Source organism: Oryctolagus cuniculus, chromosome 21, assembly GCF_964237555.1.
Source record: "Oryctolagus cuniculus chromosome 21, mOryCun1.1, whole genome shotgun sequence".
Taxonomy (NCBI): Eukaryota; Metazoa; Chordata; class Mammalia; order Lagomorpha; family Leporidae; genus Oryctolagus; species Oryctolagus cuniculus.
The window spans coordinates 23637362-23755881 of record NC_091452.1 but is presented as its reverse complement, the minus strand read 5'-3'; the positions used below and the strand labels follow the sequence as shown (position 1 = coordinate 23755881).

Here is a 118520-nt window from a genome sequence, read left to right as displayed (position 1 = left end):
TTGGGGAGAGGTGGGAAGGGAAACGATTTTTTAAAGACTTATTTGTTTATTTGAAAGGCAGAGTTAAAGAGAGATATTCTACCTGCTGGTTCACTGCGCAAATGGCTGCAACAGCCAGGTCTGGGCCAGGTCAAACCAGGAGCCAGGAGCTTCATCCAGGTCTCCCATAGGGTTGCCAGGGGCCCAGGCACTTGGGCCATCTTCTGCTGTTTTTCCCAGGCACATTAGCAGGGCACTGGATCAGAAGTGGAGCAGCCGGGACTCGAACCAGCACTCCTCTGAGGGACGCTGGAGTCTCAAGCAGTGGTCTAAACCCGTCCCCCAAAGCTCCACCCCAGCTCAGGTCACCTCCCAAGGAGCCCAGGCCAGAGGGGACACTGCTGTGAGGTAGCTCACAGGTGGCCAAAGCAGGCTTTCAACAGAGCACCAGGGCACAGCACTCTACAGTTTGCACTGCCCCTTTACATGCAACCCTGAAGCAGACGGGGATCATAGCCCCATTTGCTCAGCAAGCAGAAGGGCGTGGGCCAAAGGCCCAGAGCTGGAGCCTGCAGCCAACCCAGCTGTGACCCCGCCCTACCTCTTAGGAGGAGATGATTGATGTGTGTGGGCCCCTGCCGGGAAAGGCTGGACAGAGGGGTTTGGGGCTCCTGGAGTGCGACCTGGCAAAAGCTGCTCAGACCTGGGTGCTGACCACGTGCTGGGCCCACTTTACAGATGAGCGCACTGAGGCTCGGGCAGGAAGTGACTTGCACTGCCAGGCAGCAGGAAGTGATGGGGGTGGGGGGAGGGGGCACTTAGCCTGGCGGTTGAGATGCCCCTGTGCCATGTCTGATTCCCAGCTCTGGCTCCTGACTCCAGCTTCCTGCTCGTGCAGACCCCGGGAGACAACAGTGGTGGATGGAATAGTTGGATTCCTCCCACCTGCATGAGAGACCTGAACTGAGTTCCCCATCTCTCAACTTCCGCCTGGCCCGGTCCAGGTCTGTGCAGGCGTCTGGGGGAATGACCCAGTGCATGGGCGCTCTTTCTGTATCTGTGTGTATCTCTGCCTCTCTAAGGAATGATACGTACTGTTGTTAAAGAGGCAGGGGTGAGCATGAACCTGGGTCTCTCCCTCTCTCTCTCTCTGCCCAGGCAGTGTGGGAGAGCAGTGAGCTCACCTGGGCGGTGGGCACAGGCTCAGTGGCTTCAGGTGCACAGGTGTCCACCTCCCAGCACCAGGGGGCGTACTGGCCCTGCCACGCCTCTGTGCACCAGGAATGAGCAGGTTCCCTGGTCATCGGGCTCGCTGAAGGGAGGCGGAAGCCCAAGAGGTGAAGTTGGCCAGGTCCAGGCTGTGGGTGGGCGCCTGGGGCCTCCTGGGGTGGCGAGGAAAAGGTAACCTGATCTCCGTGTAGCTGGCCACGGCCACTGTCCCACCAGTGTTCCCTCCACCGCCTCTAGCTTGGATAATTCAAAGGAATTCAAGGGGCCTTCCTTGTGTCCATTCCTACTTGCTCCTGTCCAGATGCCACAGAGCAGCAAGGAATCACTCCTGGCTGAAGCCCTCCCCTGGCTCCCCATGGTCCCCTGGGTGAAACCAGTCTCTGCGGTGGCTTGCTGGGTGCCCTGTGACCTGGCCACTGCACCTGCCCCCCAGCTCCACCTGCCGACCAGAAGTGATCGATTCAGCTCCTTGCAGCCTCCCTGCCTGGTTCACACGGCTCCCTGCACCTCGGCTCCCTCCCCAGCCCTGCCCTGTGCACTCTCGAGGCTGGTGGAGCCCTTCCTCAGGCCCCACTCCCACAGCAACTGGACCCGAGCTCATCACACGACCACGTCATCTTCTGCTCCTCTCTGCCTTGCAAATAAAGGTTTAGTTATTTATTTAAAAGAGTTACACAGAGAGAAGGAGAGGCAGAGAGAGAGAGAGAGAGAGAAGTCTTCCATCTACTGGTTCACTCCTCAGTTGGCCGCAACAGCTGGAGCTACACCGATCTAAACCAGAAGCCAGGAGCTTCCTCTGGGTCTCCCACATGGGTGCAGGGGCCCAAGCACTTGGGCCATCTTCAACTGCTTTCCCAGGCCACAGCAGAGCTGGATCAGAAGTGGAGCAGCCAGGACTCGAACTGGTGCCCATATGGGATGCCGGCATTGCAGGCGGCAGCTTTACCTGCTATGCCACAGCACCAGCCCCTGGCTGGGCTACTTCTTAAGATGTCTGGATATCTCTCTCTCTGTAACTTGGCCTCTCAAATAGATAAATGAAATCTTAAAAAGACAAAGAGAGAAATCTCTCAAAAGAAGACATGGAGAGGGTAAATCTTCATGACCTTGGAGTTGGCAATGCTTTTTTTTTTTTTTTTTTTTTTTTTGGACAGGCAGAGTGGATAGTGAGAGAGAGAGAGACAGAGAGAAAGGTCTTCCTTTGCCGTTGGTTCACCCTCCAACGGCCGCCGTGGCCGGTGAGCTGCAGCCGGCGCACCGCGCTGATCCGATGGCAGGAGCCAGGTACTTCTCCTGGTCTCCCATGGGGTGCAGGGCCCAAGCACTTGGGCCATCCTCCACTGCACTCCCTGGCCACAGCAGAGAGCTGGACTGGAAGAGGGGCAACCGGGACAGAATCTGGTGCCCCGACCGGGACTAGAACCTGGTGTGCCAGTGCCGCAAGGCGGAGGATTAGCCTAGTGAGCCGCGGCGCCAGCCTGCAATGCTTTCTTTGATATGAAACTAAAAGTACAAACAACAAAAGAAAAAGTAGATAAATTGGATTTCACCAAAATTTAAAACATCTGTGCATCAAGGACACTAAAGAAAGTAAAATATAAGACACATCATGGGAGGGAAACTTGCAAATCCTGTGACTGAGAGGGATTAATAGAATAGATAATGAACTGTTACAAGTCCATATAAAAAGACAAATAACTCAATTTTTTGAAAATATGTATTTATTTATTTGAAAGAGTTACAGGAAAGAAGGAGAAAGAGAGAAAAAGAGAGAGGGGGAAATCTTCCATCTGCTGGTTCACTCCCCAGATGGGTTTAGTGGTTGGGGCTACACCAGATTGAAGCCAGGAGCCAGGAGCTTCCTCCCACATGGGTGTGGGGCCCAAGTTCTTGGGTCATTGTCTACTGCTTTCTCAGGCTCATCAGCAGGGACCTGAATCAGAAGCGAAGCAGCCAGGACACAAACTGATTCCCATATGGGATACCGGCTTCGCAAATGGTGGCTTAACACACTACCTACACCACAACACTGGTCCCAAACAACCTAATTTAAAAATGGGTCCAGGAGGACCTGTGCTGTGGCTCAATAGGCTAATCCTCCACCTGCGGCACCGGCACACTGGGTTCTAGTCCCGGTTGGGGTGCCGGATTCTGTCCCGGTTGCTCCTCTTCCAGTCCAGCTCTCTGCTGTGGCACAGGAGTGCAGTGGAGGATGGCCCAAGTCCTTGGGCTCTGAACCTGCATGGGAGACCAGGAGAAGCACCTGGCTCCTGCCTTCGGATCAGCGCGGTGAGCCGGCTGCAGCGCGCCAGCCGCAGCGGCCATTGGGTGGAAGACCTTTCTCTCTGTCTCTCTCACTGTCCACTCTGCCTGTCAAAAAAAAAAAAAAAAAAAAAAAAAAAAGGATCGAGGGGCCAGCGCTGTAGTATAGTGGGTAAAGCCGCTGCCTGCAGTGCTGACAGCCCATATGGGCGCCGGTTTGAGTCCCGGCTGCTCCACTTGCGATCCAGCTCTCTGCTGTGGCCTGGGAAAGCAGTAGAAGATGGCCCAAGTGCTTGGGCCCCTGCACCTGCATGGGAGACCTGGAAGAAGCTCCTGGCTCCTGGCTTCGGATCAGCATAGCTCCGGCTGTTGCAGCCATCTGGAGAGTGAACCAGCGGATGGAAGACCTCTCTCTCTCTCTCTCTCTGCCTCTCCTTCTCTCTCTGTGTAACTCTTTCAAATAAATAAATAAAGCTTTTTTAAAAAAATGGGTCAAGATATTTTAAATATTTGAATAAACATTTCTGCATTGGAGACAGACAGGTAGCCAAGGGACCCAAGAGACGACGCTGAGTATGGTTAGTTATTGGAGCTCAAATCTATGCTGAAATACCCCTTGACCCCCACCCGGTTGACAAGAAAAGGAGAACAAAACACAAGCTGGCTGGCGAGGGTGTGAAGACACTGGAGACTCATCCATGGCTCGTGGAGGTGTAAAATAGCATAGCCACTTGAACAGACTTTGGTACTTTCTCCAAAGGTTAATCCTAAAACGACCATACGACCCAGCAGTTCCACTCTTAAGGATATACCCAAGAGAACGGAAAACACATGTTCCCACTAAGACGTGTGCAAAAGATGTTCACACAAGCATTATGGGCAATAGCCAGAAAGTGGAAGTGACTCGAATGTCCGTTACCTGGTGAGTGGATAACAGGATATGGAATGTCCGTACCGTGACATGTGATTCAGCTGTCAAAAATAACACGACGGGCTGGCGCCATGGCTCACAAGGCTAATCCTCTGCCTGCGGCGCCAGTACCCCGGGTTCTAGTCCCGGTTGGGGCACTGGATTCTGTCCCAGTTGCCCCTCTTCCAGTCCAGCTCTCTGCTGTGGCCCGGGAGGGCAGAGGAGGATGGCCCAAATCCTTGGGCCCTGCACCCGCATGGGAGACTGGAAGAAGCACCTGGCTCCTGGCTTCGGATCAGCATGGTGCACCGGCCGCAGCGGCCATTTGGGGGGTGAACCAAAGGAAGGAAGACCTTTCTCTCTGTCTCTCTCTCTCTCACTGTCTAACTCTGACTGTCAATAAATAAATAAATAAATAAATAAATAACACAGCACTGACCGGGGCTGTAAACCGTGGTGGGGGTGGGGTGGACATTTGACCCAGCAGTTGTCAAGCTCACTGAGTGCCTGGGTTCAAGTCCAGGCTCTGCCTCTGATGCCAGCTTCCTGCTAACGTGCACCCTGGGAGGCAGCAGGTGCTGGCCCAAGTGGTTGAGCCCCTGGATTAAGTCCCCAGCTCCCACCTTCGGCTTGGCCCAGCCCTGGCTGTTGCAGGCATTTCAGGAGTGAACCAACAGATTGATTTCTCTGTCTCTCAAACAAATAAAATAAATTGAAGAAATGTTTCTAAAAACCAACATAGGTAAGCCTTGGAAACAGTACGCTCTATGAAAGAAGCCAGTCACAAAAAGCCACATCCTTTCTAAAAAAATTTATGTGTTTGAAAGGCAGCGTGGCAGACAGAGGGAAAGTTGGAGAGAGAAAGAAATCTTGCATCTGCCAGCTCGTTCCTCATATGGCCGCGACAGCCAGGGCTGGGCCAGGTCGAAGCCAGGAGCCTGGAACTCCATCCAGGTCTCCCACGTGAGTGGCAGGAGCCCAAGTGCTTGGGCCATCCTCCACTGCTTTCCTAGGCACATTAGCAGGGAGCTGGATGGGAAGTGGAGCAGCTGGGACGCGAACCCAGGGACTCCTACACGGGACGCCCGCATCAAAGCAGCAGCTTAACCTGCTGTGCCACAGCTTGCCCCCAAATGCAGGGGCGATGTTTGATTATCCCATTCATCTTAAACCTCCACCTTTAATTGAGTGCTTTCTGCAACACAATGGAGCCACCCGGAGCACAGCTGGGACTTGGGTGAGGTGCACTGTCCAATCCTTTCTTAACACCACCCACTTCACATTTCCGTGATCTGAACCCCATCATGTGCAGACACACACACACACAGGTGCACCTGCACATACACACTCACAGGCACACGTGCACACGTGTATACACACACACACACACACTCCCACTGCTCAGCAATGCTCACCCCATGGCAAGCTTCCTGCCCCCTGGGGCCCCTCTGTACCCACCCAGCTGGTTCTGGAAAGATCCCTCTACTGGAAGGCGGGCAGGAATGCGGGCATGTGGCAGCCCTTTCACACTGCCTAGGAGCCGGCTGGTAGGAGGGGCTTGCGGGTGCCCTGTGGGCAGCTCCTGGTACCCACCTTGTTCTTGTTTGTTTGTGTTGTGGTTGTAACCGTGGTGGCAAATGAGAAGCCAAACTGAACCCAGCCTCACCTGCCGAAGATGCGTGCCCAGGGTGGGGGTGGGGCTCTCTGTCCCCAGGGCCTTTGTTTCAAGGGAGGGAAAATTAATCCTGCCAGCCCCAAAGAAGGTACACCCCAGCTTCCTAACGCGTGAGGATGGCGTAGATCATGTCCTGAGCACTTACTATGCTCCAGGGGCAAAGCTAAACCTCCCCAAGGCCAGGCAGGGCTTGCTATGCAAGTTCCAAGTCAGAGGGGAATGAGTTCAAACTGACTTCCCACTGACTGGCTGTGTGACCTCAGGAAAGTCTCTCAGCCTCTCTGAACTTTTCTCTGGCTGTGAAATGGTGTCGGAATCGTGTGGAGCCCCGAGCACAGAGGAAATGCTCAAACAAATGGGGGTCCACCCCGGCAGGGTCCTCATCCATCCTTTTTGCTGTGATAGCCACAGCCCGTTCTGCACCTGCTTCTCCCTGTCCCACCTCCCTGCCTTTCCCTAGGTTGTCCCCGCCCCTCGGGGTGCAAGGCCTGGCTCTAGGCCGCCTGTGTGGGGTGGCTGCTTGTTGGGGTTCCCTCTCTAATTAGGGTAGCGACTGGAGCCGGTACTGTGCGACAGCCTAACAGTGCGACAGCGAACAGCGCATCGCACAGGTCTAATCCTTGATAAGTGCCTTCACTTCTCCAGACTCCATCTCTAACATGGCCTTAACAGGGGCTGGTGGTGTGGTGCAGCGAGTTAGAGCCCCAGCCTGCAGCTCTGGCATCCCATATGGGCGCCGGTTCGAGTCCCTGCTGCTCCGCTTCCGACCCAGCTCCATGGCACTAACCCCATTTCAGATGTGGCTACTAAATGTGTCCCATGGGACAGGTGACTGTCACAGGAAGTTCTGTGAGCTGGCGCTGCGGGCGATGATGCCAAGAGCCCCCAGCAAGGAGCGGTGCACGTGCGTGGTGAGGGTCAGGGAGGGACCCTCAGCTCCTGGACCGGCCCCCAGCCCCTCCACCTGGCCCTCTCCGCCCAGCCTCAGGCGCCTCCGGAGGTAACTGGGGAACCTCACCTTAGCAGGATTAGGGGGAGAAAGGATTAGCAGAGGAACCCTGTTCCCGTGTGTCGCCAGTCTGGCAGGAAGCTGGTGTGGATGGCAGTTGGGGCTTTGTAGAAACAGAGGCTGGAATGTCAAGTGGGGCGGGGCTGGGGTGTGCAGTTACCAACCTGCTCCTGAGTGACACAGCAGGTGCCCCAGACAGAGGCAAATGGCCAGAGACACCCCTCCCCCTCCTTCTGGACCCCCCAACTCCATCAGGGGCTCGGGACAAGGAAGAGGGCCGACAGGAAGGTATCAGGTATTAATTCATCCATCAGCTTAAAGGGGCCTTGAGATAGCCCAGAATGGAGGCCCGTGATAGCTCAAGCAGGATGCCCTAGGGATGGCGGACCTGAGAAAGTGGCTTGGGCTAGCACAGTTGTGGAGCGGAGGCTAGCCCAGGGGTAGTTTCAGCCCTTGAAGATCCCCTGAGAGGCAGAGATGTGGCTGGGAGGCATCGCTGTGGTCTCAAGCTGCAGTCACAGTCCCGCTACCCTCCTAGGGCTTCTGAGAGCCAGAGGAGAGGAACCTCGCAGACACGCCCAGCCCGTGACAGGTCTCATCGGGTCTCCCCTGCAGCTGTGTAAGGGGGCAGGACAGTGACACCCCTGCCACCGTCTCAAAGAGGAGGTTTTCCAGGAGAGTGGGGAGCTGGTTGATGGTGTGAGGCAGGTCATCAGGGATCCAGGAGGAACCTTCTAGACGTGCATCCCCACCTCTAACTCCTTCCCTCCTCAGGGCACACCCTTCACTGACCTGGTGTGTAAATCCCAAGGGACTGGGGCTGGCGCTGTGGTGTAGCAGGTAAAGCTGCCGCCTGCAGTGCCAGCATCCCATATGGGCGTCAGTTCGAGTCCCGGCTGATCCATTTCCAATCCAGCTCCCTGCTATGGCCTGGGAAAGCAGTGGAGGATGGCCCAACTGCTTGGGCCCCTGCACGCGCATGGGAGACCTAGAAGAAGCTCCTGGCTCCTGGCTTCAGATCGGCCCAGCCCCAGCCATTGTGATCATTTGGGGAGTGAACCAGCAGATGGAAGACCTCTCTCTCTCTCTCTCTCTCTCTCTCTCTCTCTCTCCCTTTCAAATAACTAAAATAATTTTTTTAAATGATCCCAAGCGACACCTTGGCCGCTGAAAGCTACCAACCCTCCCCCACTTCTCTCTTAGTGGAGCTTCCTTAAACTGGATGCCAGTGATCGAGGGGTCCTGGACAAGTCTCCTAAGACCAAAGCGATGGGTAAAAAGGACAGTGGGCTGGGGGTGGCTCAGTCTTTGCCACATTGGCCAACTCAATGGATGGTACGGGGAAGACACAGGGAAGAGGAGCGTCAGCCACGAGGAATCACCAGACTGTCCCCAAGGCCACCTTTTGAGCTCCATTTTCCTCTCCACCCTTCTTCTTCTTGACCCCAGCTTTTGTTACCAAAGAAGGACCTCACTCCCCTGCTGCGTTGTGAATTAACCATTTACTGCCCTGACCAACAGACTCCTCCTCTGTCAGAGCTGGGGGGAGGATGGTCTCTGGAGAACCCCGGATGTGAAATCTTTTAAAAATACATATTTATTTACTTGAAAAGCAGAGAAAGAGAGAGATCTTCCTTCTACTGGCTCACTCCCCAGGGCAGGGCCAGGCTGAAGCCAAGAGCCAGGAACCCCATCCGGGTCTCCCACACGGTGGCAGGGACCCCAGCACTTGGGCCATCTTCCGTGGCTTTCTCATGTGCATTAGCAGAGAGCTGGAGCAGCTCCCTGGAAGGGGAGCAGCTGGGACTCAAACCACAACTTATATGGGGTGCCGGCGCCACAGGTGGAGGTTTAACCTGCTATGTGACAGCACCAGCCCTAGTGTGGAGCCTCTTCGTTGGCGAGATGGGGAGACAGAGGCTCAGGGAGATGGGGTATCCACAAGGAGCGCTCCTCCTGCCCCTTGAAACTCCCCTTCTCCAGGGCAGAGGTCATGGGAGGCCCTGATGGGGGCTCTACAGGTGCCACCCTGGGCTCCCAGGCCATGGGGCTGCCTGCTTCCCTCCCAGCTGTCTCCTCCTGTCAGGCGACCTTGGCGCACCCTCCCACTCCCACCTCCTCCCCAGACCTGTCCCAGAGCCAAGCACGGGACCTCATTTAATCCCAGTTATGCAATGTGCAATGCAAACAGTTGGCCCAGGAGGGCACGCGGGGCCAGCAGCCACGCCCAGGAGTGGGGGCAAAAGGCCCCTGCTGGTTGGAGGCTGCCAGTCCACGCTGGGACTCTGCCTGTAGCACCCACCTCTCTCAAGCCTCCACCAGCACCATGAGTGGCCGAGTTGGGGATCTGAGCCCCAAGCAGGCAGAGGCCCTGGCTAAGGTGAGCACCCCTCTTCCTGGGGTCCGTCGGGGAAAAGGGCTGGGGCTGGGGGTGGGAGGGGAGGCTGGAACCCTGCCTCGCTCTTTTGGTCCACCACATCCCCCACTTAGTCTCTTCACTGTTGCCTGTCAAAGGTCAAGTCCCACAGTGCCCAGTGACATCAGCCCTGGCCAGGGCAGGGGTTGGGGGCCGGACACCATTTCGAGGCAATGGCGTAGGTGCTTCTCTCCAGAGAGCCAGACCCAGAGAGCTTTATCTGGCCGCTGCCTCCCCCCCACTCCCTCCCGGGCCCCTTGGCTGCTGCTGGTCTGCCTTTTACCCCTGGATGAGCCCGAAGGACAGAGGGGAGTGTAGGGTCATCTCCACAGTGCACAGGGAAGGCAGCACATGGTCGCTAACCATGGCTTCATGGAAGATGGGAGGGAAAAGGCAGACGTCTCGGTGAGAAGCACAAGAATTCATCTGGTCGCCAACCCTCACCCACCCCCCCAACCATCCACACACCCCCTTCTCCCCATCCACACACTAATCTCTCTTTCCGTCTGTTTACTTGCCTGTCTCTCCTTCCACCCACCCATTGCCTTCCCCTACCTTCATCCCAGCCACTCACCCACTCATCCATCTAGCCACTCCTCTTCCCTGCCATCAACTCCCCTACCCATGCACCTGCCTAATGGCTCGTCTCTCCTTCTATCTGCCCATCAACTCCTCCTTCCAGACCACACTGGGGGTTGATGAGAACCTTCTTGTGCCTGGAGACCAAGGCACCGTGGGAGGGACCCGCATTAGCCAACATCTCTCTTCCCCCAGTTCCGAGAAAACGTCCAGGACGTGCTGCCCGCCTTGCCCAACCCTGATGACTACTTCCTTCTGCGCTGGCTCCGAGGTGAGGGCGGGGCGGGGGGAGGTGGACATGACGGGGCAGCAAGAGGGGCCTCGTCCCAACGGCTTCAGAACAACCCGTGGCTCTCAGGATCCCGCTACAGCATCTTGCTTCAGAAGTTCAAGTCCAGCCAAGGGGAAGGGACAAGGAACCAAGGTCCTACCCAGGCCCCGTGGTGTCCTCTGTAGCTCCCACTGGCCAGAGCAAGACCGGGCAGCTGTAAGCTGCCTGGCTCCCACCTCCCACCCTTTCCTTTCCTTCCCACCCTCTGTAGCCCGGAGTTTTGACCTGCAGAAGTCGGAGGCCATGTTGCGCAAGGTGAAACCCACCCCCCATGGAGATCAGGGAGGGACCTTGTGGGGGACAGCGGGGAGGGGAGGTCTGTCCGTGCCTCAAGGGTCCACCTGCTTTTCAAGGGTGCCGGGAACCCTCACCCATCATTTCCCTTTCAGTACATGGAGTTCCGGAAGACCATGGACATCAACCACATCCTAGACTGGCAGCCCCCTGAGGTGAGCCAACGCCCGCACACTCTGGTCTCTCCCAGTCCGACGCCCCCAGCCGTCTTGGTGGCTGGGGACCATGAGTGATAGGCCGCGAGCCTGTGAGGCCAGATGAACCCCTCCCCAGGGTCAGCAGACAACGCTCCTGTGATACGAATGAGTATTTCTGGAGTATTTGCACGGTGCAGGCCTGGGTAAGGCTTTCCTGGCATGAGCTCTTGTGATCGCCACAACCCTATGGGATGGGTGCCACTGCCCCCTTTCACAGATGAAAACACTGAGGCCCAGCTATAGGTTAAGCAGCTTGCCCAAGGTGGGGCTGGCCATTGAGCTCAGGTCTGAGAACCCAGACACTGTTAAATGTGTGCTTTTTGTTTTGTTTTGTTTTGAGTGACAGAGAGATAGAGAACTCCCATTGGCTAGTTGGCTCCCCAAATGTGTGCAATGGCCAGGCTGAAGCTGGGAACCAGGAGCTTGAACTCTGACCTGGGTGGCAGGGCCCAATGCCCGGAGCCATCAGCACTGCCTCTCCTGGTGGGCATGAGCAGGAAGCTGGAGTCAGGAACTAGAGCTGGGGGTTGAACCCAAGTACTCTGGTGTGGGAGGTAGGCATCCCAACTGCTGGGCCTAACGCCTACCCCTCACCATGCGCTCTCCACCACCTCGGTTAACCTGTGTTCCTGTGCCCGTCTTCGTGAGACTCATGCCTTCCCTTGACGGGCAGGTGTTCTGGCCACAGTGTCTTGGGGACCTAGCTCAACAGTCCCAGGAGGGAGGGGTTATCCACGCATTTTAAAGAAGAAGAAGAGGTGCTCAGAGAGATGCTGGCACCTGCTGAAAGACACACAGCAGTGTCTGCACTCGGACCAGACCCGCTGACCTTCAGAATCCATGTTCCCCGTCACTAAGACCAAATCCTCTCCCTGGCGAGGGGCTCCGCAGATGCTGGGGCAGAACTAAGGAGCCCAGAGACCTGGCTTTGCCATTTACCTGTTGTGAGCAAGGTCCTGTGTGATCCTCGGTTTGCCCATGAGGACAATAGCGCCGCCCTCCAGGCGAGGAGGGGTATTACTTTGTACCGGGTATGTGTAGGCTTGGGTCCCACAGGTCAGCCTGGTCGTAGGTATCTCTGGAGAGGTGTGCCGTGCCGAGTTCTGTGTTTCCTCCCCTGGCCCAGGTGATCCAGAAGTACATGCCTGGCGGGCTGTGTGGCTATGACCGTGACGGCTGCCCGGTGTGGTATGACATCATTGGGCCACTCGACCCCAAGGGACTGCTCTTCTCGGTCACCAAGCAGGACCTGCTCAAGACCAAGATGAGGGACTGTGAGCGCATCCTGCATGAGTGTGACCTGCAGACGGAGCGGGTGAGGCCCAGGGCAGGTGTGGGCCCGGGAACACACCTGCGTCCCAGACTGGGTCAAACTCCAGCTCTGCTGCTTGCCAGCTGTGTGGCGCTGGAAGTTACCCCTCTGCTCTGAGCCTCGGCTTCCTTGCCTACGAAACAGTTAATGATGAGCAATGGCTGCAAACATTCAGTGAGATAACGCAGTGGCAGACTTCTCAGCTTCCAATGGGGTTACGTCTTAATGAACCCATTGTAAGCTGAAAATATCAAAAGTCAAAAATGTATGTGGTACACTGAACCTACTTTAACGTGCACAAAACACTTACATTAGTCTACACTTAACATCGCAAGAGAGTATTGTAGTACATTTTACTAACCCAGGGGGAAAAGTCGAAACCCAGAATAAGCTTTCTTCTAAATGCTTTTTTGCTTTCTCACCATCATAAGTCGAAAAATCATTATGTTGAACCGTTGTGAGTCAGGACTGCCTGTATCTGGTCTCAACAGTGGTGGTTTTGTTATTCCCTTTGAGGTTTTGTATTATCATGCTTTCTGTCTGGGCAACCCTACTACACACACACACACACACACACACACCCTCCCCACAACCTCTCTTGACTCTCCAGATCCTTTTGGTCTCAAACTTAAATGTCACCTCCTCTGAAGCCAGCATCTGGGGTAAACCCCATCTTCTGTATTCGCACAGTCGTGTGCTGTTCCCCTGGGGCAGTTATCAGGGCCTGGGGCGGCCCAGTTGCTCGTCATCTCCTCGACTGCAAATTATTGAGAATTATTTGTTATACTTAAGGTGGACAAACCAGGGGTGAAAGATGGACTGGCAATATGAATGTATGGAAGGGTACACAGACCCATGAGTGGATCGAGCTATGGTTTTGGAAAATCACCTCACTCCTCTGAACCTCATTTTCTCCACCTGCAAAACAGGAATAATAATGCATACTGGTTACAACGATTACAGAAACCAATGCAACTACAGATGCTTCTTGGTTTATGAGATTATACTCTGATAACCCCATCATAAGTTGATGTATGGATGGATGAAGAAATGAATTGATGGATGCCTGGATGGATGGATGAACGGGGAAATGCATTCACTTTTTCACCTCTTGCTCCTCTGAGGACTGAGTGGGGGGCTGGAGGAAACACTGCAGGGTCTCTCAAGCCTGCACCCTGAGCCCCAGAACCGCTCCTTTCTCATCCTCACAGCTGGGGAGGAAGATTGAGACCATTGTGATGATATTTGACTGTGAGGGCCTGGGACTGAAGCACTTCTGGAAGCCCGTGGTAGAAGTGTATCAGGAGGTAAGGAGAAGGCCCTTGGGCACTCCCACTTGCTTGGATGCCCACCTTGCTTCCTCAGAGATTTAGTAAAAGGCCGTTGCCTCCTTGGGTTCCATCACAAAGGACTCAGGACAGAAAGGGCCATACTACGCTTCCTAGAAGACCCTACAGAACAGGGCTCAGGAACGACACTGTAATGAGATCATGAGTTCACCTCCTCCAAAGTATTCCACCCCTTGCTCCGTGACGTGAGCAAGTCACTTCCCACACCTCAGTTCCATCGCTTCCAAAACGGAGTTGGAAGTTGAATAGTGAACATTTATTGAAAAGTAATCCTTACCATTATACTATCATCACTATAACATGTGCTCTAAAATTATTATAGAATTATTATTAGGAAGTGAAGGTCCCTTCCAGGGGGCCCAGTGGAGGAAAACCCTCCACAGCCCTCTGAAACCTCCAGATGGGAGACTGCAAAGAAGATGGGGGTGAGAGATGAGGCGTGGGCTCTGATGGGGTCTCTCTTGGTTCCACAGTTTTTTGGCCTCCTTGAAGAGAATTACCCAGAGACCCTGAAGTTCATGCTCATCATCAAAGGTGTGTGGCGCGTGGCTTCACTCACCTGGCCCCCGTTTCCTCCCCTGCACCCTGAAGATGATAATGGTGCCTTTGTCCCAGGTCGAGGCAGGTTGATTGCTTGGCTCCATGCAAATCATTGAGAATACTTGGCACAAAGTGCTCAATAAACAGTATTTCCTGTGGTTGGCCTAACTGCAAGAGAGACAGCCCCAATCTCAGCTCTTCCAGGAATCCCTGCTCACAGCAACCTCGCCCTCCATGCCAGCTATCTTATGTGTCCACCCTCTTTTGGGGGCTGAGTTTTGTGTCCCTTTAAAGCAGGGACTCTTATCCTCTACCTCTGCTGTATCCCTAACAGGCTTGGTGGCATGGTGCATTTTAAATAGGTATTTGGTGGTTATTGGATGGGTAGATGGAAAGGTGGATGGATACTTGATGGCTAGTTGGTGAGTTGGTTGGTTGGTTGGTTGGTTGGTTGGTTGGTTGTCCGATTGACTTGCCAATTGGCTGCCTGGCTAGTTGGCTGGTATGGTTGGTTGGAGAGTTGGCTGGCTGCTTGGTTGACTGGCTGTTCATTTTATTGAGTGGCTGGTTGGCATTTTGATTGAACGTTTGTTTGGGTGAATGGATGGGAGATTGATTAGTTGGCTGGGTGGTCTCTGGCTAAATCTCAGATGGTCTGCTTGCTGGAAGGAGCAGTTGATTAGGTGGCTAGCTGATTGTTCAGTTGGTTGATTAGTTTGCTGGGTGACTGATTTGTTAGGTATTTGACTATTAGAAGGTAAATTGGCTATTTTGTTGGCATGTTGGATGGTTTGTTGGGTAGTTGGTTGAGTGTGTGACTGATTAGAAGTCTGGAGGATTGGCTCATTTGTTGGTTGGATGAATAGTTAATAGATTGGGTGATTGCTTAGTAGGCTATCTGTTGACTTGTTGACTGTGGGTTGGATGCTTTGTTGTGTGCTGGAAATTGGACCCAGCCAGGGTTGGTCGTAACTCCTCTGTGTTATTGGCTATGACCACTGAGACACTTTCTCTCCATTTCCCTTACTTGTGTCTCTCCAGCCACTAAACTGTTCCCTGTGGGCTACAACCTCATGAAGCCGTTCCTGAGTGAGGATACTCGCAGGAAAATTGTAGTGTTGGGAAGTAAGTAGTTCTAGTTCCATTCCCTAAACTCTACACCTGACCTTTGGAATGAGGTTGGTCCGTCACTCCACCCAGAACTCCACATATCACCTGGAGCCACAGAGTCCTTCTTTCTGAAAGTGAGAATGCTCTTATCCCACAGAGTCCACCAGGCTGCCACACCTTATTCCTTGCCACAGCCCTTTAGTGAGAGAGGCCTGCACACGTGTCTTCACATCAGTTTCAGTTTGGCTGCTGGTCAACCTCTGGTCTACAGCCCTCAGTTCCCTTTTAACACCCATAACCTCAGGGCTTTTAAGGGCAGCCTGGGGGAAGGAGGATGAGGAAGAAAAGCAGGAGAGTGACCATGATTCAGAAAAGGGAGTCCCGGCAAGAAGGGAGTAGGTAAGAAAATAATTGGCTGAATTACATATGAGCAACCATGGAAAATAATGTTGCGGGCTCTGCCTTTCAACTCACAAAATAAATCTTTACAAAAAGAAACATAATGTTGTAAGTGGACATTTAATGTCATAGGAAATATTCCTAAGTTAAGAAAAAGCAGATTATAAATAATCATAGGTAACATCATCTTATTTTTATAAAAGCAAATATACGTTTCTGGAAGATGACAAAGCAAAATATTGCTTTGTTGCTGAGACATCATGTGGTTTGAAATTTTATTTATATTGCTCTATATTTTCTCAATTTTAGAGGATAATATGTATTCATTGTATGGGAAAATAATTGTTTTAAAGAGTGACAAGATGAGAGAAAGAGAGAAGGGAAATAGTTCTTAAACCCAAACCAACAACCCTGAACTTGGAAGGAAACTTCTCCCAAGCAGAAAGGTCAAATCACAGAGTCACGAAATCTGAGGGTCTGAGGGCTGGGGAAGGGGAGTCCTACTCACTTCTCTCCCTTCCTGATACCTGAGCTCCTGTCTCTAACCAAGTCCATTGGGATGAGGAGCTCACAGGACCTCAAGACAGCTGGGATGGAGGGCTCCAGGCCCCTGCCTTCTAAGCCTGCCATATCCTGGAGCCAAATCCTACTACACTCCAGACCCCAAGTTCAAGGCCTCTGCCCTCATTGGGTGCCCCCCAAGGCTCTGCACAGTTGGCCCTGGTGTGCCAGGCATTGTGTTCTTCTCCCTTATGCCATAGCGGGAAGGGATATCCCATGGCAAAGGAGATTAGCGAAAGGAATGGGTCCGTGGTGACACCCCAGGACCCACTTCGAGCATTGCTTTGCTTAGGGTATGAGGAACAGTAACGGTGACCAAAGTTGTGATTAAGCTGTGGGGGGAAGGCAGGAGGTCACACCAAAGACCCAGGGCTGGCTGTCCCCCACCAGGAAGAAAAATTTGTTTTTTAAAGATTTATTTTTTTGAAAGGCAGAGTTAAAGAGAGAAGGAGAGAGGGAGAGAGAGAGAGACACACACACACACACACAGAGAGAGAGAGAGCGTGCAAGAAAGAGAGAGAGAGAGAATCTTCCATCCACTGATTCACCCCTCAAATGGCCACAATGGATAGGGCTGGGCCAGGCCAAAGCCAGGAGCCAGAAGCTTCTTCCGGGTCTCCCATATGGGTGCAGGGGCCCAAGGACTTGGCCCATCTTTCACTGTTTTCCCAGGCGCATTAGCAGGGAGCTGGATAAGAAGTGGAGTAAATGGGACTTGAACCAGTGCCCATATGGGATGCTGGCACTGCAGGCAGAGGCTTAACCTTTTACACCATAGCCCTGGGCCCAAGAAGTCCAATCTGGTTACATCACTTACTCTCTGAGGGACCCCAACAAGGTTCATGACCTCATTGGGCTTTAAAATCTCCTTTAGACAATCACACAACCCCAGACCAGGGGAAACACATTTCCATGACATCACAAGGCTGGAAGACACTGAGATAGCCTGGGGCTAGGAGCCTAGCTCCACTGGGCTTTGGAGAAGCCAGTTCAGGTTGGCCTGGTGCAGGTGCACGGCTGACTGGTCCCTTCCATGTCTAATAATCACTCTTCCATCCCCTGACCCCAGAGAGCTGGAAGGAAGAGTTGCTGAAACTCATCAGTCCTGAGGAACTGCCTGCTCATTTTGGGGGAACCCTGACAGACCCAGATGGCAACCCCAAATGTTTGACCAAGGTAAAAAGAACCCTAAAACAAAGGAGGGTCAGAGCGCAGAGCTGGGTTCCCTTGCTATCCACTCATTCCACAAACATCTGGAGAGAGAACCCCTAGAGCACAGACTAGATGCTAAGCTGGACAGCTCCAGCACTGCCCTTCTGGGGCTCTCGGCCCCTGTGCAAGCAAACGAGAAATGTGGGAAGTTTGACCCAGAGGCTGAGCTGGAAGGAAAGCTCTCAGAAGTGCTGGCCCAGTCTACTGAGTTAGGGAAGACCCCATGGTTGGGGGTGGACAGGTGGAGTAGGACACCCCAGGAGATGGCGAGCGTGAACAGCATCCAGGAAACAGCAAGCCCATGCCCGCCTATGTCTGCAGATCAACTATGGTGGGGAGATCCCCAAGTCCATGTACGTGCAAGACCAGGTCAAGACGCAGTACGAACACTCGGTGCAGATCAGCCGCGGCTCCTCACACCAGGTGGAATACGAGATCCTGTTCCCGGGCTGTGTCCTCAGGTAGGCACAGGCCCCCATCGCACCTGTGGGCTGGGCCCTAAACCGCTGTGGCACCCGTTAGGCTGAGCAGCAACCTGGTCCCCCACACCAGGTGGCAGTTCTTATCGGACGGTGGGGACATCGGCTTCGGGGTCTTCCTCAAGACCAAGATGGGGGAGCGGCAGCGGGCAGGGGAGATGACAGAGGTGCTGTCCAGCCAGCGCTACAATGCCCACATGGTGCCTGAGGACGGGAGCCTCACCTGCGCAGAGGCCGGAGTCTGTAAGTCTGCCTCGGCTGGGGCCCTGGCCCCAGGAGGATGGAGCTACTGGCAGGTAGTTTAGAGAAGGAAACAAAGAGGCAGTGACTCCCACACCCCCAGCAGGGACACACTGCCCAGGTCAATGCCGTTCACTCACACACAGTCATACACTCAGGTCATATTCATGAGCTCCTACTGTGCACCAAGAACCAGAATCAAATAAACCCCGAGGGAGTTGAGGGCACACAGGCCGCAGGAGGCAGCTAAGTGACAGTAGAGCAGGTGCAGCTTCCCCCCGCCCCTGAGCAAGCTGGGGCTCTGAGAAGTAAAGCAACTCGGGCAGAAGTCCAGAGCTAAGTGCAAGGTCAGGGTCACATCTCAGCCTTGGGGTCCCTGCCTAACCCTGAGCGGAGGGTTCACCAACTTGGGAGAGACCCTGAGTTTGCACACCTGTGAACCAGAGACTATAAGCCCCGCCTCTTGGGGTGTTTGTGAGAAAGCCACAGGTGTGCAGCCAGCCTAGCCCAGCACCTCACTTCATCCGGGGAAGCCTGTGACGCCTCCTGTTCTCTCCCCTTACATTGTCCATCACCTGACCCTCCAGGTGTGGAGGTGATGAGATGCCACAACCATTGTTCTCATTGCCAGTGGTTGCAACTCAAGCCAGGCCTGGACCCGGGCCAGGAAAGGGGGTCCGTTTACAGGCTCTGCTCAGCAGTGAGAGTTCCCAGGGAAAGGGAAAAGGTGTGGTGGGAACCTGGCCCGGTTTGGCACACAAAGCTCTGGGAGGCAGGGATGCTGGAGGTGGAGCCAGCCTCGGCTGCCCACCTCCCTGTCTGTCCCCCAGATGTCCTGCGCTTCGACAACACCTACAGCTTTGTCCACGCCAAGAAGGTCAGCTTCACCGTGGAGGTGCTGCTACCAGACGAAGGCATGCAGAAATACGAGGAGGAGCTCACGCCTGTCTAGGCTCCCCTCCCCCAAACACACACACTCGCTTCTCAGAGAACCCCACCCTCTGTTCTCTCTCCATGCATGATCCTACTTCTATCCCTGACATTAGTGAGTAGAGAAAAGTCATAGGAGAGGCTCAGGCTTGGAGAACACCAAGGCTGCAGAAAAGGAAAATGCCAGGATAAAGCCAGATGCAGACGTCACTGAAATGCGAGAAACAGGAAACTAGTCTTCACCCGTCCTAAGCGATTTATGTGCTTGAATTCCTTTTTTCTATGAACCGTGAACAACTTAGGTTGGCGGCGTATCCACCACGTTCTTTTTAGTGCAGCTCTCGTTATAGTAGATGTTCATGTTTCAATTGTGCAGTTGAGTGGAAGACCAGAAGGTAGCCAGCAAAGTGATTCCTGGGTTTGGGGGAGGAGGGGGAGGGGGAGAGGGAGGAGAAAGAGGAGGGGGAGGAGGAAGAGCAGGAGGAGGAATAGGAGGAGGAGGAGGAGCTGGGGTGTCGGCGGTAAGTTCAGCACCTTGGACAGTGGGCAGAGATGTGGCAGAGATGGATGTTGTCTGGGGGCTGGATTCTCCCAGCCCCCAGAATCCTGGCAGTGGCTTTCTCTCCGGAGACCCAGACACAACCCCTGTCAGAGATGCCCACCTCGGGCCATCAGTTCCCCCAAGCTGCTCACACCCACCCTCACCCTCTTCCCTTGGAGCTCATAGCTTAGGTTTTAAGCGATTCAAGGAGGCTTCCTGGAAGCCGAGGAAGCCACATCTGGCTCCAGCTGCTGCCTGACATAATAAAAATTCACCGCTGTCATGTAATGAGTGTTCTCCATGAAACACATTTTTGTATGAAGTGCTTTATGAGCCTCATTTCATTCTCTCTCTCTTTTTAAATTAACTAATTGGTTGGTGCCATGGCTCACCAGGCTGATCCTCCACCTGCAGCACCAGCACCCCGGGTTCTAGTCCCAGTCGGGGCGCCGGATTCTGTCCCAGCTGCTCCTCTTCCAGTCCAGCTCTCTGCTGTGTCCCGGGAGTGCAGTGGAGGATGGCCCAAGTCCTTGGGTCCCTGCACCCACCTGGGAGACCAGGAGGAAGCACCTGGCTCCTGGCTTCGGATCGGCGCAGTGCGCCGGCTGTAGCAGCCATTTTGGGGGTGAACCAATGGAAGGAAGACCTTTCTCTCTGTCTCTCTCTCACTGTCTAACTCTGCCTGTCAAAAAAAAAAAAGGCAAGGAGAAAGAGAGCCTCCATCCACTGGTTTATTCCCCAAATGTACGTAACAGTCAGGGCTGGACCCAGCTGAAGCCTGGAGCCCCCATAAGTGGCAGTGACCCAAGTACATACACCATCACCTGCTGTCTCCTGGGGCGTGCGTTAGCAGGAAGCTGGGTCAGAAGCAGAGCCAGGACTCGAACCCAGGCCCTCCAACGTGGGATGTGGGCATCCCAAGAAGCAACTTAATGGCTGCACCAAATGCCCGCCCTATTCATGTCATTCCCACACCATCCCCAAGGCTCCTTATGGTACCTACCCGCTTTACAGATAAGGAAACTGAGTCTCGGGGAAGTAGAGTCCCTCAGACTGTACCACACAGTTCTCCAGTGGCACATCCAGGACCCAGGAGCTGTGTGTGTGTGTTTGCTTTGATTTTACTGCTCTTCTTTGCCCCAGAATGGCAGCTCCTAAGGGGACAAGGAGTGCTTGGTGGTCACACATCTTGCTGTAGAAGTGTCCTAGGCGCCACCCTCTCCATCCCTGTTTGTGGGCAGGACCCACTGGGCAGCCAGAGCATGGAGACCCCCTGTGCCTAAGCTCCTTGCCCAGGAGACCGCGGCAGAGAGGGGCGGGGCTTGTGCTTCCCAAGCCCTGCGTCCTGTCCCCTGCTCACGTGGCCCTCCTGCCCCCCACCGAGACCCTGGCTGACCGTGGGAGAGGCCAGGGCTCCAGGGTTTCCTTCCCGACTTCCTGCTCCACGTCAGGGACACCGAGCTGCTGGCATCAGCTCTAGGTCCTGAGCCAAGCCCTGCCAGCAGGGGCCAGAGAACACCTGAAAACAGGGGGCGGCTGGCTGGGGACCACGAGGGGCACCCTGAGAACACGCGCACGACCCCAGGGCTCAGCGAGCCGATCCTTGGCACCCGTTGGCTCGCTTCCGCCTGCACCTAGGCTCAGGATCGTGTTTTGTGCATCACACAGATGGGAAGCCGAGCTCCCAAAACCATGGGACTGGCTTCCCTCGGCCCATGGGTGGCAGAAATGGGGCTGGAGCTAAGACTGCCCAACCCACGCCTTCCTCCCACGCCATGTGACTTCTAACAACTCACCTGGACAGGTAGGGCTGCTCTCCCAGGAGGGGAGGAGATGAGGAAGAAGGGTTGTCCAATTGGAAAGAAAAAAGAGTAATATACATTTACATATTTATTTGAAATGCAGGGCATCAGAGAGAGAGGGACACAGAGAGAAAGAGAGAGAGAGAGAGAGAGTCTTCCATCCACTGGTTCGCTCCCCAAATGCCTTCAACAGCCAGGGTTGGGTCAGGCTGAAGCCAGGAGCCAGGAGCTCCACCCAGGTCTCCCAGGTGGGTGGCACTGGGGAGGGAAGGAGACCCCCCCCTTTTCAGCTTTGGCCAGTGGGTTCCCCGTTCCAGCAGCGGCCAGCAGGCAGTGCGGGGGCAGGAAGGTGTGGGCCTGCGGGCTCCCTGTGTGTGGGTAGGCCTGGGCGGGACCCGGGGCTCCAGCTCCAGCAGCCCAGAAGTGCTGGGGGCAGAGCGAGGGCACGAAAGGCCTGAGCTGCCACCATCTCTTGCCCAATGAGGAGGGTTCACAATTGGAGGCTGAGGCCGAAAGCCCAGGGCACCCCACACGCACTCTCAGGCCAGGCCACCTGTGGCAGTTCCCAGCTGCAGCTCCTTCGGCCCCAGCCCCTGCCCCTTAAATGCTTCCCTGGGAGCCCCCAGCACGTGGCGTCTCCAGTGGGGGGCGGGGGCTACATCCGTGCCATGCAGCAGAAGGCGCTGAGGGTCAAAGGCCAGGCCCCCTGGAAGGACACCTCTTCCTGTCATGCCCCCGGGCTGCCTGGGGTGTGTTTGTCTTCCAAGGGACTCACCCAGTTGCACAGGTGACAGGTAGGAGCAGGGAGGGCAGGAGGAAGGGGCCCCAGTGCCCACCCCCAACTCCCAAAGGCGCCCCTTTGCCCAGACCTTACCGAAAGGCCAGATGAGAATAACCGGCAGACGCCCCCTGAGGGAGGCCATGGTGAAAAGAAACATCACTGGCCACCCACAGGCCTCCTCCCTTTGGCCCAGAGAAAGCTGGGGAAGGACTAAGCCTCACCTGGAGCCCACAGGTAAGCCTAGGGCACGGCAGAGCAGGGCCCAGGCCAGTTACTTCCGCATTCCCCCAGCTAGCTCCCATACCGTTTTTAGCATAGGCGCTCCCAAGAACAGCAAGAGTGGACGTTAACTTTCTCACCTGCAGGGAGGTAGTAATGGCGGCACCTGTTGGGCAGGACTGTTAGGGGTTAGCGTTAGGCAATGCTGGGAGCAGGGCTGGACACATGGGCAAGAGTTCCATCCGGGTTCTCTCGGCCCAGGAGAGGGGGGAGTGTGATGGTGGCAGGTGCCACAGGGCAAGGTGACTTGTGTCTTGGGATGGAGCTGGGACCATCTGGACCTTGAAGGCTGGGTAAGGAAGGACATGGGAGTGGGGAGGGCGCTCCTGCCTGAGCAAAGGGACAGAGACCAGATGTGCCAGGCACACCAGAGAATGGCAAGAAGAGGTGAGAACGTGGGTGCAGGGAGGGTCGGGGGCCACAGAAGGCATCTGGGGAGATTCAGCCCCCAGTGTGACCCCATCAGGAAAAGGATCCCTTCTGGGTTAGGCATTAACACAAAGACGACCACAGCGATGACCTCCAGATGGAACATTCTAGAGCGCATCTCGTCCCTCTGAAAAAGTCCTGGGAGCAGAATCCACATCGCCGGCGTCCTTACCCCCGGTCGCTCATCAGAAGTCACAACCCCACAACGCTAACCCCCTGTGAGCCGTTTCTCCTGGAATCACCACGGCCACTTGGGTTCGTTAGTGTGAGTTTCACAAGGAGGACCTCGAGGCTCAGAGCCTAAGGCGACACAGCCTGGGAGCGCGCTCTGTCCTTGACCGTGGAGAGAGAGGGTCACGGGCTGGAAGGCAGCAGGGCGGGAGCAGTCACGGGCTGCGGGAAGTGTGGGGCTGTGTGAGCCTGGCCCGGAGACCTCAACTCTAAGTAGAGACCTAACAGCACAAGGTTGTACGGTTCAATGGGTGGCACCCGTGAAGTGCCTGGGGCAGCACCAGGCAGTTTCTAGGAACACTTCACTAACAGCTGCCTCTGCCTCTGCCTCTCTGTAACTCTGCCTTTCAAATAAATAAATAAATAAATATATTTTTAAATCTGCATAGTATTTGCATAGAACGTATGTAAGCTGACTTGTGATACCTAATGTGATGCAAATGTTATGTAAATAGTAGCTATGCTGTATTGTTTAGGAAATAATGACAAGAGAAAAGGCTGGCACATCTTGCACATGTTCAGTTTAAAGATTTATTTATTTGAAAGTCAGAGTTACACAGAGGGAGAAGGAGAGGCAGAGAGAGAAAGAGAGAGGTCTTCCATCTGCTGGTTCACTCCCCAGATGGCTGCAAAGGCCAGAGCTGCGCCGATCCAAAGTCAGGAGCCAGGAGCTTATTCCAGGTCTCCCACATGGGTGCAGGGACCCAAGGACTTGGGCCATCTTCTGCTTTCCCAGGCCACAGCAGAGAGCTGGATTGGAAGTGGAGCAGCCAGGACTTGAACCGGCGCCCAAATGGGATGCTGGCACTACAGGCGGCAACTTTACCCGCTACAAAACCACAGCGCTGGCCCCTCACAGGTTTAGTTTGTATACCATTTTTCCTCCCAAATATTTTCCATCAGCGATTGGTTCAAAACCATGGAGAACCTCCGGCTACAGAGGGCCTGGTGTATTAGTTAGCAGGTGCTGTCCTCTAGTGGTCATGCTGAGCATTACATGAAGCCAGTCAATCAGGCTACCCAACTTCTGAACACTTAAGGCCATAGGCTAACCCTCCGCCTTGCGGCGCCGGCACACCGGGTTCTAGTCCCGGTCGGGGCGCTGGATTCTGTCCCAGTTGCCCCTCTTCCAGGCCAGCTCTCTGTTGTGGCCAGGGAGTGCAGTGGAGGATGGCCCAGGTGCTTGGGCCCTGCACCACATGGGAGACCAGGAGAAGCACCTGGCTCCTGGCTTTGGATCAGTGCAGTGAGCCGGCTGCAGCGGCCATTGCAGGGTGAACCAATGGCAAAGGAAGACCTTTCTCTGTCTCTCTCTCTCTCTCTATCCACTCTGCCTGTCCAAAAAAAAAAAAAAAACCACGACGGCCACAAGCTTGGGTAGGTGAAGAGAGCGCTCCCCCACCCAACCCCCGACCCTGCTAGTGGTGTCTCCATCCCTCACACCACGGGAGAGTGACTTCCCATCACAGCAGCCACACCTCCTGTCTAGTTGGTCTCTGCACCTGCTTCCCCACCCACCAAGTGGGGATATTCACAGAGAACTGCCCTCTTTGAAAGCAGAGAGAGAGAGAGAGAGAGAGAGAGATCTCCCACTTGCTGGTTCACTCACAGAAGGCCCACAAGGGCTGGCGCCGTGGTGTAGTGGGCTAAGCCTCCGCCTTTGGCATCGGCATTCCATACAGGCGCGGATCGTGTCTATGCTGCCCCTCTTCTGACCCAGGAAAAGCAGTGGAAGATGGCCCAAGTGCTTGGGCCCCTGCACCCACGTGGGAGACCCAGAAGAAGCTCCTGGCTGGACTCGGGCCAGCCTGAAGCCAGGAACCTGGAACTCAACCCAGATCTCCCACGTGGGCGGCAGGAACCCAAGAACTTGGGCCATCTGCTGCTGCTTGAGGGTCCGGTGCTGGCCCATTCAATCTGCACAGCAGTGCCGTGAAGGCTCTGGTATTACCCCCATTTCACAGATGGACAAACAGGCTGCAGAGGTGAAGTGTCCTTGTTCCCCCGACCAGAAAAGGGTGCCTCAAGAACCCCTGGAGGAGGCTACCACCTGGGCAGCTGTGTCCTTGACCTTGCTGGTCTCCATCACACTGTTATCTATCAGCTTGGGTAGCTGTCCAGGCCTCTGCATTTCTTTTTAGAGGTTCAGAGAGGCTGGGACTTGCCTAAACCCACACAGCGAGTCAGTGTGCTCTGATTCTACTCCTCTCAGCACAGACACCCCAGCTCGACCCCAGCCCCCTGCATCTCCAGCCACCACAGGCTCCTGTCAACAACCCCCTCCCATTCAACAGCCTGGAATGGGGCAGGCAAGACCAGCATTGCTGGGCACAAGGACCAGGGAGGGTGGGTGAGCAGGTGTCAGGGTGCAGGTGGCTGGCACTGAGCGGGGACTCCTTCAGACGTCTCTCTGATCACATTTCTGTCCCCTGGCAGCCTGGCCCAGGCTGGCGTGGCCAAAGAGCAGTCAGCAGAACCTTCCAGAAATCTCTCCGGTTTGCCCCTTCTTTGAATCCATGGTATCTCCAGATGGAGCGGGGGCGGGATGTCTCCCTGGACAGGCTGTCCACACACATCCCAGCGGCCTGGCCTGCGAGTAGCTGAGAGCCCCTTGTGTGAGCACCTACTATGCGCCAGGTTCCTGCGAGCTTATAGCACAGGGCTTGTTCACAAGGCAAGGCTGCTGGTGGAGCAGCCAAGGGCAGGGGGGTGCATGACTCGGGGGCAGCTGGCTCCAAAGGCCAAGGGGAAAGGGGCGGGGCGGGGCTCAGAGGCCCAGGAGGCAGGGGATGGGGAGAGAGGCCAGGCTGGGGCAGGGCTGAGCTTGCCCTGTGTCCATGGGCACAGAGCCTGAAGCTGGCCCGGGCGAGGAACGGGTGGCAGATCCCCCTTGTCGAAGGGATGCAAGTGCGACAGGTGGCCTGGTGGTGGCTGTGTGAGAAAGCAGGGGGGATGAAGACAGGGAATCCTGGGCAGGACACGGATGTGGGTGTCAGCCAGGGCGTGGGGCTGGAGCATGAGGGGTGCTTAGAACCCGTCAGGGAGTGGGGAGAAGGGAGTGAGAAGGCCCACCACACCCCTGCAGGGACCCCCCAGCTCCAGGGGAGATCATCAGACGCACTCTGCCGCAGCAGGCACCGCCCAGGGCAGTAGCCATGACCCCACAGCCCCCACCCAGCCAGCCCTGGGGCTCAGGTACAGGTAGTCCCAGCAGGGCGCTGGGGACCAGAGCCAGGGTCTTGGTAGGACTCCATGTATGGCTCAGGGCAGGGCTGTGGAGAGGGGCTGGGGTCTGCTGCAACACTGCCCCTTGGATGCCCAAGAAAAGAGCTTCCTCCATCGTGGGGGGAAGGGGGGGGCCCTGGTCACTTCTCTCCAGGGCTCCTGAGCGCTGCCCCCCAAGGGGTGTGTGCATCAGGAGGCTTCCAGAAAGAGGGCCAGGCCTGCCCCCACGGAGACGGGCAGCAGAGAGCTACGTGTGACGGGAGAAGCTCCTCCCACCCACCCCCGCCACATCCCTGCTCATCCCCGATTGAAAGCTCAACCTCTCTTATCTCCGTTTTATTTATTTTTATTTGAAAGGCAGAGCAACAGAGAGAGACAGAGGAAGGAAGATTTTCCAACAGCAGAGTCACTTCCCAAATTCCTGCAACAGCCAGGGCTGGGCCAGGCCAAAGCCAAGAGCCTGGAGCTCCATCCAGGTCTCCCACCTGGGTGGCAGGGACCCAAGTACTTGAGCGCCACCTGCTGCCTCCCAGGTGCACTACAACAAGAAGAGGCAGGACTGGATCCCAGGCAAACTCCAACATGGGATGCAGGCTTCCCACTGTGCCATAACATCTGACCTGAGAACTCAGCTTCTTACATATTTCCTGTGGCTGCCCAATGACTGGCTCCCGGCCAGGCCCCAGCAGCCCCTGCGCCAGGGCTGGGCTGTAAGGACACCGTGTCCTGAGCTGTCCTGGGGACTGCCGCTCCTGCCTTTCTCCCTGAGCGTCTGCTGCCCCTTGTCCAGCCACACCGCCATGGGGGTGACAGCCAAGCCGCCAGGAGAGCCAGTGCCCAGGCTGCCGAGTGACCTCGGGCACATTCCTTTCCCTCCCTGGGCTTCCGTCTCCTCATCCCCCGCGGGAGGGTGTGACTTCCCTGCCAAAGACAGCACCACTCCCCGCCACCGTCACAGTGTCCGTGGAGGCAGCCAGGGGGTCAGGTCCCGCCTCCACCTGGGACTCGCTGCAGCTGCTGCTCCCAGAAACCCCCGTCTCTAAGCTTCCGTCCAGCTCAAATCCACGCAGGTGCCAGGGCCTCAGACCCCGGGGAGCCTGGCCCCCACTTCCCATGGTGGGAGTGAGCCAACTCGCAGGCCAGGTACCGGGGTGGGCTCAGGAGGAGCTGGGCTTCCCCACGGATGGATAGAGCTTACGCAGGCTGGAGTTCAGCAGGAAGTCCACCGACCTGTAGGGAGGGGAGGTGCTGAGCAGGTGACCAAGGCATGCTGGGAGGCACCGGGGCAGGCGGCTGGGGCTGGGATCCAAGGGCCATCCAGGGGGACACCTGTCCTTGTCCCAGTCCCACCACTCTCACCTGGGCTACTTAAAAAGTCAGAATCAAACCCCAGGGAGGGTAGCCCTCTTCCTCTTCTTTATTCAGGTGGGGAAACTGAGGCACATTAACAGTGAAGAACTCTCATGGTAGTGGGGGGGGGAGTTCAGGGTCAGCTATGCTTCCCCAAGGACAAAGGCTTCTCTTCCCACTCGGTGCTGGGCGGGTTGGGTTGACAACATCTCTGGTTCTAAGAGCAGGCAGGTGTGACCCACGCCTTGGCCAATCAGAAAACAGAAACTGGCTCGGGGGTGGGCACTCAATCTGGGATAGACCAATGACAGCCTTCCTTGAGATTTTTATTGTCATTATCAAAAAGCTTCTGATGGGGCTTGCTAAGCTGCTGGGGGGGGGGGGGCTGGAAGCCGCTGGGGATTCCTCCATCCCCAGGCAGGGAGGGTGGGTGAAGCCAACAAGGGCAGGGGCAGGGCAGAGACAGGACAGCAGGCTGGGAAGACCCAGGTCTTCACCGACATCGTTTGGGTGCCTGGAACCAGCCACACTTGAAAGCAAAACCTTTGATTTTTATGCATCTGTGGCAACACCTCCCTCACCCCGCAGGGTGCACCTGCTCCTGCCTGCCCCGGGTTGTTTGGCAACACAGGTCTTCTTTCTGAGAATTTTCTGGCCCTGTGTCCCATCTCCCCAGGGCGCTCCTCTTCCTTTCCTGCCAGGTCATGTGCCAAGGGCACCCCCAAGCCCCACGGGACTGCGGTGCCCTCTGCTGCCACTGTCATGTGCACAGCAGACATCTCTCACGCCTCTCCCAGCCGAACGCCACCTGCAGAGCCGACGGCCCCTGAGGCCAGGAGGGCGGGCACCCACCTGTCGATGGGGTGGATGATGACGGGGATTGCCAGCAGCCCAAGTGCGGTCGTGGTCCACTTGCGGACGGCCAGGGGCCAGCGGGTGGCAGTGCCCAGGACGTAGAGAGAGGCGGCACATATACGGTTGATGGTGAAGCCAGGGATGGCCACGGAGGCCAGAGCCTGCCACACAAAGGTGTCCACTACGGCTACGGTCACTCTGGTGCCACGGCCTCCTCCGGGACTGGGCACCTGGTGGGCACAGAGACACTTAGAAGCTGGGTGGGGGTGGGGTGGCAGGAAATGCTGCCGAAGACACACGAGGAGCAGACCTGGGGAGGAGGAAGTGGCCACCAGGGGCGTGGCACTAGGGCAGAGGGAGCAGCCCTAGGGTTGGGTTCCGGACTGTACCACATTCAGGGCTGGGGGTGGATTGGGCCACACACAGGATTAGGGTTTCAACCCAGAAATAGGGTGTGGGGTGCAGTGTACTACCCTACAGGCAGGCCCAGAATTGGGGCTGCATCAGGCCAGCGTACGGGCTTGCTGCCCGTCCCCAAGGCTGGGCACTCAACCACACTGGGAGCGGGTGGGGTGGGGTGAGGGTTGGAGGGCAGGCTGATACGCACCTCTCCCGCCTTCCTGCCTTTGTCAACGGCATCGGCCAGCACGTAGGAGCTGGACACCCCATAGCTCAGCCACACCACAGCCGCCGGCACCAACGAGCGAAACGCCTCCCCCACTTCATTGGCATAGCCTGGGGAGGGTTAGAGAGGGGGGACAGGTCATTGGAAGATCTATGGGCTGCTCCACAAGAGGGCGCTCCCGCCAGCAGGTGCTACTCCGAGGCTGCTAAGGTAGCCGGGTGACCTTAGACGGGTGACTTTACCTCTCGGGACCTCAGTTTCCAGGGTGTAGGGTGGTGCCCACTGAGGCCGTGAGACCACCGTGCGAGGGCTGAGCACGGGACACCATGATCGCGGCTCTCCCCAGCTGGGGTTCCAGGAGTGTCGGCACTAATGAGGCGGTGGGTCAAGGGCAGCCCCACCGACAAGACACGTTTACCACGTTCCAGATCTTTCTACGCTTTATCTCATTCCACCACCCCTTTAGCCCACCACGCGAGCCAGACCCCCTGATGCCGGAGAGCGCAGCCCGCCCCCCGCCCTGTTCCCCCTTCCATCCTGGGAGGTCGGGCCAGCAGGGACCCCGGGCAGACCTGGGCAGCCAGGTACTGGGCCAGTCCCCAGCCGTCTCTGAGCCCCGTCTCTGGCCCAAGCAGAATGAGCACTAAGCCCCTGCCCTGCACCCTCCAGACCCTGGGCTGCCATCCGGCCTCCCCCGCCCCCTGCCCTCCCTAGTCTCCCGCGCCCACCGCCCCGCACTCACCCAAGTATCGCACCCACGTGTCCCGGTAGAGGTCGCGCTCGGCGCCCCGCGGCTGCGGCTCCGACATGATCCTCCCACTGCAGCCCGCAAGGCCTCCGCTGCTGCCTCCGCCCCGGACTCCACCGGCACTGTCGGGTCCACCGCGGCGGGACCGGGCAAGGTCCACGGCTGAAGGGCAGGACGGGCGATCCCCGCCGGCAGGGAGCGTCTGCAAATTCCCCTGTGCGCCGAAGCCCCTCTCCCAGGACCGGTTTACCCATGGTTCCTCTGAGCAGGTGCGCAAGCCTCTCCCGAGACTGGATGTAATATTTTTATTTCATTTTATTTTATTTCACTTATTTTATTATTTTATTTTATTCTGTTTTATTTTATTTATTGCATTCTATTCCATTTATTTAATTTAATTTTGCGAAGGGATGCCACACTTCCTAGCTGTGTGACCCCAGTCAAGAAGCTACTTCTCTGAGCCTGGCTTTTCTCATGGCTGAGATGGGGCCCCCACTGCCTGGGCTGGCGGCCGGGGTTCCTTAGCGCAGTTGTCACTTCCTGAGCTCCCTCAGGGCTCTCTCCAGGGCTTGCTCCCTGGAGTCCTCGGCCGGAGGCCCAGAGAAGCCAGGGCACCTGCTGCGGACACACCGCAGCTGGGAGATGGCGTCCGAGTCCGAACCCACATCCTGCACTCTTTTAAGGGGTGCTCAGGTTGTGAGGCTGGGGGGGTTGGGTGCTGACCGCCCTGGGTGGGGGGAGGGTGCCCCGACACCAGAACCCCTTGTGTCATCCCTCAAGCACTGGCCTCTAACAGCCAAGCAGCCTGTGGGGGCAGGAATGAATGAATGGGGAAAGGGAGAGAGGGTTGGGTACCAGCTCCGGGGAAAGGCACAGAACAGAGTGAGGGGGCTTGTGGCCGGCAACAGGAGGAAACCCTTGCACCCTGGCACCCACGGGAGCCGTGAGTGAACTGCATTAAACCTGTGACTCCCTTGGGGTAGCAGCGAAGCCACTGGAGACCCTCAGTCCCGGGCTCGCATCCCAGTAGTGCTTCCCGCGCGCTGTTAGCTTTCCCCTGAGCTCCAGCAAAAAAAGGGAAAAAAAAATGAGGGCAGTCAATGTTTACTGAGCGCCGGCGAGTACCAGGCGGTTCTGAGCGCTGTGCAGTTCCTCAGATCTTTGCGACAACCCCAGGCGGTGAGCGCTGGATTGCTGCGTGGTACCCACCCGCTGTCGCTCGCGAAGAATTAAGCTTTTATTATCAAATCAAAGATGGGGGAACACCACGGATTCCCTACTGAACCCCTGGGTTTCAGCCCTCTCGCCAATGCCGCGTCCTACAGGGCAGTCCGGTCAGCGGTCACTTCCCGAGGACTCGGGCTCAAGTCCAGACGAAGGGGACCACAAAAGCTGTCCCCAGTCCTTGACACACAGGCAGTGCTGGCGCGGAATTAGGAGACGGTCCCTAAAAACACGTGACCTCAGCCTCCCTCCCTCTCAGGGCTCTCAGTAACCCGCGGCGGGCGCCAGGCCGTACCGGCTCCGGGTGCGCACGACCCACCGGGCACGTAGTGATCAGCCAAGCAGGGCGGGGCCTACGCCCTCACTGTGAAGGCGAAAAGGAGCCGATTGGTGCCCTCAGCAAAGATGGCGGAAAAACACCTACGGGATGAACCAATCAGAGCATAGCTGGCCCTATCGGAAAGCGCTCAGAAACGCGGGCCAGGATTCCTGCGCATGCGCCTTGCCCATTGGCGGGAAGGTGCCACTCTCCCGAGGCAGCTGAATGGGGAAGTAGAGAGGAACCGGGCGGGGGGGTCATTGAATGTCACTCCCTGCGCACTGAACGCTGCTTTATTCATTGGTTAAATTTCCTAACAGAGCATTGTAAACCAAGGCCAGCATGTCCTGAGCGGACCGGTCCCACTGGGCCTGTTGCAGCCTCAGCCTTGGTCCCCTCCGGCCCGGTCTAGCTCTGTGCCGGCCGGGCCAGGGCCTGGCATTCCCGCGGGAACGTGGGTCCGCTTTCCCTACTGGTGTGCGTCCCATCGCAGGCCGAATGGGGTCGGGTTAGGGGCTGGGGGAGGCGAGGCGGCCCCCGGCCCCCGCGAGATGCCGCCCGGGCGACCTCCCGGCCTGGCTACCTACGCCGGCGGGCACGACTGGGACGTGGCCCCCTCTGAGTGCTACTGCCGCGATCCCGCTTGTCAGATGGAAGGTCCGTGATGAGAGGCAGGTGGCAATGAGAAGGGGCCCGGAGACCCCTGCTGTAGCACTCGCTCCCAGCCCCCAGCCTCCCTGGCCCTCCGTGGGGGGAGCAGCGAGCCCGCCGGGAGAACCGGGACTTGCCACCCACGTCCCAGGAAGCTCAAGTCGCTGACAATCATTAGTAATCGATTAAGGAGGCAACCGTGGGAGCCCAGGAGTGGCTGAGTTCCCCGGGGCGACAGAAGCCTGCCTGCCTGTCTGTCCCACCTGGTGCGCGGGTGGGAAGATTTTGTGCTCTTTTGGGGAAAGCCAAAGTGAGAAAAAGTTCCCAAGAACCCCCACCATGGCTCCAGCAACCCCCAGTGGACTCCCTACCCTTGGCAATGACCTCGGCTTCCTCCCTCGTTGGCTTGGGAGCAAGCGTGAGACCTCGATCGCTCCCCCTCTTTGCTGATTCCTAGCCTGCTGCCACCCCGTGCTACCCCTTTCCCTGGCTTAGTTCGTCACTGGACAAGTGACAGTTGGCACAGCTTACAGACAGACAGGACAGGCAGATCCCATCACGGGGCGAGGGGCCAGCTCCTGGGGCCTCCCTCCGTAGGAATCAGAGGCAAGGAGACCCCACCCCCACTCCTGATTCTGAAACGGAAGCTCCCCGCGCAAGTCTTTCCTGCAGCCCGGGTTCTGTGGGCTGCAGGGTGGCGGCGGGAATGATTGCTAGGAAGAAGCCGACAGGGAGACACCGAGGGGCTCAGGCCCGCTGGCGGGGGTGGGGGTGGGGGTGGGGGGCCGTTAGTTGGGGCTGTCGGCCCCCAGCTGCTTCATCTTCTCCTCGGAGGCTTTGTCTGGCAGCAGGACCTCCACCGTGAAACTGACCTTCTTGGCGTGGATGAAGCTGTAGGTGTTGTCAAACCGCAGGACATCTGAGGAGGCAGAAAACCGGACATTGAGACAGTTCTGGGCGGGGCGGGGGCAGGGCTGGGGGGGGGTATTGCTTTTTTTGTTTTTTTTTTGTTTTGGTTTTTTAAATTTTAAGATTTATTTGAGGCCAGCGCCGTGGCTCACTAGGCTAATCCTCCGCCTTGCGGCGCCAGCACACTGGGTTCTAGTCCTGGTTGGGGTGCCGGATTCTGTCCTGGTTGCCCTTCTTCCAGGCCAGCTCTCTGCTGTGGCCCGGGAGTGCAGTGGAGGATGGCCCAAGTGCTTGGACCCTGCACCCCATGGGAGACCAGGAGAAGCACCTGGCTCCTGGCTTCGGATCAGCGCAGTGCGCCAGCCACAGCACACTGGCCGCAGCGGCCATTGAAGGGTGAACCAACGGCAAAAGGAAGACCTTTCTCTCTCTCTCTCACTGTCCACTCTGTCGAAAAAAAAGAAAAAGATTTATTTGAAAGAGTGACAGAGAGAGGTAGAGCCAGAGAGAGAGGTCTTCCATCCGCTGGTTCACTCCCCAGTTGATCGCAATGATGGGAGCTGTGCTGAGCCACAGCCAGGAGCCAGGAGCTTCTTCCAGGTCTCCCATGTGGGTGCAGGGCCCCAAGACTTGGACCATCTTCTACTGCTTTCCCAGGCCATAGCAGAGAGCCAGATGGGAAGTGGAGCAGCCGGGACTCGAACCGGTGGCTAGGACTTTAACCCACTGTGCCACAGAGCCGGCCCCAATATTGCTTTTTTAAATGTTTTTTTCTATTGTGATCACTGCTGATTTTTGTTCACCGAGCACGGTAGTTGTGGTGGGTACTGGGGTGAAGGTAGCGTCGGTGATGGACCCTGACCTTCTGTAACTTAGCCTCGCTGGGTGGACGAGACATTTGCCATGGGGAGAGGAAAACGGAAGCCAGATGAGTGACAGTCACATCTGGGACAGCTTATAGGGGTGAGGGATCCTTTATTCCCCCGCCAAAGGGCCATAAGGGTATTTATCACACCAGCCGCAGGCCGTACAAAACCATCAACTTGAAAATTAGCCAGCTACACGGATGTATTGAATTTCGAGACCAGATGATTTCTTGAGCCTCATACGGAGGCCATGGGCCAGATGTCCACCTCTGTCTTAGAACAGGGCCCCTACAGACCGAAACCAGGGCCCTTCAGACAAGTTGGAGCTTTCGCTGAGCTTTGAAAGGGGAAGAATTAGTGGCAGGGCCAGTGCTGCTCCACTTCCGATCCAGCTCCCTGCTGTGGCCTGGGAAAGCAGTAGAAGATGGCCCAAGTCCTTGAACCCCTGCACCCACGTGGGAGACCCAGAAGAAGCTCCTGGCTCCCGGCTTCAGATCGGCGCCGCTCTGGCCGTTGCGGCCATCTGGGGAGTGAACCAGCGGATGGAAGACCTCTCTCTCTCTCTGCCTCTCCTTCTCTGTGTAACTCTGACTTCCAAATAAATAAATAAATCTTAAAAAAAAAAAAAAAAGAATGAGTGGCAGCAGTAGTCGCTGTGACAGTAATGTGTGTGTTCCCTCACACACTGGTCCTGTGTTATAGCCTGTAAGGAGAAGGGCAGTTTGGCCATGCAGTGAGGACCTGCGGAGCCTTTTAGGATTTCCCTCTTGCCCACATGGCTGCCTCTGGCCAGCCTGACTTGGGCCATGGAAGGCTTGGCCTTGTTCGGTCTCTGCCAAAAGATAAAATGTGCAGACTCCGTCTGCCAGCAATTTATCCACAGCAAGAGAAATGGACAAAGACGCTCAGCGCACCTGTGTGTGACAAGGATCGGGTAGGGAGACTCAGATGTCCCCCAGAGGACAATTGCTCAAACAGATGGCCCTCGACTACAGCGGAGCTATCCCTAATAACGCACTGTGAGGTCAAATTAAACTAAAAATATCAGAGCACCAGTTCGAGTCCCGGCTGCTCCACTTCCAATCCAGCTCCCTGCTATGGCCTGGGAAAGCAGTGGAAGATGGCCCACATCCTTGGGCCCCTGCTGCTTTTGTGGCCATTTGGGGAGTGAACCAGGGGATGGAAGACCTCTCTGTCTATAACTGCCTTTCCAATAAATGAAAAAAAAAATCTTAAAAAATAAAAACCCTAGCTCTGCCCCTTCCTTAGCCTGGTATTCTCTCACTTTCCCCAACAGCAGCGGGGGAGAAGGGAGGTGGGGACACAAAAGTCTGTGTTTAATCCTAAAACATAGCCTCTCTCCTTTCCCGTCCCTTGACAGAATGCATCTTTCAGACCTGGTGGGAAGTGAGCATCAGTCACCTGTTTTCTCCCAGTCTTCCAGGACTCATGGGTGCTCCTCCACCCCACCCCCACCCGCGCCCCCAGAAAGAGTGAGGCGTCCCCTCTGCCCTGGATGACAGGGTCTGAGCAGCCAGAGGCCGCCATGCCGCTAGAGAGGTCTTGAGCTCCCTGGACTAAGTACCCCCACTGTGCTCTCTGCCCCTGGGTCGGAGGCCCGGGCCCAAGGTGCGTGCAGCTCCAGAGTCTGCAGGCTTCATTCAGATGCTAATCAGCCACTCTCAGCGCCCCCAGAGACCCCCAGGTGTAGGCTCCTTCACCTCTTGTTAGGTAACCGCCTCCCAGGAGGAAATGATCAAAACACACAATGTCAGGTTCCCTGGGGCCGGGGGTTCCCAGCGGGGAAGGAACCATTCTGAAGGGGAAGGGGAGTTGCTGTAATCTCGCCCCTCCTTTATACATTTTTTCCCTTATTCAAAAAACATATTTATTAATTTTAATTTTCTCCCAGCCCCTCCTTTATACATTGAAATATATATTTATATATCCTAGGGGCTGGCATTGTGGCCCAGCAGGTTAAGCCGCTGCCTACAATGCCGGCATTCCATACTAGAGTACTAGAGTGCCAATTCAAGTTCTAGCTGCTCTGTTTCTCCCCCAGCTTCCTGCTAACGTGCCTGGGAAAGCAGCAGAGGGTAGCCCAAGCCCTTGGGCCCACGCCACCCATGTAGAAGATCCAAAGGAAAGAAGCTCCTGGCTCCAGGCTTTGGCCTGGCCCAGCTCCCATTGTCACAGCCATTTAGGGAGTGAACCAACAGATCAAAGATTTCTGTCTTCCCTCTCTGTTACTATGCCTTTCAGATAAGTAAATCTCTAAAAAACATATATTCTCAGTCAACTTAATTTCACTTTCATATTACAAAGAAATCATAATTGACGTTGAAATTATGTGTGTAGATGGGTTATATTGTGGTGAATTTCCCCTCGCACAGTAAAGGGGATATTGGAACTATTTGTTATAAAAGGAGAGCGTTTGGTATTTAGGGTCGAGACCACTGCTCTAGGAATTTTGTGGATGCCAGATTAAGAGTCCTGTCTCAGGCTGGCACTGTGGCGTAGCAGGTAAAGCTATGCTGGCATCCCATGTGGGCGTTGGTTCAAGTCCCAGCTGCTCCACTTCCAATCCAGCTCCCTGCTAATACACCTGGGAAAGCAGCGGAGGATGGCCCAAGAGCTTGGGCCCCTGTGATCCAGCTAAGAGACCTGGAAGAAGCTCCTGGCTCCTGGCTTCAGTCTGGCCCAGCCCTGGCCATTGAGGCCATTTGGAGAGTGAATCAGGGGATGGAAGATCTCTGTCTCTCCCTCTCTCTGTAACTCTGCCTTTCCAATAAATAAAAATAAATCTTGGGAAAAAAAAATAAAAGGATCTCAGGCTCTACTCCTCTTCTTTCCCTTTAAGGAGAAGAAAAGCCAAATCTGATTATTTGCTGCAGGGTACATTTTTCTGCCAAGGGCCGTTAGGATATTTATAACATCACTTGCGGGCCATGCAAAGTGATCAACTTAAAAATAAGCCTGCTATAGATTTATTGAACTTCCTGCCGGCGGCGGCCTCGGCAGGGCCGGACATTCCCTACCCTAAGATGTAGAGACACTTGCTCAGGACGCGGGCACGGCTGACTCCGGGAGGGCTCTCTCCACCCTGCACTGCCGGCCGCCCCGTGTAAGCTCCCTGAGGTGGTGGAGGTCTTCTGTTCCACCTTGGTCACTCCTGTGGGCAAAAGCAGATCTATTCTCTGATTCCTTCGTTTCAGAATCTGGTCCACCTCCCCAGTGACTCAGTACCCTTGGACGTGGACAGGGGGAGCCCAGGGAGGGTTCATGTGCTCTTGGCATCGGAGACCGGCCCAGAGGTCTAATCCCTCCATGGGGCGATCACATTTCTCTTTGCCACGGGTCTCCTGCTTCTCCGAGGGCACCGCCCTCACACAGGTGAGCTTGCAACCTAATGCTGGATTCTCTGGGCTCTGAACCTGAGCCGCAATCCCAGACCACGGCTGATCCCACCTCTTTGTCTTGACACCTGGGAAAGGGGATCAGACACCATGGCCAGACCCCGTTCCTCCTGAGAATGGGAAAGAAGCAGATCATAGCCACAGCCCTGCAGGCAGGTAAGGGGATGGTCCAAGAGGAGCTAAAATTAATGTGGGATTTGCAGACCCACGCCTGGCGATGCTAAAAGGTTCGCGGTGCCGAGCCGGCGCCGCGGCTCACTAGGCTAATTCTCCGCCTTGCGGCGCCGGCACACAGGGTTCTAATCCCAGTTGGGGCACCAGATTCTGTCCCAGTTGCCCCTCTTCCAGGCCAGCTCTCTGCTGTGGCCTGGGAGTGCAGTGGAGGATGGCCCAAGTCCTTGGGCCCTGCACCCCATGGGAGACCAGGAGAAGCACCTGGATCCTGCCTTTGGATCCGCGCGGTGTGCCGGCCACAGCGTGCTGACCGCGGCAGCCATTGGAGGGTGAACCAACGGCAAAGGAAGACCTTTCTCTCTGTCTCTCTCTCACTGTCCACTCTGCCTGTCAAAAAAAAAAAAAAAAAAAAAAAGCGACAAAAGGTTCGCAGCGCCTTTGTGGGCTGTGTCCTTCAACGGGCGAAGCTGGAAGATGGGCTGGGGCTCCCTGACTGCCTCCAGGACTCCCCTGGGCTGGGGTCCACTCTTTCCTCTGTCACATCAAGGACAGACTTTCTGACTGTCACTAGGACAGCCTGCAGCCGAGAGATCCTGGGCCAGGACTCCAGGAATTTCTGGCGTGTTCCATCTTGGGATGTCTACAGAAGCCACTGAAAGATAACATCCCTGCTCTAAACTCCAGCTTCCCTGTCTAAAAAACAAAGAAATCCAAGGTCCTGTGTACAGTGCACATTCTCCTGTGTGGGTGACAGTGTCTGGGCTGGTGCTAAGCCTGGCTCTTGCCAAAGCTCACAGCAAACGCCTTCTCCCCAGGGACCCGGCTGCTCACTAACAAAAATACTGCCCTCCCCTCTCCTCCCCGAGGAGCCATACGGCACCACGGAGTTCCCATCTGTGAGAAGGGGGCAGCAGGGACTGAAGGCTGCCTGGGACGTGAGGGAGGTGGCGGGGACGCTGTGGACACTCACAGAGCCCCAGACGTCTGTGAGACGGCCTTGGATCTCCTGCAGATGCTGCTGTGGGAGTGTGGGCTCGGGGCTTCTCGCCCACCTGCCCTAACCGTGGTGGCCGTGAAGTAGCCAGCGGTTGCTCTCTGCCAGGCATTGTGCTACGGGCCACACAGACCTTATCACGTTAAACCATCAGGGCTACCTCGCTCCAGCAATCAGCAAGCTGAAACTCCGGGAGGTGGCGTCAGCTGCCTAAAGCCATGCAGCTGGTTAGCTGTGTGGCTCAGCAGTTAAAATGCCCACATCCCACATCGGAGAGCCTGGCTTTGAGTCCCGGCTCCACTTCCTGATTCCAGCTTCCTCCTAGCGCACGCCCTGAGAGGCGGCAGGTGATGGCTCAAGCCCTCGGAAATCCCTGCTTCCCACGTGGGAGACCTGGATCCAGTTCCCGGCCCCTGGCTTTGGCCGTTGCAGGCATTTGGGAAATGAACCCACAGACAAAAGCTCTTTCCGTCTCTGTCTGCCTTTCAAATAAAACAAAAAGAAATCATCAAAAGGAAAAGGAAAAAAAAAAGTCCTGAGATCTGATGAGATGGCGCTTGCTTTCACTGGTTTTCCATACAAGGCCCTTGGCTCAAATAGAAAGAAAGCTGAAGATTTGATTTCAGGGAAGGGAGTGTGTGTGTGTGTGTGCACGCGTGTGCATGTGCGTGTGTGTGTATAAATATAGTTCATGATCACAGTAAAATAGATTTCCAGAAATCATGTTGAACATAAAAGCCCTCCAGAAGCACCCAAGAGATAAAGCACTGTAACAGCTAGCACAGGGGCCCAGAATTCTTTTTCTTTCTCTTTTGCACCAAAGCGAGTGCCTATGTTTTGTGTTTCTTTTGTTGGACACGCGTCAGATACTTTACATGTCATTTTCTTTCATGGGCATAGGATGTCCCCTTGTATGGATGACCGAAGCACTTAACAAGGCCTTATTATGGCCATGTAGTTTCCTGCCAGCTCGCCGGGCTGTTAGGAACACCTGTGTCCCTCGGGCTTTCCATATCTATGTCGCTATTTCTGCAGGATAAATTTCCACAAGGAGAACTGCTGAGGCAAAGGGAATTTTCCTCGGCACTGCCAAGTCCACCGAGGTCAAAGGCCACTCCAGATATCTAGTTGCCACTCTCACTCTCCGGAGATAAAATGGCCTGGTCACAGGATGTGCCCATTCTCTCTGCTCAAGCTGGACCTGGGTGAAACACAGAGGGGCGGGGCCAAGTGTGGTCCCTGCCCCCCACCCAGCCAGTTCCGCCTCTCTGATCCCATGCACAAGGAGCGTCCCTAAGACACACGTGGCCATCGCCACAGACCCAGTTACACCTGGGCTGGGAAAAGCACACGTTCTGAGCCCCAGCGGTGCCTCAGGACTGGGACTCACCGACACCTGGGAGTCCCACCCTGCCGTAAGGCAGCTGGGTCACCTGGAACAAGTCATTCCACCTCTCCAAAGTCTAGGTCTCCCCACTGGGCAGCTCGGCTTCTGAGAGTCTAAATCCACGCAGGGACAGGGCCTCCGGGGCAGAAAGTAGGACAGGTGCATAAAGGCACAGCCAAGACAGACAGGGGGATACTTACAGATGCCGGGCTCGCTGCAGGTGAGGGTCCCGTCCTCAGGCACCAGGTGGGAGTTGTACCTCTGGTTGGGCAGCACCTCCGTCATCTCCCCGGCTCGCTGCCGCTCCCCCATCTTGGTCTTCAGGAAAATCCCAAAACCAACATCCGCCCCTTCGGACATAAACTGCCACCTGCAGGGGATATGCACCTGTTCGGGCAGGCTCCTCTCTCGGCGTGCCCTGTGCGTGTTCCCGCACCTGCGAGTGGAAGGCTCGCACCTCCCGGCATGGGCCCCCGGGCCCCTCACCTGAGCACACAGCCGGGAAAGAGGATCTCATACTCCACTTGGTGGGAGGAGCCGCGGGAAATGTGCACGCTGTGTTCGTACTGCTGCTTCACCTGGTCGCGCACGTAGTATTTCTTGGGGATGTCACCCCCGTACTTGATCTGCGAGAGGAGCCGCAACGGGGTGAGTTGGAAGGTGCATGTGAGCCAGGCCTCCCCCATTCGCCTCTGGTCCCCCCGGCAGCCCCTACCTTGGACTTGCACTTGGGGTCTCCATCAGGGTCGGTCATGGTGCCCCCGTACTCCACAGGCACCTGGTCGGGACTGATGTATTTCAGTAAAACCTCCTTCCAGTTTGCTGACAAGACAGGGAAGGCCAGGCACGTGTCACTGCCAGGCAAGATCGCACAGCCCCGGTTGGTCTACACTAACGAGGCAGAAACACCTGTCCCTGCTCCTCTCCCCACGCCCCTCTGCCAAAAAAGAAGCATTAGGAGCATATGAGAGAGAGCTGCAGAGAATTCAGGAGTCGTCATCACCCAGGGGACAGCCCTGCCCTAGACCACCCAGGGGACAGCCCTGCCCTAGACTAAGCACCAGGGGGGTCTGGGTTCCTGTCCTCATTCCTCCAACCAGCTGAGCTACTGAGCCTAGAACCTCCTGCTCCAGAGGGTTATGGTGGATGTGACATGAACTCGGTACACGGCAGCAGGCGTCACCAAGGGCCAAGGGCCGGGCATGCGTGAGTTTAGTCCCCTAGGAAGGCGAGACAAATACAGAAGCACAAGCAGAAGTGGGGGAGGGGGGCAGTATGCAGAGGAAACAGCGTGTTCAGAGGCCTGAATCAATATCACCCATCCTGCTTAGGCTGCACTTGGTGAGGGCAGGGCTGTGCCTGTCTTTGCAGAGTGAAAGAGAGACAGGGAGAGGGAGAGACAAAGGTCTTCTATCTGCTGGTTCCCTCCTCAAATGGCCCCAACAGCCAGGGCTGGGCCAGGTCGAAGCCAGGAGCCTGGAACTCCATCCAGGTCTCCCACATGGGTGGCAGGAGCCCAAGCACTTGGGCCATCCTCCGCTGCTTTCCCAGGCACGTTAGTGGGGAGCTGGATGGGAAGTGGAGCAGCCAGGACTCTGAGCAGGCGCCCTGATATGGGATGCCGGCATCACAAATGGCCCCAAATCTGTGTGTGTGTCTCACTCCCACGTTGCCCCACACCTGGCCGTGCTCAGCTGTGACTTACTGAGCAAACGCATCACTGCAGAGCAACCCTTTAAAAGGGTTCCCTTGGCGTCAGCCCGGCCGCAGCTTCTACTTCTGCCCCTGTTGCTTTTAGCCGCTTCGCTTCCTGTGGTCCCACTCAGCTTCCTGTGGTCCCTCTCATTTTTTTCTTTTTTCTTTCCCGACCAGCAGAGTTTGACTCTGGCACAGCCAGAGCTGAGAACCAAGAACCACTTCTCCACCAGTCCAGGTGCCTAAAGAAACATCGGCCAAATGCAGTATCTTGATACCAGCTCCCTTTGCCACACTGGCCGTCTTAGCTCCATTAGAGGCAGTGGCTCTGAGCCCCAGGACGCAACCCCGTGTCCTGTGCTGGGCTGGCTGCATCCCCAGACAGAAGGTGCCAGCCTTGCTTTTTTATGGTCCTGCGACCAAGTGACTCCTGGGAACACAGTGTGTGTTTATGGTCTTGGGGTGACTTCACTGGCACCACTAAGCGCCAATGATCAGCCTGGAGTGAATTTCCTCGCTCCTGCATTGAAGATCCTGTACCTCCCTGCCCCCCACCTCCCTGGAGGCGGGTTTGGTTGAAAGAGTTTTTTAGGTGTGGGTGGGAGAACAGACCGAACCTCCCCTGTAGCTCTGCTGCCCAGCAACCAAACCTCCCATCATGCACGTGGTGGGTGGCAGGCACAGAAAAACCAAAAGCCACAGACGCCTTTGGCTCAGTTGCAGACTTGGGATAAGGCCAGGAGTGTTCTTCCCATCTTACAGAGAGAGTAGCTGAGGTAGCAAGGAGAACCTGCTGCCACCAGAGCTGGTTCTAGAAGCTTCTAGAAGCCAGGAGCCCCATGCGTTGGTGATGACCCCTCTCTCCACTCCCAGGGTCTCCCTGGCACACAGTGGGGAGCGTGTCATTCAGAAGCTTCCCGAGTCCTCATCACCCCAAGTTCAACTCCATAGGTGGCATCAAACCCCGCAGGAACCTGGCCCTGTCTACTTTTCCAGCCCTTGCTCCTACCACTGCACTTCCTGCCCCAGCAAAATCGAACTCCTCCCCGCCTGCCCCGGGGCCGGCCTTGGTACTGCACATCCTGTGGCTCCCTTTTGAGTCACACCTTCCCCCGTGGCCTGGCATTCTTCCCGCTCCCCTACATATCCAATCCCCACTGACAGCTACTCTGCCAGCCTCACTAACCACTCTCCAGACTCCCCGGTGGGCTCCTCTTGCTCTGCCTGTCCTTGAACTTGGATAGCCCCTGGGGTCCAGGCTCTGTGCTTCCACAATCAGTCTTCTCTCTCCAGGTTTCAGCTGCTGCCTTTGACAAATGTGATCTCCACGCTGGCATTCTCTCGTAAGCTGCTGCCTCAAGTGTTCCCAAAACTCTGTATATCTCAAACTCCTCAAAGTCAACTTCAAGTTTACTTCAAGTTTACTCTTCCACAAGTCTTTCCCAGTGTCTAACCACACCGCCACCTACTCAACCGCTTGTGCCAGACACCAAGGACTCCTTCTAGATTTCTCTTTCTCCCTCCACATGTGGTTGACTGAGTTCTGCTATTTTACTTCCTAAATAAATCTTAAAAAAAAAGATTGGGGCTGGTGGAGTGGCACAGCAAGTTAAGCCACTGACTGTAGTGCCAGCATCCCTTATGGGGACCGGTTTGAGTCCTGGCTGCTCCAGTTCTGATCCAGCTCCCTGCTAATGAGCCTAGCAAAGCAGCAGAGAATGGCCCAAGTGCTTGGGCCCCTGCACCTACATGGGAGACCTGGGAGAGACTCCTGGCTTCAGCCTGGCTCAGCTCTGGCTGTTGAAGCCATTTGGGGAATGAACCAGAGGATAAAGATTTGTTTTTCTCTCTCATGTGCATGCACACTCTCACCCTGTAACTCTGACTTTCAAATAAACAAGGTTGACTTACTTATTTGAAAGGTAAAGTCAGAGAGAGAGAGAGAGAGAGAGCGCAAGCTTCCATTTGCTGGTTCACTCCCCAAATGGCCGTAATAGCCAGGGCTGGGCCAGGTCGAAGCCGCGAGCCAGGAACTCCATCCTGGTTTCCCATGTGGGTGCAAGGGCCCAAGCACTCAGACCATCTTCTGTTGCTTTCCCAGGCACATTAGCAGGGAGCTGGATCAGAAGTGGAGCAGCCAGGGCTTTATCCTGGGCTCACATGCTGGCGTCGCAGGCAGCGCCCCACCTACTGCTCCACAGTGCTGGCTAAGTCCGTCCTCTCCCCAATCCCTTTTGCCACTGCTCCGGTTCAGGCTGACAATGCCCCTTGCATCAACTGTGGCAACAGTCTGCACACTGGCACCTGCCCTTCCCAACCCTGCCAACACAGTGTTGCTCAGTGCACAACCTGATCGCGGGACTCCCCTGCCCAGAGCTCTCCTCCCTGGTGCCCGGCGGCCTGCAGAGTCATGTCCCAGCTCCTCACCAGGGAGTCTAGGGTTCCGTGCCCCCCTGGCTCCCTCTCCCCAGCCTCGTCTCCTGCCATGCCCTGCCTCACTTTCCGTAACAACCGCCTGTGCCGTGCTGGGTAAGGTCTTGGCTCAACGTTCCTCCTTCTGCCAGGCAGCTTCCTGCCTTGCTCCATCTCACCTGCCTGGCTGGCTGGCACTCTGCGGCAGGCAGCTCTGGGAGGCATCACCTCCCTAGCTCAGGTCGGGAACGGGGGGTGGGTGCCCCTGCTTGGGCTCCCAGGCCCCTTGTGGGCTCCCCTCTCTTGCACTTACCATAGCCAGCTGCTAGACAGCCCTCTGTGTCTCCCTTCCCCTGAGAGGCCAAGAGCTTCCCCAGGGACTCCAAGTCTTCATCTTTGCAGCCTTGGCTCCCGGTGCAGGGCCTGGCCCACAGCAGGCACTCGTCCAGGGTAGCCCCTCCTACATGCCTCCAAACTAAAGCAACCTTGTTCTTTGACTGATCTCTAGGGCACCTCTCTGTGCCATGTCCAATTTGTCTCTGTGCCACGTCTAGTTTGCTGTGTGGTTTCTCTCGCCCCTGTCAATGCTATAAGCTCTTTGAGGGCAAGGACGGGTGTTTCCATCATCTTTGAATCTGTCACGGGGAGCCCAGTGATTGCTTCAAGTGTGTCTGAGAGGGGCTTGGTACTGTGGCACAGTAGGTAAAGCCAATGCCGGCATCCCATGTGAGTGCCAGTTCGAGTCCCGGCTGCTCCACTTCCCATCCAGCTCCCTGCAGATGCACCTGGGAAAAGCTGCAGAAGATGGCCCAAGTGCTCAGGCCCCTGCCACCCATAGGGAGACCCAGACAGAGTTCCAGGTTCCTGGCTTAAGCCTGGGCCAGTGTGGCCCTCTCTCTGTCTCTGTTTCTCTCTCCCTCTCTGTCACTCTGCTTTTTAAATGAATAAATAAGTCTTTAAAAAAATAAATAAATAATGAGTGTCTGAGAGAAAGAGTTCCTAGGAAAACAGCCAGGCCAGAGCCCCGCCCACCACCACCAGATGAGCCGAGGCAGCCGCCAGGCAGTGGCCGTGGCCTCTGCAGCCAGCCCCACGTGCATCCGCCCCATCCTGCGGCCCTCACCTCCCAGGACCATGATCTTCTTGCGAGTGTCCTCGCTCAGGAAGGGCTTGATGAGGTTGTAGGCCACAGGAAACAGCTTGGGAGCTGGAACCGAGACCAAGGGTCAGTGCTCAGCGTGCCCAGACGGTTCGGTCCACGACCCCCTTCTCCAAAGCACTCCCAGCTGGGTGGGGCCCCGCGCGCCACGGGGCTCCCATGGGCAGCCCAGGCCGTGTGCCCCTGTGACGCCCAGCTCCTCAGGCAGTGCAGTGGGACAGCTACGGGCTCCCTTCCTGGCAGGTGTCAAGGGTCCCGTTCCTGGACACGCGCTTAGGCCCCTCCCCGGCTCACTCGCTTCTCCTCTCCCGAATCGGCCCCACCCAGTCCTATGTCTGGCCCCGCCTCCCCCCCCCACCTGCATGACATCATCCCCGACCCACCTTTGACAACAAAGAGGCGCTTCAGTGTCTCAGGATAATTTTCCTCGAACATGCAGAGGAACTGTGGAAACGGAACGGCTCTGATGCTAGGGACTCCGCCTTCCAGAATCCGCCCCGTCTGGCCTCACCCCTGCGGAGGAGGCCGGCTCCCCTCCCCCTCGGCTCTGTCTCCCGCGCCCTCCGCACCCTCTCTCACCCTCTCTCACCTCTCCATAGGCTTCCACCGCAGGCTTCCAGAGATGCCTGAGGCCGAGCCCCTCGCAGTCGTAAATCATGGTGATGGTCTCCACCTTCCTTCCCAACTGCCGGGACCACAGAGCAGAGGGAGTCACATGGGGCACCCCGTTTCAGGGAGAATGCTGGTGGTGCCTCGCTCCCTTGGGGCAACCAGAGGTGGCCAGGGTTGGGCCTAGGGTTTTCCAAACCAAGATCATCACCCTGGCTGGAGCCGTGGCCTGGCCCGTGCTCATCCAGAAAACCACGTGACCGCTCAGGTCCCTGCCGTTCCTCAGGGTGGCCTGGTGGCCTCCCATGGACTCAGCCACGTGCAGCCGCATCCCGCTCAGGTGCTGTGCCCTGAAAGGGGCTGCCATGCCAATGCTTCCTGCACACGCACACACACACACACACACACCCAGCCCAGGGCATCTGCATGCAGTGGCTGCTCTGGGAGCATTTGCCGCCGACACTGTGGAAACGTTCCTGAACTTGGTCACATCCTTCCACTTGATCTTTGCAACTTCTGAAGGGAGAGAGCAGAGACGGCCGGGCTGGCAGCTCCAGCTCCCTCCTCGGTCTTTGTCTCAGTCATGGAACCAGCTGTGCTGAACTTCTGTGGCCTGGAATCTGAGTTTGCCACGTCAAGGGTACCCAAACACTTGTCCAAGGATGGCTTGGCCCATGACAAACGTTACACTGGCCCCAGATAAATCAGGGGAGTAATAATAACATAGTGAGTTTTTTTTTTTTTTTAAAGACAGAGTTACAGAGAGAGGTAGAGACAGAGAGAGAGGTCTTCCATCCGCTGGTTCACTCCCCAGATGGCCGCCATGGCCGGAGTGGTGCCGATCCAAAGCCAGAAGCCAGGAGATTCTTCCGGGTCTCCCACATGGGTGAGGGGCCCAAGGACTTGGGCCATCTTCTACTGCTTTCCCAGGCCATAGCAGAGAGCTGGATCGGAAGAGGAGCAGCTAGGACTAGAACCGGTGCCCATATGGGATGCCGGTGCTTCAGGCCAGGGCATTAACCCACTGCGCCAGAGTGCCGGCCCCAGTGAGTTTTTTTTTTTTTTTTTAATGAAGTTCAATGTACTGCAGCCAAAGGACTGCCTTGGAATAGGTGTGTGGCTCAGCGGAGGAAGGAACTGGTGCGTATCACAGCACCAAGTTCAAGCCCCAGCTACTCTGCTTCCCATGTAGCTTCCTGCTAAGGCAGTGGAAATGGCCCAAATACTTGGGCCCCTGCCATCCTTGTGGGAGATCCAGATGAAGCTCCAGGCTCCTGGCTTCAGCTTGGCCCAGCCCTGGCTACTGCAGGCATGTGGGGAGCTTGTGTGGAAGATCTCTCTTCCTCTTTCTATCGCTCTGCCTTTCAAGTAAATGAAAAATCTTTAAAAAAAAAAAATTTAAGGACTGCCTTTTACTCTGAGATAATGCCATTCCTATAATTTTGGGTGTTAATTACAGTAAAAATAGCAACATTTTTTAAGTCTTTACTTGGCAAAATAAAAATCTAGCAACAGGATGTCAGCTTCCAAAACTCTGAAATTGCCCCCGATCTATAAAACCCAAAAACCCCGGGCCTCAGCTGTGCTTCGATACCCACGTGACAGCCCCACTCTTGTCTGATCCCGTGGATCCCCAGGTGACAGCCCCCTCCTGTCTGATCTCCTGGATCCCCACATGACAGCCCCCTCCTGTCTGATCCCCTGGATCCCACATGACAGCCCCCTCCTGTCTGATCTCCTGGATCCCCACATGACAGCCCTGCTCCTGTCTGATCCCCTGGATCCCCACATGACAGCCCTGCTCCTGTCTGATCCCCTGGATCCCCACGTGACAGCCCCCTCCTGTCTGATCCCCTGGATCCCCACATGACAGCCCTGCTCCTGTCTGATCCCCTGGATCCCCACGTGACAGCCCCCTCCTGTCTGATCCCCTGGATCCCCACATGACAGCCCTGCTCCTGTCTGATCTCCTGGATCCCCACATGACAGCCCCCTCCTGTCTGATCCCCTGGATCCCCACATGACAGCCCTGCTCCTGTCTGATCGCCTAGATCCCACGTGACAGCCCCCTCCTGTCTGATCCCCTGGATCCCCACATGACAGCCCCCTCCTGTCTGATCCCCTAGATCCCACGTGACAGCCCCCTCCTGTCTGATCTCCTGGATCCCCACATGACAGTCCTGCTCCTGTCTGACCCCCTGGATCCCCACGTGACAGCCCCCTCCTGTCTGATCTCCTGGATCCCCACATGACAGCCCCCTCCTGTCTGATCTCCTGGATCCCCACATGACGGCCCCCTCCTGTCTGATCTCCTGGATCCCCACATGACAGCCCCCTCCTGTCTGATCTCCTGGATCCCCACGTGACAGCCCCCTCCTGTCTGATCTCCTGGATCCCCACATGACAGCCCCCTCCTGTCTGATCTCCTGGATCCCCACGTGACAGCCCCCTCCTGTCTGATCTCCTGGATCCCCACATGACAGCCCCCTCCTGTCTGATCCCCTGGATCCCCACATGACAGCCCTGCTCCTGTCTGATCGCCTAGATCCCACGTGACAGCCCCCTCCTGTCTGATCCCGTGGATCCCCAGGTGACAGCCCCCTCCTGTCTGATCTCCTGGATCCCCACATGACAGCCCCCTCCTGTCTGATCCCCTGGATCCCACATGACAGCCCCCTCCTGTCTGATCTCCTGGATCCCCACATGACAGCCCTGCTCCTGTCTGATCCCCTGGATCCCCACATGACAGCCCTGCTCCTGTCTGATCCCCTGGATCCCCACGTGACAGCCCCCTCCTGTCTGATCCCCTGGATCCCCACATGACAGCCCTGCTCCTGTCTGATCCCCTGGATCCCCACGTGACAGCCCCCTCCTGTCTGATCCCCTGGATCCCCACATGACAGCCCTGCTCCTGTCTGATCTCCTGGATCCCCACATGACAGCCCCCTCCTGTCTGATCCCCTGGATCCCCACATGACAGCCCTGCTCCTGTCTGATCGCCTAGATCCCACGTGACAGCCCCCTCCTGTCTGATCCCCTGGATCCCCACATGACAGCCCCCTCCTGTCTGATCCCCTAGATCCCACGTGACAGCCCCCTCCTGTCTGATCTCCTGGATCCCCATATGACAGTCCTGCTCCTGTCTGACCCCCTGGATCCCCACGTGACAGCCCCCTCCTGTCTGATCTCCTGGATCCCCACATGACAGCCCCCTCCTGTCTGATCTCCTGGATCCCCACATGACGGCCCCCTCCTGTCTGATCTCCTGGATCCCCACATGACAGCCCCCTCCTGTCTGATCTCCTGGATCCCCACGTGACAGCCCCCTCCTGTCTGATCTCCTGGATCCCCACATGACAGCCCCCTCCTGTCTGATCTCCTGGATCCCCACGTGACAGCCCCCTCCTGTCTGATCGCCTAGATCCCACGTGACAGCCCCGCTCCTGTCTGATCCCCTGGATCCCACATGACAGCCCCCTCCTGTCTGATCCCCTGGATCCCACATGACAGCCCCCCTCCTGTCTGATTGGCTGGATCCCACATGGCAGCCCCCTCCTATCTGATTGGCTGGATCCCCACGTGACAGCCCCCTCTTGTCTGATCCCCTGGATCCCCATACGACAGCCCCGCTCCTGAATGATCGGCTGGATCTCCATGTGACAGCCCCCTCTTGTCTGATCACCTCTGCCATGGCGGGCAGGTGGCTCAGTCCCAGCCGCGCTCACCTTAGTGGTCTGGCGGGCGCACTCCTGCAGAAGCAGCTCGCAGTCCCGCATCTTGGTCTTGAGCAGGTCCTGCTTGGTGGCTGAGAACAGCAGCCCCTTGGCATCCAGAGGGCCGATGATGTCGTACCAGACCGGGCAGCCCTCCAGGTCGTAGCCACACATGCCCCCCGACAGGTACTGCTGGACCACCTGGGCAGAGATGCAGGGGAGGCACCTGCTCAGCACGCCCGGCTCATCCAGGCCTTCCCCAGCTCACAGGACCTTCTTCCAGGCCCCTCATCCTCTCCTTCCCCTGGGTGCCCAGGCGTACCCACTCTGAGAGCCACCTGGGCTCAGACACCACTGCCACACCTTTCCTCCATGGGTCCCAGTGGACACAAGTTGCGGGGGTGGGGGTGGGAGAATTTGTCCTCACCTCTGGAGGCTGCCAGCTAAAGATGTTGTCAATGTCCTTTTGCTTTCGGAACTCCACGTGCTGCAAAGACACCATCGGGACATTTAAAGAGCAGGAGGAGGGGTGGGGCCTCCACAGGCATCTAGCACGTAAGCGACAGCACGGACAGAGCCCCTGACCACCGTGTTCACGGGAAGGCGAGAGGCAGGAAGAAGATTTGAGAGCTTATCACTTCCGGCTGGCCCAGCGCAGTGACAGCTCCGTGTCTGCAGGGGAGGGAACGCACCTGGGCCCAGAGGGGCAAGGCACAACAGTGGTGACTTAATACTCAGGCACGTTGTATAAGCCAAAGGCTGCGGTCAAGGTAGGCAGAAGCAGGCCAGGAAGTCCAAGCAAGGCGCGATCCTCACGGGGAGGAACTGAGCCGACAGTGGGAGCTGCAGACACACGGCGCTCACCTTCCGCAGCATGGCCTCGGACTTCTGCAGGTCGAAGCCTCTCGCTGAAACAAGGAAACATAGTCAGGGCAAGTCCAGCATGGGGTGGGGTGAGTGTCTCAGGGTGGGGAGAGCTCCCTGTCCCCGGAGCTGCCGGCCACACACACCAGCCCACAGGTGGGAGCTGATGGGAGGACCTGCCCCTGGCCCAGGGCTTTGTGGGTGCAGCAGGTCAAGGTTCCAGGCGCTTGGAGGCAACATTGTAACTTCAACCCAGTGGATACAGGCAAATGAAGGGTCTTATCTCATCTCAGGGAATGCGAACCCTGGACCCTCTTATCATTTGGCCATCCCCCACTACACGGCCAAACTTTATCTCCTGCACTAACATCAGTCCTAAAAAACTGACCCACAGTTCAAAGATGAACACGGCTGCCCTGTTATCGGGGTGCAGCTGGCACAGAGAGAGAGATCTTCCATCCACTGATACACGCCTCAGATGATAGCAACAGCCAGGGCTGAGCCAGGAACTCCATCCAGGGGTGCCCCACATGGGTGGCAGGGACCTAAGTACTTGAGCCATCATCTGCAGCTTTCCCAGGTGCATGAGCAAGAAGACGGCTGGGAAGCAGAGCAGGTGGGACTTGAACTAGCCTTCCAATATGGGACGCGGGCATCCCATGCAACAACACAGCGGGCTGAGCCACAACACCTGCCCCCCACTTACCGTTCTATTGGGTATATTGAGCTGAGATCCCCCACCCCCACCCAGAGATACTCAGCCACGTTACAACCCCTCCGCGACTGGGACCAATTCTTAGCCACCGGGAGTCTCCCCTCCCACCGTGCTGGTCATCCTCTGGCATCTTCGGCCACTTGCCACCATCCACCCTCTCGTCCCTTCCAAACAACCTCCATCTGGATGGTTCCCAGTTAGCCAGTGCCCCTTGCAGAGTGTGGTGCAGAGCCCCGCCCAGCACCAGGTGCTGCCTGCCTTTGCCACTAAAGCCCAAGAACTCTCTTAGCAACAGTCACGCCCTTAACACAGTCAACCAAAAACCCCAAATCCTTTTCACCTGTGCAGCTGCTAAGCCTCCGGCCCCTACCTGGGGAGGCGGGAGCCTCCATCCATCCATCCCTATCAAATTTCATCATGTTACAGGAGGGTTTCATTCCACCCTCTCAAGACATTTGGAGATCTAGATTCTGACCAATTTGTCATCCGCCCTCTGACCTGTCCCTCCCGGCTGTACGTCCTCTGTGGGTCTGATTGACATCTAGATCTGCTGATAGGCCTGGAACCCGGGCCAGACTGCACACTGCCCTCCGGACTGTTGCCGGTCCTTTGATCATCGCTCCTCAGGAGCGGTTGGGCACGTCCCCTGATGCCACCATCGGGCAATCTGATCTTCTCCCTTGGGACCGGAGAGTACATTAAGAGCTTTGACCCGCGCCATGCCCATCGTAGGTGCTGGACCCAGGCTGGCAGAGCTCAGCAGCCGCCCTTGCCTTAGGAAGCTCCTCCTGATACCACCCTTCACAGCCACCGTGCCAGCATGGGGCAGCTTATGGAGGAACATGACCTGGGTTTGCATCCTGGCTCCCCCACATTCTCTGTTGGACCTTGGACAAGACGCTGCACACCTCTGAGCCAATCATGGAGTAAGCTAGGCACACAAGGCAGCATGCTCTTAAGGTGGGGGCATTGGGCCAGGGGCAACCCCCTTGCATAAGGAGTATCCTTATCTTCCCAGGGAACAGGAGTGGTGGTGAATTACGAGCCCTCTTATCTCGGGGAAGCTGTCCAGTTAACCTTTATCTGCTGGGGTGTGGGGGGCGGGGCGGGGGCTGAACATCCACAGGGCTCTGCCTTGCCAGCCCGAGGTGCCACCTGCTCCTGGCATCACCCTGCTCCATGTCCCCAGGTGCCTGCTGAGCCAGGCGTCTCCAGGAGCCCCTGCTGCCACGTTCAGGGGCAGCTCAGGCACCTCGTGGAGTATCACAAGTCCACACATCTCCACCACGGGCTTGCGTCATCCTGCTGCTCTCTGATCCTCCTCGCCGGGGGGCCCAGGGAGAGACGGCGAGGGCTTGGGTACCCACCCTCAGTGCCCGGTGGAGGTGTGGGGGCAGTGCAAAAAAAAACCCACTGAACCTCCAAGTCCCCACCCAGGTCGGGGGATCTGCAAATGACCCCTCCAGAATCAGAGAGTAACAGAAAAGGGTTTCTGTGGCTGTTGTTGCTACTTTGAAAAACCAAAAGAGAAACCCTCATTGAAATTCATCACAAGGGCGGGCAGGCCTGAGCTCCTGCCCGGGAGACCTGAGACACAAGCCCAATGAATGCAGAGGGGACTGGGTCTGCAGCCGAGTCGCGTGGCTCCCCAGGAGGGATCTGTGGGCCACTGGGAGGCACGCTGCCCCGGAGTCAGGAGTCCCAGGCTTTCTGCACACCTCCCCCACCCCCGATTCTGCTTGGCACTCTGGGCCTTCAGGTAGGCCCCCTGCCCAAGGCCTCAGTTTTCTCATCTGACAAATGGGGTGATGTTTGCTATTCCTGGGAGTATACCCAGTGTATTGGGTAAACCATTAAGCCTTATGGAAAGAGGGGTGACCCCAGGACTCAGGAGTTAGGGGGTAGATCAGCTCTCTGAGACCACACAGCCTGCCCTGACAGCATCCCGCTAGCTGGCGTGTGTGTGTGTGTATCTCGCCTGGCCCTTTAAGGTGGCCACAGCCTGCCTCCTCTCTCCACCCACTGGCTTCTTGCTCCAGCCCTTCAGCAAATGCTGGGCTAGAACTGCCTGCCGCCTGGACCCACTCCACTGCCGCCCCCTCGCTGGGCAGGCTGGGCAGGCTGGGCAGGCGGGGCTGGGGAACAGGAGGAAGAGGACAAGTGACACTCTCAGAGGGACGGGAGGCCCCGCAGGGCTCTCCGGGAGGCGCCAGCCCCCAGGTGGTTCTTGGCAGTCAGTCAGGAGCTGGCCATCTGCATTCAGTTTCGGGAAAGAAAAGGAAAACATGTCTCGTCACCCGCTCCAAGACTCCTGGGGGGGTGTGAGTGTGTGAATGTGTGTGTATGTGAGTGTGTGTATGTGTATGAGTGTGTGTATATGTGAATGTGTATGTGTGTGTGCATGTGTGTGCATGTGTGTACATGAGTGTATGTGTACATGTGAGTGTATGTGTGTGCATGTGTGTTTGCAGGTGTGTGAGTGTGTGTATGTGTGTTTGCAGGTGTGTGTGTATGTGTGCATATCTGAGTGTGTGCATGTGTGTATATGTGAGTATATGTGTGTATGTATGTATGTGTGCATAAGTGAGTGTGTGCATGTGTGTATATGTGTGTGTGAATGTATGTGAGTGTGTATGTGTGTTTGTGTGTATATGTGTGTGCATGTATGTGTGTATATGTGAGTGTGTGTATGTAAGTGTGTGCATGTGTGTTTGCAGGTGTGTGAGCGTGTATGTGTGCATATGTGAATGTGTGCATGTGTGTATATGTGAGTATATGTGTGTATGTGTGTATGTGTGCATAAGTGAATGTGTGCATGTGTGTATATGTGAGTATGTGAATGTGAGTGTGTATGCGTGTTTGTGTGTATATGTGTGTGCATGTATGTGTATATGTGTGTGTATGTGAGTACATGTGTATATGTAAGTGTGTGCATGCATGTTGTGTGTGTGTGTGTGTCCATGTCCGTAAGTCATTAATAAGAGCAGGATTTACCCCTTAATGTTTGGGGGCAGGAGTCTACATCACTACAAAGCTCTGTTCATCTAAGGGACATTTTTTTTAGGATTTTGATGCCTGGCAATAAAGCGTCTACAAAGGAAATAAGCAATGAAAGTGTGTCAGAAGAACCGGGGAGGCTGGCATCGACTTGACTCACCGGAGAGAAGAAGGGAAAGGATGAAAGGGTTTTTCAGGAGTTGGGGGACCGGGCTGAGCGCGACCCTGGTGCTCACAGAAACGTGTGGGCTTCCCGGCCACGGACAGAGCTCTCAGCCCGTGTCAGCCTGCTCTCTCGGGGGAGGAGCCCGGCCCCTAGCGGGTGCCACAGCCACACCGGTGCAGAGCTGGAACAAGAGCTCAGGGCCCAGGAGCCTGGTGGCGGCAGAGCCTTGTCAGCCCAAGCTGGGCTGAGCCTGCCCTGAGCCACCCCTGCCCTATGCACACTGCCCACTTGTCCAGTGGGCTGCTGCTGGCCGCAGGGGAGTGGCCACCCCAGCAGGGCAGGCACAGGGCCGGCCTCTCCCAGGCTCTGACTTCCCACACGGCTGGGGCCTTTCTTGGACTGGCTACTCCCCAGCCAGCTCCCCCAAGCCCATCAGCACAGCAGATTTCTGGAGTGGACAGGAAGGACTTGCTCGCTGTGTGACCTGGAGCAAGTCACTTCACCTCTCGGAGTCTCCAATAAGAGGGTTGAGGTTTTCTCTTGCTGAACGCCTCCTGGGCTGACGTCGCCACGAGCAGGGGCTTCAGGGGGTGGCATTCTGTGCCCCAGAACAAGCCCCCCGCCCCAGCCCGCCCCCGGCAGCCCCTCCTCCCTCACCTCGGAGCCAGCGCAGGAGAAAGTAGTCATCTGGATTCGGCAGGGTGGGCAACACATCCTGGACGTTCTCTCGAAACTGTAGGGAGAGGCAGCTGGGTGAGCGGGGGCCCCTGGGCTGGACCCCTCTCCAGCCCGATTCCACTCTGCAGACACCGTGCGCGGCGTGGCCCACCCTATCTCGCTGGAGAAGAGGAGGGAAGGGAGAGAGACCCTGCTCCTGCCTTGTGGCCCGCGCGTTCACAGCCCAGTGCAGTGGGCAGGCCGCTGCGCGCCAGCCAGCTGTCACAGCAGGCACTCTGGGTTCCAAGCGCTGCCCGCGTGCCCAGCGCTGATCTCGGCCCTGGACTCACTCCTCACTCGGAGCCCCTAGGGGTACCCCTGTCCCCATTTTAGACATGAAGGAGTGAAAGCTCAGAGAGGCTGAGTCACAAGTCCAAGGTCGAACAGTAACCAGCAGAGCTGGGATGCAGACTGGGGCCTGCCTGAGTCCAGAATCCAGGGTCTTCTCACGGTGGTCTTACACACACACACACACACACACACACACACCGCTGGGCTGGCAGGTGACCAGTGTGCGGGGGGAGGGGACCAGAAAGCAGGAGGAGGGCGCTCTCGCGTGGCTGCATAGCACAGTGGCTTCCAGGGTGGGCTCCAAGAACTTCACAGGCAGTGGGCGAAGGGAGGCCAGAGGTCCAGAGAGAGGGAACGGTCCCAGGAGGCACAAGCAGGTGGTGACAAACAAGGCAGGTGGACAATGACCCAGCAGGCCGGCCACTCCCACCTCCAGCCTCTCCCCGTCCCTGTAGTGCAGCAGGCTCCATGTCCCAGCCACTCACCTTTCCCGGGTCACTGACCTACAGGACAGCTCGGGAGGGGACCAATGGGAACCGGCCACCTCTGCCCCTTGCCTAGGTCAGCCAGGGACCCAGCCCCGGAAAGCAGCTCCCAGGGAAAAGTTTTCATCCAAACCGCAGGCACCAAGGACCCCACTGGGCCCCTGGTTTGCGGTTTAATCACCACTTAATCCCTTCTCTGCCCGACTTCCCCTGCGGGTCAGCAGTAAACTCTGAGGCCGCCCTTTCCAGCCTCCCTGGCATGGGGGAGGCCTGGCCTGGGACAAAGCCTTCCCAGGGCCAGGCCCTGCCCACTGCTGCCACGGCAGGAGACAGCCGCCACCACCGGCGCCGCCACCCCCCATCATTTCCCACAATGGAAAGTTGCCCAGCCACGGAGCCTCCAGAACCTGGGCCCAACCCAGTTGACTCTGGGGCAGACAACGGGCCAGTCTCCCTTCTCCCAAAGACAGAGAGAGATTCAAGGCAGTGCAGAGCGGGGTGGCCAGCCCTAGAATTTCTGCCCAGGTGCTAAGGCGCTGCTAAGGCAACAGCAGGTGCACCCAAGTAAGTCCTGAGCCAGGCTGGAGCTGAGTTGCAAGATAGACAGGGGAGGGCTGGTGTCTGCTCCCACTAACCCCAAACCCAGGGAGTCACGGGGCTGGCGTGGGGGAGGAGGGATCCTCCACTTTGCGCGTGAAGCCGCTGTCTTTAGCATCACCTGGTCCTCCCTCCTGGCTTTCAGGCCGGCAAGATGCAAAGAGCTGGACAGGGGTTTGGCCAAGGTCGCACGCACAGCCACCTGGTGCCCCACCAAGAGCTACGCAGGCCTCCTGAGGAGCTGTCCAGGGCCCTCTTCTCAAGAGGAAAACCTCCCGGAAGTGGGAGAGAAGCCGAGGCCCTGCCCCTGCCCCCGGGGCCCGAGTCCCTGCCAGCCCCCCGAGGATAAACGTTGCCTTTGTGCCCTCAGCTGCCTCCCAGGGCTTCCAAGCAACCACTGCTTCCCAGGTGGCAGCTCCCGGGGCTGGGGGGCCGGGGCCGGGGCGGGGGCGGCCAAACTTCCCCGGCGCCCCCTAGGCGGGCCGGGGCAGGGCGCCAGGTGCCATGTGCGCCCCCCCTCGCCCGGCTGCCGGCCCCCTCCGCCTCCCGCTCCCAGTCCCTGCCCCGCTGGCCGGCATCCCCGCCCCGGGCCAGGGTGGAGGACTCACTTTGGCCAGAGCCTCCTGCTGTTTGGGGCTCAAATCGCCCACCCTGCCGCTCATCGTGGCTCCGGCTCGGGGCGCGGCGGTTGCGGCAGCTGATGGAGCAGGGACTCGCTCGCCGCCGCCACCGCCGTCGCCGCCGGAGTAAAGTCCCAGGCTTTTGCCCGGGCCGCGGGGCTGGCGGCCAAACCCCGCCTCTTAAAGGATCCCGAGGGGCGGGGTAGGGAGCGTGCGGGGAGGCGGTGACGCGGGTCCCGGGGACCCCGGGGCGGATGGAGAGCGGGAGTGCGCATGGCACGGAGATCAGTGAGCAACGGGAGCGCACAAGTCTGTGCTGCAGGTGCCAAATGCATCCTTAGCTCGCGGCGTGACCTTGGGCCAGACCCTTGCGTTCTCGGGGCCTGGTTCCCGTCTGAACAAGGTCCTCTAAGATCAGGCCCCCAAGGGGGCGGGTGGAGGAGCGCAGGCCCGCGGTGGGTAGTGGGCTGCGAGGGGTCCCCACAGTCTAGCCCTCCAGGGAGTTAGTTCCTGTCTGTGGCTTCCAACTACTGCTCCCAGCTTTTCCGCGTTGACAGACCCCTGCCTCCCCAACCGGGGGGTGGGGGGGGTGGGGGTCGGTCCTCTGCTGCTGCCCCGGGCTGCTCCCTAGCTGCAGGGGGCCTAACTCCGGGGAACCACTTCCTCCACAGCCCCCTCCGCAGCTTCTCGGGAACTCAGGCCTGCTGCCGGCTTATCTGCTTCCCCAGCACTTGCCCAGGGACCGAGCTGAGGGTTCCCCAGGCAGTTGAAGGTCTGATTATGGGATGGATTCTGGCCGCCACAGCCCAGCAGCTTTTTCCTCTGCAGCTGGTACCACCTGACGGTCCCACCATACCCCAGTCCCTGCCCCTTCCCCATACGAAGACGAAGCCGTTTGCCCTGTTCTGAGCTCCACACTCTTCCCCCACCCCCACCCCCGCCGCCTGCTAGCAGCCCCCCTACTGCCCTTGCAGCAGCCAGTCACATCCATCGGCCATTCTTTCCTGGCCGTGGGCCTTGTGCTGGCCTCAGACGCGAATCAGACACCACCCTCCCCTCCCCCAAGGGAAGGGAAACAGCCACGGAACAGCCACGTCCACTAGAAGGTCCCACGGCACGGGCAGCAAGTGGCTGAGAGCTTAAAAGGAAGAAGGGTCTGGAAAAAATCCCAGGGGGCTTCCTGGAAGGAGTGGCATTTATCCTGGGCCTTAAGATTCCTAGTGTTCATTCTGTACCAGCACAGCGGCACAGGCAGAAAAAGGAATATGGCTACAGCCAGAGAGGAGGCGAGAGAAAGGGTAGGGAGGGAGAGCAGAGCTGTGGTGGGCTCTCTGCTCACACAGCGGGCTCAGGAGGCACAGGCGGCCGGCAGCTGGCCCGGGAAACATGCTGGCTTGAGATGCCGGCTTGGGACACCTGCGTCCCTTGTCCCAGGACCTGGGTTCAGGCTGAAGACTCTGTCCCTGAGGCGGCCCTCGCCTTAGGGATTTGCGACAAGGTACAGAGCGAGGGTGCAAGGTCCACCCCGAGGCCAGGAGAACCCAGCCGCAGCCTCTAACTGGGCCTTCGGAGAGTCCCAGCAGTCCTGCCCCAGTTAGAGACCCCTCTGGCTTCTGATGAACAGGACACGGCTGTCTGCTCCTCCGGATGTGCGGTTAAGATCTCTCTTTAAGACCCCGCCAGGGGCTGGCGCTGTGGCGTAGTGGGTAAAGCTGCAGCCTGCAGTCCAGCTTTCCATATGGGCGCTGGTTCAAGTCCTGGCTGCTCCACTTCTGATCCAGCTCTCTGCTATGGCCTGGGACAGCAGTGGAAGATGGCCCAAGTCCTGGGGCCCCTGCACCTGCGTGGGAGACCTGGAAGAAGCTCCTGGCTCCTGGCTTTGGCCTGGCCCAGCTCCAGCCATCTCAGCCATTTGGAGAGTGAACCAATGGGTAGAAAATCTCTCTCTCTCTTCCTAAGATTTATTTATTAGAGAGAGAGAGCGGACCACTATGAAAGTCTTTCCTTCCCACCCCCACTTTTGCCCCTGGCCCCCCATCCTCGCCAGACAACTCTCACTTGCTGGGAGCTGTGTTGCTCTCCTGCTCAAGAATCTTCGATGGCTCCCCGGGCCCTTCAGGAATCAGCCCCATCACACCAGCTTGCATCCAAGGCCACCCCTCGTCTTTTCCTAGCCTCCCTGCTGGACTCAGCTGCCACTCACTTCCTCCCCACACTTCCGCTCCCATCAGAAGCTGTCGCTGGGACGCACCTGCACCTTCCTGTCTCTGCCAGATCCTTCTGATAGGCAAGACTCTGGTACAGTGCTATACAGGGTCTCACCCCGGTACACCCAATGCACCGTGACCCCTGCCAGCCAGGAGCCCCTCCACACTTGACCTTGACACGACTCCTGTGTGCGGCAGAGGTGACTATCGGGGAACTGCCTGACCTAACGAGGAGCATTCAGCCTTCGGTCCAGAAGGCTGGAGGCGAGAACATTCCATGACAGGTGCACAGATCGTTCCATGACAGGTGCATTGCTCTGAGAACGCCTCGCTCTGGGGGGGTTTGGTGAAGGAAGCTGGGGAGGTGTGAACAAATCCAAGAAGGCAGGGCAAGGGTCTTAGCAGGAACACGGGGATTAGTGGTCCTCGACTGGGGAGCTAGAAGCTTCTGGAAGCTGTTAGAAGCTTCTGGGTGTGGAAGGAGCACTGAACGGGGAGCTCTCAGCCTGGTTCTGCCCCGTGTCTTTGAGTTGGTGAGCTGACTCTTCAGCATCCAGCATGTACGGGGTGGGGGAGGCTCCTTCAGTCGCCCCCTGGCTCTTGGTTACTTCCTCACTAAAGTGGGGGTCTTGGCCTCAAGGTCACAAAATCAGAGCTGCCCCCAAACTAAACCCCTGGGTGCCCTCAGCCCGGATTCCACGGCGCCAGGGGGACGCAGGCAGTGCAGAGACTGGCACAGTGATTTGAGAGTCAGTAAACTCTTCATCAAATATTTGTGGAGCACCCCACTTCCCGGGGGCCAGGGCGCAGGGAACTCTCTAGAAAGCCCTTGTGTTTGCACAGCAGTGGCCAGGCAGAAAGGCCCTGACTCCAGCCTCCCCCCTCCCCTCCCAGCCCTGCGGGTGTGTGCGGTGGGGGTGGGGGTGCCCGAGTGGGAGGGAGGATTCGGACTCCCATTGTGTGTCGTGGGAACGCGCAACACAGAGCTTCCCCGCTCTCTTCCGCAGTCCACTCCGGCTTTGCGAAGGCACAAATCCTCTCCCCGCCCTGCTGCCCACACCTGAGCCCCCTGATTAAGCCCCTCACCTTCCTGGGTATCGCTGTCTAATCCCTAAGCCCTTTCCCACCAGTCTCCAGTTGTCGCTGAGACAAATCCCTTTAGAATGAGGTGGCCCAGTTAGTGAGAGACTGGAGGGGGCAGGGAACGGGCAACTCGGGGCTCCCCTGGAGGGGAGAGCTCGCTGGAGACCCTGCTCTGGCCCTGGCAGCGGCGGGCACAACCCAGAGATGTCCCTTGGAAGGACAGGCTCCTGTTTCTACTCCCCCCCCAAACCCGCCCCGCACCAAAGACACAAAGGATCTTCAAAAAGTTCGTGGAGAATGTATATTATTAAAAAAAGCTATGCATGGATTTCAGTCTTTTTGGAACCAGTATAAATGTATCTCTTTAAAAAAAAAGATTTACTTATTTGAAAAAGCAGAGAGAGAGGTTCCATCCACTGGTTCACTCCCCCAAGTGGCTGTAAGGTCCAGGGCTGGTCCAGGCCAAAGCCAGGAGCCAGGAACTCCGTCCGGGTCCCCCACGTGGGTGGCAGAGTCCCAGGGACTTGGGCCATCCTCCTCTGCTTTTCCAGGCACATCAGCCTAGAGCTGGATCAGAAGTGGAGCAGCTAGGACTTGAACCAGCACTCTGATGTTGGATGCCGGCATTGCAGGCGGTAGCTTAGCTCACTGCACCACAGTGCCAGCCCCAACAAACTTATCTTTTTAAGAAATATATTTTTAGGCCGGCACTGTGGCTCACTAGGCTAATCCTCCACCTGTGGCGCTGGTACCTCAGGTTCTAGTCCTGGTTGGGGCGCCAGATTCTGTCCCGGTTGCTCCTCTTCCAGTCCAGCTCTCTGCTGTGGCCCAGGAAGGCAGTGGAGGATGGCCCAAGTGCTTGGGCCCTGCACCCGCATGGGAGACCAGGAGGAAACACCTGGCTCCTGGCTTTGGATTGGTGCAGCGCCGGCTGTAGCGGCCATTTGGGGAGTGAACCAATGGAAGGAAGACCTTTCTCTCTGTCTCTCTCTCTCACTAACCCTGCCTGTCAATATATATATATTATATATATATATATTTTTTAATGTATTTGACAAGCAGAGAGACAGAGAAAGAGATTGACACAGAGAGATGGTTCCCATCCGCTGATTCACTCCCTGAATGCCTACAACAGCCTGGGCTGGGCCAGGCTGAAGCCAGGAGCCAGGAGCTTCACCCAGGTCTCCCTTGTGGGTGACAGGGACCCAGCGATGTGAACCATCTCCTGTTGCCTCATGTTCCTGCACACGGGCAGGAAGCTGGAATCGGAAGCAGAGCCTGGCTGGAAACCCAAGCCCTCCAGTATGGAATGTGGGCCTCTCATTCTGTCTTAAGCGCCGGGCCAAATGTCCACCCCCGGACTTATCTTTTAATTCCAATTCTTCACCGGCTTTCTCAAGTGTCCTCGCAGGGTTGGGTGTAGCTGCCAGACTTGTTGTTCCACGCTAGTGACTTTGAGAAGCAGGGTGGCCCCAGGGCACCCCCCCCCGACCAACTCTGGAGTGGGACCACACGAGTTCAGGTCTCGGCTTGGTCACTGCACAAAGTTCCTTGACCTCCATGCCTCAGTTTCCCCATCTGTAAAACGGCCATGACCATCTTACAGCCTCGTGTGGTGGGTGTGATGGTGAGCGGGCTGCTTCCTGAAAATGACCTGGAACGGCAAAGTGAGTGCTTGGAGCAGAGTGAACGCATCTGCTGCTTTGGTCTGCACTTCCTGTCTTGTGGCTCAAGTGTTCTTGCCATCTGGGTGTCAACCCACCCAGGACCCCCGAGAGAGGCCTCCCTGAGCCTGGCACCTGAGCAGCAGCAGCCCGAGCACCCAGTCACTCACTCCCTAAGGCTGTCGGAACTCCTTCCTGTGTGTCCTGCTGTGGTCCGAAATGGCCTTACTTGTGTGTGTGTTCCCTCTCAAGGACACGAACCGTTTCTGGCCGTGGTCACTGCCTCTTGTCCGGTGCCTGGAACCCAGTAGGCACTTGAGGCCGATCTGTCTGTCCCGTGGGGGCCCTGGCCCAGGGAAGGAGCAGGTATCCCCTCCACTCTCCAGCCCTTCGCCTCCCCCACTCCCTGGGTGATCCTGGATGAGTCGCCACCCCTTGTCCAGGCTGCAAGGTGCATGGTGGGAGGCAGTTACCCAGCCAAAGAGCAGCGTAAGAGTCCCTAAGACAATCTGTTCTATGCTCTGGGGCTCGCACCCATATAGTAAAGGGATCTCAGGGACCTCTCACGTCAAAAACACTACCCTTCAACCCCCCGGGGCGGGCTTTTGGCAAGGAGGTTAAGACATTGCCCCGCTCAGCTTCCAATCCCAGCCTCCCGCTACTGTGCATCCTGAGTAGGTAATGGCTCAAGTACTCGGGTACCAGATGCCCACACGGTTAGGCCCGGGTGCAGTTCCAGGCTCCTGGTGTCAGCCTGGCCCAGCCCTGGCTGTTGCCAGCATTTGGGGAGTGAGCCGGTGCATGGAAGATCTCTTTTTCCCTCACTGTCTCTGCCCTTCAAATACAAGTAAATGCATACATAACAAAATCCCACCCCCACCAGCCTCCTGAAGCTACTGAGCCTGAAGCCCCCACCGGTGGTGAGTTCCAGGGAGCCCAACGCTGAGCCACTGTGCGTCCCCATTCCGCAGGGGGGGCAGCCTGCCACCTAGTGGCAGCTTAGTGTCACTGACCCTCTTACTGAAGGTGGATTTGCCTTTCTCCGCCCTTCCTGAACTCTTGGGAAGAGAAACCCCATCCATTTCCCTGGCCTCTGCTCAGCCCAGTGTCTGCCCAAAAAACCCACTTCACAGCAGAAGAGCAGCAGGGGCTCTTGTGTGCAGAATTCATGGGCCTTAACTTACACCCCACTCCTGATGCCAATTCTAAAGCCTTCCACCAACCCGTGGTTGGGCTAACACTCTCATAAACAGCTTCCTTTCTTCCTAGGAGCCCCTGGAGGTTTAGGTAATGAGAAGAGATGGTAGAATTGGCACCTCCTTCCTACCAGTCCCAGCCCAGCCCGGGACCAGACAACCTTGTGTTCCCAGAAACGAGCTACTTGGGCTCATAGGCGGTCTGGTGAAAGAACCCCCCTGGCTGTTTAGTGCACGCCTCCCCTTTCTCAGTGCAGGGCACAGGTCAAACGGAAACGGTCTGCCTGGAGACACAGGTTCAGAGAGGGACAGCCCTGTCCCCACCAGCTCTCCACCCCGTCCTGGAAGCGAAGCAAGCTGGGGTCTGTGACATTGGCTGAGCGTCCTGGGTGCACCCTGGGAGCCGGGGTCTGTGGCGTTGGCTGAGCGTCCTGGGTGCACCCTGGGAGCCGGGGTCTGTGGCGTTGGCTGAGCGTCCTGGGTGCACCCTGGGAGCCGGGGTCTGTGACATTGGCTGAGCGTCCTGGGTGCACCCTCGGAGCCGGGGTCTGTGACGTTGGCTGAGCGTCCTGGGTGCACCCTGGGAGCTGGGGTCTGGCGTTGACTGAGCGTCCTGGGTGCACCCTGGGAGTTGGGGTCTGTGGCATTGGCTGAGCGTCCTGGGTGCACCCTGGGAGCTGGGGTCTGTGGCATTGGCTGAGCGTCCTGGGTGCACCTGGGAGCCGGGGTCTGTGGTGTTGGCTGAGCGTCCTGGGTGCACCTGGGAGCCGGGGTCTGTGACATTGGCTGAGCGTCCTGGGTGCACCCTGGGAGCCGGGGTCTGTGGCGTTGGCTGAGCGTCCTGGGTGCACCTGGGAGCCGGGGTCTGTGATGTTGGCTGAGCGTCCTGGGTGCACCCTGGGAGCTGGGGTCTGGCGTTGGCTGAGCGTCCTGGGTGCACCCTGGGAGTTGGGGTCTGTGGCGTTGGCTGAGCGTCCTGGGTGCACCTGGGAGCTGGGGTCTGTGGCGTTGGCTGAGCGTCCTGGGTGCACCCTGGGAGCTGGGAGGCCGCCTCCCCTCCCAGCTTCTTTCTTTTCGTCTAGGGTCCACCTCCTCCTCGGATGCTTCGCTCCCAGGCAGGGCCCTGAGGTCACTCATCTTTGGCCTGCCAGTCCCCCATCCTTGGCTGCCTTGTTTGCTGGGATTGTATTTCCCCAAGGCAGGAGCTCTGTTCTTCACTGCCCGTTCACCTGCCCTGCCACCCCACACCGCTCCACAGCAGTAGCAGCAGGTCCAGGGCTGGGCTGGGCTGGGCTGGGCTGGGCTCTGCCCGCCCACATGCAGACTGACACCCTCCAGCTCTTATGTCTTCCAGGATAACCAAGGGGCACTCCCACTGGAGGCCATGTCTGCAGGCTCCCACTGATGGATGTGATTTTTGTGGGCAAACAGAACTGGGTTCTAGGTGGGTGACCATGTGACCAGGAGGTACATCCAGAGGTGTGTGGGTGGGGAGTGTTAGGGAGGGGGCAACGGCCGCCTGCCTGCACGGTCAGGGTGGGGGGTGGGGAGCAAGTAGTAGGAACAGGGACAGGCAAACCATGGAGTCGTGGTTGTGCAGCTGATTATAGGGTGTGTCCTGGCAACTCTGTCATTGGGGATGACACATGCGCTCGGACAGCCAAAGAACCAGAGAAGCGAGGCTGGCCATGGGCCCCCCGGGGCCTCCACAGTGCATTTTGCAACTCATAAAGAGTGATTTCATGCCCACAGGAGAACGCTACTGACGTACACAGAGTGAAGAAGGATTTCGGGGCCTGCCGACGCGGTTAAGCCACCGCCTGCGATGCTGGCATCCCCCAGGAGGACCGGCTTGAGCCCCGATCCAGCTCCCTGCTAATGCTCCTGGGAAAAGCAGCAGCAGATGGCCCAAGTGCTTGGACCCCTGCACCCACCACGGAGAACCTGGGTGGATTTCTAGGCCCCTGGCTTCAGGCTGGCCCAGCCCTGGCTGTGGCAGCCATCTTGGGGGGTGAACCAGTAGGTGGAAGATCTCTCTCTTTCTGTCTTCTCCTCTCTATGTGTGTGTGCTTCTGCTTTTCAAACAAATACAATAAATCTTAAAAAAAAAAAAAAGAATGACAGCACAAGCATCCTGTCACTTAAAGGTAGAACATGCCATTGGAACCCCCCCCCAGGGGGCTTCTCCCCAGTTGAATGGACTGAACTTTGTGATTCTCATTTCTTTAATTCTCTTGACAGCTTTGTTGCATATGAATGCATCCCTAAAAATACAACCAATCCTGTATATTGTTTTTTTTTAATTGTGGTGAAAAGCATGGAATATAAAATTAACCACTTTATTTTTTTCCTAAAAAAAAGTGTTACAGAGATAGGGAGAGACAGAGAGAGAGAGATCTTCCATATGCTGGTTCATGCCCCCAGATGGCTGCAATGGTTCCACTGGGCCATGTCGAAGCTAGGAATCTGGATCTACATCCAGGTCTCCCACATGGGTGCAGGGGCCCAAACACTTGGGCCATCTGCTGCTGCTTTCCCAGGCCATAAGCCAGGGGCTGAACTGGAAGTGGAGCAGCCGGGACTGGAACCAGTGCTCAAATGCGATGCCAGCATTGCAAGTAATAGCTTAAACTGTTACTAAACAACGCTGGTCTGGACTGGGGGATTGCTTTTCTTTTTTAGGATTTATTTATTTATTTGAAAGAGTTAGAGAAGTAGAGGAGAGAGGGAGACAGAGAGAGAGAGAGAGAGAGTCTTCCATCTGCTGGCTTAATCTCCAAATAGCTGTAATGACTGGGGCTGGGCTAGGCAGAAGCCAGGAGCCAGGAGCCTCCTCCGGGTCTCCCACGTGGGTGCAGGGGCCCAAGTACCCAGGCCATCCTCCACTGCTGTTCCCAGGCCATCAGCAGGGAGCTGGATCAGAAGTAGAGCAGCCAGGATTTGAACTGGCACCCATATGGGATGCTGGCACTGCAGGCGGCCGCTTTACCCACTATGCCACGATGCCGGTTCCTGTTTTTCTTTTATTGAGGTAAAATTTATAGACTATAAAATCAACCGCTTTAAAGTGAAACATTCACTAGCACTTAGCATGTGCACAGTATCGTGTAAGCATCACCTCTATCCAGTTCCCACACAGTCTCACCACCTGGGAGATCTCACACTCACCTCCACCCCCAGCCGCCCATCTGCTCCCTGACTCTGGATCCACCTGTTCTGCATATTTCCTGTACATGGGTTCATTCGAAGTGTTTTTTTTTTTTTTTTTGACAGGCAGAGTGGACAGTGAGAGAGAGAGACAGAGAGAAAGGTCTTCCTTTGCCATTGGTTCACCCTCCAATGGCCGCCACGGCCGGCACACTGGGGCCAGCACACCGCTCTGATCCAATGCCAGGAGCCAGGTGTTTCTCCTGGTCTCCCATGGGGTGCAGGGCCCAAGCACTTGGGCCATCCTCCACTGCACTCCCTGGCCACAGCAGAGAGCTGGACTGGAAGAGGGGCAACCGGACAGAATCCGGCGCCCCGACTGAGACAAGAACCCGGTGTGCCGGCGCCACAAGGCGGAGGATTAGCCTAGTGAGCCGCGGCACGGGCCCATTCGAAGTTTTTTTTAACTTTTATTTATTTGAAAGGCAGAGAGACAGAAAGCGATCTTCAATCCCTTCTGCCCACAACAGCCCAGGCTGGGTCAGGCTGAGACCAGAAGCCTGGATTTCAGTCCATCCTTCCCATGTGCGCAGCAGGGACTCAAATACATGAACCGTCACCTGCTGCCTCACAGCTTATGCGTTAGCAGGAAGCTGGAATTAGAAGCAGAACCAAGACTCGAACCCAGGCTCTATGAGACAAGATGCAAGCGTCCCTTGCAACGTCTTCACCACTGTGTCAAATGCCCAAGATGTGACTGTTGGTGTCTGGCTTCTCAACATAAGGATTTGCAGGTTCCTCCAGGTTGTAGTGGGGATTGGTGCTTCATTGCTTATTCCTAACCCAATCCCTAAACCTAACGCAAACCCTATCCGAACACTAACCCTAAACCAAAACCCTAACCCTAACCCAAATCCTAACCCTAACCCTAAACCCAAACCCTAACCCTAACCCCAAACCCTACCCTAACCCTAAATCCAGACCCTAGCCCTAACCCTAACCCTAACCCCAAACCCTAACCCTAACCCCAAACCCTACCCTAACCCTAAATCCAGACCCTAGCCCTAACCCTAGCCCTAACCCCAAACCCTAACCCTAACCCCAAACCCTAACCCCAACCCTAAACCCAAATCCTAACCCTAACCCCAAACCCTACCCTAACCCTAACCCAAATCCTAACCTTAACCCAAATCCTAACCCTAACCCAAATCCTAACCCTAACCCTAACCCCAAACCCTAACCCTAACCCTAACCCTAACCCTAACCCTAACCCTAACCCTAACCCCAAGCCCTAGCCCTAACCCTAACCCTAACCTGGAGATATTGCATGGTGCGTGTAGAGCTCGCTGTGTTTACCCTCCTGCCTGCTGAGGGACACTTGGGCTGACTCTGCCTTTTGGCTCTGATGGACAACACTGCCAGGAACCCTCATGTACAAGTGTCTGTGTGAGTACTTGCCTGATTTCCATACTTTTGGGTATACCCCTAGGAGAAGTGCTGGGTCATATGTTAGTTCTATGCATATTTTTAACATTTATTTATGTATTTGAGAGGCAGAGTTGGGGAGGGAGAGAGGGAGAGGTATTCCATCCGCTGGTTCACTCCCCAGATGGCCACAATGGTTGGAGCTGGGCCATCTGCCACTGCTTTCCCAGGCGCGTTAGCAGGGAGCTGGATCGGAAGCGGCGCAGCAGGGATTGGACCAGAGCTCAGACACCTGTTGCGCCACCATGTGGCCCTTACAGGCGATTCATGTCTCCTCTAGTCAAATGCCTGTTTGTATCTTGAGCTCATATCTATGTATTCGTACATCCTGCACAGGAACCAACTGGTTCCAAATATCTCCTCCCAGGTTATGGCTTTTCCTGCCATTATATGACAATGTTTTTTCTCTCTCTCTCTTTAAGATTTATTTTACTTGAAAATCAGAGTTATACAGAAAGAGGAGAGGCAGAGAGAGAGAGAGAGAGAGAGAGAGGTCTTCCATCTGCTGGTTCACTCCCCAGATGGCCGCCACAGCTGGAGCTGTGCCGATCTGAAGCCAGGAGCCAGGAGCTTCTTCAGGTCTCCCACGCGGGTGCAGGGGCCCAAGGACTTGGGTCATCTTCTACTGCTTTCCCAGGCCATAGCAGAGAGCTGGATTGGAAGAGGAGCAGCTGGGACTAGAACCGGTGTCCATATGGGATGCTGTCGCTTCAGACCAGAGCTTTAACCCGCTGTGCCACAGCACCGGCCCATAACAGTGTTTTCATGAATAGGAGTTTTCCATTTTATTTTGGATGCATTTTTTTCAATCATTTCCTTTCCAATCTGCTTTTATGACACAGAAATCTCCCCTGGTCTTGAGGCAATCAGGATAGTCTGTTTCTTCCTTAAAAATGTTTAAAATTTCCCTTTTTTAGGTCTTCATTCCACATGGAGCCCATCTTTTGTATGTGATGTGCAACAGGGGGTCCAATTTTATCTCTTTTCCTAATGCCTAAACCAATTTATCCAAGTTACTATATTGCCTCCTTCTATAGCACACAAAAATTCTGAAACTTTAAAAAAAATGTATTTATTCATTTATTTGAAAGGCAGAGCGACAGAGAGGGAGCAACACAGAGAGAGATTTTCCATCTGCTGGTTCACCCCTCAAACGGCCCCACAAGCCAGGAGCCTACGGGAACTCTGTGGGGTCTCGCAGGTGAGTGGCAGGGGCCAAGTACCTGAGCCGTCATCTACGCCACCGAGGGTGAGCCCTGGCAGGAAGCTGGAGCCAGAAGCCAAGGACTTGAACCAGGCACTCTCAAACCGGGTGACCTCTAGGACCCCTAAGTGACCCCTAGGGTGACCCAAGCAGCGCCACCCCACAGTGTAAATTTTTTTTTTTTTTTGACAGGCAGAGTGGACAGTGAGAGAGAGAGACAGAGAGAAAGGTCTTCCTTTGCCGTTGGTTCACCCTCCAATGGCCGCCGCGGCTGGCGCACTGTGGCCGGCGCACCGCGCTGATCCGACGGCAGGAGCCAGGAGCCAGGTGCTTTTCCTGGTCTCCCATGGGGTGCAGGGCCCACGCACCTGGGCCATCCTCCACTGCACTCCCTGGCCACAGCAGAGAGCTGACCTGGAAGAGGGGCAACCGGGACAGAATCCGGCGCCCCGACCGGGACTAGAACCTGGTGTGCCGGCGCCGCAGGCGGAGGATTAGCCTAGTGACCCAAGCAGCGCCACCCCACAGTGTAATTTTTAAAAGGTCCACGTTTCAGACTGAGTCAGCTCCCAGCAGCCCCAATCCTTAGACACCGGGGAGACTTTCACATTCCAGCAGGCATCAGCAGTTATTTGCTGGGAGCGAGACCCTGCTGGGGTTTACATCACGTCCACTCTCCCAGTGCGGGAAGTGACCCAGCCTCTCTGCCCCCTTTACAAACACTGTCCCTGCTCGCTTCGTCTAGGCCCCTGCCTCTACCCCCTCCTCCTGCCGCTCTGGGACCCGTGCCTCAACCTCCCCAGTCTGCATCCCCTATCAGTCTCCGATTTTCTGCCCCGGGAAGAGAGGGGCGTGACATGGCCCTGGCCATACTGTGGGTCAGTGGCTCTTCCCCTTCGCGACCCCCTGATTCTGCCTCTGCCTCCCCAGGGCTCCTCTTCCAACGGCTTTCCTCGGTCTCCCATCTCCGGTCTCCGCGGACAGCCTGGCTGGCCTCCCCGCGTCCGCCTCTCTCTGACTTCGCACCACTGCACCGCGACCCCCACTACAGCTCCCCGGGGCACTGGCGCCCGGGTTTCTCTACGGCCACCAGGGGGCGCGAGCGGCCCAGTCTGGGCGTGGGAGGTGCCGAGCGCCTACCCCGCCCCTCCCGTCGCCCCGCCCCGTCCGGCCGCGGCCCCGCCCCTCCCGTCGCCCCGCCCCGTCCGGCCGCGGCCTCGGTCCCTCCGCTCCCCCCGTTCCCGGGTCCCCTGCCCCCCACGCGTCTCGCCAGCTTGCGGGGTCCAGCCATGGGCCCTGCCGCGCGCCCCGCACTGAGGCCGGCGCCGCCGCCCCCGCCGCCGCCGCCGCCCCCGTCGCCGCTGCTGCTGCTGCTGCCGCTGCTGCCGCTGTGGCTGGGCCTGGCCGGGCCCGGGGCCGCGGCGGACGGCAGCGAGCCAGCGGCCGGGGCGGGGCGGGGCGGAGCCCGCGCCGTGCGAGTGGACGTGAGGCTGCCGCTGCAGGACGCGCTGGTCCTGGAGGGCGTCAGGATCGGCCCCGAAGCCGACCCGGCGCCCCAGCTGGGCGGCCGCCTGCTGCTGGTGAGCGCCGCCTCTCCGGCGCCCCGCCGTGGACCCCGCGCCCAGAACCCTGGCATGCAGCGCCCACCGCCCGGACCCCCAGCCTAAAAGGCTTCCAAATCCCGAGCCTGGAAGCCCCTCCCCTCCAGACCCATCCCCAAACCCCAGTCCTGCATGGCCTGTGCCCAACCTCCGCGCTCTCTCCCTCCTCCCCCTGCTCTGGTCCTGGGCCCTCCAGATGGACGTCGTGGAAGCCGAGCAGGACGTGCCCGCAGAAGGCTGGATCGCGGTGGCCTATGTGGGCAAGGAGAACCAGGAGAGTCAGGGCAGTGGCCCGCAGGCCTATCCCAAGGCCCTGATCCGGCAGGTGCAGGGGGTGAAGGGGGGAGGGGAGCTGTAGCTGGGCCACAGATGGAGCCCTCTGGAGCTTCCGGAGAAGCCCACGGCCTGAATGAGTCAGGAGACTCCAGTGTGGAAGACTGGGTCAGATTAGTGCCAGGGCAGTGTGGTGTGGGGGCAGGGAGGCCAGGGGGAGCTCAGGGGGCTGACTTGGGTGATGTATGTGATAGGGGAGGGAGGACAGCAGGTATTGTTTGGAGCCTACAGAGCGCCTGGCCGGGAAGGAGAGTTTCTGCCTTTGACCTCAGGTCAGCCCCTGGCTAGTCTGTCCCTGGCTAGTGTGTCCACGCTCACAGCAGGGGGTGTGCCAGCCTCCTACCTTCTGTCCGACAGATGCAACGGGCCCTCTTCCTGGGAGCTTCTGCCCTGCTTCTCCTTATCTTGAACCACAACGTGGTCCGGGAGGTGAGCAGAGCGGGCTGGGCGGTCAGGGAGGTGAGCGGAGCGGGCTGGGTGGTCGGGGAGGTGAGCGGAGTGGAGTGGGCTGGGGGGTCAGGGAGGTGAGCGGAGGGGAGTGGGCTGGGGGGTCGGGGAGGTGAGCGGAGGGGAGCGGGCTGGGGGGTCGGGGAGGTGAGTGGAGCGGGCTGGGTGGTCGGGGAGGTGAGCCGGAGTGGAGTGGGCTGTGTGGTCAGGGAGGTGAGCCGGAGTGGAGTGGGCTGGGGGGTCGGGGAGGTGAGCCGGAGTGGAGTGGGCTGGGTGGTCGGGGAGGTGAGCGGAGGGGAGTGGGCTGGGTGGTCGGGGAGGTGAGCCGGAGTGGAGTGGGCTGTGTGGTCAGGGAGGTGAGCGGAGTGGAGCAGGCTGGGTGGTCGGGGAGGTGAGCGGAGGGGAGTGGGCTGGGTGGTCGGGGAGGTGAGCCGGAGTGGAGTGGGCTGGGGGGTCGGGGAGGTGAGCGGAGGGGAGTGGGCTGGGTGGTCGGGGAGGTGAGTGGAGTGGAGCAGGCTGGGTGGTCAGGGAGGTGAGCGGAGGGGAGCGGGCTGGGTGGTCGGGGAGGTGAGCCGGAGTGGAGTGGGCTGTGTGGTCAGGGAGGTGAGCAGAGGGGAGTGGGCTGGGTGGTCGGGGAGGTGAGCCGGAGTGGAGCGGGCTGGGGGGTCGGGGAGGTGAGCGGAGTGGAGCAGGCTGGGGGGTCGGGGAGGTGAGCCGGAGTGGAGTGGGCTGGGGGGTCGGGGAGGTGAGCCGGAGTGGAGTGGGCTGGGTGGTCGGGGAGGTGAGCGGAGTGGAGTGGGCTGGGTGGTCGGGGAGGTGAGCCGGAGTGGAGTGGGCTGTGTGGTCAGGGAGGTGAGCCGGAGTGGAGTGGGCTGGGTGGTCGGGGGGGTGAGTGGAGGGGAGCGGGCTGGGGGGTCGGGGGGGTGAGCGGAGTGGAGTGGGCTGGGGGGTCAGGGAGGTGAGCAGAGTGGAGTGGGCTGGGGGGTCGGGGAGGTGAGCAGAGTGGAGTGGGCTGGGTGGTCGGGGAGGTGAGCCGCAGTGGAGTGGGCTGTGTGGTCAGGGAGGTGAGCCGCAGTGGAGTGGGCTGGGTGGTCGGGGAGGTGAGCGGAGTGGAGTGGGCTGGGGGGTCGGGGAGGTGAGCGGAGGGGAACAGGCTGCGAGGGGACACGAGGGAAAGGGGGCCTGAGGTCGGCCGACCTCCATGTGCTCCCTCTCACAGCTGGACATCTCCCAGCTCCTGCTCAGGCCGGTGATCGTCCTCCATTACTCTGCCAACGTCACCAAGCTGCTGGAGGCTCTGCGGCAGTGAGTTGGGGGTTTGGGCTGCCAAGGGCTGGGCCTGGGACCCTGGTTCTCCCCCGGGCTCACAAGGTTCAGGACCTCCGCCATGTGTTGGCCTTAAGACTGCTCACTCCCAGGTGGAAAGAGAGGTGAGAGGCTAGGGAGGAGGCCCCAGGGGCCTGGAATGATGACCCAGCCAGGAGGAAACAGGTTACTTGATTGACAGGCCCTCCCGACCCCTATCACCCCCGGGCTTGAATGGCTTGGCTCATGGGAGACCCAGAAAAACCAATGACCTGGACAGGCCTGGGAGCCAGCGCAGGAGGCCTGCACGGGGGACATTCCAGGGCGTCTACCCAAGGCCCCTTTCCCAAGAGCCCTGCCGTCTGCCCCCTCCCAGGCGGGCCCAGGCCACAGCCGAGATCACCAGCGGAGAGTCCCTGTCGGCCAACATCGAGTGGAAGCTGACTCTGTGGACCACCTGCGGCCTCTCCAAGGATGCCTACGGAGGCTGGCAGGACCTGGTATGCCTGGGAGGCAGTCGTGCCCAGGAGCAGGTGCGTTGCCGGCGGGTTATACGGGGCCCAGGGAGAAGAGGCGCAGATGTGGGGTTGGTGGGGTGGGGGGTGAGGTTACACACATGCCTTGTCTTGCAAGTCCTGGGGCCACTCCCGACCTTGGTGGTGGGGAGAGCCTCTGGCATCACACGGCTCTTGGGGGTGTTCAGTGTCGCGGTACAGGGGGTGCTCAGTGTGGCACCCGGCCCAGGGCCGCGGGTAGGGGTTAGGGCTGCCTGCAGAGGTTCATGCTCCACAGCCTGGCTTTCACAGCTCCCCTAGCCACTTGCTGATCCTCTTTTTCCAGTCTTCTGAGTCCTGGCTCCCTGTGCCCTGTGCCCTATGCATTGTCACCTGCCGCTCGGCCTTGGCCGTGCTTGGCTGTAGGCGCGGATGCTTTTATCTCCATCTCTCTCATGTCCAGCTCTAGGCAGGACCGTCTCGGCTCATCCTACTTGTCTTTGCAAAGCCTCCTTTGCACCCTCAGCTTGAAGTCCCTCTTCTCCGTCCCAGCAGTGCTCTGTTGGGCCCTTAGTGGGGGCTCTTAGAATGGCCTACCCCTGCCTACTGGGCAGCGTGTCTGCCTCCTGGTGGCCAGAGCTGTTTTGTCTCTGGTCTCCCTGGGGTTCAAAGGTATTCTCAAGCCTTTCTCGGGCCCCTGCTCTGCGTGGGGCAGGCCCAGCCCAGTTTTCCAGCCTGAAGCCTCCAGCAGGTGTTGGTGGATGTAAGTCAGGCAGGGCAGCTGTTCAAATCCTGGCTCTGAAACCTCGGCTGAATTGGTCTTAGGCTGAGGGTGTAACTTCTCGTTTCGTGACCGTTTGTGAACAGGGATGGGACACTGTAATCCATGTGCAGCCCACGTGGATGCCTGGACAGGGCAGGCATGTGGTGAGAGGCCGGGGGAGGGGCCGAGAGGTAGGCTGGAGCTAGGGGGAGGTGGTGGGGGGAGGAAGAGTCTGGAGAGGCCTGGAGGCAGGGATACACACAGTCTGTGGTCAGCTGGCTGACCTGATGTAACTGGGGCCCTGAGCCCAGGGCCCTGTCACCGTCCCTCCAGTCCCTCTGGGAATCCAGAGCTGTGGCATCTGGGTGTCAGGAAAGTCTGATTGAGCCACATGCTTCCTCCTCTGATGGATACACACACACACACACACACACACACCCCTTGCTGCTGCTCCCAAGCACGGGGCTTCAGGCAGACTCGGCCCCGGAGAGCTTAGTCTGTAACGGCCACCCACTCAGTGAGTGCTGCCTGGCTCAGCAGGGCAGCTCCAGCCCCGGGCTTTTGTAGGGGCCCAGTCGGGGAGAAATTTACTGTCACTGCTGGGTGAACACCGCTGGGCTGGTGGCGGGCACAGGACTCTCCCAGGCATAGCAGCAGCTCAGCTTAGGGCTGCAGGAGGGCTTCCTGGAACAGGCACCGGCACCCTCGTAGGCGGGCAGATGGGTGCAGGAGAGCGGGGCACAGCCCATCATCTCTCAGCCCCTCTCCCCCTGCACAGTCGTTGGTTCTTGAGCTTCGGCACTGGCCGGGGCAGGACACGGTGGCAGACAGATGCAGGAGAGTTTGGAACGCGCGTGTTTATTCGTCCACGTGAGAGGGCGAGCTTGTGTGGGAGAGCCTGCGTGCTTCTTCCTTGCTCAGCCGCGTCGCTTCCCGCTGCCCAGTAGCCACGCTGCACAGGTGGGAGTTAGGTCAAGGTCAGCGGGGTTTTCCCAGTAACCCTGAGGCCCCGGGGCTGCAGCCGTGGTTGTTTCAGACATGGCTCCCTCCTGCCAGTCAGAGCTCATGGGCCACAGCAGGCAGCAGCAAGGAAGTCTGTGGATCCAGTGGGCGTGAGCGGGGCTGGGCAGGGGGAGCCCCCGAAACCAGGGGTGTCCAGAGGCATTAGCCCAAGGAAGGGGCGAGGAAGAACGTTCCCAAGCAGGGGACGGATGCAGGAAGGGGCCAGGAACTTGTGTGCTGAGAGGAGGCAGCAGGGAGGGAGAGCCCCATGCGAGGGGACCGAGGCAGGGTGGGGGTGGGCAGGTGGGGCCCGAGCAGCAGAGGCTTGTGGGACACAGGAGACCCCGAGAGGGCTAAGCAACAGGGCCTGGGGGGGGCTCCTTCTGAGTCTGGGGCTGTGTGAGCCTTCAGGCTGGTGCCAGCGGGTGGGCGGCGGAGGGGCCTGGGAAGGAGCAGGGGACGGTGGTATGGACTAGGGATGGGGAGCCTGAGGCATCCAAACCCCGCAGGTGCCAAGAAGCCGGTTAGGCCTGGGCTGGGGACGGGGGTGACACAGAGGCCCCCAGGGAGGGAAGAGTGGGGGGCGGCCCCGCAGTCCCTGACCTCTCTCTCCTTCCCCCCAGAAGCCCCTGCAGCAGCTGTGGAACGCCATCCTGCTGGTGGCCATGCTCCTGTGCACAGGCCTTGTGGTCCAGGCCCAGCGACAGGCGTCGCGGCAGAGCCAGCAGGAGCCTGGAGGCCAGGTGGGAGCCAGCCCCGGGGCGCCCTGGTGCCTGGGGAGCGTGCCAGGCCTGGGGACTATGCCCCTGCTCCCCGTACAGGTGGACCTGTTCCAGCGGCGCGTGGTGCGGAGACTGGCATCCCTCAAGACGCGGCGCTGCCGCCTGGGCAGGGCTGCGCAGGGCCTGCCGGGGCCCGGCACCGAGACCTGCGCCGTGTGCCTGGACTACTTCTGCAACAAGCAGGTTGGCTTGGGCAGAGACCGCCATCAGCTGACCTGGGCTGCCCCCCACCCTGCTCCCGAGAGACCTCAGAACCTGCCCAGCAGCTGTTCTGCTCGCAGGCCCCACCAGAGCTCCAGGAAACAGAGCTGGGGGAGGGGTGCAGGCCACAGGAGCCTTCACCCTCCCAGCTCGGGCGCCGCTGCGGCCTGAGCCCTTTGTCCTCTGCCTGCCCTGCAGTGGCTTCGGGTGCTGCCCTGTAAGCACGAGTTCCACCGGGACTGCGTGGACCCCTGGCTGATGCTCCAGCAGACCTGCCCGCTGTGCAAGTTCAACGTCCTGGGTGAGCACCAGGGGCGGGGCTCTGGCCCAGCCCGCCTGGTCCCCACCTGACGCCTCCCCTCCCTGTTCTTCCTCTTCCTGGCAGGGAACCGCTACCCAGACGATTAGCTGCCCGGGCAGGGACTCTGCACGTGGGGACGGAACCCTCTCGCCTGCACCCCGGCCTTCAGCCTGGGCTCCTGGGACAGAACAGCAAGCCCTGTGGATGGGAGGACTAGGGCCCTGCCACGGGGCAAGGCATCCCACCTTGGGGCCTGCAGCCCCAGGCCAAGGATGGAGGGTCAAGACCCACCGGAAAGGAAGAGGGGGCCGTTCTCTGCAATCCTGAGACATCTGTCTGCCCCTCTCATAGCAGCTCCCGGATGACGTGGGGCTGGCACTGCTGTCCCCTGTGGCCTGTCCGGGTGTTTGTGGGGGCTGAGGGTATGGCGGCCAGGTTTTAGGCTTATTTATTGGGGGTGAATTTGAAGCAAGAGCTGTCTGGCCTAGGGGCACTCTGGTCTGACCGTCTTCCAGGATACATCTTGGCCAAGGCTGTGATGTTGAATCCAGAGCTCCCCCTACCGTCTGCCGCCCTGGGCATTGGGAGCTGTGGGCCCCGCTGCCTGTCCAGCTGGGTCCCTTCTCAGGCTGGGTGGGACCAGAGGCCTTAGACACCATGCGGCCCTGGACCTGCTAAGTTGGGGCTGTGAGTTGCTGTCCGGGATACTTGAAGCCACAGGATCAATGTGGTGCGTCTTCCAGGGGCATCTGTTTTTGTTTTGTTTTTTAAGAGTTGCGGTAGGGAAGGTTTAATATTAAAATAAATATGGTTATATTTTAACATAAGATGTGAAGTCTGTGTGGATGTTTTAAGATTTTGAAGGGCCTGGCATTCTGGCATAGTGGGTAAAGCCGCTGCCTGCAATCCCAGCATCCCATATGGGCATCTGGTTTAAGACCTGGCTGCTCCACTTCTGATCCAGCTCCCGGTTGATGGCCTGAAAAAGCAGTGGAAGATGGCCCAAGTGCTTCGGCCCCTGATACCCATGTGGGAGACCTGGAAGAAGCTCCTGACTCCTGGCTTTGGCCTGGCCCAGCCCTGGCCATTGCAGCCATCTGGGCAGTGAGCCAGCAGATGGAGGATCTCTCTAATTCTGATTTAAAAAAAAAAAAAAAAAAAAGATTTGGGGCTGGCACTGTGGCGTAACAGGTAAGGCTGCCACCTGTGGTGCCAGCATCTAATAGGCGCCAGTTTAAGTCCTGGCTGCTCCTCTTCTGGTCCAGCTCTCTGCTATGGCCTGGGAAAGCAGTAGAAATGGCCCAAGTCCTTGAGCCCCTGCATCCACCTGGGAGACCCTGAGGAAGCTCCTGGCTCCTGGCTTCAGGCTTCAGATTGGCCCAGCTCCAGCTGTTGTGGCCATTTGGGGAGTGAACATGCAGGTGGAAGACCTTTCTATCTATCCCTCTGTAACTCTACTTCTCAAATAAATAAAATCTTTAAAAAAAAAAAAAAAGATTTTAAAAAATCATGCTGGGGGCTGGCGCAGTGGGTTAATCCTCCACCTGTGGTGCCAGCATCCCATATGGGCACTGGTTCTAGTCCCGGCTGCTCCTCTTCTGATCCATCGCTCTGCTAGGGCCTAGAAAAGCAGTAGAAGATGGCCCAACTGCTTGGGCTCCTGCACTCGTGTGGGAGACTAGAAGAAGCTCCTGGCCCCTGGCTTCAGCTCAGCTCTGGCCACTGCAGCCATTTGGGGAAATGAACCAGCGGACGGAAGACCTTTCTTCTCACTGTCTGTAACTCTGCCTCTCAAATAAAATCTTTTAAAAAAAAAATCACCTTGGATTCCACTGCCTGTGGTAGCTGGAATTCTAGGATTGCCCCCCAAGACCCCCTAGCCCACTCCACCGTGAGCACACCTCGTAGAATCTCTAGAATGGTGACCAAGGGATCTTACTCCCATCACTGGGTTATGTTACAGGGCACAGCAGACCTGCAACTAGGGGAGAATTGATGCAGGCGGAATTCTCTGCTGCCGGCTGGAGGGCCGAAGGGAGGCAGAAATGCAGACCCCAGTCCTCCAGCCACGAGCATGGACCTCTGCCAGCCCCAGGATGACCTGGGAGTGAGTGCTTCCCCCGGGACCATCAGAAAGGAACGCAATCCCGTGGATGCCTTGATGTCAGCCATCTAGGACACCAAGCACAGGGCCCAGGTGCCCTACGGAACTGTGACCCAACAGACGGGTGCTGGGTAGGCAGGGGCTGAGGCAGCTGCCCCTGGGGGCCTAACCCACAGAGGGAGCCCCCTGGGGGGCCTAGCTCACAGAGGGAGCCCCTGGGGACTGGCCCTAGCTCACAGAGGGAGCCCCTGGGGACTGGCCCTAGCTCACAGAGGGAGCCCCTGGGGGCCTAGCTCACATAGGGAGCCCCTGGGGGGCTGGCCATAGCTCACATAGGGAGCCCCAGGGGCTGGCCCGCCCCGTGAGGGCATCCTGGCCTCTCAGATGCAGCAGTTGGCTAGCGCCTGCCATGCTGACTTAGCCACACACAGCCCCTCGAGCCTTCTGCGTCCACTGAGCCACTCTACCTGGCAGCCTCCACGTCATGTGTGCACCTTGACAAGTCCCCAGCAAGGTCTCTGAGCCTGTCCCGAGGTGGCTCAGGGCAGGTGGCGGCTCCTGGAGGAACACCAGATTGCCGCACACCAGGCATAGTTAGTGGCACCAGTGCCCGGTCACAGGGCACCCTAGGGGGTAGGGCTTCAAGGTGGGTGGCCCAGTAAATGCAGGCCTGGTGAAGGGGTCCAGCTGTGTAGCTGGGCAGGGCCTGTCTCACCATCAGTGGTCTCCTGGGGTTCTGCCATGCCAGGGCCCTGCTGGCTAATGACCTGCACGGCTCCCGGCCATGACAGGGAAAAAAGGGCTTGTCCCAGGCTCAGCCACAGTGGGAGGAGGCCAAAGTCAGGGTGGGCAGATGGCTGGGGCTTTTATTATCGCGGGGGTTGCCAGCCACCTGTCCTCCAGGCCCACCCCTGTTGTAGGCTACATGGGCCGCTCCTGGGCCTGGTGAGCAGAGCTGGCCTGGCTCTGGCCCGGTGAGAGTCTCCTCCTCAGCCTGGCCAAGGCCCGGATGGGGTTCTGGGTGCAGATGGCCGAGTGGGTCCCCTCCTCCAGGGAGGACTTGCTGGGCTGCTGCGGTGGGGACGCTCGGGCCGGGCCTGGCAGGGGCCTGCCTGGACTGCCTGTTCTGCCAGGGAAGTGCCGCCTGCCCATGGGCCTAAGGGTGAAACAGACCACAGGGTCCTCTGTGAGCCAGGGGAGCCACCATTCTCCCCCTCCCCCGTGTGCCCGCCTCCCGCAAAGCCGCACTCACCCCGGGGAGGCTCTTGGGGCCTGGGAGCCCTTGCTGGGAGAGGACCGGAGCTGGTCCTGTGGGATCAGCTGCAAAGAAAGCCAAGTTCAGAGAGGCCGAGGAGTCTCCTCCCCGCTGCACGGGGAGAGCGTCCCAGCCAGCGAAGCGAGGGAGGGCCCGGTGGAGGGCTGCCTCCTGCCAAGGCTCCTGACTGCACTTGAAATAAAAGCAGGGAGGGATACAGGGGGCCTGGAACTGGAAGACACTGGATCAGCAGCACCTCACACCCTTTCCTCTTCCTTTTTTCTAAAGGTTTATTCGTTTATTTGAAAGGCAATTACAGAGAGAGACAGAGACCTTCCATCTGCTGGTTCACTTCCCAAATGGCCACAACAGCCAGGGCTGCTTCAAGCCAAAGCCAGAACTCCATCTGGGTCTCCTACACAGATGGCAGGGGCCCAAGCACTGGGGCCATCTTGTGCTGCTTTCTCAGGCGCATTAGCAGGGAGCTGGATTGGAAGCAGAGCAGCCGGGAAGCCAGTCGGCCCTCACATGGGATGCCGGTGTCACAGCTTAACCCGTGCACTCCAACGCTGGCCCCGCTCACTCCTTCCTGGAATGGGGAAGATGTCTCACAGAAGCGTGGCCTAGGAGCTGGCACCATGGCAACACTGGTTAAGCTGCTGCTTACAATGCTGCCATCCTCCATCAAGTGCCTGTTCAAGTCCTGGCTGTTCCACTTCCAATCTAGCTCCCTTCTAACACACCTGGGACAGTAATGAAAGATGGTCCAAGTGCTTGGGCTCTGGCCACCCATGCAGCCACTGGGGGAGTGATCCAGCAGGTAGATCTTTCTCTGTCTCTTCATCTCCCTCTCTGTCTCTGTCTCTGTCTCTCTCTCTCTGATGTTCTGCCTTCCAAATAAATAAATGGCCAGTGTTGTGGCACAGCAGTTGAAGTTGCCACCTGTGACGCCAGCATCCCATAATAGTGCCGGTTGGAGTCCCAGCTGCTTCATTTCTGATGCAGTTCCCTGTTAACATGCCTGGGAAAGTAGCAGGCGATGGCCCGAGTGCTTGAGTCCCTACCACCCACATGGGGAGACCCAGTGGAATTCTAGGCTCCTGGTTCAGCCCTGGCCATTGCAGTCATTTGGGGAATGAACCAGTAGAAGGAAGACCTCTCTTTGTTTTCGCTCTATACCTCTGCCTTTCAAATAAATACATCTTTAAAATTAAATAAATAAATCTTCGAAAAAAAAAAAAAAAAAAGCCTGGCCTAAAGCCACCCGAGCAGAGGTGGGCTCTCCACAGGTTCCCAGGGTGCGACCTCTGCTGGGTAGGGGCCTCTTCCAAGTCCCCAAAAGCCCTGCCTCTCAGGCCCACCTTGAGGCCCCCCTGCTGGGCCACCTCGTGGATTCTGGACAGCATCGACTGCAGCCGCTCGTTCTCCTCCTGCAGGACCCGGACGCGGACGCTGTTGGCCTGCACCTGTCTCTCCATGTCCTCGGTGACGTTGCCGGAGCCTACAAGGACGTGACCCTGTGCCCGGTGGACCGGGGCCTCGGAGGGCAGGCCCAGGGCAGGTGACGGCGAGACCCCCCTCCACTTCCCCACCTCTGTGCCTGTTGGGAAAGTGACCACTGCCTTCTAGAATCTGAGAGCTCCTGGGCACCCTCGCAAGCTAGCTGGCGTGTGAACCTCTCCAGGGGCCACCTGCCTGGCAGGCCAGAGAGAGGAAGGCACTTGTCCAGAGTCACACAGGCCTGAGTCACAGAGTTCAGCGTGCGTGTTCTGCCTACTGCCTGGTGCTGCCCGTACCAGCTTCCCAGTTCCTGGTTTGTAAAAGAGGGGGCTGCTCCCCCTTGGGGCAGGCAGTGCTCAAGGGTGACGATGTGACTCCCTAAATTGCAGGTCCCCCTGACAGCTCCCCCAGTGGGTTCACTGGTGGCTGCGGAGGGCTGGGGGGCCTGGGAGAGACCCAGGTCACTGGACGTCCACTATGGGTCCCTAGCAAAACTGTGCCAGGGTGGGGGGGTGGTTCTAGGACGCCAGACAGCTGGGGGCTGCATCCTGGGGACCAGCCCCGTGGAGTGGTTTAGGGAGACAGCAAGGGGAGGCAAGCAAGGACTGCACAGGCTGCCATACCTGGGTCTCGATTGTGGGCAGCCATGCCTCCTCTGAGTTTCCACACCCCCATCTCCACAAAGGAGTGGACAACAGGGGAAGCCCATCAGGGCCTTGGCAGCTCTGGAGGGGCCACACTGCTGGCTGCCGCTGCCCCTGCTCTGCCCACCTCACGGCAGGCCAGGAGAGCCCTCGGCTGCCCTGCCCTGGCCCTGGCGTACCCCCGGCCGCACCCCTGGGCTCCTACTTTGGATCTGGGACTCCATGGGTCCGTGCAGGTCCGGAAAGGCCACCAGCAGCCGCTCCCTCTCCTTCAGCGCTGCCAGCTCCTGCTCCAGCTCCGAGATGGTCAGCCGCAGGTCTGTGGCCGTCTGCTCTAGCTCCTGCTTCTCCCGCTGCAGGCTCTGCAGCAGCTCCTGCGACAGGGGAAGGCTCCAACCTAGCCCTGAGGATACCCCAGACGAGGGGCGGGCCCACGGGCATTGCGCTGGCCGGAGGCTCCCATTGGCACCTGCTGGGCCTGGAGCTGGCACTGGCTCTGCGCCCTGTCACTCTGCAGCTGCTCCTCGGCCTGGGCCCGCTGCACCTCGGCCTCATCCAGGCTGCCCCGCAGCTCCTCGCGCTCCTGGTCCAGGCTGTCCAGCTGCTGTAGCAGGGCTCGCTGTTTGGCCTGCAGGGACTAAGCAGGAATGGACAGGCAGGGAGCTGTGAGGCCCGTGGGGCTAGGCCCAGCCACGCTGGACCAGGGAGGCCATGCTATCCATGACATCTGCCACACCCTTCCCCTCATGCCGGGTGTCAGGAAGACAGCAGGCAGGTGCACACCCAACTGAGCCAAGGCCAGGACCCTGGCTTGCAGCGCCCACCCCACAGAAAGCAGGTGGCTGACGGTCGGCCATGTCCCCTTAGTTTCCACTCACATAGGAATCCTGGGAAACAGGCTTGCTTTTCCTTAGGTCCCCAATGCCACATGGCCCGTGTCGCCAAAACCCCCATTTCCCAACACCCCCTGAGTGTACGGCAGGGAGAGCCAGTGCTGGCTTGCTCTGATCCCTGTTGGCTCTATCCCTTGCTAGCTGTGTGGCCCTGGACAACTCCCCTAACCTCACTGAGCCTCAGCATCTGCATCCATAAACCAGGGATGACAAGAGTCTCTGTTTCCTACGACTGGCAGGGAGCGAGAAGGAGCTTGGAGGCCTGTGTCCGGGTCCCAGCACACACCTAGGCGTGGCGGCCATGACTGTGTGCAGGGCACTGGAAAACACCTGCTAGGGATAGAAAGGCTGTCCCTCTACCGGGTCCACACCTGACCCTGAGGATGCCTGCCTTGTCACCAGCCACTGGCGTCCAGCTCAAAGGACACCTCTTCCCAGAAGCAGCCCTGGGGTCCCCTGAGCAGGTGTGTCCATCCCTCTATGGACCGCCGCAGCACTGCCCTGCCTCCCTAGCCACACCTGCCCATCCCCACCAGGTAGGGGGCTTCACTGGGCAGCATCTGTCGCTGGGTCACTCTTCTCCCAGGGCCCAGCTTAGGGCAGTCTCCAAAAAGGGAGTCAAACTAGAACCTGGGCGTGTGCTGGGGAGGCCTCAGCCCCGTGCAGCCCCCGGGGGCAGGCGCCCAGGGCTCGCCTCACCTCCTGGTGGCGGACCATGCTGTCCACGCGCGCCTTCTCCTTATCCAGCTCTGTGCTGGCCCAGTGGATCTGCTGCCTGGCCCCGTCCAGCTGCGCCGCCAGCAGCTGCACCTGCTCCTCCAGCCGCTGCACCTGCCTCTCGGCCGCAGCCCTGTGTTCGCGCTCCTCCAGCATCTGCTGGGCCTTTGCCTCTGCAGGAGTGAGCTGGTGTGGGAGGGGGCGGGGCAAGGGAGCCCGGGGTGCGAGTCCCTAAAGGGGAGGGTCGCACCACGTCTCTGCGACCACGTCCTCGGCCATTGAGTGGCCCCTGCCTGAGGTGGGATTGGAAAGCAGAAAAGTGTAGTCTGGGTGGGAGGTGGCAACTCAGCTCAGGTCACCGCCCACCCTCCCGTGGTTCAGTTTCTCTGCACTAGGAGCTCAGGGGGCAGAACTGGAGGATGTGGATCCAGCTGCACCACGGGGCTGAGACGTGGCCTGGGGACATGGCATCTGATGGGCTCCTTACCCACGGCCTGCGTGGACTCCTGCTGCTGCTTTAGCTCTCCCTCCAGGGCAGCCACCTTCATCTTTAGGTCACTTGTTTCTGCAGCAGCCAAGAGAGAGGCCCTTCAGGGAGTCCCCTGGCCCGGCTGGCAGCCTTCATGCCCAGGGCTCCCTGCTGAGTGGAGGCAGCCCTCGTGGTGCAGGGGCCCCCAGAGCTTGTGGAAGGAGACTCTGGGGAGGTGCCAGGAGCCCTGGGCCTCCTGCACCTGCTTCTCCCTGCCTAGCCACCGGGTGTCTCCATCTCTGTGGGCCTCGGTGTCCTTCAGAGGTGGGGGGCGTGAGTGACTTGCCCATGCCTCTGAGGCCAGGTATCGATGGGTACTGGCCGACTTCCAGTGCCAGGAGGTGCCAGGGAGTAAGCTCCCCAGAGTGACAGGCGTGGATCCACACCCCAGCTCCCCCCCTTTCTGATGGCACAAGCCTGGGGCGAGCAGCGCACCCCGTTTCCTGGTGCTCCCCAGCTGGACGGAGCTCTGGCTGCGGACCGAATGCCCAGCTGAACACACACACGTACCTTTCTTTACTGCCTTCCCTGCCTGCCTCTTGTCCATCCCCAACCCAGGTCTCCTCCACACAACCCACTGGTCCTTGAAGCCCTGTCTCAGGGCTCGCTTCTGAGATGCCCAGGCCAGGGCTGCGGCAGAGACCCAGGGCTTCAGGGGCACAGACCTGCGAGGAGTTGCTGCCTGTTGTCCTCCCATGCGGCCAGGCGCTGCTCGGCCTCCTCCGCCTGCTGCCGCCCCCGCTCTTGCTCCTGCCACAGAGCCTGCTCCAGCTCGGCCACTCGCGTCCCCAGTCTGTCCTTCTGCCCCTCGGCCTCCTCCAGCTGAGCCCGGAGCGGGCCAACAAGTTGAGTGAGGGCTCCCACGTGTTTACTGATGCGTGCCAGGTCTTTGCTCTGCTCCGCTGCCCAGTGGCCCATGGTGGCAGCCGGCAGCGGCCTCAGCCCCATGCTGTCCTGCACCAGCTGCTGGAAGTGGCCTAAGGACGAGGGCAAGTTCTGGCTGTGACACAGGCTGATGACCACCTTGCCCACCTCCTGCAGGCTGCCCTGGACACTGGTGCACGCGTCACAGGGCACCAGGGCTGTCTCGATGGTCTGGGAGTGGACGCTCTTGGTGTTTTCGGAGGTTCCGGCTGGACGCTGCAGGGAGGCGCTCCTGGACAGGCTCTCCGGCTCCTGGCAGGTGGGGGTTAAGCCTGGCATTGGGGAGGGGGGCTTGTTGAACTTGGCAGTCATATATTCGGGGCTCCTGGCCGGCTCGCCCTCGGCTGTGGGCTTGGAAGTCGGGGCCTCCCCTTGATTTGCCCTTTTCTGTGGTCAGGGTAGAAGAAAAGGGAAATCGAGTGAGGGAGACGGACCAGGGCCGGTGCTCTGGGGATGTCCTGTGACAGCCTCACCCGGCGCTCAGGCCCTCGGGTTTCACCTGCCACCAACATGAGTAAGATGGAACCTTCTCCCCCTTCTCCACTGCCTCACCTTCCAAGTCCAGGCCTGCTCTCTGCTGCCCAGCCCCAGGCCTGACGTGACCACACGCCTGGGGATGGGAGGGCAACGGTGACAGCAGTGGCTACAGGTGACTGGGCTCTGTGCTATTCTTGGGCCCCTGTAATCACTCTCAGCTTTAGTTTCTTCACCATCATGGTGGCAGTGGGTCTTCCCCTCCAAGAGGATTATGGGATAGCACATAATAAGTGGGGATCATAGTGAGCCCATTGTACAGATGAACAAACTGAGGTTCGGGGTAGGTAGGATTTTCCCCCAACATCCTTACAACATAAGTGGTTTCCCATTGGGCTTCAACTGAGCGGGCTCTAGAGTGGGCCCTGTTCCTGTGGGCCATGGGGAGGCAGAGAAGGACGTGGTACCGTGCACACGGCGGTGCCGAGGGGGCGGGCAGGGCGTGAGGGTGCCTGCAGCCAGGGGATGAGGTGAGAGTGGGGCCGACCCACCTGGGAGGCCGTCTGCTGGCAGAGGGCGCCCAGCCTCAGCAGGCTGCTCCAGAAACGTCGGGCCGTGAGCCCCACGGACATGCAGGGCCCTGCAGCCCGCGTGGGAGGTACCACTTGCTCCAAGCCCAGGTTCTCCAGGTAACTGGCGCAGCTCTGAAGCAGCAGCAGGAGCCTGTGGGTAGAGACAGAGTTGGCTCGGGTCCCGCCGCCCTCACTCTGCAATACTGGCAGCCACCAGTTCCGGGGAACTGGCCCAGGCGTCGGGGACTTGGAGAGTCTGAGGATACCCTCGGCCAGGCCAGCTCCAAACATGCCAGGGGGGCCAGGTCCAATCGGGGGAGGTCCTCACCTGTCGATGACCAGCTCCAGCAGCACAGCATGGGACAGCTGCGTAAATTCAGGGTCTCCCGGCACGTGGTCATAGTGCTCCAGCAGGGCCACCATGTCGAGGTCACAGGCCACACGGTCAGGGAACTTCCAGGAGGGGAAGCGCACTGGCCCAGCACGGGAGAACACGTCCACGATGGCGCCCTGCAGGTCGGTGAGGTCTTTACGCAGGCTGTCCATGCAGGCCTGGCTGCCCAGCAGGTGTGCCATCCTCACGGCCCCTGGGGGTAGGCGGATGGGAGCCCTGTGAGCCAGTGCCCTGTGGCTGCTGCTCGAGCAACTGTCTGCGAACCCCGGCCTGCAGGGTTCCTGAGGGTCTGCCCCAGGCCCTGGGGAGAAGTCTGTTCTCCCAGCCCTGGGGCACACGGCCCTTCAGGACCTGATTCTGGGTGGTGGTGCCAGCTTCCCTCTAACCCACCTTATCCCACCGTCCAGGCTGCCAGAAGCACCTCCCAAGATCCCAAGAGCCTGGGTGCGCCAGGCTCCTGCTGGTTGCTGGGTGGCTACCTGTGAACACGAACGTGCCAGCCACCCTCCCCTCCCCGGGGTCAACCCTGGACAGGTCCACGGCCAAGCAAAACACAGTCACGGCTGCCGCGTGCTGGCCCACAGCAGGTCAGTGTCATCCCCTGCCTGCGCCACTGCAGTGGCTTCCAGCGGCACCCCATGCCCGCTTGCCCCAGGCTGATTCACGCCAGCTCTAGACATCTAGGCCAAAGGCTATCTGATGGCTCCACGCTGGCCAGCGACCCCTCAGGACTCCCACGCTGCCCCGGCTCTTCTGTGCGTCTTCCAGAGCCTGTGCACATCTGAAGACAGCAATTCAGAGGAACTGCCCGTGGCCCTCGACTCAGAAGGTGGAGAAGCAAGACACTGTCCAGGCCCATCCCGGGAGCTGCATGGCTGTGTACACACTGAGCCCCGGCCCTCCCCACCCTGCAGGCCAGGGTTCCTTGGCCTTCACGGATTCCTAAGCAGTAGAAAGAAACCCCCTCCCCTTGCCCTACACCTCTCCCTGAAGGCAGGAGCTGCCTGGTACCTATTTCAGTCCATGGCCTCTTTTGTCCCCAGCGTGTCCAGGCCTGGCTGGGGAAACCTCTCCTACCGAATCCACCCCAACCCCTTCTCAGGAAAGGGCACCCCTGTGTGCGCCCTGGGGCTTGGCCCATGCCCAGACCTCACTGGGAAGCCACGCTTCTCTGCGTGATTCTGCTCCAGACCCCGCCATCTCCCCAGAGCACTGAACGGTTGCCCGCGTGCCTCTGCCTGGCACTGCCTGCTTGGTACGTGGCACCTGCCCGGTCAAAGGGCAACTGACTCCGGCCAGAGCTCTTTCAGAGCTCTCTCCAGCCCAGACACTGCCTGGGGCTCTGGCCTCTTCAGCGTCTCACCACCCAGGACGGGCTCCCTCCCTGCACTTCGTCTGGGACAGCTTCCCGAGGTCTCCCCCAACATGTCCCTTTCCAGGGACGTGGTCCAGGCCCCCCAGCTGGGTGAGGTCCCCTGGTGCACACGCTCACTGTGTGTATTGTGTCCTTTAGCCACACTGCCACCAGAAGGAACCATTACTGGAGTGACTGTTCCACTGTCGGTCTAGCTCCCCGTGAGAGCATGCACTGTGTTTTGAGTTCAGTGCAGTATGGCCTGGCCTCCTGGGCTGAGCTGGGGAGTTCAGAGGCACCTAGAGGTAGTACCCCAGGGATATACTGGACTCTCCCAGAGGACTGGGCCTGCCCTCACCTCCACACAGGTGGAACTGGAGTGTCTGTGTCTGGAGCTAGCGGTGGCCTTTGGGGCTCAGGGTCAGAGGCTCATTCCTGGTGCCTGGCTTCCTGTCTCTGGTGCAGAGCTGCCCCCAGCAGCCCTTCAGTCCCTAGGAAGAGATGAAGTGAGTGAGTGCACGGTCAGGCAGGACCTCCTAGGGGGCAGCGGGAGGCCACCTGGGGAGAGGAGTGGGGTAAGTCAAAGGGCAGGTGCCTTGAGCCTGCCTTGCAGCTGAGCACAGAGGGCGTGATCTAACAGTGCTCGGTCTGATTAAAGGACCTACTGCGGGAATCCACTTCCTTTATACAGAAGGGGAGACCGACCAGCTCTCTGCTGTGGCCCGGGAGTGCAATGGAGGATGGCCCAAGTGCTTGGGTTCTGCACTCGCATGGGAGACCAGGAGGAAACACCTGGCTCCTGGCTTCGGATCAGCGCGGTGTGCCGGCCGCAGCAGCCATTGGGGGGTGAACCAACGGTGAAGGAAGACCTTTCTCTCTGTCTCTCTCTCTCTCACTATCCACTCTGCCTGTCCAAAAAAAAAAAAAGAAGGGGAGACCGAGGTGCTCCAAAGTCAGGAGGCTGGTCCAGGGTCACTCGGAGAGCTGGGATTCTCGGCTGGCATTTCTGCTCTGCCCTCAGGCCACGCTGCTTCTGGAGAAGCAGTGCCCGAAAGCAAATGTCTAATCAAGCCACGTCTGAGATTTTGTTAGGTTTTTCTACTCCGCCCAGATGGCGTGCAGGAGACGTTACCCGAAAACCTGGCCCCCTGGGGACTGGGAAAAGAGCAAAAGCAAAAGGCCACTCTCACCTTCCTCCCTGACACTGGCCACGACACCTCGAGAGGCTGAAGACCCCTCTCCCTGGAAGGACCTTGCGGGACCACGTCCAGCCTTACGCCCAGTGGGGAGGGAATGTCACAGGGCGATGCCAGCTAGAGTCTGCACAAACAGCCTTGCTAAGCCCCTCGCGCTTGTTACTGTGAGATCACACTCTTCCGTCCTCCACAAGTGTCCCTAAAAACACACGGATTTCCCCCTTTATCTGGGTCCTCATCTCTTGAGGTCCCCTCGTCACGGGACACATTTATTGCACAAATGCGCCTGCTCTCCCTTTGTCATGGAGGCCTCAGCCATGAAGTCTGCAATGGGTGAGACAAAGACTTCTTTCTCTCCCCTACACCGCATTAAAAAGAGTAAGAAGAAACAGGCAAATTAACAACATCTTATCTAACCACATACACCCAAAGCCTTATCTTAAAAAAAAAAAAATCATGGGCAGCAGTTTTTTCTATGATTATTTGTTTGCTTTAATCTACTTGAAAGGCAGAATCAGAGAGACGGCTCTTCCATCCATTGGTTCGCTCTCTAAATGCCAGCGACAGCCGGGGCTGGATCAGGCTGAAGCCAGGAGCCGAGACGTCGACCCGAGTCTCCCTTGTGGGTGACAGAGGCCCGAGCACTTGAGCCATCACCTGCTGCCTCCCAGGACACCCCAGCAGGACGCTGAACTTGTTAGGGAGGTTGTTGGTGCTTTTTTTTTTTTTTTTTTAACATTCTTTTCATTGTTGTTAAGTCTCAAAGTCCAGTGTCTATTCGACACAGCACATCTCAGTTCGGACCAGATACCATTTCAAACACTCAGAAGTCACGCGGGGGAGGGGCAGGTGTTTGGCCTAGTGGCTAAGATGCCCCTTGGGATGCCTGCACCCCCACATCGGCTCCACTCCTGAGTCCAGCCCCCCGCGAGTGTACACCCCGGGAGGCAGCAGGTGATGGGTCCTCACCTGACACGGGAGCCTGGCTCGAGGCCCCAGTTCCTGGCTTCAGCTCAGCTCCCGCCCTGGACACTGCTGGCGTTTGGGGAGTGAGCCAGTGGATGACGAGCTCTCTGTGTGTCTGTCTCTCCAACAAAAACAACGCTTTTAAAAAGCCACGTGAAACTGGCAACGACTGTGTTGTACAGTGCCACAGTAGAGGGTCGGACGCTGTGTGCTCATTCAGCACTCAGCAAGGATTTACAACCTGCTGGGCACAGTGTCAAGACTAGGACGGGGCCGGCTCCATGGTGCAGCAGGCTAATCCTCCGGCTGTGGTGCCGGCATCCCATATGGGCGCCGGTTCCAGTCCCGGCTGCTCCTCTTCCGACCCAGCTCTCTGCTATGGCCTGGGAAAGCAGTAGACAGTAGGCAATGGCCCAAGTCCTTGGACTCCTGCATCTGTGTGGGAGACCAGGAAGAAGCTCCTGGCTCCTGGCTTCGGATCGGCGCAGCTCCGGCCGTTGTGGCCATTTGGGGAGTGAACCAATGGAAGGAAGACCTTTCTCTCTGTCTCTTCCTCTCACTGTCTGTAACTCTACCTCTCAAATAAATAAATGAAATCTTTAAAAAAAACACACACACACACTAGGGACAGAGCAGGACGCACAGGGCGCTGTCATCCAGAAACCAGTTACATACAGACATACGAGCACACACATACTCACATTCCACACAGGTGTTGCCTTGGCAACTGCCTCTCATGAGCCATTGCTGCCCAAGAGATCTCAGGTCCCCAAGGAGTGAGGCAGAAACAAGGGAAAGAACAGGGAGAAATGGTGTGGGTTTCCTCGCTGCAACAGATGTGGATGGAGATAATAAAGCCAGCAAGATGCCCCAAGCTGCGAGGAAGTGGCAAAGCACCTGGCGCTCACGAGCAGACTCAGGAAGCACCAAGAAACCCTGCCCTGTTCTTCCAGTGCCTAAAGCTGCCGTCTGGGGCCGTCGTAGGTACCAGCTCCCGTGAGGTTCCAGCTCAGACAAACGGCAGCAAACGGCAGAGCGTGGACACTACCCAAAGTTAGCTGACATCATCTTTCCCCCTGAAAATGGAAATTAGGCAGGCAGAAGGATGGCTGGAGAAGCGCTATGGGTGTGCTGAGTGGAGGAGCACTTGATGTGGACTTTCTGGGTCATTCGAGGTTCTTAAGGGGACCCGCTGCCTCAGGTTGCCAGTTCTGCAGTGACAGCACCAATTGGGCCAACACTACCTGTAGTTAGAGCAGTCATCAACTCTGCCCCTCTGTAGTCCCTTTCGACTCCCAGAGAAGGGCAGGGCACTTGCCTCCACTCCTGATCAATACGCAAGCCCTTTCTCTTTCTGTGAACTAGTGCAATTCCCCACTGGTAAAGATAATTCCTACCGGGGCGGCGCTATGGCGTAGTGGGTAAAGCCGCCTTCTGCAGTGCCGGCATCCCATATGGGCACCAGTTCAAGTCCCAGCTGCTCCACTTCTGATCCAGCTCTCTGCTATGGCCTGGGGAAGCAGCAGAAGATGGCCCAAGTCCTTGGGCCCCTGCACTGACGTGGGAGACCTGGAAGAAGCTCCTGGCTCCTGGCTTCGGATCAGCGCAGCTCCAGCCATTGTGGCCAATTGCGGAGTGAACCAGCGGATGGAAGACCTCTCTCTCTCTCTCTCTCTCTCTCTCTGCCTCTGCCTCTCTGTAACTCTGCCTTTCAAATAAATAAAAATCTTAAAAAGTTATGCCTACCTCCCACCCAGTGTGCCACTATGAAAACACTTTCCAAACTTTATTTTTTTAGAAATCAGATAATTTAAGGCCATACATCTAGTAAGTATTGTAACTAGTTTTTCAAAGTATTTCATTCAAATCTTTATAATCCAGAATCCTTTTGTTTTCCTTTTTTTCTTTCCAAAATTTATTTTTTTAAATTTATTTGAGAGGTAGAGTTACAGACAGTGAGAGGGAGAGACAGAGAGAAAGGACTTCCATCCGCTGGTTCGCTCCCCAGATGGCCGCAATGGTCGGAGCTGAGCCGATCCAAAGCCAGGAACCAGGAGCTTCTTCTGAGTCTCCCACGTGGCTGCAGGGGCCCAAGCACTTGGGCCATCTTCTACTGCTTTCCCAGGCCACAGCAGAGAGCTGGATCGGATGAGGAGCAGCCTGGACTCGAACCGGCGCCCATATGGGATGGCAGCGTCACAGGCTGAGGCTTAGGCCACTACACTTTCCAAACTTTAAAGCCAACAGGACAGCATTGTCCGTCTCTGACCTGAGACTGTCCATGGCACGTGAAGACAAAGCAAGAAATAACTCCCTACAAGTAGAGGTGTTAAACTCGGCCTGGATCGGGGTTCCCACTACACCGACTCAGAACTTCACTGGCATCGCTACATCGGTTGCCATGGTTACTGTAAGGGATAAACGACCTCATTCATAACAACTTCACATTAGCCACTTGTGACTGAGTCAGAGAAGCCAGCGTAGGGGAGAGGCCCGGAGAGAACGAAGCTGGGGGAACTACTTTTCCTATCACCACCCCATTTCACAGGTAGGAAAACCGAAGCCCTGGTGGGGGGGTGGGGTCAGCGCTCATTCCCGCCTTTCCGGAGCAGGGGAGACAGGACAGAGCCCAGAGGAACCCCAAGAGCCAGACCAGCCGGCGGGATTTCAGGTGTGGGCGTGGTTTGCAGCGCCGCACCTGTGGGAGCGAGGGGAGGAGCCTAAAGCACCTGCCGGGATCTGGGAAGGGCCGGCTCAGGAGGCCGCCCGAGGGACCTATAAAAAAGGCAGGCCCTGGGGAGGAGGGTTCAGGAAGGGGCCGATGGGAGCAGAGGCCTGGGATTTGGGAGGCCTGGAGGGGGAGGGTCTGAAGCGAAAGAGGGGCTTGAGGCGGCGGTCCTGGGGGGAGGAGAACCCCCAAAGTTAGAGGCCAATGCGAGGGGACGGGGAGGGGGATAAGAAAGCGGGGCTGGAGGGGTAAAGTAGCGGTCGGAGCCGCGAGGTGACCGCTAGGCCCCTCCGGCGGGTGATGAAGAACTTCTCATCTCACCTGTCTCCGGCGTCGCAGCCTAGCCTCTGCGTCTGACCGGCTCATGGAACGGCCCCCGCCGCACCTGCGACTCCTAGGAGTCTCCGAAACCCCGAGCCTGGCGCCCTGACTGCTGCCATGGTAACGGCGTCGCGCGCCGCCGTGCCCGCGGGAGGGGCGGGAAGCGCGCCCCGGCCAGGGGGCGGGACCGGAAGTACGTCAGTTTCGCCTCCGCGGCGACGTCTCGCTCACGGCGACGTCTCGCTCGGTCGCCGCCATCTTGCGAGCTCTTCGTACCTCCCGAGCGTGGAGGCTGTGTTTCTAAAGCAAGAGTCACCGACAACCAGGCGGGCTGGCTGCCCTGAGCGTCGCAGTCATGCCGGCCGGACCGGTGCAGGCGGTGCCTCCGCCGCCGCCGGTGGTCGCCGAGCCCAAACAGGTACTGCGCCCCCGGCACCCCGACTGGCAACCCTTGCAAGCCTGCCTAGGCCTCGGCCCTCCCCTCCGGCGCGGGCGTTCGTTATTTTTTGCGGGAAGAAGTGGCCGCTTTGGAGGGCTTGGCGGGCTTGGCGGGACTGCAGATCCCAGGAGGCGGCGAAATGAGCGCTCTAGGGCAGGGGTCCTCGAAGTGGTTTGGGGCCAGCAGCGGCGGCCCTGCCTGCGGGCTTTGTAGAAACCCGAACTCTCCACCTTGGATCTCCTGAACTGGAGCCTGCATGTGCATAAGGTCCCGGAGTAATCCACTCGGGTGTGAGATGCGTCCATCGCGCCCACCCACTGGTGTGCAGCGTTTGGGCTCAGTGGTCCCCAGTCGCTGCCCACTGCCCCCCGATCTGGGTGTTAGTGCTCAGCATCAAGTTCACCCTCACCCTGAGCCAGGTTCCGTTTTGACCGGGGTGAGTCACGATCCAGCCTTAGACGAGTGGACAGACAGGCAGAGGTGGATACACACATGGTTATTGTCCGGTTTGCTTGTAAGCGGTAACGGTGCAAGCCAGCCTGTAAAAGCTGAGGGCAGAAGATGGCACGCAAATAATTGCCACGTGATACGCCCTATGATAAAAAGTATCACGCACACAGGTAGTTGCAGGATGGCATGATGAGCCCCGTGATAACAGTAGCAGACAGTAATGACGTCAGTGTGGCTTGCCAGGGTAGAGGGGAGATGGAGGCTGGGAGGCCCATAGGAGTGACAGGCGAATTGTTTTTATTAGGATAAGTAGTTCTCCAGGTAGGTGATTAAGAAAGGGAATTAGCGGTCTTGATGCATTCGCCGTACCAGTCACCGCTTTGGGTTCATAACACAGCGGGAGCATGACCCTTCCCCAGGTACGTAAGTGCCTCTGTGCGTGTCTGGCGTTTTCCCAGCCCCTAGGGAAAATTGTCAAGGTGATGCCAGACAACGAGTGTGACAGACAGCAAAGCAAGAGTAGCCGGGGGGAGTGAACCACAGTGTGGCTGGGAGAAAGGTGGCGGCAGGTGCGGGTCTTAGGATTTGAGCTTTTTTTTGTGGACGGTGTAGAAAAGGAAGGGTCGCAAGCTGGAGAGTGACGTGTGTTTCAGAGTTTCAGCCAGGCAGGCTGTGATGTGGCCCGTCAGTAGGAAGGCGAGGCATTGTGGAGATGGTGTTGGGGGCCGGGCCTGGCGGGGCGGTGGGAGGGAGGAGGGGATGGCAAGAAAGGAATGGCAGATGGTGCCCACCAGAGTGCTCCGTTGGGATCTGGTTCTGTTCAGAGCCGTTAAGCTCTCCAGTCCTCAGTTTTGTCATCTGTAATGTGGGGTGGTAGAGTACTTGCTCTGTAGTGCTCTCGTGAGAGTCAAAACGATGTAAAGAGCTGGGGCTGCTCTGTGCTTGAGAAACGGTATGCCAGCGAACGTGGAGCCTAGGAAGGGCGAGGGGCCCCAAGTTTCTGGTCCGATTGACTGGGTAGCCAAGAGGAGAGTGGTTAGCTTTGAAAGGGCCCAGTCCTGTGTCTGAGTCCGGCCTGATGCTCTGGGACACTGGTGTGGGCAGGACTGTTGAGCCCAGCCTGGGAGGGGAAGCGGAGGGCACGGCTGTGCGGGCTGAATGAGGACAAATACCGTGAAAAGAACCTAGAACAGAATTGTGGGGGTCTCCACATTGTAGGGAGCCAGTCGGGAAACTTGGGTGGAGGGAGGAGTGAGAAGGAAGGACGTGAGGATGAGGCTTTGGGGGATGCGAAGGAATGGTCCCCAGTCCCACCCGGACGACCACCGACCACCACAGTGTGTGGCAGGCTGTGGGGGGTGGTGTTGACCTGGGCAGGAGCCCTGGACTGGGGATCAGCAGGCAGGGGAGGAAGTGGGCAGGAGGAGGCGGCAGCAGGGAGTTTTCTGAGCGGAGTGGCCTGGCCTTTGTTTTACAAGGGGAAAAGCTGCTGGGGAGAGACTAAGGGATAGTCGATGTTGACTGTCGCGGTGGCGTTTCACAGAACATCTAGGCCTGAATGGTGGCTGAGACTGGAAGAGGAAGAGGGCAAGGGCATTCAAGGCCGAAGGAATTTCCCGTTTTCTTTATTCAACAGACAACTGAATACTCCGCATGGCACACAGTGCTGGAGGCAGGGTTGCAACACGGCCACCTGGATATTGGAGCGTGTTTCTCAGACGGTGGTCAGAGGCCTGTGTCTGAGTCACCTGGGCACTTGGTCACAATGCAGATTCCCGGTCCCATGGAGACGGGTAGCTGCAGGGAGCCAGGGAGGCTGCTCTCGTCCCGGCTTCCTCCGGGGCAGCCTGTGCCGGTGCCATGTGTTCTCGCAGACAGCATCCAGGGAAAACGGAACCATGGGGATCCTGCCCCAAGCCAAGACCTCATTTGCTCTTCCTGTTTCACAGCCACCAGAAGAAGATGCATCTTCAAAGGAGGATTCCACCCCGTCGAAGCCCGTGGTGGGGATTATTTACCCTCCGCCCGAGGTCAGGAATATCGTTGACAAGACTGCCAGCTTCGTGGCCAGGTAACGTGGCTGCTCTGCGCGGTGGACCAGCACTCGAGTTGGCACAGGATGGTGTGGGGTTTACAGGGGTGCTGTTGACTCAGGCTTGCTCGTTCATCTGAAACCGCAGCATGGCCGTGGCGTCTCTGACACAGCACCATGGCCAGGGTGCGAGTCACGCCCAGCGCCACAGTCACAGGAGCTTCTGCCTGCAGAACAGGCGTGAGGACGTCCCTAGAACCTGCTGTGGTGCGGACGGTGTTGGTGTCCGTGCCGGAGCCATTGGCTTGAGGAGATGCAGCGGGGAGGTGACCGTTATGGTGCCAGGATCGCACCCCACAGAGCTTCATAAGCCCCATTTGCTGAAGCGCATAACGTGCCATCTTGGGGTTGCTGAAACAGAAGGGAGGTGATGGGACTGAGCCGCTGAGGTGCACTGAGCAGCTGTTGCTGTCTTCCTCGGTGGCATAGACAGAGAGTGCCTGCCCCAGCCCGGACACTACACATGCCCACACAGCCTTCGGTAGAATCTCCCTTACAGCTGTTGCATTCAGAAGGTCTACACACACCCTACTTTAGGCAGCCAGCGGCCCTGTTAAGCCTTTGGATGTTTTGTTTGTCCTCATAGTTTTCTTTTTCTTTCTTTCTTTCTTTTTTTTTAAAGGCAGAGTGACAGAGATCTTCCATCTGCTGGTTCACTTCTTAAATGGCCACACACAGCGGCCGGGGCTGGGCCAGGCTGAACCCAGGAGCCTAGAACTCAATCTGGGTGTCCCACGTTGGTGGCAGGGACCCAAGCACTTGAGCCATCTGCTGCTGCCTTCCCAGGCACGTTAGCAGGGAGCTGCGTCCGAAAGGGAGCAGCCAGGACTCAAACCTGCACTCATATGGAATGCTGGCATCACAAGTGGTGGCTCGACCCACGGTGCCACAACGCTGCCCACATCTCCAGTTTTTTTTGTTTTTTAATTCCAGTTAGTTGCAGTTGTTTTGAAGTGAGGTATCATAAGAAGTCTAGATTTCTGGCTTCTTAGTGAACTAGACGGCTCCTCTCCTGGAAGCAGTAGCTGGCCCTGAACAGGGGGCTGCCCTCGTTGAAGGCAGCTGCCCTCCAGAGGCCACTCCTTGAAGCAGCATCCCCATCACCATACGTCGTTTCATAGATGTTCCTTCCCTCCCAGCCTCCTAATAAATACAGAAATTGATTTTTACCCTGCTTGGTCTGCTTTCACGAAACAACAGAGTAATTGTATGGATTCGTCCCAGCACGTTTCAGGGGCTTAGATCAACCTGAGAATTCCGTCACAAGCTGCTCTGTGCCTGATAGAACATTAGGCTGCATCCGATTCAGGGCAGCAGGTGTTGTGTTTAAGATCAACATCTAGGGACAGGCATTTGGCACAGTGGTTAAAAAGCCTCTTGGGACATTTGTATCCCATATTGGAGTGCATGAGTTCGAGCCCCTACTCCACTCCCAGTTCCAGCTACCTGCTGATGCACTCTGGGAGACAGCAGGTAATGGCTCAAATGCTTGGGCCCTGCCACCCACATGGGGAAGCCCGATTGAGTTCTGGGCTTCTATCTTCAGCCTGACTCAGCCTTGGCCATTGCCGACATGTGAGGAGTACATCAGTGATGGGGACTGACTGTCTTTCAGATAAATAAATAAAAATAGGATAAAGATTGACTGTGTCAGCAGCACCCTTTTCCCCTGATACTTTAAAAACAGAGTAAGTAGGAAAAGAGTGCTTGGTGAAGAATCCTCTGTCTCGCCAGCAGATAATCTCTGCCAACTGTGTTCATGTGTTCCTCTAGCCCTTGGCCTGCTTTGTACATCCCTGAGATGCCCACAGGTTCTCTCACATCATGCTTCCCCTTCTGTCCTGTGTTGCGAGCACTTCTCCGTGTTGCCCTGTGGTCTCTCCCTCTGCGGGGGGGATGCGCCGTGGCCAGGTGACGGGCCTGCCTGGCTCAGCCGTCTCCTCTCTCTTTCCTTTGAGATCACTTCCAGTGTTTCCGTTTGCCAAATGAAGCTGCGCGGAGCCTCTGAGTATTTTCTTTCCTTTGTAGGTTGTTGCCTTAGAAGAAAATCCTGTGTGGTACTTTACGGGCTGAAAGCATTTTTTTAAAGATGTCTTGGGATCAGCATTGGGGCGCAGTGTGGTTCGGCCACTGCTTACAACGCCAGCTCCCCATTTCAGAGCACCCATTCGAGTCTCAGCTGCCCTGCTTCCCGACAGCGCCCTGCTAATGTGCCTTTGGAAAGTGGTGACTGATGGCCCAAGTGCTTGGGCCCCTTGCCACTCATGTGGGCTACCAGGTGGAGTTCCAGGCTCCTGGCTTTTTTGCAGCCAATTGGGCAGTAAACCATTGGATGGAAGATCTCTCTTTCTTTCATTCTCACTCTGCCTTCCAAACAAATAAGTAAATCTCATTTTTTTTTAATGATAGGCCTGCAGTTTAAGGGGGAGAAAAAAAAACACTTCTTAAACATTTTGCCAAATAGCTTTCTAGTAATTTTGTGCCATCTTTTGCTGCCATGGCAATAAAAATTTTATCTGTCAAAGTTTACTTAAAACTATGCATACACCCATACCTCTAGATGTGGATGCGAGCGCTATGGTAATTGCATTTCTGGGCGCTGCTCAAATTGGCAAGCGTGATTTTGTTCACGTTGCAGCAGAGGGACAGACCAGTGTCTCGCCCTGGGGCAAAGCCGGCAGAACCCGGCTGCATGTTTCCTGCCTCGTAGGAGCTCATGGGAAAGACAGTAGAAGTCGGCTGAGTGTGGTTTGCCAAAAGGAATTTTTTTCTCTGGGTTAGGTTTTCCCTTCCCTGTTTTTTTCCTGTCTAAAAACTGAAGTAGAAATTACCCTTGAAAAGTCCCCCTGACTAGGTTGAGTCAGAATCATGTCTTTTTCTGCTGAGATGGACTCCTTGTGTTAGAGGATGTCGTTCTAAAATTCACAGTGAGCGAATCAGCAGCAGCAGAGTAGCTGGGAAGGAACAGATGTGCCTTGTGGTCGGTTCATTGTTCCAGTTGTTCCCAGATGTGGGGAGGTTATGGCTTAGGAAGCAGTGATGGAGGAGACAGGCTGGGCCTTCCTCCTGCCTGGGCATCTGCTGTGTCCGGCAGCCTGGTGTAGTGGAGATTAAGTGGGCGCTCGCCTTCCTCGTGTGGTCTGCCTTATGTAAGGGGGAAACGCATCTTCCCAAAGCAGGAGGTTCCGCTGGACTAGTGCACTGCCACATTGAGACCTCATGGTGTCAATCCAAGTACTAACCAGGCCCGACCCTGCTTAGCTTCCGAGGTCAGACGAGATCGGGCGGGTTCAGGGTGGTATGGCCGTAGACGAGACCTTATGGTGTTGGTCACTCCACAGGATGTGACAGGAACTTGCTGAAGCGCTAGCTCAGGTGTTGCTGGCTTTCAGTGTGGTACTGTGGTAGGGGTTGATGTGATTTTTAATGTGGTGCGCAGTGTTGCCTGCAGCCTGTCTCTGGCCTTCTCTGGCAGGACCAGGGTTGCGCCGGTGTGAGGAGAGTGGAGTGACCTGGCCGGCAGCAGCCCCACCTGGGGCTAAATCAGAGCTCCCCAAATAACATACCAGGGACATTTTTTCCATCATCCTGAAGTTTCCGAGGTAGGCAGACTGGGGGCCCATCCCAGGGAGATAGACAGTGGAGACACAGCAGCAAGTCTTAGCGCTCCGACCAGGCATGATCAGGTCATCTAATTCTCGTGTGTCTCAGTCCTTCTCATCACCCACCCAGAGGGCAGAGTCTCCATCTGGGGCTAGTATTTCTTCAAGCTTCTCTAACACTTGCTGTATCTCCCCTGTTAACTAAGAGAATTAGTCTCAGGAAACTTGCGGCTGAACATTGACAGTATTGTTTTGTTCTCATTGTATTCACTTTTGCTTACCTTTTGTTATAAAGGGTTACTTCAAGAAGTAATATGTATCTTCCTTTTTTTAAACAGAATTTTCTTCTGACTTTGTTTATTTAAAGATTTATTTATTTATTTGAGAGGCAGAGGCAGAGAGAGAGAGGTCTTCCGTCCATTGGTTCACTCCCCAAATGGCCGTACTGGCCAGAGCTGCAACAGTCCAAAGCCAGGAGCTTCTTCCGGATCTCCCATGCAGGTTCAGGGACCCAAGGACTTGGATCATCTTCCACCACTTTCCCAGGGCATAGCACAGTGCTGGATCGGAAGTGGAGCAGCTGGGACTAACTGGTGCCCATATGGATGCTAGCACTGCAGGTGGCAGCTTTACCTACTACACCACAGCTCCAACCCTGTCTTTTTTTAAAAGACAAAAGCAGGGGTGGGTATTGTGTCATAGCATCTCATATGGACGCCAGTTCAAGTCCCAGGTATTCCACTTTGATCCAGCTCCCTGCTAATTCACCTAGGAAAGCAGGGATTGGGCCCCTGCACTCACATGGGAGACCTGGAAGAGGCTCCTGGCTTCTATCTTAGATCTGGCCCAGCCCTACCCATCGGGGTCACTTGGGGAGTGACCTTGCGGATAGAAGATCTCTCTCTCTCTCTCTCTCTCTCTCTGATCTTCCTCTCTCTCTGCCTCTGTGTGACTGCCTTTCAAATAAACAAAATGAATATTTGAAAGGTAAAGAAGACAAAAGCAGTAGCGGTGGAGGTTTTGGAAGTGGCTGAATTGGCTGAGGAGCAGAACACGATGGAGGGCCGGGGTGCACTGTGGTGGAGTCGTCGGCCAGGAGGCCCTGAGGCAGATGGCATTGGCCGCTGGTGCCTGGAGGCTTGAGGGGCCAGTGTTTTGTGTCTGAGCAGTCACAAGGGTTCTTTTTCCCTCCTTCCAGAAACGGGCCTGAGTTTGAAGCCAGGATACGACAGAATGAGATCAACAACCCCAAGTTCAACTTCCTGAACCCCAATGACCCTTACCATGCCTACTACCGCCACAAGGTCAGCGAGTTCAAGGAGGGGAAGGCCCAGGAGCCCTCAGCCGCCATCCCCAAGGTTATGCAGCAGCAGCAGCAGGCCACCCAGCAGCAGCTGCCCCAGAAGGTTTGGAGCTCAGCCCCCACCCTACACTTCCCCGGGGCCAAGAGGGAGGTGAGCACGGGGATGGGTGCATGATTAACTGTGCGGTCCAAGCTGTTAGCCACCTTACACAGGTAGACCCGTAGAGTCTCTCCGAGAGGTCCCAGTGACAGTTGGCATTCCCTGAGCCCTGCTCCCCAGGATCCACGATCAGTGCCCTAGGAGCCGTGTCAGTGACTTCCCAGGGGTTGCGTGAGGTCGGCAGAGCGATTCTTTGACAGTTGAGGGTTTGGGGGGTGTAGCTACCCAAGGCTTTGACCGTGAGTGCTGTGGTATGGGAAGGACCTCCTACCTGGCTTTGCTGAAGGGAGCAGTGGGGCCTGTGGGGCCCTCCTTGTGCCATCCCTTCCCTTCAGTCTTTCCCAGGGCCCTCCCCTCTGACCGCCGTGCTGCCAGCCTCCCTGCGCTGGGCTCAGGAGGGACTGTTAAGTTGTGAATGAAGACGGGAAGGGCCAGCATGCTTTGCCTCCTGTGTGGAACCGGACTGGTCCCTTCACCTTGCTGTACTCCGAACCGTGGTGGAGAAGACAGCCCCTTGTTTTGTAGTGGGATGTAAAGGCTGAAGTCGGGTTCTAAAACCTTGTGTTGCAACTTCCTGCTCCGAGGGCCTCAGGCTGCCTCCGCGTCCTCATTTGTAAGGAGGATTCACGGTACCTGGTGTATCGCCTTGTGGTTCATGTAGAGCTAGAGAAGCACTTGCCCACTGGGATTCCCTGCGTGTACGTGGTCCTTAATGCATTTCCATCCCCCTGCTCTAATAAGCCACGTTCCTGTCAACTCTTCCACCACCCGTTTTAGCCCTCGGTTTCAGGGCAGGAGCAGAGTTACAGACAGCTAGTTAAAGCTGTTCAGGAAGTTGAGGCCACAGTTGGCTGAGAAATTGATGTTCTTTTGAGTGAGAGCACTCTCATGCCAAACACCAGTGCTGTGTGCGTGAGAACGGACACACAGGGCCCACAGCTCTCCTGCTCAGGCGTGCTCCTCCCCGCTCCCTGGAGCCAGTGCACCCTGCGCCTTACACTCCTTCTGGGTCTTAGGTCCAGGCTCAGGTGATCCAAGAGACCATCGTGCCCAAAGAACCGCCTCCTGAGTTTGAGTTCATCGCCGACCCCCCTTCCATCTCAGCCTTTGACCTGGATGTGGTGAAGCTCACGGCCCAGTTTGTGGCCAGGAACGGGCGCCAGTTCCTGACCCAGCTCATGCAGAAGGAGCAGCGCAACTACCAGTTTGACTTCCTGCGGCCGCAGCACAGCCTCTTCAACTACTTCACAAAGCTGGTGGAACAGTACACCAAGGTGCTGTGCGGGAAGGGGGGCGTCTCACCTATGGGAGCACTCAGTCCACCGGGGCATGGCTTCTCTGTGGGGCAGCTGAGCAGACCAGCTGAAGAAACGTGACATCTGTAGATTGATTCAGCTTTTCCTTTAAATGCAAATCAAACTACTTTTTCTACATAGAAGTGTGCCTGAGTTCAACGCCAGCTCCAGCTCGTGTCTCCTCTTGCTAACGCAGACCCTGAGAGGCAGCAGTAGTGGCTCAAGTACTCGGGCCCCGGCCACCCGTGTGGAGACCTGGGTTGAGCTCCTGGCCTAGCTCTGGCCATCGTGGGCATTTGGAAAGAACCAATGGGATAGGAGCTTCCTTTCTGTCTCTGCTTCTGAATTAAATAAATTATTTTTTAAAAAGTTGTATCCTAACAATACTGATAATTAAAATCATCAGATCTTTAATTCATTGCAAAGGAAATCAGTAACGATTGGTTTTCTTGTTACATTTTTAAAGAGATTTGTATATTTGAAAGAGAGAGCGAGATCCTCCATCCACTGATAGACTCCCCAGATGGCTACAGTGGCTGGCCGTGGGCCAGGCAGAATCTAGGAGCTTCTTCCAGGTCTCTCCTGTGAGTGGCATGAGCCATTTTCCACTGCTTTTCCAAGCTGGTAGCAGATAGCTGGGTTGGAAGTAGAGCAGCAGGGACTTGAACAGGTACCCGTATGGAATGTTGCATTGCAGGAAGTGGCCTTATCCTCTGTGCTACCACGCTGGCTCCACTTGCTACACTTAGTGGAGGTTGTTTTCCTTCTCATTTCAGGGGGTGATCTGCACATCTGTTCTTGGTATCTACCAACAATGTATTAAAAGTCTAACGTGAAAGGACTTGGATTTTCTCCAGCTTCAGTCATGCCAAGCATATAACTAGAAAGAACTGTAAAAATGTGTGTGTTTAGAAAATAACCAAATCTAGGAGCTGTGAAGGTAGCTGAAGTAACAATTATTGAAGGCCAAAGCGTGGCTGTAAATGCGCAGTATCGGTTTTCAGTGGCTCTGGCTTCATTTCTCCTTTAACACTTCACAGTGTTAAAGGTCTCCAGACCCCTTTTCGTTTACTTTTATTTATTTATTAGAGATCCCACCTGCTGGCTTATTCCCCAAATAACCTGCAACGAAACTGGGAGCCAGGAACCCAATCCTGATCTCCCGCATGTGTGGCGAGAGCTCAGTTATGTGAGCCACCGTTGTGCCTCACAGGGTCTCCATTAGCCAGAAATAGAGTCAGGAGCCAGAGCCAGGTCTCACACCCACCAGGTACCTTGGAGTGGGACGGGGGCGTCTTAGTTGGCATCTTTCCAGCTAGGCTAAGTGCCTGCTCCCAGAACCCTCTTCATTCTGTTACTTTCCGGGTTCTTTCCTTCACCTTGAGTGTTGGCGTTTACTGCTGTAATTTGAGGGCACAGGTGTGTCTCGAGCCGTGGAAGACTTGGAGCAGATACATCCCGGGGCAGAGGTAGCGAGAGTGGTAGGGCTGGGCCACTTTGCTTAGAACACAGGCTGCGTGCGCTCTTTCAGTAAATGCGCACTGAGTGTCAGCCAGCACTTAAGGCGCTGGGATGTAACTGAACAGAGCCCCAGTTCCTGTCCTAGTGGAGTCTCTAGCTTAGTGAGGAGGAGACAAGTGCAGTGCCCATGTGCCTCAGATGGTGCTGCACACTGTGGGGAAGAAGGCAGGGGTGGGGCGGGAGGGGTGCTCCGTGGAGTCAGCAGTAGCCTGAGGAGCACTTGCAGAGGGACAGCAGATGGGTCTCCTGAGAGCAGCTGTGTTCTGGGTGGTCTACCAGGCTTCAGATACGTGTTCCTGCTAATCCTTGGAACGACCTTTTTAAGTCGACGGTGCTGACTTTAGGTGGGGTTGTTGCTATTTTATAGAAGGAAACCAAGTTCCTAGGGCTGAGTAACTTGGCCAGAGTCCCACAGCCAGCTGGAGCTGGGATTGGGACCCAGAATCCCCCGCTTTCCCATCTCCTGCACCTGAGCCCAGGCCAGGAAGGCCCCTTCTTTGTCCCTGGTTGACATACTGACAGGGGCTTTAACTCTTCCGTTTCAGATTCTGATTCCACCCAAAGGCTTATTTACAAAGCTCAAGAAAGAGGCTGAAAACCCCCGAGAAGTTTTGGATCAGGTAAACTCGGTGTGATTTCTTGCAAGCAGTTACTAATGGTACGAGCTCCACCACATGAGTTCCGTTTGGTGCTTGGACACAGGCCAGGCGGCAGCGCCCTGTTCCGCTCCAGGCTTGGAATGCTGGGGTGAAAGGCCTTGTGGCCACAGAACCAAAGAAACCTGGATCCCCTGTGTTTCCCAGCGTGGCACTGCTTTCTGTTCCACTGTCAGTTTTAACAGAGCTCCCTCTTTCTTCTCTGTCTCGAAGGCCACCCCCGGCCCTCCAGTGGCAGATGCCCTTTGAAGCCCTCAGGTTGTCAGAGTCCAGGAGGCACATTGGTGCTGGCTGGTTTTAATTGCTATGTGAAGGCTTCTGTTTCTCCCACTGCTGTTTCCCTTGAGGCCACAGGCTTCCTGGAGGTTTTGCCACCCTGGGAGGCCTGAGCTCCTTGCCAACTCAAGCAGAAATCTTGGGTCCCAGATGGAGGGTTTCTGTAGCATTTAGAATTTCCGTCCTGTCCGGACTCTGGGCTTGCTGTAGTTTGCTTCAGGAAGTTTCCTTTGAGGGCAGAGGAGCATCCTGCTCTTAAGGAGTTGCTGGCTTTGGTGGAGGCCCTGGGGGTTAGAGCCTCCCTGGGGGCTGAGCCATCCACCTCTGTGCCATGCTGTTGCCCCTCCCTGCAGGTGTGTTACCGCGTGGAGTGGGCCAAGTTCCAGGAGCGCGAGAGGAAGAAGGAGGAGGAGGAGAAGGAGAAGGAGCGGGTGGCTTATGCCCAGATTGACTGGCATGATTTTGTGGTGGTGGAGACAGTGGACTTCCAGCCCAATGAGCAAGGTAGGTGTGAGGAGAGCCTCCAGACGGGAGCCAGGAGCTCGGCGCCGGCCCTGCCCTGGAGACCCGGTGGACGTGTTCCCTGGGAGCAGCGGGATCCCCAGCGGCTTTTTCAGTGTCTGTCTCCTCTCTGTTGCCGGAAGACTTCATTTCTACCGCTTTGCCTGAGCTAAATCCTGGTCACCAGATCGTGCTGGGCATCTGAGGGCAGAGAAATCGGACACATCCCCAAGCTCTCGCCTCCAGACAGATGGGCAAGGGGTGGCCTTTGGTAGGGCAGCCCTTTGACTTCGGCTCTCCCTGTTCCAGGGAACTTCCCTCCCCCCACCACGCCGGAGGAGCTGGGTGCGCGCATCCTTATTCAGGAGCGATATGAGAAGTTCGGGGAGAGCGAGGAGGTTGAGATGGAGGTTGAGTCTGATGAGGAGGATGAGAAACAGGAGAAGGCAGAGGAGCCTCCTTCCCAGCTGGACCAGGACACCCAGGTGCAAGACATGGATGAGGTGAGCTCCCGGGCGGGCCTGCGGGTGACCTCTCCCCTGCAGCTCCCGGCGGTCGGGCTGACGTCCACCAGGACCAGCGATGGCCTGGGAGGCGCAGGCCCGGCACGAGGCCAGGCAGCTGCTCAAGCCCAGGCAACTCGGAGCCTCTCTGCAGCTCTGAAAACAGGTGCATTCGCAGGCCAGGATCTAGAAGCTGTGCCGACCCTGTTCTGTGGCCTTCCCCTCGACCCAGAGGCACTGCACTCCCTGCCCCACTGCAGCCCTCGCCTAGGAGCTCCCTGCACCGCCCCATGCGGGTGCATTTAGCCAGCCCCGGATGATCAGCAGTTCCAGAGCTGTTCTAAACGTGGTGTGCACTCCTTCCAGACGGCCCTGCCCGTGCAGCCCAGGCCTTCCGAGCAGCATAGTCTCCAGAGCTACCCTGCTCTCCCCCCTCCAAAAAGAATTTGTGTGCAGCCCGAGAAGAAAGGGCCCCTGTGTCTGTGGGAATTGACTTTTTCGCTCCCTCCCAGCATTGCCCTGTGAGCGGCTGCATTGAGTACTGACTCACGCCCGACACCCCTCCCCAGTGTGTTAAGTGCCCTTGGCCTCTTGGGACTGCCTGGTGCCAACTGCTGGAAGTGCCTGGGAGGAGTGTTAGCGCATGGCCCCCAGCGCTCCCATTCATGCTGTGAGGAAGCAGCTTGGCCTGCTGCCGGCTGGCCTCGGCTGCCCTGCGAGGCTTAGCACGTGGACATGGCCTGGCGGGGGCCAAGACTCTTTGCTATCCTCGGCTTCCGGGGCTTAGCCACAGGGAGGTGGCTCTGTGCCCTCTCTGAGACCTACCATGGCTTTGCATTTCAGGGTTCAGATGATGAAGAAGAAGGGCAAAAAGTGCCCCCACCTCCAGAGACGCCCATGCCTCCACCTCTGCCCCCAACTCCAGACCAAGTCATCGTCCGCAAAGACTATGATCCCAAAGGTATGGCTGCTCCCAGACCTGTGTGCCCTGCTCATTCCATAGACCGGGAGGTCTCAAGGCAGCCTTGTACAAGCACTGATCGCCTTCTCTAGAACAGGCCTCATCACTTTTGGTGCCCTGGTGCCAGGCTCGAGGGTGGCACTGAGTGGATGTGTCTCACTTGAATGATGCATGAATGAAATGCCACCTCTTCACCAGGCCACACACACACACACACACACACACCCCTGCGGTGTTCTCAGAAGTCTTTTCCTTTTAGCTTCCAAGCCCCTGCCTCCGGCCCCTGCCCCGGATGAGTATCTCGTGTCTCCCATCACGGGGGAGAAGATCCCTGCCAGCAAGATGCAGGAACACATGCGCATCGGGCTCCTTGACCCCCGTTGGCTGGAGCAGCGGGACCGCTCCATCCGCGAGAAGCAGAGCGACGATGAGGTGTATGCGCCAGGTGAGCTGGGGCCCTGCCCAGCCCGTGGCAGTCTGCGGGTCGCAGTTGCGTTGCTTTAAGCAAACAGGAAGCAGTGATTACGGCTACCAGCAGCTTTTGAGGGTGGATGAAGCCTTCTGTGTTACACAGGAGCTCTCTCTCGGAATGTTCCAGAGGCAGGCGCTGGTATAGATGATGGGCCCCTTACGGCTAGGAGGGGTGCTCCCTTCCCATGCTGCCCTAGCATGAGGACGCTGATGGCTGGGACACCGAGCTCCTTGGGGTGAAACCTGGTGGGCTGGCGCCTGCAGCACCGTAGGGAGGGTGTTGTGCCAGCAAGGGACCAGGCTTTTCGTCCTGACTGCTGCTCAGTCGTCTTGGCATCCTGTCCTCACAGCTGCTTTCTCTGGCCCACCTTCCCGTGTGAGCCAGGGATCGGACAGGCGCTGGCGCTGGGTGTTGAGGCGTAGGGCCGACTGGACAGCCTTCCCCAGCGCATGGGAGTGCTGTGCTGGGGCCCAGAGTCTGCCGCCTCTGCCCTGCGCACGAGGCAAGTTGCTGCCTTGTCAGCAGGCACTGAGTTTAGTTCTCATCCCTGCTGCCTGCCCCCATGTGTGACTGCGTGCAGGTCTGGATATTGAGAGCAGCTTGAAGCAGCTGGCTGAGCGGCGAACTGACATCTTCGGTGTTGAGGAAACGGCCATCGGGAAGAAGATCGGCGAGGAGGAGATCCAGAAGCCGGAGGAGAAGGTGCGGCTGCAGGGGATCCTGGTGCCCTCCCTGCCCTGGCCTGCCCCGTCCGGGCTTAAGTCCCAGGAGTCCTGACAATCTCTGGCGTTGCTCTCCCTGGCAGGTGACCTGGGATGGCCACTCGGGCAGCATGGCCCGCACTCAGCAGGCCGCGCAGGCCAACATCACCCTCCAGGAGCAGATTGAGGCCATCCACAAGGCCAAGGGCCTGGTGCCAGAGGACGACACCAAAGAGAAGATTGGCCCCAGCAAGCCCAATGAAATCCCCCAGCAGCCGCCACCTCCGTCTTCAGCCACAAACATCCCCAGCTCAGCCCCACCCATCACTTCAGTGCCTCGCCCACCCGCGGTAAGCCAGCAGCCAGCCTGTGACTCACTTTAGGATTTATTTAATTTATTTATTTGAAAGGCAGAGAGAGAGAGAGGTCTTCATCCTCTGGTTCACTCCCCAGTTGGCTGCAACGGCCAGAATGCACCGATCAGGAGCCAGGAGCTTCTTCCAGATCTCCCACGTGGGTGCAGGGGCCCAAGGACTTGGGTTATCTTCTACTGCCTTCCCAGGCCACAGCAGAGAGCTGGATGGGAAGTGGAGCGCAAGGACTCAAACCAGCGCCCACATGGGATGCCGGCACCGCAGGCGGTGGCTTTACCTGCTATGCCACAGTGCCGGCCCCTGTAATTGACTAAAGAGTTCAGTCCCCGGGGTTGAATTCTGCTGACTGAGCGTGGCTGCTCTTTAACAGCAATTCTGAGTGCTCGTGAGTCAAGTTAAAAAGAACCCTTTAAATGGAGCACCTCGAAGCCAGTCTTCCATCCACAGGGGAGGATTGGAACGGGCAGGGAGCAAGTGGCAGGTGAGGAGCAGATCTGAGGTGGACGGGCCTCAGGGCTTCCTGCGTCTCAGGCCTGCTGGCCTCCAGGAGGCTGAGTCAGGGTCAGTGATGGACTCCAATCGTCTGAGTCCCGTGTGGAGAAAGTGGCCCTGGTTCTGTCGTTGCAGAGTTTCTCTCAGATGCCCAGTGTGAGACTGCAGTCTCTGGGCCACGCGGGGCAGAATCGGAGCTGTCCAGCGCCCATTCTCAGAGCTCCAGGTGGCTCACTGCCAGCTGCACGTGCCCTTGGGGCCCAATCTTGGCTTCCTGTGACCTCTGGGTCTCTTCCTTCTTGCAGATGCCACCTCCCGTCCGTACTACAGTTGTGTCTGCGGTACCTGTCATGCCCCGGCCCCCGATGGCATCCGTGGTCCGGCTGCCCCCGGGCTCGGTGATTGCGCCCATGCCACCCATCATCCACGCACCCAGGATCAATGTGGTGCCCATGCCTCCCTCAGCACCTCCTATCATGGCACCCCGGCCACCACCCATGATCGTGCCAACAGGTCAGTGTGTTGTGTCGCTCTCGTGGCCATCGGGTTGGGCTGCAGGCCAAGCATTGTCTGCAGAGCAGTGGCTGCTGGGAGTAGTGCCAGCTCTTCAGCTGGGTGTGCGGCCCAGTGGAGCAGTAGGGGCCGCAGCTCCTGGGGGAGATAGACTGAATTGTGCCTGTGCACCTGGGTCAGGCCCCAGGCAGGCGCCTGCTCCATCCATCGGTCCTGCCCTTCCTCCAGTGCCTCGCTGCACAGTCTGGGCAGCCTCCCTGGGCCCTCTGCCAGGGAACCTGCTGGCTGCCAGACTCAGTGGAGAGTGGCACCTCACACCTGATAGGCCAAAAGACCTCACATCCTCACTAGCCCTGAGTCTGGGCCCCTTGCCCCCACTCACGGGTCTGTCTGTTCCTGTCCTTGCAGCCTTTGTGCCTGCGCCACCTGTGGCCCCTGTCCCAGCTCCAGCCCCAATGCCCCCTGTTCACCCTCCACCTCCCATGGAGGATGAGCCTGCCTCCAAGAAACTCAAGACAGAGGACAGTCTCATGTCCGAGGAGGAGTTCCTGCGCAGGAACAAGGTATGTGACCCCTGGGTGCTACCTGTGGCCTGGGGTGTCTAGGGGAGGGGCTGCAGTCTCACCCTAGTCACATGGTGCCCGGCTGACCTCATTCCACTCCCGTGGTGGTGGCCTCCAGGGTCTGGGTTAGCCACTGGAAGCTTTTGACTGATGGGACGCCCAGTAAATGTGGGTTAACACCTAGAGGAGCTGAGTGTGACAGTGTTGGTGGTCCCCTGGTGTGGCATCTCTGGAGGCCATAGGGAGAGCCACTGCACAGGGGCACAGCTCGGTGAGAGGGCCCTGGACACCTGAAGCAAGCCCGGGTGTGGTTCATGAACTCAGTGTGGCCTTTCCTGCAGTCCTCGCCCTTGCTGGGGTGCTAGAGTAAAGGAAGGTGGGAACCGTGGTGCTGCTGCACCCCAGGGAAGCTGCTGGGCTCCAGTGAGGAGGCGAGAAACAGCCGCAGCCCCTGACGGCTCAGTGCGTTTGACCAAATCTTCTGTTTTCGTTCTTAAGAGAGTCCTGTTTTGGGCACTTAGCGAAGTGCAAGGGTGGAGCTCACCTTGGGACACTTTTCCGTGTGGGGCTCACCGCAGGGCTCTGCTGTCGCTCTGATCAGCTCTGTTGTACAGGCAGGCTGAGACCTTATGAGCCGAGTTGGGAATCAGGTCTGGATTTTACAGGCCACTTTTTTTTACACTTGTGCTTCTTGGGTGTCACAGAGCATTTTTACCCAACCTCTTCATTTCAGCTCTAGACTCGCAGGAGGACTTGAAAACAGAAAGCACATCTTGATATGGGAGTGTGACTTGTACAATATGACAAGTGTGTCAGTAGAGAATCAGGCCAGAGCCAGGTGCCCTCAGGATGGCAGAACATAGTTCCTGATTGGCTCAGGGGTCCCCAGGCATAATGATCCCCTTCTGTTTTGCAGGGTCCAGTGTCCATCAAAGTCCAGGTGCCCAACATGCAGGATAAGACGGAATGGAAGCTGAATGGGCAGGTGCTGGTCTTCACCCTGCCTCTCACAGACCAGGTAGGGGTTGCTGCCACCAGCGGTATCACGTGCATGGGGACCAAGGGTTCAAGGGACAGCTTCCTTCTGCTGGCCTTTGCAAGGGCACGAATGACCTCTCCTTGGCCCCACAGGTCTCTGTCATCAAAGTGAAGATTCACGAAGCTACAGGCATGCCTGCAGGGAAACAGAAACTGCAGTACGAGGTGCGTCAGAGCGTGCCAGTCCCTTCCCTTAGGTCCCAACACTGCTGTGCCAGAAGCTAAGTCCCCCATGCACAGGGAGATGGGCAGTGATCCTCTGAGTTGTCCCAGAAGTGAAGGTGCTGGCGGGGGTGCCAGAGCTGGAGAGCGTGCCAGTGTGAGGCTCCGGCAGTCCATCTTGTGTGGAGTCCAGGGAACCCTCTGCCCCGAGCACTGGGGACAGGATCTGGGGGTGTGCCTCGGGAGTGCTGTGCTAGGTCATGGACCCAGAGCTGAGGCCATCCCAGCCAGGGCGACCTCAGGTGGTGTAGTCCAGCCTTGCCTGCTTCCTGGTGGGTCACATAGTCGTGCTGTGTTCACCCTTTTGGACTTGACCAAATCCCGCCTTGGGCTTCAGTTTCCTCCTGCAAAGCGAGGCTGTTGCTCAGGTGATCTCCAAAGGTCTCCATGGCCTTGGTCGGGCAGTTTCTTGGGAAGTTGAGCTTTGAGCCAAACATTGACAAAGGGGAAGAGCGTCCATCAGTTGATTGGAAGGAAGGAAAAAGCATTTTGGGTAGAGCCAGAGCCCTTCAGTCCCTTGTCCCCCGCCTTCCCTCAAGCCCTCATGTTTGCTAGGTGTGCCATGCAGATGGACAGGCCACGTTGTGTGTCCAAGGCCAGGGACCTCACGCCAAGGCGCACTGTCTCTTTCCAGGGCATCTTCATCAAGGATTCCAACTCGCTGGCTTACTACAACATGGCCAATGGCGCCATCATCCACCTGGCCCTCAAGGAGAGAGGCGGCAGGAAGAAGTAGAAGAGAGAAACCTGCTGTCAGGTCCCTGCTGTTTTGTGTCTCCTGTCCCCCACTCCAGTCCTAGACACACAGGCCCTCTCTGGACATTCAGAATGTCCTGCCGCATTTCATTCCCCGGACTCCTTCCCATGTTAGTAATAGTAGCAAGACTTTTGAAGCTACTCCCTGGGATCCCATTGTGTTAGGGTCTTGATTTGAAGGCACTCGTTAGTTGGAGCTGAGATCCAGGGATGGCGTACAGGATAGGTGCATTGTGCCAAGAGGCACTTGACTGATTGAGTATGGCTTTTATGGTCGTTAATGAGTTTCGTATTTTGCTGTGGTCTAATAAACTTCTTGGATCTTTCTTGTGAAATCGGTGTAATGAGACTTGTCTCTTGGCCCGCGTGCCCTGTGCACACTCCAGGCAGTGGGAACTTGGCACAGCGCCACGTGGCTCCTCTCTGCTCTAAGGATTCCCAGGGTTTATAACTTACCACCATCATATCTTTCGTGTAATAGAATCTCCTTATGCTTTTCAGAAGTGTTTTATTGTGTTGTCCTTGGAAAACACTGGAGTCCTACAAAGGTGTAGCCCAGTGTGCTTAACCGATTCACACAGGATGCCTTCGGCATGCCATGGCCCACAGAACAAGGATGGTGATGTGGCTCTTGGTCCATGGGGAGCAGTGACACATGCAGGCCAGGGTCACCCATCACCTGACTGATTCTGTGACCCTGGGTAAGTGCCTTGCCTGGTGAGAGCACAGGGATATGGAGAGATTTCTTTAAAATGTATTTATTTATTCAGAAGTCAGGGCAACAGGGAGAGAAAGAAATCTTTCATTGGCTGGTTCACTCCCCAAAATGGCCACAACAGCCATGTCTGGGCCAGACTGAAGCCAGGAGCTAGGAACTCCATCCAGTTCTTCCACATGGTTGGCAGGGGCCCAATTTGAGTCATCATCTGGTGCCTTCCCAGGCTCATTAGCAGGAAGCTGGATTGGAAGCAGAGTGGCCGAGACTTTAACTGGTGCTCTGATATATGCGATGCTGGTGTCACAAGCAGCAGCTTAACTCTGCACCGTGTATATTTATTTAGTAAATTTTTAATTGTGCCAAGATATGTACTGCTGTAGGAATTATAAAATTTCATTTATTCCATACTGGTTTTTTTCTTTCAAGATTTATTTATTTATTTGAAAGACAGTTGAGGAGAGGCAAAGGCAGAGAGAGAGGAGAGAGAGGTCTTCCATCCATTGGTTCACTCCCCAAATGACAGCAACAGCCGGAGCTGTGCCGATCCGAAGCCAGGAGTCAGGAGCTTCTTCCGGGTCTCCCACGTGGGTACAGGGGCCTAAGAACTTGGACCATCTTCTACTGCTTTCCCAGGCCATAGCAGAGAGGTAGATTGGAAGTGGAACAGCCAGGACTTGAACCAGCGCCTGTATGGGATGCCAGGACTGCGGGCGGCAGCTTTACCCCCTACACCACAGCACTGACCCTGTTATTCTGTTTTAAAGTCCTTTAATAATTTAACTCTCATAACCCTTGTGTGAGTCCTCCTCTAACACATGCATTTCCTGAGGCACAGAGAGGGTGAGTCGCATCCCTACAGTCACACAGTACAGAGATGACGAGAACGTGTGTAAAGCATTCGTTACAGCTCCTTAGCATGTTAGCCATGTTGGGCCAGACACAGGCTCTTATTTTGGAGTCAAGCCATCACAGGGAGGGAGGCACTGCTGTGGCTGTCCAGAGCCTGTTGATAACTCTCCTGTTGTTGTTTTTATTTGAAAGGCAGAGTTACAGAGAGACAGAGGCAGAGAAGGAGAGAAGAGGTCTTCCACCCACTGGTTCACTCCCCAAATGGCTTCAACAGCTGGAGCTGGGCCAGTCTGAAACCGGGAGCTTCCTCCGGGTCTCCCACATGGGTGCAAGGGCCCAAGCAATTGGGCCATCTACTGCTTTCCCAGGCCACAGCAGAGAGCTGGATCAGAAGTGGAGCAGCCAGGACTTGAACCAGTGCCCATATGGGATGCCGGCACTGCGGATGGTGGTTTTACCTGCTGCACCATGGCACTGGCCCTGATTACTCCCCTGGTTTTGAGAATAAAGCTCATTTCTGGCTTCATCTCACACTTGTGTAACTGCTGAGCCCCCAGTGCCTTGCATTTGCTTTCCCCCTCCTGGCTGCACCAACAGGTCATCTCAGAGCACCCTCAACCAGGCTCAAAGCTTCCAACTCCAAAACCCAGGGCTCAGGCAGCCTCTGCAGTGCGGGTCGTGTGGCTCCTTTACAAATGGCTGGATCCTTACACTGTTGACTTTGTTGAGATGTCATTTCTCACCCTCTCTGATGTCACTCCTCACCCTTGCTAACACTTGGGTCCAGTCTGGTTGCTAGAAGTTTGCCCTGGGGCCAGAGCCAGAATGGCTTCCTGAGTAGGCTTCATGGTTTGGGTACCTAAATCAGTCCACTGCTGCTTGCTTCTCCATGGCTAACACCAAGAAACTCCCTGAGCACCACCTGGGTCTGGTTCTAAGAGGGAAGGGGGTCAGGAGGTACTCCAAGCCCTGTTCTCCGGGAGTCCGTGCTCAGGGCACTCAAATCTGCAGACTGGCAGACCCCATGGGGCCTCCTGGGCCCAGTCTGTGACCGCAGGCCAGGAATGCTGCTGGGCGGAATGTGAGTGAATGGGCCCTTTGAGCCGCCCTCTGGCGAGCATGCCCAGTTTCCCGGAACTCCTGAATGAACATCTGTCCTGGCTCACTCAGTCATAGGAGGCCCACTGACCATGAGTGCTTGTGACCACCAGTGGCCCAGCATGCAGCCCGGTACCGCACTGCCTGTAAGGAGCGCCTTGCTGTGTTCAGAGCTGTTTGCTCAACTTGGCTGATTCTCGCTGCAACCTCCTGAGGATGATCTGCTGTGTGTGTGTGTGTGTGTGTGTGTGAACTGAAAGAGGGGCCTGTGATGGAACACAGAGGTTAAGCCAGCGTTTGCAACAGTGGCATCCCATATAAGGGCCAGTTCGCATCCTGCCTGCTCTACTTCCAGTGCAGCTACCATGCCTAGGAAAGCACACCTGCCACCCACATGGGAGACCCAGATGGAATTCTTTTTCAAAAAGGAAAAAGTTGTGGGACAGAGATCTCTTCATTCCCCAAATGTCCACAACACCCAGGACTGGCCAGGCGCAGACAGGAGCTATGAACTCAATCCGGGTCTCACCTGGGGGCAGGGACGCAGTTGCTTGAGTCATCACCTGCCTCTCCTAAGGATGTGCATCAGCAGGAAGCTGGAGTCAGAGCGGTGTCGGGACTCAACCCCAGGCACTCTGTCGTGGCTCGTGAGTATCCCGAGTGGCCGCTTAACCACTGTGCCAAACACCCAGGCCTGATCCAGTTTTAAAATGAGTGGCCTGCTCCAGGTCACGTGGGTGGCAAGCCCTTCAGAAAGCCTGAGCCCCTCATCTGCTGGCAACCACACTGCCCTGCCAGACCAGAATGAAATCGGAAATGTTCCTGTTGGGAATGCTGGCAATGGCTGAGAGGCAGACTTGACCTCAGGATTGAATGGCGTTGAGTGCAGAGGGTTCCGGGATGCATAGTCGTTAAAGAATTTCACTTCCAGTTCTTGCTGCTTGAGACAAGTACTTACAGCCCAACAGAGGCCACTAACAACTGGACTTTGTCTTAAAATCATGCTTGGCATTAAAGAATACACAGAGTGGTTGTGTCAGGGCATATACTTGAGTGGAACAGCAGTCATAATAAAAGGGTTGCCAAGAATTGAAGGGGAATATGTATTACCAAAAAACTAGACATAGATTAAAAAAAAATTTTTTTTAAGATTTATTGATTTATCTGAAAGAGTTACAGAGAGGCAGAGGTCTTCCCTCAGCTGATTCACTCCCCAAATGGCTGCAATGGCCGGAGCTGGGCTGACCTGAAGTCAGGTGCCTAGAGCTTCTGGGTTTCCCACGTGGGTGCAGGAGCCCAAGCACTTTGGCTGTCCTCTGCTGCGTGCCCAGGTGCATTAGCAGGGAACTGATTGAAAGTGGAGCAGCCGGGACTCGAACTGGTGCCCACATCGGATGCCAGCACTGCAGGAGGTGGCTTTACCCTCTATGCCACAGTGCTGGCCCCAGATTCAAAATTTACAGCAAAATAATTTTGTCCTTGCATTTCATTTTCCATGAACTTTTCTTTGAAGTACCCTCATTTCATTTATCCCTCTAATTAAAAATTCAGAAAAGCAGGATCAGCCGTGTGATACAGTGCATTAAGCAGCACTGGCATCCCATATGGGCGCTGGTTGAAGTCCTGGCTGCTCTACTTCCCATACAGCTCCCAGCTGATGTGCCTCGGAAGGTGGCAGAAGATGGCCCAAGTGTTTGGGGCCCTGCATCCACATGAGAAACCCAGATGAAACTTCTGGCTCCTGGCTTTGGCTTGGCCTAGCCCTGGCCATTGTGGCCATTTGGGAGTGAACCAACGGATGGAAAATTGATAGATCTCTTTGTCTTTCTCTTTGTGTCTTTCCTCTCCTCTCTGTAACTCTGACTTTCAAATAAATCTTTTTTTTTTTTTTTTTTTTTTTTTTTTTTTTTTTTTTTTTGACAGGCAGAGTTAGTGAGGGAGAGACAGAGACAGAGCAAAAGGTCTTCCTTTTTCCGTTGGTTCACCTCCCAGGTGGCTGCTACAGCCAATGTGTTGTGGCCAGCGCGCTGCGCCGATTTGAAGCCAGGATCCAGGTGCTTCCTCCTGGTCTCCCATGCGGGTGCAGGGCCCAAGCACTTGGGCCATCCTCCACTGCACTCCCGGGACACAGCAGAGAGCTGGCCTGGAAGAGGGGCAACCGGGAGAGAATCCAGCGCCCCAACCGGGACTAGAACCCGGGTGCCGGTGCCGCAGGTGGAGGATTAGCCTAGTGAGCTGCAGCGCCAGCCTCAAATAAATCTTAAGGAAAATAAAAAATAAAAATTTTAAAAACCCTGGGAAAGTAAGTATAATATAGCTCATATTTAAGGGTATATATGAAGGCCAGCATTGTGGCACAGTGGGTTAAGCTGCTGCTTAGGATGCCTGCATCCCGTATCAGAGTGCTTGTCTGAGTGCTGGGTGCTCCACTTCCAATCCTGCTTCCCAGGGGATGGCTCAGGTAGTTGAGTTCTCGCCATCCGTATGGAAGACCAGATAGAGTTGCTGGCTCCTGGCTTCAGCCCGACCCAGTCCCAGCTGTTGTAGCCATTGGGGGAGTGAACTAGTGGTTGGAAGAGCTCTGTCTCTTTATGTCATTCTGCCTTTTAAATAAATAAATAAATCTGTTCTTAAAAAGGGTATCTATATCAGTACACATAACTGGCCTAGAAGGTTTTCACAGTCTGCTTTGTAAAAATACTCATAAAAGTAAGATCTTAGACAATCAGGGTATGCACTTAACCATTCTGCATTTTTTTTAAAATCATGCAAGCAAGATACACGGGGCTGTGCAGGTCATGAAGTAGGATGAGGGGACGCTCCTGATCCTTGTTCTGTCATTACAGACAAGCTACTGCTGTTGCCTTGAGCTGAGTTCAGTTCACCTTGTCAGTGCTCCCTCTCCCTGAGCTGTGGGGATTAGATCAGGACAGGTGAGTGACAGCTCCGAATGCAAGCTCCTCTCCACTGAACAGAGCTTCAAAAAGACTGCGTGCATCTAGAAGGAATGACGTGAGGCCAGGAGCTGCCGCCACGAGGGGGACTAGCTAGTGGATGGAACAGTAGGAGGGAGGACAGAGAAAAGGAAAAAGAAAAATGAGGTCAAGGCGCAAGTAGTTAAAAACCTCTGGATGAAACTGCTGCTGAAGTTTTAGGCCACGGGACCCACTAAATGCAGCTTTGGTTTAAGCCTATTTGAGTCGTGTTTTCCGTTCCTTGGGCCAAAAGATTCTCCATGATGGGGCCAGTGTTGTGGTGCGGTGAGTTAAGCTGTCACTTGCAACACAGCCTTCCCACATCGGAGTGCGGGTTCAAGTCCAATCCCGCTTCCTACTAATGCTCCTGAAAAGCAGCAGATGATGTTTAAGTGCTTGGGCCCCTCCCACCCAGGTTGGGCAACCAGGTGGGAGTTCCTGACTCCTGGCTGTAGGCTGGCCTAGACCCAGCTGTTGTGGCCATTTGGGGAGTGAACTGGCAGATGGAAGACCTCTCTGTCCCTATCTTTGTCTCTATCTCTGTCTCTGTCACTCTGCCTTTCAAATAACTTTTTTTTTTTTTTTTAAGATTTATTTATTTATTTGGAAGGCAGAGCTACAGAGGGAGATGGAGACAGAGAGAGACCTTCCATCTGCTGGGTCACACCCTAGATGACTGCAGAGGCTGGGGCTGGACCAAGCCAAAGCCAGGATCTTCTGGGTCTCCCATGTAGGTGCAGGGGTCCAAGCACTTGGGCCGTCTGCTGCTGCTTTCCCAGGAGCACTAGCAGGAAACCGGATCAGAAGGGAAGCAGCTGGGGACTCGAAATGCTGGCGTCACAGGCAGCAGCTCAGCTCTCTCTGCCACAACAGCAACCACACTAAGTAACTTAAAAGGAAGAAAGTGGTGTTCTGAAAAGCGAAGCTGCTTATTGCAATGCTGGCACCCCACGTGGGCAGTTTCAAATCCCAGCTGCTGCACTTCTGTCCAGCTCCCTACTGATGCACCTGGGAAAGCAGCAGAGGACGGTCCAAGTGCATGGGCCCCTGCCACCCAGGTGGGTGACCCGGATGGTGGTCCAGGTTCCTGGATTGTCCTGGCCCAGCTCCAGCCCTTGCAGCCATTTGGGGAATGACTAGTAGATGGATGATCTCTCTCTCTCTCTGAACACCCAGTTATTATTTAGTTTAAATATTTATTCATCTTGGCCGGCGCCATGGCTCACTAGGCTAATCCTCCATCTGCAGCGCCGGCACACCGGGTTCTAGTCCTGGTTGGGGCGCTGGATTCTGTCCCGGTTGCCCCTCTTCCAGTCCAGCTCTCTGCTGTGTCCCGGGAGTGCA

General features: G+C 57.2%; 6 protein-coding genes across 13 annotated transcripts; 3 read left to right on the top strand and 3 right to left on the bottom strand.

Annotated features, from left to right (window-relative positions):
* The first annotated feature begins 9266 nt into the window (after positions 1-9266).
* On the top strand, positions 9267-19843 carry SEC14L3 (SEC14 like lipid binding 3). The gene is made up of 12 exons (XM_008272134.4): positions 9267-9445; positions 10256-10331; positions 10603-10646; positions 10781-10840; positions 12009-12197; positions 13406-13501; positions 14017-14077; positions 15125-15208; positions 17223-17329; positions 17687-17826; positions 17918-18087; positions 18915-19843. The coding sequence occupies exons 1-12, from the start codon at positions 9392-9394 to the stop codon at positions 19034-19036; spliced, it is 1203 nt and encodes a 400-aa protein (XP_008270356.3). The 5' UTR covers positions 9267-9391; the 3' UTR covers positions 19037-19843.
* A 6789-nt stretch (positions 19844-26632) lies between these two features.
* On the bottom strand, positions 26633-30148 carry MTFP1 (mitochondrial fission process 1). 2 transcript variants are annotated; one of them, XM_008272133.4, is made up of 4 exons: positions 29875-30148; positions 29115-29242; positions 28505-28668; positions 26633-27532 (listed from the first exon to the last, which is right to left on the bottom strand). In XM_008272133.4, exons 1-4 carry the CDS (start codon positions 29939-29941, stop codon positions 27460-27462), a joined length of 432 nt encoding a protein of 143 aa, XP_008270355.1. In that variant the 5' UTR covers positions 29942-30148; the 3' UTR covers positions 26633-27459. The 2 variants fall into 2 exon arrangements, with proteins under 2 accessions (XP_008270355.1, XP_002719738.1); XM_002719692.5 differs by having other exon boundaries at positions 28505-28737; positions 29875-30129.
* Positions 30149-31698: 1550 nt separating this feature from the next.
* Positions 31699-57021, bottom strand: SEC14L2 (SEC14 like lipid binding 2). 2 transcript variants are annotated; one of them, XM_070065814.1, is made up of 12 exons: positions 56849-57021; positions 54808-54883; positions 50273-50316; positions 49836-49895; positions 49421-49609; positions 45676-45771; positions 45470-45530; positions 45051-45134; positions 40536-40642; positions 40307-40446; positions 40021-40190; positions 31699-32993 (listed from the first exon to the last, which is right to left on the bottom strand). In XM_070065814.1, the coding sequence occupies exons 1-12, from the start codon at positions 56900-56902 to the stop codon at positions 32863-32865; spliced, it is 1212 nt and encodes a 403-aa protein (XP_069921915.1). In that variant the 5' UTR covers positions 56903-57021; the 3' UTR covers positions 31699-32862. The 2 variants fall into 2 exon arrangements, with proteins under 2 accessions (XP_069921915.1, XP_069921916.1); XM_070065815.1 differs by lacking the exon at positions 56849-57021 and adding an exon at positions 55644-55662.
* Positions 57022-70026: 13005 nt separating this feature from the next.
* RNF215 (ring finger protein 215) lies at positions 70027-76902 on the top strand. 3 transcript variants are annotated; one of them, XM_051826684.2, is made up of 9 exons: positions 70027-70426; positions 70644-70772; positions 71138-71209; positions 72462-72532; positions 72909-73065; positions 75415-75534; positions 75613-75756; positions 75973-76075; positions 76160-76902. In XM_051826684.2, exons 1-9 carry the CDS (start codon positions 70136-70138, stop codon positions 76180-76182), a joined length of 1110 nt encoding a protein of 369 aa, XP_051682644.2. In that variant the 5' UTR covers positions 70027-70135; the 3' UTR covers positions 76183-76902. The 3 variants fall into 3 exon arrangements, with proteins under 3 accessions (XP_051682644.2, XP_051682643.2, XP_051682642.2); XM_051826683.2 differs by having other exon boundaries at positions 72447-72532; positions 75418-75534; XM_051826682.2 differs by having other exon boundaries at positions 70028-70426; positions 72447-72532.
* A 2117-nt stretch (positions 76903-79019) lies between these two features.
* CCDC157 (coiled-coil domain containing 157) lies at positions 79020-92811 on the bottom strand. 4 transcript variants are annotated; one of them, XM_008274707.4, is made up of 12 exons: positions 92647-92797; positions 87794-87926; positions 86016-86274; positions 85667-85838; positions 84383-85028; positions 83676-83753; positions 83171-83361; positions 82048-82215; positions 81784-81952; positions 80796-80935; positions 79432-79499; positions 79020-79335 (listed from the first exon to the last, which is right to left on the bottom strand). In XM_008274707.4, the coding sequence occupies exons 3-12, from the start codon at positions 86261-86263 to the stop codon at positions 79101-79103; spliced, it is 2115 nt and encodes a 704-aa protein (XP_008272929.2). In that variant the 5' UTR covers positions 86264-86274; positions 87794-87926; positions 92647-92797; the 3' UTR covers positions 79020-79100. The 4 variants fall into 4 exon arrangements, with proteins under 4 accessions (XP_008272929.2, XP_008272930.2, XP_069921914.1 ...); XM_008274708.4 differs by having other exon boundaries at positions 86016-86197; XM_070065813.1 differs by lacking the exon at positions 87794-87926 and having other exon boundaries at positions 86016-86197; positions 92647-92811.
* SF3A1 (splicing factor 3a subunit 1) lies at positions 92806-111871 on the top strand. Its single transcript, XM_002721169.5, has 16 exons — positions 92806-93064; positions 95485-95606; positions 100428-100635; positions 101709-101966; positions 104054-104128; positions 104794-104944; positions 105251-105444; positions 106288-106405; positions 106665-106850; positions 107458-107579; positions 107683-107928; positions 108750-108957; positions 109366-109520; positions 110437-110538; positions 110652-110723; positions 111415-111871. The coding sequence occupies exons 1-16, from the start codon at positions 93002-93004 to the stop codon at positions 111514-111516; spliced, it is 2382 nt and encodes a 793-aa protein (XP_002721215.1). The 5' UTR covers positions 92806-93001; the 3' UTR covers positions 111517-111871.
* The last annotated feature ends 6649 nt before the right edge of the window (positions 111872-118520 follow it).

What these genes read in the sequence shown, in the direction of transcription:
- SEC14L3 (XM_008272134.4), top strand. Translation starts at nt 9,392, where the DNA reads ATGAGTGGCCGAGTTGGGGATCTGAGCCCCAAGCAGGCAGAGGCCCTG. An exon ending in AGGCAGAGGCCCTGGCTAAG is followed by an intron (nt 9,446 to 10,255) that starts GTGAGCACCCCT and finishes CTCTTCCCCCAG; the next exon opens with TTCCGAGAAAACGTCCAGGA. An exon ending in CGGAGGCCATGTTGCGCAAG is followed by an intron (nt 10,647 to 10,780) that starts GTGAAACCCACC and finishes TTTCCCTTTCAG; the next exon opens with TACATGGAGTTCCGGAAGAC.
- MTFP1 (XM_002719692.5), bottom strand. Translation starts at nt 29,941, where the DNA reads ATGTCGGAGCCGCAGCCGCGGGGCGCCGAGCGCGACCTCTACCGGGAC. An exon ending in CACGTGGGTGCGATACTTGG is followed by an intron (nt 29,243 to 29,874) that starts GTGAGTGCGGGG and finishes AACCCTCCCCAG; the next exon opens with GCTATGCCAATGAAGTGGGG. An exon ending in ATCATCCACCCCATCGACAG is followed by an intron (nt 27,533 to 28,504) that starts GTGGGTGCCCGC and finishes CCCTCCCTACAG; the next exon opens with GTCGGTGGACTTCCTGCTGA.
- SEC14L2 (XM_070065814.1), bottom strand. Translation starts at nt 56,902, where the DNA reads ATGAGCGGCAGGGTGGGCGATTTGAGCCCCAAACAGCAGGAGGCTCTG. An exon ending in AGCAGGAGGCTCTGGCCAAA is followed by an intron (nt 54,884 to 56,848) that starts GTGAGTCCTCCA and finishes CTCTCCCTACAG; the next exon opens with TTTCGAGAGAACGTCCAGGA. An exon ending in CTGCAGCGAGCCCGGCATCT is followed by an intron (nt 32,994 to 40,020) that starts GTAAGTATCCCC and finishes CTGCCTCCTCAG; the next exon opens with ATGTCCTGCGGTTTGACAAC.
- RNF215 (XM_051826682.2), top strand. Translation starts at nt 70,136, where the DNA reads ATGGGCCCTGCCGCGCGCCCCGCACTGAGGCCGGCGCCGCCGCCCCCG. An exon ending in GCAGTCGTGCCCAGGAGCAG is followed by an intron (nt 73,066 to 75,414) that starts GTGCGTTGCCGG and finishes CCTTCCCCCCAG; the next exon opens with AAGCCCCTGCAGCAGCTGTG. An exon ending in GTGCAAGTTCAACGTCCTGG is followed by an intron (nt 76,076 to 76,159) that starts GTGAGCACCAGG and finishes TCTTCCTGGCAG; the next exon opens with GGAACCGCTACCCAGACGAT.
- CCDC157 (XM_008274707.4), bottom strand. Translation starts at nt 86,263, where the DNA reads ATGGCACACCTGCTGGGCAGCCAGGCCTGCATGGACAGCCTGCGTAAA. An exon ending in CAGGCAGCAACTCCTCGCAG is followed by an intron (nt 83,754 to 84,382) that starts GTCTGTGCCCCT and finishes TGGCTGCTGCAG; the next exon opens with AAACAAGTGACCTAAAGATG. An exon ending in GCATGGTCCGCCACCAGGAG is followed by an intron (nt 82,216 to 83,170) that starts GTGAGGCGAGCC and finishes ATTCCTGCTTAG; the next exon opens with TCCCTGCAGGCCAAACAGCG.
- SF3A1 (XM_002721169.5), top strand. Translation starts at nt 93,002, where the DNA reads ATGCCGGCCGGACCGGTGCAGGCGGTGCCTCCGCCGCCGCCGGTGGTC. An exon ending in ACTGCCAGCTTCGTGGCCAG is followed by an intron (nt 95,607 to 100,427) that starts GTAACGTGGCTG and finishes CCCTCCTTCCAG; the next exon opens with AAACGGGCCTGAGTTTGAAG. An exon ending in TCCAGAAGCCGGAGGAGAAG is followed by an intron (nt 107,580 to 107,682) that starts GTGCGGCTGCAG and finishes TCTCCCTGGCAG; the next exon opens with GTGACCTGGGATGGCCACTC.